Source organism: Ambystoma mexicanum, chromosome 11 (genome assembly GCF_040938575.1).
Source record: "Ambystoma mexicanum isolate Mex_15411 chromosome 11, UKY_AmexF1_1, whole genome shotgun sequence".
Lineage (NCBI taxonomy): Eukaryota > Metazoa > Chordata > Amphibia > Caudata > Ambystomatidae > Ambystoma > Ambystoma mexicanum.
The window spans coordinates 1,071,933,485-1,072,077,663 of NC_090934.1; positions in this window are offsets into that span (position 1 = coordinate 1,071,933,485).

Consider the following 144,179-nt stretch of genomic DNA (forward strand, 5'->3'; position numbering starts at 1 on the left):
TGCTTATATAATGAAGTGTTACATATAAGTTGAATTCATGGGGATGTAGAAACCTACCCAGTAAAGAAGGTTCAGATTGAATTACATGATCAAGGTAGCACCATACGAGCCGCCATCCTGCCCTCATTACCCACTCCAGTTGTGATAGGAACCGACCTGCCCCTCTTTAACCAGGGACTGAAAACCCCAGACACCGATTGGTGGAAGGAAGCTCCTTATGTACACAACGTCATAAAGACAGGTGAGAAAAATCCCAAGAAAACCAGAATCGATTAGCCTTGAATCGTGCTGTCTACATAACCCGACCTATTAGTTGGAATCCAGAGGACCATGAGGAATCCATCCATGAAAAAACACTTAGTGATCACACCCTTGAAGTTGCCAGATACAGGGCATTCCAGTAGACAGACCCTAACGTGGTAAAAGAACCTGGATTCCCCTACCGCCATAGGTTGTTGTATCGGGTGTATAAAGCCGAAGACGGAAACAAGAAGGAACAACTGGTATTGCCAAAGGCACATTGCATGATCATCTTACAATTGGCTCATAACCACTCTTGTGGGATGCACATGGCTATCGTTAAAGATCCAACAGAATATGACCTTGAAAAGATTTTATTGGCCCAGAATATACGGCGATGTAGGCACATTTTGTAAGGAATGTGCAACTTGTCAACTGACCAGTGGAGCCTTACCGCCAAAGGCACAATTACAAGGGATGCCTTTGATAACCATCCCTTTTCAAAGAATCGGCATGAATATAGTGGGACCCCTTGAGCCCGCTTGTCGAGGAGATAAGTATCATCTGGTAATTATTGATTACTCAATTAGATATCCGGAAGCATTCCCTTTGAAAGGAACCTCAGCACAACAAGTCTGTGATCAAGTGATACTGTTCTTTGTAAGAGTGGGACTACCTGCTGAGGTCCTCACGGACCAGGGGACCAATTTCATGTCGACAGTGTTATTCCAAGTATGTGAACGACAGCAAATAAAACAACTGAAGACATCTGTATACCATCCACAAATGGATGGACCTGTGGAGAAATACAATACAACCATCAAAAAGATGTTTCGAAGAGTAACGGAACCCGAAGGAAAGAACTGGGATCAAGCACAGCCATTGATTCTTATGGTGTTACATCATACACCATAGTCCTGTATGGGCTTTTTGCTTTTGAATTATTGTTCGGGAGACAACCTCATACCATACTCGATCTGGTGAAAGAAGAATGGGAGAACACCAAAGAAGTATCTATGGCCAAATATGCTGAGGATTTGAAGGAATATCTGACTAGTCTAAGATCACGGGCCGAGGAAAACTTAGGTTGAGCTCAAATTAATTAGGAGAAGGCATATAATAAGGGAAGTCTGATGATAACCTACAGAAGCTACTGCCTCATGAATTATCTTACTCGATGATAGAGAAGGTATGCCTGGCTATCAAGTGGGCTGTGGATACTCTAAGATACTATCTCCTGGGGAGACGTTTTGCGTTGTAAATGGACCATGCCGCTCTACCGTGGCTGGCGAGGCACAAGGACAGAAACCAGCGTGTGTTGAGGTGATTCCTGTCGCTCCAGACTTTTGCACTTCCTCACATTAGATCGGCCAGCAGGTTCCAAGTTGTGGCCGATTACCTGTCCAGGTGTTTGACCCTGCCCGATCGGCCTGGTGATGTGGCTGGGGTATGTGAAGCGCAACCGGCACGGGTGTCGAGGGGGGTTCCGACCTATGTTTCTTGGCCAGCCCAGACATCCTCTTGCCTACGTACATTAGGCCTTCTTACTTGTGTTTCTCTGTCACACGGAGCCCGGATGAATGCCCTTACCCGGTTTGGGACCTCAACTCCCTGCGGGAAGTGAAACGCAGCACTTTCCACCATGACAACTGAACGAGTTCACACCCCTAATTGCGGGGCAGCCATTTGAAGCAACAACACAGCATCTATCATTACTATGTTGACAGGGCCGGGCGGAGTCTCCTTCTCACAACGAAGGGTGGCCTATCACGCAGCATCGGGTGGTGGCTTAAAGAGGGGGTGGGACTGGGCAACCCGGGCCAATCAGGGAAGAACTTAGAATGAGAAGCACTGATTGGTATTCACATATCCAGGAAGTGAATGATATATACAAGAATGCTGACTGTGGTTAAGTTGTTGGTTATTTCAGAATTCCGAGCAACGTGAGCGAAAGGAGAACGACTGGTGGGCCTACCCATGCTCGCATGAATAGGAGAAAATGAAATATAAGATTTTACTGACGATGAGCATAGAAAAACCTTTGCCAATGAACAAACTTCTAAGGGACATTATTTTTGTTGTGTTCTTTTTACTGAAATTCTTCAGTGAATAAATCATCTGCATACCAATACCTGCTTGGATCCCTGAATGGTTACAATACCTTACAGAGACCTTCAATTGTGCCCGACCAATTTGTCAAATGTATTGTATCTTGGTTTCAAAGTTCAATCACTCATCTACAGTTCAACCTTACTCGTGTTGATTATCGCATGTGTTTCAAACAATGTTCTTTCAGCGCTGGCCATACAATGTTGCCGCTTGCAACCTTGGCTTCAACACACACCATTCTTGCTTCGGTCTCCCCAACTCACCGGCTGTGTTGATTTGTCTGTGACGCTGCTTTGTTCTCAGAGCCAAGGACAGTACCACAGCTGCTGGCCATTCTCCCCGCCTTGATTATCTACGCGGGAGGGCCACGGGTACCTCCGACACACAATGAAGGATTCTTCAGCTTGGTTTCCAGGTCTTACACTTTATATTATCAAGGTTTCATGAAAGTAATGGTTCCTTGTCGAAAGGGTCAGGGCAACTTCCCTCCTTGCGACCCCCCCTTCTGTCTTGCCATCTTTCTTCTCTCGTTAAACTGTGCTCTTGGAACTGCTGTTTCCTCGTGTGCTTTTTCTTGCTCGGAATGTGCTCTCGTGCTACGCCTTTTATCCATTTGGGGAAGCTTAATGGAAGTCAGCTGTGTGTGATGGTCAGTAATTGCCTGACCATTGCGTTGGGACATGTCAGGTATACGGGTCCGGTGTCAGTCCATTTTCTCTCATAGCGGGCTGTCCCTAAGAAAGTGTTTGTGTTGTCAAAAGGTGGGGGTTGAGTTCCTAAATATCCTATCTGGTAGGATTGGGTAAAGGTGTTACAGGGAAAGGGATACCGTGTCTCACCATCCGGTGTCCCACTCCCTGAAGATCCCTCACCCAGGTGATCCTCCCGCACTAGTCCACCCCCAGAAACTGGATTGAAAAGCGATGGCGGTGTCCTGGCCAACTGGATGGCAGATCCCCTGGAACTATTAGGTGAGAGACCTTCTGGTTTCTCACAGTAGGCAATGTAGCCATCCCTTCTTTAGGGGCATCTTTATCTTTGTAATCCTTTCCATCAATAATCAATTTAATCTCTCACAGATGCCATTCACCTGTGGGTGATAAGCGGACGAAAAACATAGGCTTAATGTACAGTTGAAGTCACATAGGCGGAGTCAGAGTACACTGTCACTTCCTCATCGTAGAATTTCTGAAGCGCGCTGATAAGTGCCACTAATTCTGCAGCCTATGCTGAACAATGAGAAGGCAATGTCGCGCTTGTCACTTCTTCAAATTCACCCTCTTAGTTCAGCTTTGCTACCGCTGATCGAGTATGCCTTTCGCCGGTCTTTGGATCAATTTTTGAAGAACCATCAATAAAAGCAACTCTACCCCCCCTCCTAAGGGTATTTTCTCTAGCTTGGGAAATTTCAATATAGTTTTCATCACAAAAAATTCAAAAAATAGCCCATAGGCGCCCCTCTGCGAGGACGAACACGGCTAAATGACCTGTTCTTTGGCAAGGTACCCACTCAAGAGTCTGCAGCCACACTTTAGCTCACTGTACCTTTCACAGAAGGGAAATATCCATTTGCATATCAGTCCATATCCCGCCCACATGGGTAGCCCAGCGCCAAAATGCTACGGCAATTCTCTTCTGAACAAGAGTACCAAAAGCAATCCCATACACGTGTTTCAGCCTTTTTGGGCCACATCGGTGAGGTGGAGCTGTGCCTCTCTGATCACAGCAAGCAAGGGGCCCACGTCTGAATGACCCTAGGAAACTTGGATGACTAAACCTAAGTCCCTTTAAACAATCAAAAAATAGTCAATAGGCGCCCCTCTGCGAGAACGAACACAGCCCAATGACCTGTTCTTTGGGAAGGTACCCACTCGAGAGTCTGCAGCCATGCTTTAGCTCACTGTAACTTTCACAGAAGGGAAATATCCATTTGAATATCAGTCTTTGTCCCGAACACATGGGCAGTCCAGCACTGAAATACTTTGGCAATTCTTTTCTGAACAAGAGTACGAACAGCAACCCCATACACGTGTTTCAGCCTTGTTGGGCCTCATCAGTGAGGTGGAGCTGTGCCTCTCTGAGCACAGCGAGCAAGGGGTCCACATCTGAATAATCCTAGGAAACTTAGGATGACTAAACCTAAGTCCCTTAAACAATCAAAAATAGTCCATAGGCGCCCCTCTGAGAGAACAAACAAGACTAAATGACCTGTTGTTTGGGAAGGTACCCACTCGAGAGTCCGCAGCCACACTTTAACTCACTGTACCTTTCACAGAAGGGAAATATCCATTTGCAAATCAGTCTTTGTCCCGCCCACATGGCAGTCCAGCACTGAAATGCCCTGGCAATTCTCTTCTGAACAAGAGTACCAACAGTAACCCCATAAACGTGTTTCAGCCTTGTTGGGCCTCATCAGTGAGGTGGAGCTGCGCCTCTCTGAGCACAGTGAGCAAGGGGTCCATGTCTGGATGACCCTAGGAAACTTAGGGTGACTAAACCTAAGTCCCTTAAACAATAAAAAATAATCCATAGGCACCCCTCTGCGAGAACGAACATGGCTAAATGACCTGTTCTTTGGGAAGGTACCCACTCGAGAGTCCGCAGCCACACTTTAGCTCACTGTATCTTTACACAAGGGAAATATCCAGTTGCATATCAGTCTTTGTCCCGCCCACATGGGCAGTCCAGCACTGAAATGCTATGGTAATTCTCTTCTGAACAAGAGTACCAACAGCAACCCCACACATGTCTTGTTGCGCCTCATCAATGAGGTGGAGCTGTGCCTCTCTGAGCACAGTGAGCAAGTGGTCCACGTCTGGATGACCTTAGGAAACTTAGGGTGACTGAACCTAAGTCCCTTAAACAATCAAAAAATAGTCCATATACCCCTCTACTCTTGGCTTTCTTCTTATTATCTAATTGTAGTTCCGGCCATGGCTTCACATCCATTCCCACATGTTTCTTCAGTTGCCTGACACAAAATGTGGTAAAATAATGCTACCTTTTTATCCCACGTGGAACTAGGGACAATGTCATAAAGTCTTGTCCATCAAATGAGGGTGAACCTACATTCTTCAGTTCCAAGCTTAAAACGTGTTACTACTGTAGCAAGGTTGGTCATGTTGCACAATATTGCCCCTTAATAAAAATCAATATCAACACCACCTTGTCAGAAAATCCCACTCAGGAGGGTCCAGGTAGGGAAAGTAAGACAACGAACCCTCCTGAGGCAATGACAGGAGTGTCTTATTAGTCAGGCCTTGGATCCATTTCGAATGATATTTCCTTATTTTAGCTGTGTATCTTCGCAATGTTCTGCATAAGTGTAGAAGAGGAGTGTATTCCATGATGACAAGTCGATTTCGACTGTTGAATGAACGCATTGAGATGTGAAGATACTATGAGCCCAAAGTGAAGGGTTATGGTGAACAATACGAATAAGATGAACTGTGAACAAAAAATAAGAATTAAGAATGATTGATTACCGAAATAAAGGAAAGCTTTTGACAAGCCTGTGAAAGTTTTTGATAAGCCTTTGAACAGAAGACAAGTTTGTGTGAAGTACACATATAATATAAACATTTTATGTATTTGTCATTTGGTTAATACATAACCTTTAACAATTAATTTCAATAGCTGCACAAAAATAGCAAATCAATCATTAACATTAGCAACGATTTAATCTGAGAATATAAAACAAGAAATAAAATATCAAAATACAAGAAAACATGACCAACACACTCCCCCGCACGTACTCGGAACACTCTCCCCTAGCACTCTTTCTGTGTTGGGGGACAGCCCGCTGAGCTAACACAGCATGGAGATTTAAGTCCCTAGACCTCCAGGACCTAGTGTTTAGATGCAGCAAGGAAGAAGACATCCGCACCTTCTTCCAAAAAATGATGAGGAGCTGTAAGACTTGGAAGAAATCTGGTTGCTATAAGCTACCAACAGCGTCCACGGGAAGCGAGCGGAGCTGTCGGCAACCCACATAAAGAAGACCGAAGTGAGAGCGGGGCTCGCAACACGACAGAAAGGTGTATGCAGAGCAGAATATGAGGAAAGCAGCCTCCTGGAGGGTCCACCAGGGACTGGTGAGTGAATGCAAGGAAACACTGGAACCGGGGTACTCCTGGGGGCTGTAAGCGGGCAAAAATAATTGCTGAATGAAAAAATTGATATGTGCATGATACTATGAGCCCAAATTGAAGGTTTATGGTGAACAATACGAATAAGATGAACTGTGAACAGAAGAATAAGAATTAAAATGTCTTTTATACCGAAGTAAAGGAAAGCTTTTGACAAGCCTGTGAAAGCTTTCGATAAGCCTGTGAACAGAAGACAAGTTTGTGTGAAGTACACATATAATATAAACATTTTATGTATTTGTCATTTGGTTAATACATAACCTTTAACAATTAATTTCAATAGCTGCACAAAAATAGCAAATCAATCATTAACATTAGCAACGATTTAATCTGAGAATATAAAACAAGAAATAAAATATCAAAATACAAGAAAACATGACCAACACACTCCCCCGCACGTACTCGGAACACTCTCCCCTAGCACTCTTTCTGTGTTGGGGGACAGCCCGCTGAGCTAACACAGCATGGAGATTTAAGTCCCTAGACCTCCAGGACCTAGTGTTTAGATGCAGCAAGGAAGAAGACATCCGCACCTTCTTCCAAAAAATGATGAGGAGCTGTAAGACTTGGAAGAAATCTGGTTGCTATAAGCTACCAACAGCGTCCACGGGAAGCGAGCGGAGCTGTCGGCAACCCACATAAAGAAGACCGAAGTGAGAGCGGGGCTCGCAACACGACAGAAAGGTGTATGCAGAGCAGAATATGAGGAAAGCAGCCTCCTGGAGGGTCCACCAGGGACTGGTGAGTGAATGCAAGGAAACACTGGAACCGGGGTACTCCTGGGGGCTGTAAGCGGGCAAAAATAATTGCTGAATGAAAAAATTGATATGTGCATGATACTATGAGCCCAAATTGAAGGTTTATGGTGAACAATACGAATAAGATGAACTGTGAACAGAAGAATAAGAATTAAAATGTCTTTTATACCGAAGTAAAGGAAAGCTTTTGACAAGCCTGTGAAAGCTTTCGATAAGCCTGTGAACAGAAGACAAGTTTGTGTGAAGTACACATACAGTATATTAATTTTATTTGTCATTTGGTTAATAAATAACCTTTAACAATTAATCTCAATATCAGCACAAAATAAATAGCAATTCAATCATTAACGTTAGCAACGATAAAATCAGAGAATATAAGAACAAGACATCAAATATCAAAATACAAGAATACATGACCAACATACTCCTCCACATCTACCCGGACCACTCTCCCATTGCACTCTCTCTGCATTGGGGGACAGCCCACTGAGCTAACACGGCATGGCGATTCAAGTGCCTAGACCTCCAGGACCTAGTATTTAGATGCAGCATGGAAGAGGACATCCGCTTTTCTTCCAAACAAACGATGATGATGCAGTGTTGCAATGAACTCTGGCAGACATTTAAGGTATATAAGGGGCATGGCCATGCCGAGGGAATTTGGCGTTCTCAGAACTATCCGTAGGGACATAGCCAACAGTCAGAATAAATGTAAAGCCTTGGAGAGTCGCTCACCAGGGCCACCCTACCCGAAATAAAAACCCAGCTTGAAGTATTCAAGCATAACGCAGACCGCGAGGTCAAATATTTTTCCAAACCCACTGCAGCCAGGAAATATCGAGGAGAACGAATGGGCAAGCTGCTAGCCTGCGCAGTCTGTGCAGAAAGGGTTCCAAACTAAGTAATAGGAGTTCAGGATGAATCCGGTCAGATGCTATATTCAGACCAGAGTGTCAATTATGTCTTTTTGCGGTTCTGCGAATTGCTATATAGGGCACAAGAGCAGCCGGTCGAGGGCCTACAAACCTTGCTGGACTCTATCCCAATGTTGCTTCTCTCAGATAGCGCCAAGGAGCAATTAAACACCCCCTCCACAGTGGAAGAAATTCTGCAAGTAGTGGGGGACCTACCGATAAATAAATCCCCTGGCCCTGATGGGCTGACCGCCGAATTCTATATTGAATACAGGTCCTTTCTGTCCCCCTATCTGTCGAAAGTGTGGGAGGAATCGCTGCGGGCGGGATGTCTGCCTGACACACTCCGGGAGCCCACAAATGTAGTGCTATTGAAACCAGCAAATCCAGGAAGGAATGCAGCTCTTATAGGCCTCTATCTCTCAGAAACATAGGCACTAAAATCTATGCACAAATGATCACAAATAGACTAATACCCCTTTTGCCCGTACTGATACGCCCTGACCAGGCTAAGTTCGTCCGAGGTAGATCCACCTCATTGAACCTTAGGCGACTATTTAATATTATGTCACGTATAACCCCCAATGTGCAAGCAATGGCGGTAGCCTTAGATGCCCAAAAAGCATTTGACATGATGTCTTGGTCATTCCTGTTTGGGGTGCTATGCAAATGTAACCTGGGCCAGTACCTGATTCAATGTATTAAGCTGCTCTACACGTCGCCGAGAGCCATGGTATGGGTTAACGGGATACAGTCTAGACCACTGGCCCTGATACTGGGCAGAGGAACAAGGCAAGGCTGCCCATTGTCGCTGTTACTATTTGCACTGGCGATCGAGCCGATCGCCGATCTGATAAGGCATTGCCACAGAAAGCAGGCAATTCGGATAACAGGTCTGCCCAAGATCATTTCACTATATGCAGGTGATGTGCTTTTAGATATCAGGGACCCCCATGTTAACTTAGACCCCATTATGGAAGATGTCACCCGGATGGGTCAATATTCAGGTTTCGTTGTGAACTACAGGAACTCTGAGGCATTTCCCCTGACTGACTGTAGACCTCACCCTCATAGGGCTTTCCCCTTGCAATGGTTGCCTGACACGCTGCTGACAGATAACTACTCGTCTGGGGTCAGCTATGCGCATGGAAAAATTGAGCTATAGTCTAAATTGCTGATGTCACTAGCTGAGTGTCTGGTGCTGATTAATATGGTTCTGGTGCCCAAACTTTTGTACGTGTTCACCAACATGCCACTGTGGCCGGGAAAGCAGTACTTCAGAGACTTACACAGAGGCATGGCTAGCTTTCTTTGGCACACTGGGGCAGTGAGAAAGAAATGGGAGGACATGGCGAGGCCCTATGACCAAGGGGGGTTCACCAACCCACACATGGAAATATACTGTTTGGCTGCCCAGGTGCAATTTGCTACCTACTGGTATGGCATAGACAGCTACCGCCACATGCCAAGTTGGACTGGGCGGCGGCAGGGAATGTAGACATGAAAACCCTGATACTCCACACCAATCAAAGGGATGATTGTCCCTATGACTCTGTGCAGACAACACTAACCGCATGGAGAGCTATTTTCAGGAGAACCGCTGGGGGCAGACTATACTATCATTGGCTACCACTCTGGGGGTTCCCGGGCCTATCCCCTACATGGGATATCACTGGCTGGCCCAAGATGGGCTATCCCGTAGGGCATCTGTTCCCAAAGGGCAATTTTTTGGTTCCACACACTTGGTGCCCAGAGAACAGGGGCAAACATATGGACCTACTGCAGTACTACCGACTGCGGGCTTCCATACTCAAATAGTGGGAATGTTACCTGTTGGAACCCCCCGAAAATGCGCTAGTCACCCTAATTTCTAACTCATATAGCTGTCATAGGATACTCTCCACTTTATACAAAGGGATCATGAGCGGGGACCCAGCAATAGGAGATAAGGCCTGTGGGAGGTGAGTGGTGGAATTTTGCCCGAAACATGATGGAGGTCCATGTGTAGGTTCACGAAGGGGGTATCCATGAATATGAGACTGAAGTAAATCCAGTAGAAACTTCTGCAAATGTTGCACTGCACCCCACGCGAACTGGGGAGAATATACACCGAACATGATGGGTGCTGTCCGAGATGTGGTACCAGAGAGGCTGGGTTTATGTACATGCTGTGGTCCTGTCCGGAACTGGGGAGATTCTGGGAGAATGTGTATAATGTGCTATCCACCATAGTCGATAGAAGCCTGGGACTGTTACCGTTGAGTATGCTATTTGGGGAATGGAGCGAGATCTCCGAACAGCGCATACGCTCCTTCTTGAACATTGGTTGTATGATAGCCAAGCGCTGCATTTTGTTCCAGTGGACAGACTCATATTCCCCTAACGTAAAGGCTGGTTAAGAGAGCTCACCTGGATTAGCAAATGTGAGGACACGTACATTATGTTGCAACCAATTGCGGCTGACCGAAAAAGACATAAGCTGCGTATTCAGAGCATACCTAGCCGAGGACCAAGACAATGAGGAGTGAACATTGTACCTGCAAAATATGTCGTGTACTGTATTGAAGCTGTTGCAATATGGCTATAATGTTGTGTGATCAATTGTAATTGCGGAACATGCATAAATGAAGTTTAAAAAAAAATACTAACATCGCCAAATACCGTTGCATAGAAATTCATCTTATTTGTATAATTATAGACAAATTAAGAACAGCAATCGCATAAAAAGACAAGGCAAGGCAATACATATAACAGGTAGTACAAGAAGAAATTAATTTTGATCCAATTGCAAGGATAATTTAGTTTTATCAGGGTTTATTCAAAGGCTATGGGTGAAATCAAAGTCCAAAAAGGCATTAATCAGTTGTTGTAGGCCTAATTTGGAGCAATCGAAAATTAAGAATTCGTCGGCATAGGCCAGCTACATCGCTTTCATATGACTCATTTCAAGTGTAGCAAATGCAGCTGGCGAAAGATATTCCTCGATGCTTGGCATGTAAAGATTACATAGGCAGCCAGCCAACACACATCCCTGCCTAACACCTCGAAAAGACGATATCTTGCGCAAAAGATTTATGATCCAGTCTAACTTGCATGTTAGATTCTGCTTATAAACCGATAATTAGTCAAAGTAGTCCCTTTGGCATCCCCCATTTCCTTAACTTAGCCCACAAAAGGTCTCTGTCTGCTGCGTCAAAGGCAGCAGAAAGATTGATTGTTGCAACGTAAATGCAATCATATTTCCTATACTTTGCCTGACTCATAATACATTTCAGGGTAAATTCATTTAAAGATGTTCCAAGATGTTTCTGGAACCCTGATTGCCACTTTTTAATCATATCCACGCCTAGCTGCCGGTCCTCAAGATGTTGCAGTAGCAAAGCAGCAAACCCCTTGCTGTAGGTGTCCAGTATAGCTATTGAACGATAGTTGATTGGTTCGAGGTGCAAACCCTTCTTATAAATTGGTATGATATAAGCAGTAGACCATGACTGAGGGAAGCAGTCCAAAGAAAGATATAATTAAAAAGAGTGGTCAAAATTGATGCCCATACATCAGAATTACCTTTAAGTAAAAGATTGGATAAACTATTGGTCCCAGTGGCGCTAGAGGTACTAAATTTGTATCCACTTTGAGATGTCAATCGATGGGTTAGCAGAAAAACACCCAGTTGCACCATTTAACAGGGAAGCAAATAGATAGGAGTAATGCTTCACCCAAGTTAGTTCAGGGATAGGGTTTAGCAAGCTCACTATTTGAGGCTTTTCAATACAATTAATAGGTTTCCAGAACTCTTGAGTATTGCGTTTGTTTAAAGAAACCAAGATACTTTCAGCATCATTCTGAGTTCTGAGAGCAAGATTCCCCATAAGCCAATTCCAGTAATGCTGTTTAGCTTTCCTAACACTATCGCCCTTCTATACCTGGGATAGGGTGTTGGAGCTATTGATCAACCTAATCAGTGACTCCACCTCCTTTTTCTTTCCAGCCAACTCCAAATCAAAGCAATGAATGTGTTTCTTATGACAGATCCTAGAATGATTCTCCCTTAACTTAAAGTTATGCTTATATGATCATAGGTGAAGTTACCAATGGTGTCCACCAAAACGCGTCATATTGACAATGGAGTGGCATCTCCGTTAGCGATTGGGCGACAGAGTCATTAACTCGTTGGACTGTAGCAGGATTCCAATCAATTCTATTACAGGCAATATCAGTGTAAAGATTACAACTAACATTTACTGAGGGCACGGGTTTGGGTTTTCCCAAGTCAAGTTCCACCTTCAATGTACTATGATCACTAATAAACCATTATTAACAAAGATGTAATGAATTGTGGAGCTTGAGAATCCATTAAGCCAAGTGTGTTTGCTTGGAGTATCCCCATTAACCAATCCATTCAACAGTTTGAGACCTAACCATTCATGGTTTCCAACCATATATGGCCAAACAAATCTTTCCCTTTGAGTTGGGAATAAGTTATTTGCTCAAGAGCCAAATTAATGCAGGAAGCATTAAGATCTCCACAAAGAAAAATCTGGCCATGTGTCCAAGTATCCAGCCATGAAATAATGCAATACGATATATTGTCAGTTTATCGTTGTGTAGTCAGTATAGTGTTAATGTTCCCTTTCCCAAGATGACAATATATGTTAATTGTTAAAATCCGTTTGACATCTAATATGTGTAGCCAATATACCAAAAGCAGGCTGTATACTTGCCACGAGTTATAAGGCACTGCAAGATCTAACTAAGGTAACCAGACACCCCGAGGGGACGACCATAATTTCTCTTTTTCGCTGACTGAAAAGTAGTGTCGTAACCATCAAATATTGGTGATACCGTGAGCCAAGTCTCTTCAAGAAAGATAATAAGATGAGAACGTAACATGGCACCAATATTCGGGTTAGTCATTAGGTGAGAGTGTCGCCAGGTGTGCCATGAAAGGGCTATGAACAAAGATGATTCTGCATCAGCTGAGCCTCTGGGGCTAGGTATCCTTATTCCCACTCAGTGCTCTAGAGATCCAAGACCAATCTTTCAGTTGCCTAGAAGTACTCTGATTGTTCCCAGAGAATTGGATCGCCCTAGAACTTTGATTCTGATTCACTGAAATTAAGATTTCTCTAGGGTGGGGCAAACGGTTCACATTGGCACCTGTTTCGGAGTGACCCCTATCCATTTAGGGGGTCATGTCAAAGCCATAGGTGTGTAGAGTGGAGAGCTTACCCATCACCATGTCAAATATAATTTTTGAGTGGAAGTATATATCCACTCGGTCAGTCCTATAATGATCACCAAACACAATCAGATCTAGATCACATGAAGTAATGTCCTTAAACTTGGAAATTATGTTTATATTTGTCCGATTCAAAATGATGTATTTATTTTCAGGAAAGATACTTTCAAACAGGACTGTGTGAGGAATCTCCTTACGGTTATCTTTAACCTGCGTAATAACGGAGGGACGTTTGTTATCCCAAAAATGTGTGAGATCCTTCAACGGCCGAGACGGCTGAGTCTCAGGAGAGCAATCTCCACCTTTTGAACCTTTAAGAATACTGTAAACACGATTCGGAGGACCTCGAGGTACCATCTCCTCTTGTTCCCTTAGGTCACCATTAGTATGTTGCAGATTACTCTGAGTATTGTGACAGTCAGGTAGAGGAAAAAGCCAAGTGAGATCTCTAAACACATTTGTGCAAGGAAGCACGGGATTTCCACTCATAATTGCCGGCTCAATTGCAAAATTAACAACTTTGTTACAGGAAGATGGATTCAGACTAGGAGTGTGAGGTGACAACCAATTTGGGGACATTGCATTTAATAGTTTGTTAAAGATGTTAGAAGATTGACATAACAAAGACATTGTGCTAATATTCGATTGGCTGGCTGTAGCATGTTTTACTGGTGCATTCCAATCTGTCTCTTTGAATATGGGAGGGTTCGCATTAGAAATAGGCTGCCCAAGGGATCGTGTAATATCCAAATGAACCTCCACAATGGCCTCGCCATGCACAATAGCACAGTCAGATTGTCCAATATTTACTGGTTGTAATTCCATTAAAGTAACTTGATTATTGTGTTTCTGGGAACTTACTACGTCCATGGCCAAATCTGCTTTAATTAAGGTATTATTTAACAAGCAGTTAACACATTTTCCCATAGCTTGCTTTTGCTGATGTGGGCGTATGATGTTTTTAGTTTCTTGCCTTGGTTGGATCTCTTATTTTTGGGAAGTGAACTAAACATGCAGGTAAAAATAACTCCATGTTTGAGAATTATTCTCAATGGCCCCATCCACTCGACCACCATCCTGATAGTCTGTGACTAGCCTATAACAGGAGGGTTGGATAGAACATGGGGGAACAACATTATGCAGTATGACTGGAACCTCCAGGACATCCTCCAGTGCTACCACATCTTCCATTAATACAGTCCCCGAATAGTTTGATGATCTTAAACAAGTAGGGGCTGCTCCTTGATAATGTGTGGCATCCACTGAGGTGTCTTCAATTGAAATAGGGCTATTGAGAGTGGGATTTGGGTCGTTAATTCGAACACCAGCATCAATAGCTCCTGGTTGTGTGCCAAGCGAAATTGGAGTTGCAACCAAGAGGGCTACTTTATGTCACCTATCGGTGAACGCATCTGACACTGATTGTGCAACAGGAACGCAATTCTCATTACTAAAAGGGTCAACTGTTACTTCAAGGGTTCTGTGATGTAATTACGTCATTGTCCTCCAAAGGAACCTCTTCAGCATACGAACAGGGAGTTTCCCAAATGCAAGGAGTGGAGAGCGTGTCACATATGTTTGATGAGGGCGTAGCAGAACACGTTGGTGCACAGGCAAGTGAGTTGATAGTGAAATGATCAGAAATGTTACCTTGGGTGGTGAGGGAGTATGATTTCTCCAATTCCTTTTCTTTATTGGTGGACCCATGTCTGCTAATCACAGTAGCCGAGTTTTTAGGGGAGCTTTCACACTGGGAAGGCAGAAATGTAATGTTAGTAGCCAGGAGAATCTCTTGATCGGACAGCGTTACAAAAGTCAATGGGCCTCATTAGGACCCTGGCGGAGTGGGTTTCCGCCAGCGCTAATCGCGGCGGACCCGTCCTCCGTACTACGAGTTCCCTTAGCGCCATGGAGGTTTTCTCCGCCTGGTTTTACCGGGCGGAGAAAACCATGGCGCTAAGGGACCTCGTTGTTAATTACGCCGCCGTACTTTACGGCGGCGTAATTAACTCCTTCCCCACTCCCATTATACCCTATGGGGCAAGAATGGGAATGGGGAAGGGTAAAATGGGGATTGGGGATTTACCGCTCCGCCAAGGTCGGCATGGGGTGGTAAATCCGCCAACCCCCATGGCGCTATCGGCGGCTTTCCGCCATGCTCCGCGGTGCATTTAGCACCGCGGATTCCGCCAGGGTCGTAATGAGGGCCAATGAGTTTGTTTTGGACATATCTTTACCACTGCACAGGTCGTACATCAAAGTTCAAATGTACCGATGTCCAGCTGCCGAACTGCCAAACTGTAGTTACACTCCTTCCACACCCCTGTTTGCACGCGCTTAGCGCTGGGGCAGGTTTAAGTACGTTTTCAAGCAACACTGGTGACGGCCGAGCAGAATGCTCCCAGACCAACTCCTAAACCAAAATGAACAATTGTGGCACAGTGCACACAGAGCACACTGCAGTTATTCAAGCAGCAGTCGTTCGACAAGCAAGAGTAATGGCAGTAGGCAGGATTTAGTAAGACCTCCAGGGTCTGCTGCTAAACTGTAACTACACTCCTTCCACACTCCCATTCGCTTTGTGCTTGAGATTTAGCCACCTGGAAATCAGACCTAGGCATTTTATTGGGCGTGCTGAGTAATGTCCCTTGGATTTGTATCAGACCGCTTATGTGCTGACGTTAGCTTGTTTCTGGATTTGCCTCTACTTCCACTGGCTATTTTTTACCCACACCACGTGCCAGATCTGTAAAGATGCTTCTGGCGATTTCCTACATTCCTCTGCCTCCCGCAGCTCTCTCCGGTGCTTGGGACCCTTTGCCACTATCTTTTGTTTCCAGACCTTGTTTTGAGCCTTCAACTCTTTGTTTTTGTCCTGTTCATTTTCTCCCTGAATCTTCGTCATGTACACTCATTTATTTGGATGTTACCGGACTACCTGCTCTTCCTTCATACTCTCTGCTGCAGGTTATATTGGCCCTCATTACAACTGAGGTGCTAAGTGCACCAACTTTACCACCATGGTGTAAACTACGTTTACACCATGGTGGATGGCGGATTTACCGCCCATTACAAGGTGAGTGGGGCGGTAAATCCCCATTTCCCATTTTCCCTTCCCCATTCCCATTTTTGCCCCATAGGGCAAAATGGGAGTGGGGAAGGCGCTAATTACGGCACCGTAAATTACGGTGCCATAATTAGCACCAAGGTGCCTTAGCACCATGGAACTTAACTCCTGCAAAAAGCAGGCGTTAAGGTGGGAATCAGGCGTTAAGGGTTAACAGTGGCGTTAACCCTTAACTCCTGAGTTGTAATGAGGGTGACTTGTTCTTGGGACCTGTGGATCACCCCCCTGAACCATTTCCTCCTGGACTTTATTTCTTGTATTGGTTCAATCCATATGCTTTTGGGCAAGTCTAGTTGGTGGACTATTCTTGCTTTTTTACATTGTCGTGACATAGCGGCGGTTACCGATTCGAAGGGCCGTGTCTGGTGCAATTGTTTTCATCTCGTTACCCAGGTTCTTAGATTTCAGTGGGTGGGGGTTGACTCTCTCTGGTTTCTGCTTCATTCATCTAATTCTCTTATTCTTTGCCTTTTAGCACAAGCTGCCCCTGGTTGCGGGTTCCTCCCCACTACCTGACCCTCTATAGCATTTGCCAGGGTGGTGGGTCTCATCTGGGTTGACGGGCAGAAGAGGTAGGTCCGAAAGGCTATACTCACGGAGAATCCACATCCAATTATATGATTTGATATGATATAATATGGCATTTATAACGCGCCTATACACAAGTGTTTCAATGGCAAAACACCAGAAAGCTAGATCAGCTACCCCACAGATATACACATATCCTGCATCTAAGCATCTTACAACTTTGCTTAAGCCTCCCTTCCTTCTGTGGTCAATGAATGATGCAGGAAATCTGTGGAATATCAGTTGTTCTGTTATGAAATTGACAAAGCACTTCAACATCTCAGACGAGGCATTATATTCCATATAATTAAGTGGTTGGGTGGGTATATAATGTATTCCGCGTAGCGTTTATACTAGTGTAGTCTATCAACAGTGGGGCCTATCTTCCAGTGAGGCCATTAGCTCAGCCTGCCTGCTGGCCTTTAGGCTTCAAGGCCTCTCCTCTAAGTTACCACTTCAACCATTTCTTTATTGTCTCACCACTGTGCAAAGATTTCCTGTCGCGCCTGCTCCACAACATCACATTATTTGTGTTCCCCTAGCAACCCGTGTCAACCTTAGAGTCCGTGTGGGGGTAGGGGGGGGCAGAGCCACCTATGACTGACAGCCTTAATGGGATACAAGCCTTTCTCAGGCCTTGTTGATGGCGGCACCATGGCTACTGAAAGAATTCTCAGCCTAGAAGCATGAAACTTCGTGCTGGGGATTTACAACTCTCTGAACCGGAGGGCGATGAGGAAACAGCTTGTATGTCTACTGCCCAAGGGCCTCAAGCCATGGGCCAAAAACCTCGCCAGGTACAATTTACATCTGGTTTAGTTTCGGCTGAGGCACCTTCCAAAAAGTGGCAAGTGGCAGAAGAATGGACCCCGGCATACTTCTCAGAGGAGTCACCCTTCTTGAGAGCGACACAGGTTTTTCCTCATTTCCTCATGCTGCAGTTCCATGCCTCGTGCACAGTGCCTCTTCTTAGACAGAAGCATGCTGAGTGAGCTGAGGGCTCGGTTCACAGCACTCAAACTTATTTAGCCTCATGCATTGATGGTAAAGTGTATTCAACTCCAATTGTTGCACTGACTGACACATTACACTGCCTGCAGGGCCAGCAAGGAGAGAGTTTTGAGGTTCCTCAACAATAACCAACAAGATTTCGCACCTAGAAACACTTGTGTACAGGTGCGTTATAAATGCCATATAATATCATTATCATATCAAAAAACAAGTATTCGGGTAGTTTACCTTACAACAAATGTTGAATTGCCGCATATATTGGTTTCTACTTATGAATTTGGATCGGCGCATATGATACGGCACCCTCCATGGATCTGGTATGCACAGAGTGTGGCTTTTATGTAGTGGCATGGCATGCCATGGCATGGGCTGGAAGGTGCTGTTGATTGTGAGATTTGAATGCTCAAAGGGTGCATGTCCATTCCTGACCGTTTCTGGAACAGAAAGTTCCCACAGGCAGAGGTGGCTTTTTACTCTTCTTCATCTCCATTTCCAAACTTAATAATCGTAGCCTCAGTCAGTCTATTGGCTCCTAACTCCTATAGCAACAGCTTTTTGATTTCACAATAGTATCAGATCCGTGAGCAGGGCCCAGCTATGACAGAACTGATGTGTATTAGTGCCTGGTCTGATATCTCCACAGTTGCTATGTGGGACAATAGGCAGGATGTTGCCTCTTTGATCCTAGTGGAAGAAGGGCAACACCTTCCTCCCAGGGCACAGAAACATCACCCAGGAGGTCTCCGGTGAACGGGTGCTTCAAAGGCAGCACTGACATAAAGCCACACTCACGTCAGGGAGCTTTCTACTGGTGTCCCTTTGTAGTTAGCAAGCACGGGAAAGGAGCAGAGTTAGAGTTGTCAGTAGGAAGAGGTTGGCTGAGAGAATGATTCCACCATCTTAGTTTCTGTTAGGGATCTTTACCACATCCTGTCCACCTCTCCCCCATTTCCTACAGGCAAGGCACTATGGGTGTGATGTCTGAAGGCAAAAGGCACTTGTTACAACATCCTGTATTTGACCCCTCACAGCAGGCATGCGTAGGACAATTCCTCTGTGAGATTCTGCCTTTATAAGAAAGATGCACCCCCTCTTTCTTTGATTCATCTTCGGACTCTGACCTGGACAAACAGGATTCACTGGACCTCTGTTGGAAGTACATGCAGCTGAAAAGTCATCTGCCGTAGCGGTGAAGACAAAAGGCATCAGAGGATTTCTCCTAACCATCCCCAGGGAACATTGGATTGAACTGTTGTGGACCAAGGCCCCTCTACTGGCTGCACTGGAACCAGGGCCCTGTTCTCTGGAGGTGAAGGGTCTCTTGCAGGTGCTTTGTCACACGCAATATGGTCAAATTGCAGTCCTTCATGACCCTGATGACCATTTAGAAAGAGGCGGATGCCCCAGGGGCAGTGGATAGTGAGAGGCAAAGAATCCTACTCTTCCCACGGGACCGGAGTCCAGAATCAATAGTTATGCACAAAGAAATGTTAGAACTGCAGAACCTTGTCGGATCTACAAGTACGAGCCTCAGTGTGGTCGCCAGCTACCAATCATAGTGCTTTGCGAGGGTTATAGGTCAAAGGATCGACTGCAAAGGGTCGAATGACAAAAGGTTCGAGTCAATAGTCTCGAAAACAAAAGGTTCGACTTTTTTTTTTATATATCTTTTTTTGGGGGAGGGGCTCCCCACCAACCCCTGTTTTTGTGGTAAAAACCACTTTTTTTTACCTACACGTAAACCCCCCAAAAAATATAAATATATAAATAAATAAAAATTCGAACCTTTGGTTTTCGACCCTATTGACTCCCATCTTTTGCATTCAAGCCTTTTGTAATCGATCCTTTGACTGGACACCCTTTGCCAGGAGAAGAGGTTTGTTTTTTTTCCGACTCTGAGGCTGTAGAGTCGTATTTGGAAAAGGTCTAATGCAGGGCATTGGATGCCATTGATATGTTTTCATCTTAGGAACCTGTTCAGGATTACACTTTTCTTTTTTAGGGCTACACTGCCGGAAGGGCCGGGACTGATGGACCGCTTTGCTAGTCACGCTGTTAGTGTTTGACGGCGGTGTAGGCCCTCAGAGCCTTAAACTCTGAGGTTGATCTCACCATGCTCTCTTGTTTATAGTTCACCTGCCCCCCACATTGTTTATTCCTGTTAACCCTTCTTCCATCCCCTCCTTCTATCAGTCTCTTGTCCTTTTTTCCCTTTCTCATGAGTTTGTGCTGTAAATGAGAGCCTCACGCTCAACCACTTTGCTGAAAATATTGGGGTGTGGGGACATGACATCTGAAGAAAAGGTGCCCCAGCCAAATGAATGGGGACAAAATGGTGTGCCATTAAAGTTGTCTCTAACATAGCATCTATCGGGAACAAGCTTCAAAACAGTAGGTTAACTGAATAGGGGTTGTAGTCCTTTGAGACATCCGGAAATACTGCCTCCTGTTGGAATTTAGCCAGAACTGTTTTCAATGTCTCGACTTTCCCCTGAGTAATGTGTTCCTTGTAAGATGTTAGTTTCGGGGTTTTCAATAGTCCCTTATGTTAGACCTCTGGAGAATCATGCATACTTGGAAGGCTCTGCAAATGGCGAGTTCCTTGAATGGGCGCCATCTTGGACATTACAGTTACCATGTGGCCCTCTACAGAAAAGGCATTCTGTAGCAGACAGGACAACTATGTAGAGTGACTGAGCGGAATTCTGAACCTAGAAGCAAAGGTTCAAGATCAGATATAGAAGAGCAGAGCGCTCCCCTAAGCAAAGCAAAGAGGCAAGGTATTATTCAAGCTCTTTTGGCGATACAACTCGGCATGCGGACAACACGCTCTAGTGGGCCAGCTTCCAATACATGCAAGTAGCTGGCCTGTTTAAGTATTAAAGATCTGTATGGTGGGCAATAACATCCACAGGGACTTGGCTGTATTCTAGAGGATGTGACAAACTCTATTTTCTAGACAAGCATTACATATGTTTTAATCCAGACTTTCCTTCTGAATCAACAAGCTTCTGGGAATAGGGGACACTGGCAGGCAGGGATTAGGACCTGTGTGTGGTGCCATGGTTCAAGGTGCACGCTGTGGAGCATCAGTTCCACGGGCAAGCAGCCCAGCTCATTTAGGATGTGCCTAGGCATGCCAAGAGGGATGCATTTCCTGAAAAGAATAGCAACATAAGAATCCTCATGAAAAATGTACCAAATAAGTGAATCTTTGGACCACGTGAAGATTCTCAGGCGTGGGGATTCCACTTTCAGATAGTCTGCACTTTCTTATTAAACATAATATAATGCTTTTCTCTGCAAACATGTGTAAATCACGAAGAGCAACATCTTCTGTTTCCTTCAACAAGCTTCATGCCAACACAGCACATACTTTGCGTTCTCCAGATTCGTGTCAGTCTTTTTTTAACATGGCGGGGGAGGGAGCCTGGGAAATTAGCATGCTATTTAGATAACCAAGAAAACATCCCAACTATTCAGAAGCCCATTATTCATAAAATACAGAAAACTCGTTAAAAAAAAGTTTCAAAAGCCAAAGGCCATTTCCAGGACCTTGCTGTGTGTAATGCGGACCATGGAAGAAGTTCTCTACTCGATGTGTAATATTCTACGGATCTCACTGCTCAGACTTGCCTAAAGATGATTGTTGCGCCTACAATCAAAGTGCTTGTTTCTCGGAGGAAGAGGAAATGGGTGCAAACAGAACCTATCGGTTCATGACGACTGGAAGCAGCCAACCACGGACACTAGTCAGGATGTGCAAACTCAACCTGACGAAGTGAACATTGCAGGTGCATTTTAGCTCAAAGGCTCACGATTTACAGGCTGTGCAATTATTCACAAACACCAGCGTTTCCCTTGCAAGCACCACAAGGAGACCATTCAGGGGATTGTCTTAGTCAGCCATTTTGATTGTCAGTCCTTTGCTAGCATCGCTTGTGCTTCGGAGACAGGTATCTTTCATCTGAGACATTTCCGGGGCCACTAGCATCCACCAGAATTGGAACATGGGCTCTCCTGCCAGAAGACCTGACCATTTCATTGTTTAGTGGTCACTAGGATTTGTAAATGCAACCCCACTAGGGTTTGTAAATGCAACCCCTTTGAGGTGATTATGACTACTTTGTGCGTTGTCGATCTGCCCCCTGTGGCCCCCATCAAGGTAAAAAAAAACATGCTGGTCATTTCCTGTTATGTCACAGGTGGAAAAGGGACATGCAATGATATTTCCGCAACCCCCGGATGCGGATGCTGAAGTCTTGAAACACGTAATTTTAATAGTTGGAGATGTATACCCCAAAGTTCTCTATTTGTTCTGACTATTACCCCAGGCTCTATATGAAAGGAAGAATTACGCGTTGCTCATTTTGGACATGAAGTTTACTTTGTTAACAGCTGTATTTATAGCCAAAAATGTAATCCTTACTTGCTTGAAAATGTTGATAGAGCCAAAACTGGATAAGTGACTTTTGTGAGCCACCCGCAGTAGAGAGTCGAATGAACAAAGGTGCAGATACAATAGGAGTGACATGGCTTATAGCGCCGGCGCACATTCTTAGTAAAAGGATTGGGTGTCCATGCTTGCGGCTACCTAACTTGACACAGCCGTGGAGAGAAAGTTGGCAGAAAATGGGACTTGAGTGAATGCAAGCACAGACAAGCAGGTGTATGTTCCGAGTGGTCACGCCTCCAGGCCAGATTGAGGGGTCTTCTCTGTTACTTTCTGTTTGCCAGTCCCATTTTATGGATTTTATTTCAAGAACAAACGCTTGTGAATCTCGTTTTCCCTCAGGAACGGCCGCCTCTTCCTTACCAGTCTGGCTATTTTTAATTGGATGCTGCTATGACGCCATTTTACATGTCTCGCCTTGGGCAGTGCGGCCTCCTTGTCTCAGGCTGTTTATTCACTGTCACAAGCCTTCTCCTATGATGGATGAGTGATTGAGCCCTGCTGATCTATCATTTGAAGTGTGCCAAACTTAAGAATGCAAGTTGTGCTACAGGGACGTAATTTTGGGGTCCTCAGGGGTCACATCTGTGACCCCTGAGGTCTTGTTACGCAGCTGTTGGTCGTGCAGAGTATGGGCTATCCCTCTGTTCCCAAGTATCAGACTGACAATCACGGGAATACCGCCAGAGTGATACTTAGGGCCAAAGAAGGTAGTCCGTAGAGCCAGGACTCGGGAACAACCGGAAGAACCCCTGGAGCGCTGCAAAGGAAGGTATAAGGTTATGTAACTGTACAGAATGTAGTAAATTTAGTGAAACATCCAGGGCACTAAATACCTGTGAGTACTGGAGCGTTGTCTCAGGGAATCGAAAGTAGGCGTTAGCCAGGTGTTCAGAAAGGGGCAGCGGGTCCGGGCAGACGTGGCAGCAGAGACGGGCAGGTAACCACCTAAGACAGGACCGGAGTCCTGTTGTAGCACATGAAACGTAGAGAGTACCGGAGCAGTCCGAGGGGCTAAACACAAGGCAGTCCATAAGGCAGAGCGTAGGTCGGTAATCAGTGGATCCAAATTCCAAGGTAATAAAGGGCAAGACACAAGCAATCCGTTGGGCAAAAATAGTTTGTCAACAAATAGTCCAAAGTTCCAAAGCAGACAAGGGTAAGGCACTGAGTGATCTGTAGAACAAAGCCGAGGTCAGATGAAACAAGGAGTCGTGAAACGAAGCGTAAGCAACACGTGATCCAGAGAGAACAGCTGTGAAGCAACGTTTCCCGTAACCGGACTCCTTTTATCCATGGAAAGGAAACACGTGACCACTGTCACGTGACACGTGTACCCAAGTGTTGAGAATTGCCAGGCAACGAGTCACGTGCTCCGAGCCGGGCTGGGTCGCGCAGTCCTCCGTGCATTTCTGTGATGAAGCCTCCAGTTCGCTTGCCACAAACATGAAGGGCGATAAACTCCAGCCCTGCCGAGCATGCCACGCCGTGCCCCATAGCGTGACACCTGATAAGGCAATAAGGTACCCCTGTCGGGACGTGTGTGTTTGGGTGCTGGTTGAGAAGAGGCTGTGGACGTGGAGGGGCGTGTCTTTGTAGGAAGAGCCGTAGCTTGTGCGGGGAGCGGTGTGACAGAATCCCCCCGCAATGGCCCACGACCCCGTGGGCTAGCCGGGTAATCCCTATGGAACTGAGACACCAGAAGAGGGGCCTGGACGTCATGGGAAGGAACCCGGATCGGTCCTCGGGACCATAACCCAACCAGTCCACCAGGTACTGTAGGCGGCCCCTATGGAAGCGGGACCCGAGGATGGCACTGACCTCAAAAACGTCCTGGGAGGACACAGAGACTGGGGCAGGAGGAACAAGGATGCGAGTGGAAGCAAGGAATGGTTTAAGGAGGGAGACATGGAAAACCGGGTGGATCCGCCAAGCACGCGGAACAGACAGACGCAGGGCCACGGGATTTAGTATTCTGACGATCCGATAGGGGCCCACAAAGCGGGGCAACAGTTTGCGACAAGCAGGGATTCGCAAGTGTCTGGTCGACAACCACACCCGATCGCCCACATGATACACCGGTGCCTCGGCCCGCTTACGGTCTGCTTTGCTCTTCATCACCAACTGAGCCTCGCGGAGGTGGACCAGAGTTTGTGCATGGACAGCTGTTAGATCACGCACGCAGGCGTTAGCAGCAGGAGTGGCAGAGGAGAAATCAGGGAGCGGTAGGGCGCGAGGATGTTGTCCATACAGAGAATAGAAAGGGGAGAACCCAGTGGCCGAATGACGAGAATTATTGTATGCGAACTCAGCCAGATAGAGCAGCTTGAACCAGGAGTCCTGGTACTGAAGGGACAGACAGCGCAGGTACTGTTCTAGGGCTTGGTTAACCCTCTCCGTCTGCCCATCGCTTTCAGGGTGGTACGCCAAAGAGAAGCGTGCATCGATCCTCAGGAGTCTGGTAAGAGCATGCCAGAAGCAGGACGTGAACTGGGATCCCCGGTCCGATATAATGACATGTGGTAAACCGAAAAGACAGAAAACCGTCTTGAAGAACAGGCGAGCCAGTGTTGGGGCCGATGGTATGCCTGTGCAGGGAATAAAACGGGCCATTTTGGTATATGAGTCGACGATAACACATATGGTATCGTAACCCTGTCTGCGAGGTAGATCAGTGATGAGGTCCATAGAGATGGTGTGCCACGGCCTGGGAGGTATGGGTAATGGCAAGAGTAACCCCAATGGCCGTCCTCTACGTGTTTTGCATTGTGCGCATATAGACCATGTGTTTACATAGTTTTCTATGTCCTTTCTCATGCATGGCCACCAGCACCAGCGTTGTAACAATTCAAGGGTGTGTTGTTGCCCGGGATGGCCATTTATGGCCGCATCATGTGACCATGCCAGCGCCTGGTTGCGTGCATCGCATGTAGGAAGGAATAGTTTGCCCTGAATGAAAGGTAGCCCATCCTGGAGAGTAATGTCCCATTCCGTGAGTGTATGAGGATGTTGAGAGACCCATTCTCTAATGGCGGTGTGCATGGGTGGCGAGGGCGTACACATGCAAACAACATGGCTTTTCCCTAATAATGTGTCTGGAAATGAAACCAAGGATTCACCACCGGGAGACCGGGACAAAGCGTCAGCCTTGCCATTGATGAGGCCTGGTCTGTGTTTTACAACAAAATCGAAGGCAGCAAAAAACAAGTGCCAGCGTACCTGCCGACTGTTTACGCACTTCAGGGAGGCCAGGTCTTGCAGGTTTTTGTGGTCTGTATAAACCACCGTTTGGTGCTTTGCCCCCATGAGATGATGTCGCCATGTCTGGAGGGCGTCCTTGATGGCCAGCAGCTCTTTCTCGGTTACAGTGTAGTGTGTTTCGGCTGTTGAGAACTTCCGAGAATGATAGGCCACCGGATGTAACCGACCCGTAGCTGGACATGGCTGGGACAACACCGCACCTAGTGCAAACGAAGAGGCGTCTGCTTCCAGGATGTAGGGGAGGTCGGGATCGGGGTGTTGTAGGACCGGGGCAGAAGTAAACCTGGACTTGAGTGCCTCGAATGCCGTTTGCTGCGTAGGGGTCCAAGAGTACGGGACAAGAGGACTGGTCAAAGCGGTCAGGGGAGAAACGATGGAAGAGAAGCCGGCGATGAACCGTCGGTAGAAATTAGCGAAGCCAAGAAAGGACTGAAGTTGTTTAATGTTAGTCGGAGCCGGCCATTCCATGACAGCACGAACCTTGGACTGGTTCATGGACAGGCCTCCGGAGGAGATGTGGAAACCTAGGAACTACACTTCCTTTGAATGGAAAGTGCATTTCTCCGGCTTGGCGAACAAGGCGTTCGCCTTAAGGCGAGAGAGGACCTCTCTGACATGACCGGTGTGTTCCTCCAACGGGGGTGAAAAAACCAATATATCGTCCAGGTATACCACCACGTATGTATCCAAGATGTCAGAGAACACGTCATTGATAAACCTCTGGAAAGTTGCGGGAGCGTTACAAAGCCCAAAGGGCATTACGGTGTACTCAAATAACCCCTGCCGAGAGCAGAAGGCCGTCTTCCACTCATCCCCAAGTTGCATACGGATCAGGTTGTATGCCCCTCTTAGGTCCAACTTGGTGAAAACAGTAGCCCTTGTTAACCTGTCCAGCAATGTGGAGATGAGGGGGAGAGGGTACCTGTTTTTTATGGTAACGGCATTCAACTTCCTGTAGTCCACACATGGACGCAAATCGCCTTCCTTTTTTGGCACGAAAAATATCGTGCTGGCAGCAGGAGAACATGATGGACGGATGTGACCCAATTGCAACGCCTGATGGATGTATTCATTGAGGGCCTGCTCCTCTGATTGGGACAATGAGTAGATCCTCCCCCTGGGTATAGGTGCATCCGGAACCAAATCAATCGGGCAGTAGTATGGTCTGTGTGGGGGTAGACCCTCCGCCGTGGCTTTATCGAATACCATGTGGAATTCATGATATTCGATGGGGATATTAGCCAGGATGGCAACCACAGTATGTGAAGGCCCAGTCTCTGAGGCTATGTCAGTAATGCGAGTAGAGGCCATGGCGCCCAGGATAGTGGCAGGAGAGGAGAGCGTATCGCCATCCACAAGACAAAACTGCTGACACACCTCCGACTCCAACGTGACCTGTCCTGTCCCCCAGTTGATCAACGGGTTGTGTTGCCGTAACCAGGGTATTCCTAATATGACACCGAATTGTGGTGTAGTGATAAGGTCAAATGACATGATTTCCCTGTGGGTGCTCTGAATCAATACTTCCAAGGGCGCGGTCTGAAACTGAATGGGGCCAGACGACAAGGACTTGCCGTCAACAGCATGTACCGGTTCTGGGTATTCTTTTCTGACCAGGGGTAGATTGAGACGATGGGCCAAGGCTATATCGATAAAACAACCTGTGGCCCCAGAGTCAATTACAATTTGGACCATATGTGCGACCTCCCTAGTGGGTTTCATAAGGACCTGGACTATCACTGGTCTGACAGGGCCAAAGGCGGGTTCAGAGGTGTTTGAAGACAGGCTCGCCGGTGCCCCCTGTATCATGGGCGAGCCCTCTGAAAACCCGGGGTTTTGTTCTTAGTACGTCGGGGGCATTCCCTTACATAGTGCCCGTTTAACCCGCAATAGAAGCAGGCGTTATCCGCCCTCCGGCGTTCACGCTCGGACGGTTTTATCGGGCTTCGGATACCACCTATTTGCATGGGTTCGGACGGGGTGGTAGAAGAGGCCTGACCGGACTGGCTAGTGAACATTGTTTCTGTCCTTCTCTCGGATCTCCTTGCATCTATCTGTAAAGCGAGATCCACCAGATCCAAAAACACCGAGGGAAGGGCAGGAACTACTGAAAGCGCATCCTTCATGGTGTTACATAAGCCACGGTAGAACACAATCGCCTTTTTCTCCTCCGGCCAGGAAGTCTCGGCGGCGAGCTGGTTATACCGAGCAATGTATTCTATCAACGATAGTTTACCCTGTGTTAGGTCCAGGAGTTCCAGATCCCTCGATTGAGCCTTATGGTGTGTATTAAAGACCTTGGCCATTTCCGTTATGAGAAGGTCAAAATCATACAGAGCGGGGTGATCGTTTTCCAACATTGGATTTGCCCAGGTGGCCGCCACCCCAGATAAATGTGACAGAAGAAACACGGCCTTTGTGACTGAATCGGGGAAAGCCAAGGGTCTGCACAAGAAGTGGAGTTTACATTGATTAATGAAGGTACGGTATTTCCGAGGGTCCCCCTGGTAGCGTTCTGGGGCAGCAAGAGGAACGGGTGTCGGAAGCAATATAGGAGTGGATGCAGCGGCCGGGATAGGTGCTGGCTGATCCGAGGGGCCGGAGTCCCCGAATTCGGTGTCTGGGGGTAATGGGTAACGTGTGCTCTGTAAGGCGTCAAGACGGTCATGTATGGCTGTTGTGGCGGCGGCCATGTCGGTCCCGAGGGCCGCTACTGCTTGCATCAAAGCGGTCACTGGGTCCCCGGTGGAGGGATTCATACTCTGGATGACCAAAAAGGCTTCACAGTCTGTTACGCAGCTGTTGGTCGTGCAGAGTATGGGCTATCCCTCTGTTCCCAAGTATCAGACTGACAATCACGGGAATACCGCCAGAGTGATACTTAGGGCCAAAGAAGGTAGTCCGTAGAGCCAGGACTCGGGAACAACCGGAAGAACCCCTGGAGCGCTGCAAAGGAAGGTATAAGGTTATGTAACTGTACAGAATGTAGTAAATTTAGTGAAACATCCAGGGCACTAAATACCTGTGAGTACTGGAGCGTTGTCTCAGGGAATCGAAAGTAGGCGTTAGCCAGGTGTTCAGAAAGGGGCAGCGGGTCCGGGCAGACGTGGCAGCAGAGACGGGCAGGTAACCACCTAAGACAGGACCGGAGTCCTGTTGTAGCACATGAAACGTAGAGAGTACCGGAGCAGTCCGAGGGGTTAAACACAAGGCAGTCCGTAAGGCAGAGCGTAGGTCGGCATCAGTGGATCCAAATTCCAAGGTAATAAAGGGCAAGACACAAGCAATCCGTTGGGCAAAAATAGTTTGTCAACAAATAGTCCAAAGTTCCAAAGCAGACAAGGGTTAGGCACTGAGTGATCTGTAGAACAAAGCCGAGGTCAGATGAAACAAGGAGTCGTGAAACGAAGCGTAAGCAACACGTGATCCAGAGAGAACAGCTGTGAAGCAACGTTTCCCGTAACCGGACTCCTTTTATCCATGGAAAGGAAACACGTGACCACTGTCACGTGACATGTGTACCCAAGTGTTGAGAATTGCCAGGCAACGAGTCACGTGCTCCGAGCCGCGCTGGGTCGCGCAGTCCTCCGTGCGTTTCTGTGATGAAGCCTCCAGTTCGCTTGCCACAAACATGAAGGGCGATAAACTCCAGCCCTGCCGAGCATGCCACGCCGTGCCCCATAGCGTGACACCTGATAAGGCAATAAGGTACCCCTGTCGGGACGTGTGTGTTTGGGTGCTGGTTGAGAAGAGGCTGTGGACGTGGAGGGGCGTGTCTTTGTAGGAAGAGCCGTAGCTTGTGCGGGGAGCGGTGTGACAGGTCTCCATTGCTAACCCTGTCGTCTGCCTTGCTACCCCTAAATAAAAAAGGAAAATATATATATATATATATATATATATATATATATATATATATTTGAAAATTGAAGCTCCTGGGCTGTGGCCAGCGCCATGTGGCTCTTTGTTTCTAGAGTGACTGGCTTTATTATTCAGGCTTCTTAAAAAAAAAAACAGGGTGCTCCACAAGTGTAACACTTTGAGCAGTGACAAGAAATAAGAAAGAATAGGAACAACAAATATTTTTTCTTTCTGGAATTCCATACAATAGTTGCTCGACTCATTAAAGGTTTATTTCCGACACACTTCAGGGGACGAGTCACTAATTTAGTTTTTTCTTAAACACCTCAAATTCACAATGCAGGCAAAATCCTCCAAAAAGCATTTAGAGTAATGTAAGCATCCTTTTCGGACGATGGGCCTGATTCACGGAGCGTTTTCCTATGGGATTGCGCCGTTATAAAACGCTTCTGTGAATCAGTCCCTATATCTTTTGCTTTTCGCAAGTTGTAGTTATAGCATGTTTTTTTCTGCTGTTGTCTCTGTTGCGATCATCACAAGACATTCCATCTCGGTGTCCTCGGTCACTTGACAAAATCCTTGAGCCTAAAAGCTTGTGTACAGTGTAGACATGTTTGACCACAGCACATATACTGGCCCTTGATTTCATTGTGCCACAATGAATGCTTTGCTGTAATGTGTCTATATTTCCCATCTCCATGGCAGGCTGTTCGGGATGTTTGTTTGCATGTGTGAGGTAACGAGGGCCCAGAGTACGGGATGCCGGGTGTGTGCGCTGCTTTCCCTGCGCTACTCTTCTTTAATACACAGTTATGAACCCTCCCAATGGTATGTATTTTGCCAACCTCTCAAGCCTGAAAAGTCGATCCACGCAGGATTGACACGTGGCCAACTTTGCACCAGACCTGCAGAAGAACTGGCCTGCTGTTAAAGCTCAGTTACCAGCTGTCTTGGCTCTTGGGGTCTGGTGCCAGCTCTGACCTGTGCACGTTTCTTTGTGTAGAGCCATTTATCTGCTGTATGCGTTCGTATGTTGTGGTATCAGAAGCGTGCTTGATGCTTCAGACTAGGCTCTGTTTGGAGACCTTATTGATGATTCATGGAATTCCTGGGTACTATGTCCCAGCTAGAAGTAATAGTAAGGCCTCGGGCATGTTCAGTCATGCTCCTAATATTGGAGGTCAGCGTTGTTTACAGTGTCTCATTCCAGACTCCTCGCACTTCCAAGCACTTTTATTTAATATGGGCTATTATTCCTATAAGAAGGCACTCCATATATTTATCTGGAAGGGCAGAATCTGTCCTGCCACGATTCAGCCCTTTGCGCTGCAGGGTGATGCACATATGTCTGCATAGAGCGCTTAACTCTTTTTGCTATCGTTGCTTTCCTATGGGTGAACACCAGGAAACAGCTGGATGCCTGTAATTCGAAACAAGTTAAACTCCACGGATTCGTGTCTCCTTTTAAATATGTCATTATCTGCTGAAGCAAACAAGGCAACGAGAGAGCGGGATCAATCAGTATTTAGGGTGACATTCCAACCAATGAGCGTAAAGGAGACAGCAGGTAGGCAGACAAAGCTCCGGGCCTGCCCCATGCTTTGAGTCGTCATTGCATCCACTTTTTTAGTTTCGACCCATAGCACCAGCGAGTGGGACGCAAATAATGGTACAAAACAACGGCTGTATTTGCAGAACGCAGACTCCCCCTTGAAAGGCATTGTGGCAGTGTGGATAGATGAGAGGTATTCATCATCATCCAACTCAATGGTATTGCTTAAATCAATCTTGCAAAGATAAAGGACTAAGTAGAGCTGCCAGGATTATAACACATATGGCTGCAGTGCATGCATTAGTTCACTGCACAACAGACCGGGTTACATTGTGTGTGAAGTGGGAGGTGGCATTGTGGAGGCAGAACAAATATGCATGTATTTGTATTTGTATTTTATTGAATTTATATAGCCCTTTAATCCAAAGTGCTCTACATGAGAACAAGCAAAAATACAACAAGCATAAGATGACAATTGAATCACAACTCGAAAACAGTATAAGGAACAATGTACAATATTGCTGAGGTGAGGAGGGAGGGGCATAGGTGTGCGAGGGAATGCTAGGTATTAGTGGAGGTAAGAGCGGAAGAGGGAAGGCAAGAAGGTGTGAGGAAGAAGAGAGGAAAGAGTATGACTAGATGAGAGCAGGGGATGGGGAAGAAGGAGGTAGAGAGGATGGAGAGGGGAAGGAAGAGCAGGAGTAAGATGTGAGGAATGAGGGGGTGGGAGAAGAAGGAGAGGAAGCGAAGGGTGTTAGGGAGGGGAGTGAAAAAGATAAGATTTTAGAGAAGAGCGAAAGGAAGGGTAGGAGGGAGAAGAGCAGATGTGGAGGGGCAGGCGGTTCCAGTGGAAGGGAGCGAGGAGTTGGAAAGAGCGGAAGTGGGAGGGGGCGCAGGGTTGTGGAGGAGGAGAGAGTAGGAAAAGGTTAGCAGAGCGGAGAGAACGAGAAGGGGTATTGAAAGTAAGAAGGGAGTAGAGGTGTGGGGCAAGACAATAGAGGGATTTGTGTCTTTAGGATGCATGTGTCTTTAGGATGCTCAGTTTCTGCTAAAGCGGGCTGCTTTAGAGCCAACATTTAGCACCACCTACCAAGACAACTGAATAAGTTTAATGGTGGCACTTTAGCATCACCAATGGTTTGCCTTGTAGATGCCGCTTTGCCCAACAGTGGCTACGTAGGTTTGGCTCATTTGGTGGCATTTTAGAGTGACCATTCGTTTAGGTTATTGGATGGCGCGCAGCGCCAAACTGAAAGAGTCAGTGATATTGGTTTAAATATAGAGGATGTGCATGCAGTGCTGGAAAACTGGCAGTAATTCCGTTCCCGCCGAAAACATTGGAGATAGCAGAATTATCGTCACTTATTTCCTGCACCACCAAACTTGGAATAGGGTCCTATATCACTGGAAGGCTGAACAGGGCACCATTTACCTGAGTAGGGGTGGGGGGATAGATAGGGGTGTAGTGATATGTGAGCAGATGAGTGTAGTGAGTGGTTTGGGGAGAGTAGTAGGGGTGTGTAGTGGAGAGTAGTAGTAGTGCTGAGAGGGGAGGGGAGCAGTAGTATGTAGAGAGTAGTAGTAAGGAGAGGGGAGTAGCAGTCTGGAGAGGGGAGACTGAGTGGAAGGGAGAGTAGTAATAGCGTGGAGAAGGGAGAGCACTAGGGCTGCGGTGAAGGGAGGGTAGTTGCAAGTAACATTCCAGGTTGTAGGTAGGCCGTAGAAGCAGAGAGAGACATCGAAGGGCCAAAGGAGGAAGAAATAGAGAGAAGAGAAGGCGGGTGGAGTTGGATGGGGAGAGTATTGAGAGAAGGCTAGTGGTAAGAGGCAGGGGGAGGAACATCAGGGTGTGAGTGGCAGGAGACCGAGTCGGGGTTGGACGCTTGAAAGGCACAAACCCCTTTGGAACTAACCTCAAGGATAGTGTAAAACTAGCTTATTATGTCCCACAAGAAGTTTCGATTGAAAAGGCAACAGCCTTTGGCCACCAGGAGCAACCAGCTAGCTTTTAGACCATAGGGCGAAGCAATCAGTATATACTAAGCTGGGGAGTGGGGATGCCTGGTTTCGGGAGATTTTGGTGTATTATAGATGAGTGGGTGACGGCCCGGCCTTAGCGAGCCCCCCATTCCCTTTTCCAGCCCAGTGCACTCCATTGAACACGTTTGCCTATTTTAACAGTGAACTATCTGTACATATAACCATAATACCATCTTAATTGTTTGGAAATAAAAATCCTTAAACGTTCAGTAGAGACTCTGTGAGTTAATAAGGCCATCTGTGGTCAAGTGTAAAGACCTTTTAGAGAGAAACATGCACTGACCCGCCCCTGAGCGTGACATTGGCTGTAAGTGTACTGTAAAGACGGCCTATCTTTCTCTGTTTCACTTTCGCTTTCTGTTTCAGTCTCCCCTACCCATCCTTCTCTTACGCGTACCCCCTTTTTTTTTAGCTATACCAGGAGCATACGCGTGCTATTCTCGACTATCTGTCCTCACATGGAAACAGCCTAAGCCCTGCACAGTTCCTTTTCCACGTTGCCACAATGCAGGCACGCCTCTGGTGGTCCACATGCATTAGAAGATTCCTGCGGCCATTTTGTTTTGGCTAATGGATAAAGAGCTAGCCAGCAGCAGAAAACAATATTGAAAGAGAAAGTTAATCCGGGCTTTGTCCCTTTTTTTGATATTCATGAACATACTTCAGTAGCATGATCAGTGGACAATTGCTGTTTTTTTTCTAAATTATTCCGACATCGCATCGACTTGCAATATTAATCCCTGCCAGTAGACATGGCTGCCTGAAAGGCAACAGACTAGTTGCAGATACTAAGCTCATGTACTACTTCCTTGCTTAGATGGTTAAAACAGCAAGTTCTGCCTGCAAAATCACCTGCCTAAAATGTGGTGTGTTAAACGCAGCTGTCAATGTGTGCCTTCAATCATTTGATTTTTATATAATACAGCATCCCAGCATTGTCTTTTATAAAGAAAAGGAAAAGACTAGCAGTACCATGTGATTCGTTTTATTGGTAGGTGTTAGGCAGAATCCTATGCAGTTCCCTTAGGGAGCACTACAGAAGATTAAGACTACAGGTATGAGCAAGAAAAATCCCCTTTGGTATCAGTCTGTACCACAAAGATTTAGTTGGTAGCTGTGGCTAAGCAGTCAGACTTATCTCAAGAGGTAGATGAGCAGTATTCAGGGTTTACACAATAGGCCTAAAGTACTATGGCACAAGGAAACACTGACCAAAGCTTTGTATTAAAACGAGAACATATAGATTTATTTTATATACATCTAGTTCAACACAATAAATCAAAGTTGATAAAGCAAGTTAAGTTTAGTCAAGGAAAGTATATACAACTCCCTAGTCAATTGTAGACAAGTTTGCGGTAGAGTGAAAACTGAGCAAAACGGCACAGTGAAAACCAACTACAAATGGCACTCTAGCAATTTAGCGAAAGGGAGGGAAAGCACAAGTTAAACCGAAATATCTTCAGACACCCCCTAGCAATACTTCCCTGACGTTTTGTGAACAAGTAATTCACAGTAATACTTTAGCAGAAAGATAAGTAATTGAAAACTGAGCAAAATCGCACTTCACAAGTTAAAACAGTAGGAAGGAAGAGGTGGAGGTGTTTTGAAGATTCAGGGGTAACAACACATTGAGAATCAATCTAGTGAGAGCAGATCTAACAAATCAGTCAATAGTCCTGAGCCAGAGTCAGTGGTACATGACCAAGAGCTTAGGAGCAAACATTTTCTTGTAGCTGCAGTCAAGTCTTTGGTTAACGAATATTGAAAAGGTACATGCAAGGCGAAAGACAATGTTAGACGACAGGGCGGCCAACCCAACAAGTAGATAAAGGATTTAAAACACCTTTAGGGCTACCACGCAGTAAGGGAGGCCTGGCGGAACAAAGTACCTTTAAATGAAGAAGTGGCTCCTGCGGTGGCGGTTGTTCCTGGTAGTTCCTGCAGTTCGGGGGATCCAGCAGAGGAAGAGAGGCTCTCGTCATGGAGGAAGGTTCGAGTTACTGCACTACCCAGGGATGAAACCAGCCGCAGTGCTGCCCAACGAAAAAAAAGGTATGCTCCTTTAAATCGCGGTCCGGGTGGATGGCTGACTGGCTATCCAGCCTCCAAGTGCTGGGCACTGGCGATTCGACCAAGGCAGGACTGAAATCTCTACACTGGCTCCCAGTGGCTGCGAGGATAAAGTTCAAAACCCTCTGCATTGTCCACAAGGCCTTCTGGGGCCTGGGTCCTAAATACCTTCAACTCTCTCTTCCCAAATACCTTCCTTCCCGAGCCCTTCGCTCATCCGCCTCCAACTCCCTCAGGGTCAGCCGCTTCTCGAAGCAACGAGCTGGGGGTAGATCTCTCTCCGCGGCAGGGGCCTCCCTCTGGAACAGCCTTCCTGCCTCCCTGAAACTCGAGGAGAACCATCTCCGGTTCCGGAAGCACCTCAAAACCTTCCTCTTTGCTTCTGCTTTCTCTCTCCCTCTCCCCTGCTGAACAGCTTATATTCTTCACTGAAACTGCACTGATCCTGCAACTGGACCTCTCTAAACGGCCTCGGCCCTGGGCCCAGCCACTCTCCACTTGCACTGATGCCCTGGAACCCCTCTGCACTGCGGGACTGTCTCTGTATCCCTACAGCCCCCCCTTCCCCAGCACTTGTTCTGCACTTACCTTGCACTTGCCACCAGCTGGCCCTATTTATTTTTTACTTTACGCCACTTACCTTGTACTGCACTTCCCCCCCTCCCCTTCCCCTTGCACTTTTCCCCCTCCCCCACCCCTGCACTTGCGCGATCTGAATGACACCTGGCCTAGTAGGATCGTTGTCTGTCTCCCCTTGTTCCTCCCCTCCCTGCCTCGTCGCGCCTTGAAACACCTGTGTATAGGCGCGTTACAAATACCATATCATATCATATCATATCATATCAGGTCCGAAGAAGCGATTGGTGAACTGGTTGGTCTCACCAGCTCAAAGGAAGAAGGCTCTTGCGAAGAAGATCTCCTCTCGTTGTGTGGAAGAAAAGTGGTGAGACGCTGCAGCAGGGCTTTACCGGTGGCGCAGGTGCTGAAGATGTCTGTGGCTTCTCTCCCCTTCGGTTCTGTAGTTCTAGTGGCGACGTCCTGCTCTTCCAGTCCTCAGGACCCTGCTTTTATGCAAAAAAAAAAACCATTCATACAGCCTAGCTGTCACTCACACAGTGGAGTGGTCATCTTGGCGGGAGACCCTCCAGCCTATCAGGATAGAGTGCGACATGGGTTGCGTAGGCAACCCTGTCCAGGGGGCCTACTCCCCCTCCCACATAATGGACCCACCCCAGACTCAGTGGCGGCGAAAGGAGGGCTTCTTGGCAGAAACCCACCAAAAGGACGAACAAAGGATCCCCGATCTGGGTTAGGAGATTTGAGTAAGACACGAGAAAGAATTTATATTAAAGTTCTGGCAAATAAAACCTACCGGAGTAAAGTTAATAATAAAATAAACCAGCGGTATGTTAGAGACTGTCAGAAAAAGTGGTAGCCTCGAACAATGGGAAAATCCCATAGGAAAATATTTGCGGTCGAATATTTATGGTAGTAACCACTGCCACCAGCCAGAAACTTTAGAGAGAGGGACTTTACGGTACCCCCTCGAAAATGAACCTAAGGGAAAAACTATTAACCCTTTCCAGTACCTCCATAGTAAGATGGGTTGTACTGGTTAAGTTCATAAGAATTGACTAGTAAAGTCAATGGGGACTTTACATGCCCTGGGAGACAGTAGTCAGTCCCAGGGTATGGAGTCTATGTTTGGCGGTCGCTACAACACCCCTGTGTCACTGCACTGAGGGTGCTGTATAACACATGTGAATAAAGATGGTTCCTATGGGGGAGAGAAAATCCCAACACACATAGCAAAAATGCCTAAGAGTGGGAAAAAAAGAGTCTCACTCTTAGCAGGTAAAAAGAAACAAACCCTTCAAATCCAGCAAAGCTCCTGGGGCAATCTATAGGTAAAGGAAATTAGCCATACAATGAGAATTCTCCCTGACAGTAGGGTGTGGTGGACCGTGTACTATATAACAGCTGTATTATTAACACTATACAAATAGCAAACATGTCTGCTTGTAGATAGGCAACCAGTGCTGGTTTTGCTAAGGATAGCTGTACATCCAATCCGGGCCCAGTGAGCTACAACACTTGAGTCACCCTGTGCATCTGACTGAGGAAAGCATGGGCATCTCCTCTTTAAATACCGCTTGGACCTGTATTGACATGAGCTTGTGTGTCTCACAAGGTGTGACACACTAAGGGACGTGCATAAATAAAACTGGTGGGGGGAGTCTGTGCACCTCACTGGGGGGGTTCTTAGCCATACCCCACAGGTGAGCGTGTGTATATCATTGAAATGATTGCAGTAATCACAGAGGCAATTTAGTATACCTCAGGGCCGTGAACAGGTGCATCTCACGGCAGTGATATTGTGTTGTGCATCTCCCAGCTTAACGATGGTGATACTGGTGCATCTTGCAGAGAATCGTGCACAGTCTGCTGCCCTTTGTTCTCCACCTTTCATTGTGCACTGTGTCCTATACAGTGCCCCCTGCCACTCAGAACACCCCCACCCATCCAGCTTCTGTGTCCCCTATAGCAACCCCAATGTTCATAGCACCCTTACCCCTCAAAGTTCTCCTGACACTCGCAGTGCTTCTTTTCCCCACAATTCACCACTTGCACCTCATTGCGCTTCTTGTCCTGCACTGTTTCCACCCCACCCTGAGCTTCACAGTGCCCTGTCTCTTAAAGACTCTATATACCACACATCACCCCCTGCTTCTTTCAGACCATCTCCACACTAGCCCCTGCACCTCAGTGCCACCTGCCTTTCACTGCGCCCTCTGCACCTCACTGTGCTTCTTGTCCTGCACTATCTCCACCCCACCCTGCCTTATTGCAGTGGGTCCCCTGTCCTTCACAGTGCCCTGTTCCTTAAACACTCTATATCCCTCATAGCAACCCCCGCTTCTTTCAAACCATCTCCACACTAGCCGCTGCACCTCAGTACCACCTGCCTTGCACTGCGCCCTCTGCACCGAACTGTGCTTCTTGTCCTGCACTGTCCCCTCCCCACCCTGCCTTATTGCAGTGTGTCCCCTGTGCTTCACAGTGCCCTGTCTCTTAAAGACTCTATATCCCTCACAGCAACCACCGCTTCTTTCAGACCATCTCCACACTAGCCGCTGCACCTCAGTACCACCTGCCTTGCACTGCGCCCTCTGCACCGAACTGTGCTTCTTGTCCTGCACTGTGTTCATCCCACCCTGCAGTTTGTCCTCTGCACTTAACAGTGCCTGTCTCCTAAAGACTCTATATCCCTCACAGCACACTGTTAGGGGTCAGAAATGAGAGGCAAACACAAAGTTGTTATATTCTCATCGTAGACATTTTTATTAAACAGAAATGGGTTACATAAACGCCTCTCTAACCACACCTTGAGAAGAATTTCCTTGCCTAGGAAACTAAATATAAAGATCAGTCTGTGTCAAGTTGTTCAAAACTTATAAACTGTCCTTGTGTCCAAAACATTCTAATCTGACCCTCATACTAGAAATAAACAACTACAGGGTGCAAGGAAATGTCTCTGACTTATGTTATAGCAAAAAGTGTTCATAGTATAAAGATGAATCCAACAAAAACTTTTTTTTCGAGGGAGAAAATGTGCTATATCAGGTAACATACCAACGAGCTGCCGTAACTTCATACTTATCCCGGTTTTTAAAAAGGGCTATCGTGCTAACACTCAAGAATATAGATTACTTGCAATGTTAGATAGTAGCTCTAAAATCTTTGCTACAATCCTTCTGAAAAAATTAACTAAGTGGGCCTAAGCAAAAAACATGTTCTCGCCATTCCACACATAACAGCACACAAAATTATCTTAGCGCATTGCATGCTATTGCTTCATATTGTCAGGATAGCACTTCTGGTAACCTATGTTTTGTGGATTTCACTAAAGCATTTGACACAGTCTCATGTACCTTACTGTGGACCAAATTAGCAAGTTGGGGCATGGATCGTACACTCCTTTATTTACTCATATCGCTCCAAACAAACACGACTGTATCTGTTCGTTTTAATGAAGGTGGAGAGATTACAGACAAGATAAAAACAAATATGGGGCTAAAGCCCGGTTGTGGCTACTCAGATGACAATACTGCTAGATAGAACACCCATAGGCCTACAGTGGTCACTTGATGCCCTTGCCATACATGCTGAAAATAACCACCTAAGAGTAAACAAAAAAAAGATTTAAATATTGGTATTTAGCAAGAAAAAGAAAGTTAAACCGAATTTGAACTGGTATTTTAGGGTTCACCATTGTATCCCTTTGTAGCACCCAGACCAAGCAATACTTTGGTGACTTCATACAAGCAAAAATAATGAGGAAATGGCTGATACTCAAGAGTTTCATACGCAAAAAGGGCGGCCACAATATTGAAGGTCTAGTGGCTGTGTATCGTAAGAGTATCCTCCCTGGGATCATATATGGCACCCAATCTTTAATGAGCAGATGATGAAGTTGGCGGATGGATTTGAAGGAATAATCCTGAGATCGATATTAGGAATACCTTCTTCTGTGCCTGTAGAGGCTCTCCGATGCAAACTTGGGGTTCCATCCATCCTCTCACTTTGGTTGCATCAGCGATGTAAGTTGTTCCTCTCTATCTATTCCTGCCCCCCCCCCCCTTGTCTAACAACCTATTAAGTATTCTAGCTCTATCATATGTTAAGGTTTGTACCAACAAATTCCTTATTCAATTACGGGACACTGTAACAAAACTGTTTCAAAATATTAACATTGAGTTGGATGAGATGATCACAGCGCCCAATGCGCATATTATTGAAAAAAAGAAAAACAGTAATTATGATTTTATCTCTAACATTTCCTTTCTAAGTAAAAAGATAAATTATAGTGTTTTTAGTGCACAGGGGTTTCGTTGTGACCATCTCCCTATGTACGAAACCGAGTTAATTTCTTTGAATATTCGCAGATTTATTATCGTTCTGCGTTTCAATATACTTCCTACCCATGAGCAAACCAGTTGTTGGATTGAATTGGCGCAGCAAGAAAGAGCTTGTCGGCTGTGTAATTTGAAGCTTGAGACTACTCGCCATCTGCTCACACAATGTCGCATGTTGAAGATTTATTATGCTAAAAGCTATAGCTATTTTGTGCATAACATTTTCTCTATACAGGAAGAGAAATTCTGGAGCCCAGTATATGGAGCAGAGAGTATTGTCATAGCTGCAGCGGCTTTCCATGTATGGAAAGAAGCATTATGCCAAATTGCATTCGTAAATGTGGACTACATATCTTTTTTAGCTAATTGTTGATATACCTTTTATATGTTAGTACTATCTATGATTATTTTGTGTATTTATTTGATAAGGCACGTACAGTATGTGCACACAATGTGATAACTTGATTTAGGTGTTTATGTATGATGATATGTATTCTTCTCTGCCAGGTATCTTGAACAATGTTAGAGACTTTAAACAACATTGGTGGATTGCCTGGTATGCTCCCCTGCCAGGAATCCTTCTCTTGGGTCCTGCAGATCCTCTGGTATATTTCCCTGCCAGGCATCTTTCTCTAAATGCCAACTGCCTGCTGTATTCCTTTTACCAGGGCTTCTTATTGGTTTCACTGTCCTTTTCACTATGCCATGGCCGCATCAACTTTGTTGTGTTTTAATATGTTTACTTAGGGTAACACTTGCTCCAGCTTTCCCCTACATTGACATCTCACGCATAAGTACTTGTGTTCGGAACACTCACAAGGCATAGTAGGTTTGTCTACCCTCTCTTTTATTCCCATTGTTTGTAATATTAATTACATTATTTATTTCTCTCTGTTGTAATTCCTTGTCCACCTCCCTGTCCCCTCCTTGTTGCCCTGTGGGCGCTTTGAAACTGTTTTTGCTAATTGTATAAGCGCCTAACAATTGACCAATAAATAAATAAATAAATAATAACTTGTTTACCAACCTGATCTTTATGGTGCAGGTGGAAAAGGAGGCACGCGTATACATTAACAACCACATACAAGATGGAGTTGAAGAGCTCTCCCGGTATGGATTCACTGCAACAGGTTAGTGTTTTCCAAAATGGCTACCCACTCATTCACTCCATTATAACATAACTAAACCCATAAAGCCAAGCACCTCTCCGTGCTCTGCGCGTCGCTTCACACTTGAATCGGTAGCTTCTGTGAATTCCCTTGTGTCTCACGCTCTGTTCTGTTTCCAGGCTTCATCCCTCCGTGGATCTAGTTCTTTGGCTGTTGTTCCCATTATTTTGGACTTATTCTATCCCTGCATTGATTAAGCCTTGGTAGGCTCTCCTTTCCTTTTCCTTTCCTATGGCCTTTTGTCACCTCCACAACTCCATTTGTAATTCCGGTTGTGCCGCCTATCTATCAGTGCGGCACAACAACTTTTATTATCATTATTCACTGCCCCCTCGCTGCCTCATTTATAATCCGGCTGTGCTGCGTTGTCTTTCCCTCGCAGCACAGCAAAGTTATTCTGTGATTTTCAGCCACCTGGCGGCCCCTCATAATTCCTGCTGTCCCGCGTTGTTACACTGCGCAGCACAGCAACAGTGATTGATATATCCAGCTACCCTGCTGCCTCTTTACTTATTCTTGCTGTGGTGTGTCACATCAACTCTCGCGGCACAGCAACAGTGTATTTCAATTATCCGCTTCCCAGAGGCCTTTGTAATAATTCCGGCTGTACATATTGCAATCCTTGCTCCAGGGACCTTGCTTCATTTCACCAAAATGCCAGGGGTAGCGGAAGTGACATCACACAACCCTTGATCCCCAATGACATCACAGGAAGTGATGTCATTTGACCCCACCCCGAAGTGATATCGCAGGAAGGGATGAAACACGACCCATCACCCATTGACAAAACAGGAAGTGGCATCACATAGCATTGTACACTTTGAAAAATATGGTTAGGATATCACTATAATGTGATGTACATTTCATACAAGAATGGATCGCCATATGTATCGTTAAGATCAGTGTCTATAGGCCCATATTACCAAATTACTGTGAATGCAAGCAGATGTTCATGACCAAATGATAAAGATATGTTATTATATAGCACTTACGCTTAAGCGCTTTATATAGAAAAAATATACACCCAGTATCACCCAACCTGTGTTGGTACTCATTTTTTGACCTCAGAAGGATGAAAGGCTGAGTTGAGGCGTTTAAGAACAGACTAAATATGTGACTCACCCCCTGAAGTGTGCCTGAAATAAACCTTTAATGAGTCTAGCAATTATTGTATAGAATTCCAGAAAAACACATTATTTGGTATTCCTTTTCTTTCTTATGTAGGGTCAGTGCTGAAAGTGTTAGACTTGTGGCACTCCTGTTCTTATTTTTTTTAAGGGGCCTGAACAAGTAAGCCAGCCACTCCAAAAGTAAAGAGCCACATGGTGCTGGCCACAGCAGAGGAGCTTGCATAAAAAAAAAAATATATAAATATATTTTTTTTTTTAGAGGTCGCAAGGGAGACCTCAGAGGTCGCAGTTGCGACCACTGGCGACCCCTAAATGACGTCGCTGCCTTGCGTGTTAAGTTCTCAGCTCTACAGTTATTAATAAATGCTACATCAGACGATCCTCTTCTCGTTCATCTCTTCCTGCCCATTTTTGGCAGAAAACCATCAGGATTAAAGATATCTGCATCTTTACTTGGCACTAACCTTGCAACTCACTTTATTTACCTCTTACTCCATCAGCTGTTTCTCATCTGCACCCAAGGTTACAGAGTAGCAGCCTTTGGACTTCCAAGTGCCATACAAGAGAGGCGCACACCCCTACTTCTCTCAACGAAGTATTCCTCGAGTTTCCGCAAGCTCCTGTTTTATACGCAGGGACTCAAATGTTTTTGGGAGGCTTTCCCCCACTTTTGGGAGACTGATTCGACATTAAGGTCAGTATCATTGTTATATCAAGTTTTTCGCTACTAGTCATCATAATTTGTTCAGATTTTGATACTGCACTTTATCTTGTCAGTATTCAAATATTCTTCCTCTTGAGCATTGCTTTATCATTAGGTTTTGTTAGTATTTAAACCGCCTTTGAGCATTGTTCAAAATAGCAGTTTCATATAATTCATTCACTTGATTGCATGCGTGTTGGTACGCCTCGGGGTCCCAAATGGCTCTGAGCAGACTTACCGATAGATTGCAGCATCTCTTCCTGGGACAGCTTACATGATGCAAATGTTTCTCCAGTGTTTCCTGCATCTCTGTGTTCACGCGCCGGCTTCCCTTTGTGGCTTGGACCGAAGGATGCACTTCCTGTCACAACTATGCTTCCACAAGTACTACAGCGGCCCCCAGTGCTCAGATGGTCCTTCGGATGTGCCCGCTGCATCACTCCTTCCTTCATGCCACATCTGTATGCGTGACTCGCGTTCGCGAGCTGCGCCTGGATGTGCCAGTTCTCTCTTTCTCTACTTGTTCCGGCACGGTTCTCTACTGTTCTACTTCGTCATTGAGTACAGATGCTATTTTTAAATATCCCACGCTTGTGGTTCAGCCAAACAACTAGTCTGCACATTAGGTTTTCGGTTTCTCTCAATCTGCATCAACTCCTTCCTCCTCTTCTTCATCTCAGTACTTGAGGCTTTATGGGAGACAGAGTCCATAGATTACATTGGATTTGTAAAATGTTGTTGTTCAAAAACTTTATGTAGAGAAACATCAGAAACAGGAGATGTTATAGGTGTGTCGTAAATTTTTGAGATATAAACAGAATTTTGTCTAGAGCGATATAAAGGAAGGGGTTTCCGTTTTTTTACAATAAGGTGGATTTGTCTAATGACAGCAAGCCATCAAGAAATTGGTATTATAAGGTCTTCTTCAGGGGCAAGGGGAGAATACTGCATCTCGTCTGATGGAGACACCACCTCCCCCCGATAGCTGCCTCCTCCCATGTGATCCTCCCTCATATATTAACCCCTCGGGTCAGGATCAGATAGCGACTGCCGTCCCCTGGCCACATGGGAGGAGGTCACAGCCAGGGGGCCAGTGATGACTCCACCAGATTCATCAAAACCCTCTGCTTCTCTCAGACTGTCTCCACACTAGCCCTTGCACCTCAGTGCCATCTGCCTTTCACTGCGCCCCCTGCACCACACTGTGCTAATGTGACCCTGACCCTCCCCATTATGCACAGTGCCACTATCTCTTTGTAATAAGTACATTGTCCCTCAAAGTTCTCTTTGTCCATCACTGCTCTTTTACACCTTCACTGGACCCATACCCCATGCACTTTCCCTTATTGTTATAGTTCCTCCTCCATCTATCTACTGTGCCCCTCAGTTGAGGACCTTACTAAAAGGCCTCCAGAGATACAAAACGTTTCTGCCTGTTTAGCTCAGTCCTCACCCTGGCTGATGATGTGGGTCATTTATATATTGCAAGATGGACTGCCAAACAGGTGCACGCATGAGCTGAAGGCTATGGAAGCTTTGCCTATACAAAGACAACAACTTTAGTCTTTTACAATCCTTGTTGCAATGGGCGTCACCATTTCCACAGCACCAGTGGTCTCTTTGTTGAAAATGTAGACTTGAAGCAGGGATTCAGTTTAAAGTGATGATGCTTGATTTGCGGCACATTGTTGGACGCGTGGTCAATCTGCAAGGTAATCTTGATTCGGATTCATGCCACTGGCCCCACAGTGATATTTGCACTGTTGCTCCTTCAATAGGTCCAAATCTGCCTGTGTGAGGGTATTTGTATTTATTTGAGAAGTAGGATATGATATGATATGATAGGTTATTTATAACGCGCTTAATACCCAGGTTTCTAAGCGCGGACCTGGGGATCGAACTTGTGTTGCTCCTTGTCATCTTGCTTCCAAGGCGAGCAAGTTGCCGCTGAGCTATCCTCCCGTGACAAATGTTATTTGGACCAGGATATAATTTTGACCAGAAATGGTGTACATATTAACCATAAAATGGGGAAGTATTGCCAGGGTTTGGTGCCTTTACAATAGGCTTTGGAGTATTGAGTGATTTAGTCTAGGACATGTAGGGGTATTATTGGAGAATATGACTGAAACATAGTCCGATAAAAAAAAATACTAAGGATCTTTAATAACATGGTGACATTTGACACATGGATGTTCATGTGAGACACAAGTGAGAGAAGTGAGTCAAGTGATACCGCAGGAAGGTGTAGGTGGAGGTAGGTAGCAGGTGCATTCTTTGGACAGTAGCAGATGAAGCTTGAGTCTTGTTTTGAAGAAGTACATAGCGAAGGTGGTTTTGATGTGGGTGTGGGGGGTTTGGCGTGAGAGCATCCCAGTGGAGTGCGGCTACTAAAGAAAAGGAGCGAAAGTGAGAGGAGGACAAAGGTGGAAAAGTCCCAGTGGGGTGAGGAGTGGATATTCGGAGAGCGTGGAGTATAGGGTAATGCAGCCTACAAGGTAGTGATGAGGGAAGACACTAGAAGGATTTAAGAATAAGAAGTAATCATTTTAATCAAGCATGAGTTTGAATTGAGAGCCATCCATTTTGGTGTCTGTCGGTAGAAGTAGTGGTCTAACTGGTAAATTATAAAGAGTTTGTGTTGCACAGTTAAGAACCTAGCTGTGTGAAAGAAAATAATTTTAAGTATGGAAAGCCTTCCAGCTTGGTGTCTATGTTTAGTGGTGAGGGAGTATTTCGAAAGATTGGAAAGAGTTTGTGTTGCATTTTTAAGAACTTTGTTGGAAGATTGTAGGGGGGAGGCGAAGGCTTGCACAATTGCGAAGCTTGCTGGGTACTCGTGCAGAGATTAGAGTTTTTGCAGAGTGCTTGATGAGGAGCTGACCTATTTTTTTCCGATTTTAAGGAGGTTGCGGCTGGCAGCGGTAGCTATGATAAAACCGGCCAAGTATACAGTCAGCATCAACGAGAACGCGAAAGTTGAAAGCTATGAGTGAAGGGGAGAGGAGATCTGGGGAGAGCAGATAGGAATTGGGATCAACGTTGGGTGCAGGGAGAAGTAGGGCTTTTGCCTTAAGGAAATTGAGCATGAGGCTGCATAGAGCTGTCCAGTGGCACATGACCGTTAGGCAGTTGGTTATGCATTCAGATATTGCAAGGGGGAAGGGAGGAAAAGAAAAGAAGATAGAGGTATCATCAGCAAAGAGGTGATAGTTAAAGATACAGGATGAAATGAATAGTGTGGTGTTCAGGGTGCAGTGTAGTGGGCCAGCAGACAGGTAGGTCAGCAGGGTGGGGAAAGAGAGAAAGCAGAGAAGAAGAAAGTTTTTAGCTGCTTCCGGAACTTCAGGTGGTCCGGCTCAAGTTTGAGAGGGGCAGGGAGGCCATTCCAGAGGAAGGCACCTGCAGAGGAGAGAGATCTACCCCCCACTCTCTGCCTGGAGAAGCGTCTAACCCTTAGAGAGTTGGAGGTAGCTGCATGAAGGGCTCGAGAAGGAAGGTATTTTGCAAGAAAGCATTGGATGTAGTGTAGGCCCAGGCCCCAGAAAGCCTTTAGGACAATGCAAAGGGTCTTTAACTTGATCCCTGCGACCACTGTGAGCAAATCCTGTTCTGGATTAGTTACAGAGGGCAGACAGTAAAGGAAGGCAGATTGAAAAAGAGGCTGTTGCAGAAGTCCAGCCTAGAGAGAACCAGGGCTCTGGAGACAGTGAGCTTCTGGGGGAAAGTGAGAAAGGGAAGCGTCCCTTTGAGGAGGTGCATTTGGTAGTGGTCACATACTGAGGGGCACTGTATAAACAGTCTACAGGGTAATGCCCTGACTGATAGCTATTCTAACCACAGTTGGTAGTGGGACTTCTTCGCGATGCCCGAGATGTGAGCGGAGAAGGAGAGAGTGGAGTCGAAGATGACACCAAGGTTTTTGGCCTTGCAGGAAGGCAAAGGAAGAGAGGGCTCAAGGCAGACGGCCAGTGTGAGAGAGGGAAAGCAGGGGCAGGAGTCCCAATGAGAAGGATTTCCGTCTTACTGGCATTAAGGCAGAGTTCATTGGAGGCGCACAAATACTGAATCACGGATAGACAGTCAGGAATGAGTGAGAGAAGAGAGGAGGCTGAAGGGAGCCTGAAGGAAAGCTGAGTATCATCCGCATAACACTGAAAGTTAGAGGAAAAGGTGGACATCAGGTTGGCTAAAGAGGCAAGTAGAAGTTGAAAAACCAGGTTGAGGGGATAGAGCACTGGGGAATGCCACAGGTAGAGAGAGAGAGGTGGCAGAGAGAAAGGAACCAAGTTGGACCTGGGTTCGGCGATGCAAAAGGAAGGAGGTCAGCCACTCCAGGGCCTGATCCGTGATGCCCAGGTTCTCACAGAGTCAATTGATCAGGAGGGCATGGTTGACCATGTCGAAAGCAGAGGAAAGATCAAGGAGGATGAGGACAGAAGGAATGCTGGAATCAAGGTTAGAGGGCGGATCTTCACTGGTGTTCAGGAGAGCAGTTTCCATGCCTCTGGCAGCTCTGAAGCCACACTGATGGTCATGGAGACAACCAACAGATTCAGTGTGGAGAGTAAGCTGGGAGTTGGCCAGCCTTTCCAAGAGTTTGCCCAGGAAAGTGGTGATGGAGATTGGGTGATTGTTTGCTGGGCAGGTAGGATCGGCAGATGACTTCTTGAGGCGGGTTTGCCCAAGGGAGTGCTTAAGAGGAGAGGGGAAAGATCCAGTGGCGAAAGAGTGATTACAGAAATTGCCCAAGGCTGGAGCGAGGGTGTCTATATGGTCCTTGATGGTTCTGGAGGAGCAAGGGAGCACATTTTTGGATGACACTTTTATAGATCAGACTGGTCTATAAACCTTGTCAGGTGTTGTCAGAGAGAAAGAGGAGAAATGAAGAGGAGAGGGAGAGATGACCAAAGGGGGGCCGAGAGAGGAGAGGTAGAGGACATGATGTCCTGAGTTTTAGCGAATAAGTGAGAGGCCAGAGCCATACAGAGGGCCTGGCAAGGAACAGGAGAGGTAGAGACTGCAACAGGATTGGCCATTTCCTTGCAGATTTTAAAGAGTTTGGCCGTGTTGTTAGAGGACGCAGAGACGCAGGCTTGAATGTGTGCTCCCTTCTTGGACAGGACAGACAGTCTGTATTGCTTTTGGAGCAGGTGGCAGGCCAGCTTGTCAGAGGATGCGCCGATGCTCTTCACTTCCTCTCAGCCATCCTGCACTTGCGTTTCAGGAAGGTGAGGTTGGAATCATACCAAGAGTTGCACTTGGAGGTAGGCTTCAGCTGGATTCTCAAGACAGGGGCAAGGATGTACAGTATGCAGTCTTTATAACAAATCATTTATGAAGACGTGCTTTTATACCGAAACTTTTATAACGAAAACATATATTGAGAATATATGTGTGGGTGAGGTAAAGGGTTAAATCTTTTCAGAAAAGGGCAGGGTAGTTTTTTAAGTGTGGGAAACAGGGACTTGGGCCCCCTCTCCCCAAAAAAATAATAATAAAATGTGTTATGTGTTTTTTCGTTTTAAATGTTTTGGTATAAAAACAATCTATATAAAAGTGGTTGTTATGAAGACATGTAACCGGGTGTCCAGGTTGTTGGAAATAGAAAGATGCAGATGTGAGGTGTGAGTCTGCCGCAGGAGTAGGAGGAACAGAGAAAGTAGAAGCAAAGGCATCAACTGACACACACTTCATGGGCCGAAAGACCGAGAAGGTAGGTGCCGGTGCTGAGTGCCGGTGCTGAGGGTGGGGGGGATTTGCCTGAGGGATAGAGAGTTTCAGATGAGAGGAGAGTAGAAAGTGGTCAGTCCAAGAGAGAGGAGTGGTGAGAGGGTAAGAGAGGGGGATGTCTGAGGTGATGAGAACACCCAAAGCATGTCCGGCAGAGTGTGTCAGGTCAGAGGGCAGAATGGAAAGAGAGAGAGTGTCGTGAGGACGGATTAGACACATCCAGGTGGATGTTGAGATCTCTGATGGGGAGAAGTTGAGAAGTAGAGGCACGGAGAGAAGAGGAGAGGTCGGCCTGTAGATGGTGGCCACAGTTAGAGAGAGGCTAGGAGAGATAAAGAGCCTCCGGCCAGGCATTCAAAGGAGGAGTAGGCATCCATGTGGATGACAGATGCCAGGACCTACTCCAGAAAGATCAGGGCTACTCCTCCTCCAGGTCGGTTGGTGTAACGCTTTCCTGGTATCCACGGGGACGTCACTCAGCCTGTTCTGACCTCTTACGACCTTGAACCCTTCCCTGGAGGCTATTCGACTGGAGACTGGGCCTGAAATACAGGATTGGTAGAGTTTAACTCCCGATTGTCTCCGTGTGCTTGAACCCCTTCTTCCCCGGGGTCCAACCCTTCCCTTTGATCCACAGCTCACCTTGTTTTCTTGGATAGTGTGCTCTCCGTCCTGGCTTCAGCGCAGGGGCGCGTTGATTGATGCGGGCTCGTTGCTGCCTAGTTACTTCACTGGCAACAGTCCGACAGGTAAGTATTATGAGTCTTTTGAACAGTTCTCTAACTTCGTTCCTTTCCTTCCTTACATGATGGCCGGCGTCCGGGGATGGCGGTGTGCTGCTGAGATGAGTAGCGCTGAAGGTGAGTGAGAGCGCGATGCGCGATGAACCCCTTTCGTATTTGCATTGAGTTCTTTTTCTGTGTCTTTTAGGTGCCGCGACGTTTTCAGCGTGGGTGCTGGTTATGAAGAACAAATGCGGTGGGTAAGCATGGTATGCGTTGCCTCTAGATGTTTCCACGCTAACCTGCAGTGTCTTTTCCCTCTTGCAGATGGATGAGAAGTTCCAGAGACAGAGTTCTACCAGAGCGGCTGGGATTCAGGTAAGCGTTTGAAGCTCGTACAGTATTGAAAAATAAACAAAGATTTGCAGAATGCTTACTAATGCCTTTTTTCTGTTCTTTTCCCTTTTCCTTAGGAAGCGGCGTGCCAGGATGGGAATGACACCGCCGAAGATGCCCGCAGATCAGGAGGAGCGATGACTGATGGGCAGAAGCGCCGCAAGGTAAGGCTGTTCCTAACAGTGTTCTTGTTCTTGCAGGAGCTGAGCGCACAAGAAAGATGCAGGCCTACTGGAGACCGATCCGAACACGGTTAGTGTCACTCTGCAGGTGCAGAAAACGCAAAGCATGTTTCTCAGCCTGGGTGTGGCTTAAATAGTCTCTGGGTATCCCAGGTGCCTCTGGGCTGAACCACACCCAAAATACTAGACCGCACGTGCAGTTCTGGGAACGAAAATATGTGGGGGCATCCATCTTGTCCCCATCAATGCACTACAAGTCCAGTCCCCAATGTTATCCTATGGGAGTGAGTGAGTCTGGTGCCACAAGCGCCAAGTCTGACTCCAAGTGGGTCTTTGGAGGAATGGAGAGGCCCTTGAGGGCCATGTAGGTGATCATGACCTGGCTCCAGCCTGACATCTTGGAGGGCTGGGGACATGAGGGGCAGGAATCATGACAGCACTCCCCCCCCAAGGCCCCTCTCAAGGTGGCTCTTCTATCTGGTCCTGGTTTGGTTGGATGGTTTTGATGAAATCGTCTAAGCAAGTGAGGTGCATGGATGTACTCACAAGGCTCCCATGTCCTGTCTTGTGGACCATACCCCTTCCAGTTTACTAAGTAGTATAATTTGGATCTGACGTACTTTGAATCTAGGATGTCCTTGACTTCGAATTCTGGGTCCCCGGCAACTACTATATTGGCTACGGTGGCGTTGCTACCCGGGTCCCAGGTTGAACAGGTTTAAGGAGAGACACGTGGAACACAAGATGAATTTGCATGTTTGACGGCAAAGCTAGTCTGACCGCCACAGGATTTATCACAGAAGTGATGGTGAATGGACCCAGGTATTCTGGACGGAAAGTTCGGGCTCCTTTAATGAACATGTGTTTAGATGCCAGCCAGACTTTGTCTCCCACTTGGTAGTTGGGGACCTTTGCTCGGTGTTGATCAGCAAACTTCTTTTGGCGATTCTTAGCTTGAAGTAGGTGTTCAGCTGCCCTTTTAAAGGTTTGAGAAATGGTTGTGTGCAAGGTTTTGACTGCTGGCATTTCCAGGGTTGTAGGAACGTCCAACTCAGAAGTATGTGGGTGCCTGCCATAAATGGTATAAAAGGGTGTCTGCCCACTGCTGGTGTGTAGGGAATTATTATAAGCATATTCAGCTATCCATAATAGGTCGAACCAGCTTCCTTCAGCTTGGTGTAACATGCAATGCAGATACTGCTCGAGTGTCTGATTTGTCCTCTCAGTTTGACCATCCGTTTGGGGATGGTGACTGGTGGATAGCCGGATGTCGATCTGGGCCATAGAGCAGCATTTTCTCCAGAAGCTAGATACAAATTGAGTACCTCGGTCTGAGACCAAAACTGAAGGAAACCCATGGAGCCGTACAATGCCTTCAAGAAATACCTTGGCCAGAGTGGAAGCATTTGGGAGCCCCTTAAGAGGAATGAAGTGTGCCATTTTTGAAAATAGGTCCACGACCACAAGAATAGTGTTAAACCCTTGACTGGGTGGTAAATCAGTAATAAAATCTAGGGACAACGTGTGCCAGGGTGCTGGTGGGATTTCCAATGGTTGTAATAGCCCAGCGGTTTCTGCTTGGATGACTTGTTTTGAGCACACACTCCACAAGATAGGATAAATTGGATAATGTCTTTATGTCACGTGGGCCACCAATAATTTCGTTTTACCTTGGCTAGGGTTTTAGCGATTCCGGGGTGGCCCTCGATCAAGGAATCATGATAACCGGACATGACTTGTTCTCGTAGTTCTTGGTTTGGTAAGAATAAACGATTCCTGAATTAGGGCAACTGATCTTTTATCATGTAATGTTCTCCTTGTGCACTCCACGCTTGTAATTGCTCCGGACTCATCAGGTTTTGGATGATTACTATTGGGTCAGGGGTGTGATACCCTTGCTCTTCCACCCCCATACGGGAAAGGGCATCGGCCTTCCTGTTTTTCACCCTTGGTCGAAATGTTATCACGTAATCATATTTAGCAAAAAAAAGAGCCCAACGTAGTTGTCGTGAGGATTGGGCCTTTGCCGTTTTTAGGTACTGGAGGTTCCGGTGGTCAGTTATTACGGTGATTGTGTGTCTGGCGCCCAAGATGTCGTGCCGCCATGCCTTAAAGGCTGTCTTAATGGCCAGGAGTTCTTTGTTTGTGATAGCGTAATTGAGTGCAAGGGGTGTGAATTTAGGCGACCAGAAGGCAACAGGGTGTAATTGGCCCGTTTCGGGGTCCTTTTGTGAGAGGACGGCTCCCATAGCCATGCTTGAGGTGTCCGTTTCCACCAGGTATGGGAGATCAGGGCGAGGGTGGCGTAAGATTGGGGCAGATGTGAATCTTGCTTTGAGTTCCTGGAAAGCCTCCTCGGCTTCTGTTGTCCACTGGAACTTTTTGTTGCTTTCCCTTAGTAATGACGTGATGGGATACATGATTTGCGAAAATCCTGGGATGAACCGGCGGTAGGAGTTTGCAAAACCCTGCATACTTTGAACCCCCTTGAATGAATTTGGGGATGGCCAGTTCAGGATAGCATCTACCTTGTGTACATCCATTCGAATTTCATTCGGGCTGAGAATAAAGCCCAGGAATTCCACCTCAGAGACGTGGAATGAGCACTTTTCGAGCTTGGCACAGAGCTGGTGTTGACGGAGTTTCTCCAATACGGATTGGACGTGTTTAACGTGGTCCTGCTTTGATGCAGAATATACTAGGATATTGTCGATGTACACTAGAGCCCAGCCATCAATCAATTCCCGTAGGACATCGTTCATGAAGTATTGAAATGCAGTAGGCGCGTTGCAAAGGCCAAAGGGCATTACTTGATATTCGTACAAGCTGTATTTGGTGCGAAAAGCGGTTTTCCATTCGTCCCCCTGTTTTACGCGAACAAGGTGATATGCCCCCCTCATGTCTAGTTTTGTGTAAATTTGGGCATCTTTGAGTTGATCAAGCAATTCAGGGATCAGTGGCAGGGGGTAGCAATTTTTTACGGTAATCTGGTTCAGTGCACGATAGTCGATGCACGTTCTCAAGTCCCCCTCCTTTTTTGTTACGAAGAATAGAGGACTGGCTGCTGGAGACTTCGAGGGACGGATGAACCCGTTGGCCAGGTATTGGTCAAGATAGGCCTTCAGGTGCTGGTTTTCTGGTTCCGGAAGTGCGTAAATTCGCCCACAAGGGATTTGTGCGCCTGGTATCAGGTCGATTTGGCAATCCTATGGTCTATGCGGTGGCAGGGTATTAGCCTGTTCTTTCTGAAAGACATCTTGAAAGTCCTGATATTCACTTGGTAGGGTGCCGATTGCCACAATCGCAAGTGTGGAGGTTCTGGTGTCTATTGGTTGTTTCTCTTGGCGATAATATGTGTGGGTGCAAGTCTCGGGAAAGGCCAATTCTTTTGCTCGCCAATCGATTTGAGGATTGTGAGCTACCAACCATGGCATTGCCAAATTCAACCGGAACTGTAGTGCCTTAATGAGGTCTAAAACAATTGATTCTTGGAGTCCATCCTGGCACAGAAGGGTTAAAGCTGTAGTGCATTGGGATATTGGACCAGAAGCTATTTCTGTGCCGTTGACTGTGGTAACAGTGTCGGTGGTTGATTTAGGGCGTAACGGAAGCCCCATCTTTGCCGCAAGATCCTGGTTGATGTAATTCCCAACGGCTGCACTGTCTATGTACGCTTTTACTGTGTGCATCCGAGATGGTTGTTGGTGATTGATCAAGACCACAGATAGTGCGAAATGGGAGGTCTGTAGTTCACTTTCTTCGCTCGACAAGTGGACCCCTACACTTGCCGGGCTGGGGAGTTTTCCGATTCCTTGATGGTATCTACCTTGTCCGTAGCCCCTACCGTCCTCCTCGGTGGCTTCACAGGGCACTCTTTAAAGAAATGACCTGACCTTCCGCAGTACAGACATAACTGCTGCTGTCTCCTTTTATCCCTTTCCGCTTTAGTCAAGGGGGATCTGACCCCCTGATTTCCATTGGTTCTCCTGAACCTTCCGTTGTTTGGGCAGTATTGTCCTTTGAACGCACATACATAGGGTGAGGGTCCGGTCTGGCTCGATCTGCTATTAGGTCCTGCAACCTATGATCCAGTTGAACAACAAGGTCAATTAATTCTGAGCAGTCTTTCGGGGGGTTCACTACTTGTGCGAGAACATCCTTGAGCTCCCCCCGCAACCCCTGATGAAATAACGTGGTTCTCTTTTCCACTGGCCATTCTGCCTCAACTACGAGTCTGTTGAACGTGGCTATGTATGTTGATAGGTCTTGATTCCCTTGGCGTACGGACAGAAGTTTGTTGTCTAATGCCTGCCCATGAGTACGACGGCGAACAGCTTTTCCATCTCCTGCTGAAAGCCCCTGAAGTCATGCAGCAAAGGATCCTCTTGGGCCACATAGGGTACAGACGAGTCCGCGGAGCTACCACTCAGGTAGGATAGCACAAAAGCGACCAGTGATTGGTCATTCGGAAAGGCCTCTGGCCTACAAAGGAAGTGCAGGCGGCACTGGTTCATGAACATTGCAAACCTCTTGCAATCCCCCGTAAATCGTTCGGGTGGGGCCAAGGGAACTTCCCCAGGAAGGGTTATCTGAAAGGGATTGGCTGATGGCGCTGGCATCGAGGGCACGCTTCCCGGCAATGGTGCATGCCCTGCTTGTGACTGGAGAAGTTGCCGGGTCAAATCATCAGTGCGTTCTTTGACTACTATCAGCTCTCTCCTCAGGGTGTTGTTGTCCTGCCTGGCTGCAAGTACTTCGGAATGTAGCTGCCCCAACATGTGGGCTAACTGGTCAGTTTCTGACGTTTCCATGACGCCCAGGTGGATTTTGATGAGAGGCTTTGCGTTCTGTAACGCTCACCTGGTATTCACGGGGACGTCACTCAGCCTGTTCTGACCTCTTAAGACCTCGAACCCTTCCCTGGAGGCTATTCGACTGGAGACTGGGCCTGAAACACAGGATTGGTACAGTTTAACTCCATATTGTCTCTGTGTGCTTGAACCCCTTCTTCCCCGGGGTCCAACCCTTCCCTTTGATCCACAGCTCACCTTGTTTTCTTTGATAGTTTGCTCTCCGTCCTGCCTTCAGCGCAGGGGCGCGTTGATTGATGCGGGCTCGTTGCTGCATAGTTACTTCACTGGCAAGAGTCAGACAGGTAAGTAAAATGAGTCTTTTGAACAGTTATCTAACTTCGTTCCTTTCCTTCCTTAGATGATGGCCGGCGTTCGGGGATGGCGGCGTGCTGCTGAGATGAGTAGCGCTGAAGGTGAGTTACAGCCCGATGTGCAATGCACCCCTTTTGTACTTGCATTGAACTGAGTTCTTTTTCTGTGTCTTTTAGGTGCCGCAATGTTTTCAGCGTGGGTGCCGGTTATGAAGAACAAATGCGGTGGGTAAGCGCGGTATGCGGCGCCTCTAGATGTTTCCACGCTAACCTGGAGTGTCTTTTCCCTCTTGCAGATGGATGAGAAGTTCCGGAGACAGAGTTCCCCCAGAGCAGCTGGGATTCAGGTAAGCGTTTGAAGCTCGTAAAGTATTTAAAAATAAGCGAACATTTGCAGTATGCTTACTAATGCCTTTTTTCTGTTCTTTTCCCTTTTCCTCAGGAAGTGGCGTGCCGGGATGGGAATGACACCGCCAAAGATGCCCTCAGATCAGGAGGAGCGATGACTGATGAGCAGAAGCGCCGTAAGGTAAGGCTGTTCCTAACGGTGTTCTTGTTCTTGCAGGAGCTGAGCGCAGAAGAAAGATGCAGGCCTACTGGAGACCGATCCGAACACGGTGAGTGTCACGCTGCAGGTGCAGAAAACGCAAAGCATGTTTCTCAGCCTGGGTGTGGCTTAAATAGTCTCTGGGTATCCCAGGTGCCTCTGGGCTGAACCACACCCAAAAGACTAGACCGCACATGCTGTTCTATGATCCGAAATATGTGGGGGCATCCATCTTGTCCCCATCAATGCACAAGTCCAATCCCCAATGTTATGCTATGGGAGTGAGTGAGTCTGGTGCCACAAGCGCCAAGTCTGACTCCAAGTGGGTCTTTGGAGGGATGGAAAGGCCCTTGAGTGCCATGTAGGTGATCGTGGCCTGGCTCCAGCCTGACATCTTGGAGGGCTGGGAACATGAGGGGCAGGAATCATGACAGTTGGTTCTGGGTTCAGAGAGGTTCTTGTAGCCCACAGGGAGGAGAGTGTCAAAACTTGTGACAGAACTGGCCGTAAACCATGTCTCGGTAAGAGCAAGGAAATCTAGGTCGAGTTCTTCGAGGAGGTGATAGATGTCAGAAGAGTGTTTGACAGCAGAACGAGAGTTGAGAGTAGCGACATGGAGCAGGTTGCCACATTTGAAAGACTTCCGTGGAGGGGTACAGGCTTGAGGTACTCCCTTTGGAGTTGCTGGAGGGGCCCGACGGTGGGCAGAGGAGGAAGATGAGTGTGCCAGAGAGGTGGTGGAAGGAGTAGCAGGAGAAGGGAGGAAGTTGATGAGACACGGGAAACGCCTATCAAAAAGGAGGAGATTGGACAGAGGGTCCTGAACCAAGACAGTGCCGTTCAAATAGACATTAATGATGGTCTTGGAGGAGTGGAAGGGGGCCACGAGTACCTCCCACCTAGGAGGAGAAAGGAGAGAGAACAGAGACCATATGAAAGGTCCATAGGTCTGGAGAGGGGACGACAAAGAGGATGTCAGTAAGAGTCTGTCTTGAGGAAGCACTGGTGTTGGTATTAGCGATAGGGAGGCCTGGGTTGGAGACCGGAGGTCCCTCTTGAACATCTTCCTTCCAGACTTAGTGAGAGGGGTAGGGTAAGAGATAGAGTAGCAGTTAGAGAAGATGGAAGGGACAGAGAGCACCATAGGCAGAAAATTGGCTCTGCCTCAACAGTGACAAAACTGAACTCCTCCTCATCGGATCACCGTTCACACTGGGCAACCTTGGAGACCAGTACTCATCCTTCACCATCGACAACAATCATATCAAGGTCTCAAACTATGTAAAGACCCTCGGAGTCTATCTCGACTCTCAATGGATAGACAGGTCAATGCTATCGCCACCTCCTCAGCCTACTACGCTAAAATCCTCAACGCGGCTAGACCCTTCCTGGCCCGCCACAATTGTCTCACCATTGTCAGGGCAATTATTGGGTCAAGGCTAGATTATTGCAATGCCCTCCTCGCTGGGACCTCCAGCAAAAACATTGCCAAACTGCAGCTAGCACAACACACCGCGTTGAGGGCAGCCACAGGTACCGCCAGAAGAGACCACATCTCTGAAATCAGAAGGCAAGCCCATTGGCTCCCTGTCAAACAGAGAATTGTCTTCAAAACGCTTGCCCTCACCCACAAATGCCTCCACGACCTCGCCCCGCCCTACCTGACCGACAGAATCACCAGGCATACGGCCACCAGACACTTAAGATCACACTATGTCAACACGATTGTCACACCCACCTCACAAAAGGTGCGAGCTGGAGGCTCCAGCTTCCCCACCCAAGCAGCCACGCACTGGAACACCCTGCCACCTCACCTAAAACGGATTGAATCACACCTAGCCTTCCGCAAGGCTATTAAAACTAAACTCTTTGTCTGAAAATATATCCATCATGAGGTGGTTCAACAGTTCCTTGCATTTTGTGCCGTTTAACAATGCTTTGCATGTTTGTTCCTTTACCTGCAACCAAGAGCCCACTGGGCACCCCCTGTAAATTGAATCTTCGCATTTTCTGTAACAGCGCCTCAATGCCTTATGGGCTGCAAGCGCGCTTTATAAGTGCAAATAAATAAATAAATAAATAGGGGGTGCAAAGGAGGTAGGTGGAGGAGAAGCGGATGAGAGAAGAGAGAGAGACACACAGCCCTGTGGCACACAACACAGAATGCGCAGGGGGAGGAGGAGGGGGGCTGGGGTCACAACAAGGAAGACACAGGAGGGGAACAAGTAACTTACAACAATGAACTGCATGCCTTGCAGGGGGGTGTAGGTGGGAGCCTAGAGAGAACCAGCAGCAATGCCACAATTACCAGAATGCGAAAACACCCAGATTCGAGTTTCCCAGAAGGGGGGGGGAGGCACGTTTTTCACAGCACAATACAACACACAACGGATTCGACTTATCTGATCAGTCGCAGCAGGTCGATGGCTGCAGGCTACGTGCTACCATGGCGGACACCGACAGACACCACTGGAGCTGTCCATAGCCTCTGGTCCTTGACCGGGGGGGCTGCCATGACAGGGGGTGCCTTGGGTGGCTGATTTAAAGAGCCCACCAACCAATGGGAGCGCGGTGGGAGGTAGGGAGGGGCGAAGGCAAACCACAAGGAAGCAACCGGGACAAAGGGACGGGTGTGAGAAACCTGAAGGTGTCTCACTTACTGGTCGCGAGGGATCTGTCATCCAGGTGGCCAGGACACGGCCATTGCTATTGGATACAGTTCCTGGGGGTGGACCAGTAAGGGAGGATCACCTGGATGGGGGGTCCTCTAGGAGTGGAAGTGGGACACCGACGGGTGAGACGCGGTATCCCCCTTCTTATACCTTTCCCCATCTTACCCCGTAGGATACTCAAGCACTCTAACCCCTTTTCTGACACAAACACTTTCACCCATCGCGAAAGACGACAGACAAACACCAAAGCCTTTTACCTGACATGTCCCAACGCCAGGGTCAGGCAAAGTCAGGCAATTGACCAGAACCACACACACCTGACGGCCCTTTCCCTTCCCCACAGGGATAAAAGGTGGAGCACGAGAGCCAAATACAAGCCAAGCAGACCGCACGATCAGAGAGCTAACTCAGCACGGCAGTTCAAGTGGAGGAGAATGATGGAGTAAACCGAAAGGGTGAGAAGGAGAGAAAGCAAACTGTGTTTGAACAAAAGTACCAAAACGGCTAATTGAAGAAAGTACAAAGAACTGTTAATTTGATATGAGGGGGCAACACCAGCTACAGAGGAGTGGGGCACCAGCTACAGAGGAGTCTGGCGCCAGCTACAGAGGAGCTTGGCACCATATAGGTGCTCGCTTGAGAAACTCTGGGAGATTATCCTATTGTTGAAACTACTGTTACGAGAAGGCCTTGGGAACGACGTGAGGAGCGATTAAAGTGGTCATACGGGGTCTAGTAAAATCCTCTCTACAGTCAAAAGCCTTTGACTGGCAAATGAAGGTGAAGCTAAGGGAAGTGAATCCCACATTTTGTGAATTGCAAATGTTGCCAAGAGTGAACCCGACGGAGGGATGCTGATAAAGAGGGGGCAAAGTCTGAAGCCCCAATGTGCAGTCTGTTGACAAGTGTGAACCAGGCAGAGGGAAGTCCACAGTGAACTGTTTAAAAAGACATTATGATTTGTGAATGGCACAGAAGATATTGTGTTTAAAGCCGTAGTGAAATCGACGGAGAGCGGCTGACATTCGAGAGAAGTCTGAGCCCAGAAGAGGGGGACAGAGGGGTGAAGAACCATCTGTCTAAAGACAAGTAGAAAATAACTTTTGTTTGGTTGTTTTGAATATAGCAGGCCCTCGGAAGTAAGAGATTGAAACACTGAAGGTCCCGATATCGAAAGGGACTATCTTGGGATCGGAGCCCGGATGAGGGGGATCCAGGTGTGAAAAGTCATCTCCCTACGTGCAAGCGGAAAGGAATTTTTGTTTATTATTTTGGAACACATCAGATCCTTGGAGGCAAGAGACTTTTTGTAGAAAAGAGACTTAACCACTCAGCAATATTAAGTCCTGGCTTCCCAGTTTCGCTTTCACCTGATAGTTGAAAGCGGAACTGTTAGCTGGTTCTGGGAAAGCTTTGAGCGTGTGCTGTGCTCTGGAGTCCTACCTTTTCCCGTGCTCAAAACATGGGCAAGGGAGACCCCAACTACCGCATCCTGACTTATTATTTGTGAACACTTCTTTCTTTCCTGTGAACCCTATCCCACACTCTTTGGTTGTATTTAGCGTAAGCATTGGCAATAGGTTTTTCTTAGTATAGGCCCTTTTATTTGACAAGAGACCACTAGGACTGCCTTATTATTATTATTTGATGGTCGTAGCTTGCTCCCATTTTAGGTTTGCTTAAGCATTTTTCCAACTCGCATATACAGTTTAATAAATACCCTTGAACTGTGATCACTTGTGTCTGTCTTTATTTACTGTTACCACTGTGAGTTCCTTAAAGGGGGGAGCGGACATACAAATGCACAACTTACTGTGCCACAGAGCACCTGTCCTCACCCCAGCACCAGAGAAGTTGATGTAGGCGTTGCATGGTGGTGGGGATGATCTGCGGGGACAGAGGGAGAAAACACATGTCGGTGCATGCTTACCTGTTGTCTGAGCAGGGGTTTGGGCCCTGGATCCTCTTGGTCCGAACAGGCCAACCGGGAATTGGCCTTTTCTTCGTCGCCCTTGATCTAAGAGTTAAGAGCAGAAAGGAAGAGACAGGGTTAAGAAGGTGGGCAGGGCTTATGCTAGGTGACCTAGATCCACTTGCACCTGCTCACCAACTGCAAAGGAAAAGAGGCTGCTGGGCTGCTTAAGTAGGAACAAAGAGTGGCAAACCAGGAAGACATCAACAGTTTAAAGTGATTGACAGGTGGGCGGGGCGTATGCCCGGTGACCTAGATCCACTTGCACCTGCTCACCAATTGCAAGGAAAAGAGGCTGGAGGGCTGCTTAAGTAGGAAAAAAGAGCGGCAAACCAGGTAGGCACCAACAGTTTAAAGTGATTGGCAGGTGGGCAGGGTTTAGGCCAGGTGATCTAGCTCCACTTGCACCTGCTCACCAAGTGCAAGGGAAAAGAGGCTGGAGGGCTGATTAAGTAGGAAAAAAGAGCAGCAAACCAGGATGGCACCAACAGATAAAAGTGATTGACAGGTGGGCAGGGCTTATGTCAGGTGACCTAGATCCACTTGCACCTGTATCTGGGTTTGGAGATGTGTTATGATAATAGTTACCAGCTTATAAAGGGCACTAAAATAAGAAAGGCAAGGAAATTGATGCTGCTCTTGTGCAAATTTGCCAGAAAGACAGCTGGCTATACCATTGAGGGGATACTAATACTCCATAAACAATGCTTCTGCCCATATTAAATGGGTTGGACGCTTTGTTAATAGGAGAGGTGGAGTGGCTAAATTGGCTGGAGGGTTTCTTCTGGCGTAAGGCCCTCAACCTGCCCCTTACCACCCCAATGGAATACCTGTGTCTTGAGTTAAGGATTGTTTCTTTAAGTACACAGCTGCTCAAAAGGAGGGAAACTTATATATTAAATCCCTAATGACACCACACTGTGTTAAGGGAATTGGGCAGCTGTCAAAATTTGAGCGGGCTGGGCGCGGGAACAATTTTGAGGCAGTCTTGAAGCAATTAAAACATCTATGCATAATAAGGCCATCCTGTGGGATTGGAACAACAATGTTGTGCATTTCTCCAATCTGTGCAATTATAGTGTAGTGGTTTGGGTAACCCATTGTTACCTGAGAACACAGCGGTATCTCTTACAGAGCCCTCGCCCTGTGGTAACTGCTTTTATGCTGAAGTTACGCACAAACCAACTCCTGTTACTTTCTCTCCAAGGAACGCAACTTGGTATACCACGGGAGAAGAGATTCTGTCGGCTGTGTATACTCCCTAACCAGCTAGAGACAGCAAAGCATGTGCTTACTGAATGCATAATGCTAGAAAGGTATACATGAGCACGCTTGAGAAATGTGTTCACAATTATGATTCGATGAAGTCAGATGCTTTTTGTATGTATTGTCTGAATTCCGAATCAGAGGCTGTGCACATTACACTCTATTGGGTATGGCACTGGGTGGAGTAATCCTTCAAATATAGTAAAGGGACAAGGGAATGAGGATGGGTGTGTTAAACGTGAAAATAAGTCTCTGGGGAAGACTGTAAACATAAAAGTCAAAGGGTGTGGATTTTATACTTGTTTTGCTATTTTTATTCTCTTTTTTATAGGAACCTTTGTACAAGATCTTTTATGCTTCGTAAGGTATTTATTGGAAAGCAGTGGGATTGATATTGCATGATGTATTATGATGTGTGTATGTTATGAAATGTATGTTAATAGTGATTATTGAATTGTGTTAAAGTTAGTTTGAACTGTATACAAATATTAATAAATAAAAAAGAATTAAAAAATAGAACTATGACATCACCACCTAGTAGCTATCCATAGAATGTTAGATTCAGTTCAGAGCCAAAAATCAGAGCATTATGACTATGCCAATTAGTTGAAACCAGGGAGGGAATAGAGACAGGGGAGTCTTTAGAAAGAATGCAGGAATTTGTAATCATAGGGTCTTCTGTTTTGCTCTTATATTCTTGGAGGCATCTAACAACACTGGGAAAACGTGAATTCTTTTTCTTGGCTCTTATCAAAATATACATTCTATGTTCATTCAGGTTTAAAAGACCTCCTGTAAATGTCAGTAGGAAAACAAACACAACAGCTTTGGAAGTTTAAGTGTCTGCTATCCTTTCCCATAAAATGCCTTTTTTAATCGCCTAGGATTATATACAGCAAGACTGACCTTCTTTTTTTAAATAAGGTTTTTAAAAAATGAATATATTTTTGACTGTATTTAATGTTTTGAGGGTCTAGCTGGAAGGAGCAACAAAAATAAGGGCTTCAATTGTTTTCAGGTTCTGAGCCTAGGAAGAAACACAATGCAACAACCCATCGCAATGGGCTGGCCATTAAATAGTCCTTTATTGCCTGCACACACCTACGCCTGACACTGTTCAACATGCTAAGTGACACAGTCATATCTGACAGCTACACAGCCATTTAAATGTACTGATGAAGTAAAGAAACACTTCAATATGTGCTCCCGGGGTGGGCCGGTGGGATAACGCGTTGCTTCGGTGTCTTTAATAGAATCATGACTTTCCTGAACAATAGTATGGGATATCTGTATTCTGTGGCCACCCTGGAGACTTGTATTTCCTAATTCAAAGCTCCCGTATCACAGTTGACGCCAAAAATTCCATAGGCTTGTATAAAGCTGCCTCAAAATGGCCTCACCTGATGAATTCACCACTTTCATAATATATTCCCATCTCACCCCTACATCAATAGCTTTGGGAGCCCTGGGGCCCGTGGTGCAATGAGCCCCAAATCATGAAACTTCTATGCCTGCTCCTGCCCTTACCTCCCTGAGTCAGCAGGCCACAGAAGCTGCAGTAACTGTCTTGAATGGGCTTCTAGGTGCAAAGATCAATTGTCTCTCGCATACCGGTCTCAGCAATTCTGTGGCATCACATGCTCATACACCTTTAGGCACCTGACTCTACAAAGCCATGTCTTCTCCGGAAATGCCAGATAAGATATACTTCTCAGCTCCTTCTTCAGCCTCCTGTACACCAGTGAGGACAATCCCTCTGGAGAGAATTTCATAGTGGTTATGTCCAGCCCTCACATGTTTGGTACCCCCTTGCAAGGGATTAGACGTAAGGCCACTTGCTTGTCTGATGAGGTTTTACTCAAGAGACCTTGATTATACAACCACTCCTTGAACAGTTCCAGAACCTTGCTGATGTCCCAGAAAGAACAATTATTATCGTTTGTTTATTTCAGCTAAGCCATAAAACATACATATGGTGCAAAGCATTTTGAAGTATCTGAAAAGGATTAAAATTGAAGACACAAATTAAAAAACACATACTGCATCTCTGCAAGGTGCTTCTACCCTATCTCAGAAGTTTACATTCAATATAGAGGCTGGGGTTGTATGAGGGCTGTGTTTGGGCTCATTTACTCCTCTCACTGTTTATGAATGACATAACCTATAACATCTGAGAATTAGAGGCTCACGTCCTGAGCTTAGGTGGGAATGAAATAGCTACTGTATTGTATGCAGACGAAGCAATTTTAGTATCTAAAACCCCTTTAGTCTTTTTCACTTTTTTAGCTATCTAGCAAAGGCCAGAGGTCTTAAAGTAGATATTGCCAAAACAAAGATTTTTATTTGCTATCCGCTCACGAGTAAGAAGCCACCCAAGATGCGATTCACTATAGATGATGCTCCAGTTGACATTGCTGAAGAGTTTGATTATTTGGGCATCAGAATAAATAATGTAATTAGCTGGAACCCTCAAATCACCAAAAAGCAGCAAAGTAGAAGAGATGAAGATATCCTAAAGGTTTGCAAGTGCCACAACTGTCGAGCATGTTCAAGTGCAATGGAGATATATAATACACAGGCAGTGTCAGCCTCCATCTTTTAAAACCTGAAAAGGGCCCTTTCCTTAACTTACTGTGCTCCCTTTCATCCCACCAAGAGGGATGTAGGAATAATTGGGATACACTGTATGAGATGGGAATGAAGCCGCTAATTTTCTTGTTAAAAGTCTGGAATAGTGACCATTTTAAAGACTATGCAGATTTATTTATTGAATGTATTTATTCATTTTCCGCTTGTTAGGCACTTATACAGGAAGTAAATACTGTTTCAAAGCGCCCACAGGGCAACAGGGAGGGAAGAGAAACAATAAAATACATACAAATATTAAGTACAGTGGGGGCAGGGGGGTGAACCTACTATGCTTGTGAGTATTCAGAGCGTGCAAGTGCAGAAAGAGGAGGGAATGGGATAGGTGCTGGGGTGCTCCTGTGTGAGCAGGAGCTGAAGTGAAAGGTAAGGTAAGTGCAATCGTCCAGGGGTGGAGGGTGAGCCGAGGCAAGGGCTGAGGATAGACAGAATCTGGGGCGATTTGGTTTGGGAGGTCAGGGCCCAGAGGATGCTTAAGGGCCCTGGACCCATACAAGCAACTGTGAGATTAGCAGAGGAGAGAGGGAGGGAAGGGGGAGGTAAAGAGGAAGGTCTTGGGGATCTTCAAGAATTTAAGAAAGTCCTGCTCAAGACGAAGAGGGAGGCTGTTCCAAAGAAGGGATCCAACTGAGGAAAGCGATTGACCACCTGCCCTCTGTTTAGTAAAACGCAAAATGCTTTACACACAAGGAGTTGGTGCCAGAGGAGCGCAGATGTCTAAAGGGGGAATATTTACTAAGAGAGAGTTGCAGATAGTGTGGTTCGTGGCCCCAGACAGCCTTGTGGATGATGCATAGTGATTTCAATTTAATCTGTGAAGCAACCGGGAGCCAGTGAAGACTTTTTAGGGCAGGAGAGATGCAGTCCCTGGGCTTGAGGCCAAGGATAAGTCTTGCTGCCCTATTCTGGATTAGCTGGAGGGGTTGCAGAGTGGACGAAGGTAAATTCAGGAGGCGACTATTGCAATAGTCAAGACTAGAGAGAACTAGGGTTCGGGTAACATTGAGCTTCTGGGGGAAGGTGAGAAAAGCAGTATTCATTTGATAAAGAAGAGCTGAAAGTGGAACTTCTTGGCAATGTACTGAGTGTGAGGGAGGAAGGAGAGAGAGGAGTCGAAGATGATTCATTCTATGATTTGCATAAAATACCAGGGATCGGGATTTACCTTGATTTAAGTATGTAAAAACAAATGCTATGTGAGCTGACCCTAGTAGACGTGTGTCTTGTAAGGATATTTGGCGTGTTACAGCACAGAGTACAGCACTACTACACAGGTAGCAAACAGCACAGAGTACAGCACTACTACACAGGTAGCAAACAGCACAGAGTACAGCAATACTACACAGGTAGCAAACAGCACAGAGTACAGCACTACTGCACAGGTAGCAATTTATTTTTTGCAGCACCACCACAAGGGTGCGGTGCATTGCTATATGTGTTACCAGATTAACAAGAAAAGACAGGCTATTCAGTCAAAAACGATTTTAACATATAGGATGCAAATCTATTCTTACAGTTAAAAGCACACGTGCTCATTTAAAAATGCACACTATTTTTCACCTGAAATGCCTATGGTGCGAGAGACACATTTGAAAATAACAACTAACATAACTTATAACTAACCTGACTAATGAAACATAATCCACTAATAAAAAATGTGTCTCCACTGCAGAATTAGGCCTATTCTGAAAGTGAACTTTTAAACGCACATCCATTTTTTTTTCTGTTCTCTCTGCTGCCCTGTCCATATAACTACAGGAAGCAAATGGGCTCGAAAGGACAGGAAATCAGTTGGTTACAAAGTATTACTATAAAAATGAGCCATTGTGTAGAGAAGGAGGAGATGGCGTGATTAATTCTGATTGGAGCAGCGTCATAGCAAGTATCATGCTAGAGGGAGTGATCAGGTTTTTGCTGGGGGGAGTTTGAGGAAGAAGAAGGGCAGTCAAGATTTGGCAGAGCTGGGAGGAAGACCTTTTCCTGGTTGGAGCATTCCTATCTGCAAAAGCTGAGAATTCCAGGCAATGACCCCGGTTTGAGAAGGCAGGCGTTCCTTTTTACTGGGGTTAATCTTCAAGGGAGCCACATTCAGAAAGAGAACAACTAAAGAGATAAGGTAATTACAAAAGTGTGGGAGCTTAGTGTGTACTAGAATATGCAGTCAGTGTAGGATTCCTGTGCATGCCTTAATCAAATGCTAATGTTGCAATTTGAGTTCTGTTCTCCGCCACTCTCTTTGCAGTGTGTCATAGACAAAGCTGTTACTGTGCTGTTTTAGTTATTTCTGTAAAGAGTGAGATCGTGTTTAAATGCAACTTTTATAATACAGAAAAATATTTGAAAGCAGACGGGTGGTGTGTTTACTATTTACCATTACAGTGCTGATGAGGGGAGATTTTTAAACAGTGCAATTGTCATTTTGCATGATCAGATTCAGTATGAACAGTTGTGAGTGATTGTAGTATAGCTTGTTGGAGGTACATGAGCCAACGGGAAGAGAGACTCTCTGGACATAGTTCCCTACCGTATATAAGGTAGTGGAAATTACCACATATAGCTCTCTGTCGTAAATAAGTCAGTGAGATTGCCCATGGTGGCACACTAACACTAACACTGAAAATGTGGTATTCCTGAAATGTAGGCCTGAGGTCTCTCTAGTGATTACACGAAAAATCTAAGCAAAGATAAGGGATTCTGGACATTGGGGCCACCAATAAAACAAGGGAATAATGCTCACCAAAATACCACCAACCACGCCTACCAACCACGCATACCAAATATGCATGCCTGGGTGCTGAAATAGTGCATGTCCACTGTACTATTGTTGCACATGGCCAAATCTGAATACAAGGAGTGATTATTGCTAAGTTATTTTTCGGCGGTAATAAAATACCGTCAGGCCCCAAATCTCCACAAAATACCCTACATATTTATGGTGCGTTGCAGGCCGGGAAAGTGATCATAGATACCTACTGGGCGTGGCAAGCGTGTCTCACACTGCCATTTGCACATTAAAGGGAACCCATTTTATAATAGCAGTGTGCCACTAAAAACGAATTTCAGAATGTCACAAAGGGAAACCACATTCTCAGATCTAGTGCAATATTTAGAGGCAAAGTTGTTTGCACATGGGAATTGGTCATCGAATAGCACGTTGGAATGGAGTAACCGCATTCAGGGTGAGGTGCAGAAAGAAAAATTAGACAATATTTTTGCAGAAGGCAGCATAATTCAGGTCTGCCTTACAAGATTATTGAATGCAGCCGATAAAAGTGCAGAGAAAGACTGTTTAATACGGCTATGCGGCAAAATATGGTTTATTTTAAACAAGTCCCTGCGAATGCAAGAGAATGATACTCAGCTAATTAACAGGTTAAAGACTGAATTAGAGGGGGCAAGTAAAAATCAGGAAATGTTGAGAGCAGAATTGGATGTATGCCAAAAAGACATGCAATTAAAATGCAGAGACTTTGATACTCAGTTATCCAAAAGCAAGAAACAATTTGAAGATAGTGAGCAAGAATTGGCACACTTAAAAGCCTTAGTGGATCACATTAGGCAGGATAAAGATGAGGTTGTTTCAGAAATGCAGATTTTACAAAAAGAACATTGTGAAAAAGAAGGTGATCTCCAGAGTGCAGAACAAGAAATGATTAAAATGATTCAAGAAAGAGACAAGAGAAATAAAGAGTTCAATGAATGCCAAATGCAAATGTGCGACATGCAGGAGGTGATTAATAAAATGAGTGATGAAAATAATTATTTGCAAAATGAAGCAACCAGACTCCTTAAAAAGTGTTAGGACTTAGAACAGCAAATGTGCATTCCCAGGTCCCAAGAGAGGCGGCAGGGTACCACATTCAATGGAGTGGAGGTGAATTCTAGCTCTGCCCAAAGAGCTAGTGCTCCAGTGACTGGGCCGGTGACTGAACTTGGTTGCAGCGCCCTTGGGGGATTTGATACTCCCATTGGGGGCAGCCACCAATCTCATACACCTGAAAACAGGATTGAATCACAAAATAGTGCAATTCCTTGCATTGCAACAAGTAGCCCCATAAAAATAATGAAATCCATTAAAGCCCTGATCAAACCATTTAAAAAGGGAGGTGAATGCTGCATTGAGGATCACTTAGAAGCGGTGCATGACATTTTTAAAGCACTCCAGATACCTAAGGAACAGTACAGACAATATTTTCATTTAACTTTAGATGCCCCGACGGCCAGCATCATAAGGGGATTAAATGAACAGCAGAATATGACATGGCTGGAGTTTGAAAAAGAAATTAGGCGTCATTTTTCTCCTTTTCAGTCATTGCAGGAGGCAAAGAAAGTCGCGTACACAATTACTGCTGGACCTAATATATCCCCTCGCCAATTTTTACAAGACTTAAAAAGAGCATTTTCTCGCTTTGATGTATCTTTTGACTCAAATTCCAATGAGTTTAAAACTGCATACTTCTATGGGCTACAGAAAGACATCATATCCCAATTGGTCCGTGAATTTGACCGTGACAAGTCCCTTGAATGGATTGTACATCAAAGCACAAAACTATATGAGGTACTCTATTGTCAGGGTAGAGAAAGTGATAAAATGAAAGATACTAGACCTAAATCTAAAGAACCCTCAGCCACAGTAATGGAAATCAGGTCAGCCAAAATGTCCCTTGAGTCTGCTCAAAGCCAAGGTAAAAATAATGTGACACCTGAACAAAGGGGTAATCAACAAAGATCGCCATTTCCTGTACCAATGTTCCAATCACATGATCCTAGTAATAGAGAGAGCTACATCAGCCCTAGGTATTTAGGGGACAGACCCCGGGTAGGATACCGGCCTGATATGGCAGGTATGAACAATAACCAGAGACAAAATCAAGATCAAAGAAATGATGGTCCCTACCAGTCATTGGGGACACAGAGCAGATTTGATCCCAGCACCATGATATATGGTAATCAGGATAGGCCCCGATATGTGGATCGATTTACTGATAATGGAAATCAACATAGGGGCCAGTACCCACAATCTGAGAGACAGGACATGAGGCAAAACGTGAACTACAGTCCACGCCAGTACAATGATTCCCCACCAGGGGACTATAATCAAAGGATGGGTGCAACCCGCTCCCCTCCACAAATGAATCAAGAGTTCAGAAACCATCCCAACCGACATCAATCACCTGAGAGGTATCAGAATAGATCCAATCAGGGGGAAAACAACCAATATCGACCTAGGCCACAGAAAGAGGATCCTAGAGAGATGGAAAGGTTCCAGTGCCTTGAGGCCCAAGTGAAAATGTTAGCTGAGCAAATAGGAAAGTTCTATACAGCGCAAAAACAACCTTCCAAAGAGGGGGCTGATGGCCATAGCAATGACCGGGGGGCTTCCGAAAAGTGACTAAGTACTCATGATAACTGCAGTGCCAAAATGACAGATTGCTCTAATATAATTTTGCATAACGACTCTGAGATGCCTAATGGATTAAAAATGAAAGTACCAGTAAATGAAATTGTGACAGAAAGTGCAAATACTTCTAAAAAAGAGGTACGGTTTAACTTAGAGCTAAATAAAACAGTAAAGATTTGCACAAATGAAAAAGAAACATTAGGAATTCCAAAAGAACAAAGGAACAGATTTAAGAAAAATGACTCATGCATGGGGAATACCAGTGAACAGGGAGTAAGTGGGGATGCTATAGCTCCTTCCCTGGGCAAGCAAAACAATGACCAAACACAGACAGAAAAAGGAAATACTCACAAGGAGGGTACAAGTCAATCACCTGAAGAATTCTTTGAGCCACATATTTTTGAAGAGGCTGAAAGGGCTGGTATTACACTAAATGATCACAAATGCACAGAATTAAAAAATGACAAATTGCTGAATGATGTTGTTACACATGTTCAGTTGGAGGATTGTAATGTGGTCTCTGATGTTACCCAGATGGATGGGCGAACAGTGGCCACACTCAAAAAAACCTCTGAACATGGAGAAATGAATAAAATCTCTCGCACAGAAATGGGTAAAAAGGAGGGAAAAATGTCTTTTCATTTACCAATGTGCTTAGCCAAAAGTGAAAAAGACCTGAGAAAGGTGAGCCCTGAAATCAGTAAGAATTCACATTTCTTATGTGTATTAGAGGAAGTTGAGGACAGATATTATGCACCCATCACTGTAGAAGAAAAATGCCACACCTTTGCTATGATTGACACTGGCGCACAGGCCACAATTATGTCCAAGGAGCTGGTAAAGAGTATCAATGAAGGGAGGCCTCCACAGAGTCAGATCACAGTGAAGGAAAATCAAGGCCCAGTGCATAACTTTAATGGGGAGGAGGTGCCCATCATAGGTGTAACTGAGGTTGACATAAAAATAGGAAAGCACAGAATGAAACAAGAGGTATTGATCACATCTATTTGTGAAATTCCATTTCTGATGGGGACAGATTGCCTGAAAAGATTGTCTCCTCTCATAGATGGGGTGAATGGAGTGCTGTGGTCTTTAACCAAAAAACCATTGAGGCCTAAGAAACTAAAATCACAAAACAGCAATATAAATGAATGTCACACCGTTGCCAAAACAAATGATGCTGTGGAGGTATATCTCCAGAATAGCTTTATACCTAGTATCACTGTCATATTAATGTGTCAAGACAAAATGCAGAGCGACAATGAAAAACTACCTGTACAAATATACTTGGACCCAAGGAAAGATTGGCAGACTGCCATAGATGAGCACACATTATGTTTTTATCTAAAAGAGAAAACGTGCAAACAGAATATTGCTCCTAAAACAGATTCAGAAAAACACATTACCACTCTGGCAGAAATACACATGGAAGATGAGCAACCATGGGTTCATGTTGGTATAAATGATTATCTTAAAACAATAAAAGCCACTTTAGCGCTTGGACATGAAAGGAGCTTCATTAATGAGAAATTGTTGCAAAAAATTATGGAGAGGGAAGAAATCCCGAAATTTAGGATTAAAAACCAATATGTTTCTGGGTTGGACAGTCCAGACTTTGAAAACCGAATTGCAGGCAGATGCATGCTTAAAATTAGCATTGGGCAGAAAACAATTTACCATAATGTCTGGATAGTGAGTGGAGCACAAAATGAATTTTACATGGGAAATGACATCATGCACAGAATGTGTATGGTGTTAGATTTCCTTAATCAAAAAATATGGTCACGCCTAGGTGGTCCGGCACCTGAGTTTGAAGACAAAAGAAGGGCTTATCATTGTGCACAACTGGTTCCTTATGCAATCGAATTACAAATGATGAAAAATACTATTATTCCTGCATTTACAAAACAGTTTGCAATAACACTGAAATGCAAAAATGGACAGCAGATGAAAGGCTCTGATGCATTTGTATGCCTGAATGAATCCCTAAAACAGCAAGGCCTGGATTATGAATACATTCCATTGGTAGACATTGGTGAAGGATCTGTAAAAATCATGGTAAATAATAAAGGTTGTCAGGATATTCATTTAGAGGAAAACTCCCCATTAGGAATGGCCATACAAAAATCACATTATACGGCAGATTTAAATAACATGGTGATTGGGAATATTCCTGAAAAATATGTAGATGCCAAGGGCGAGTTGCCAGAACACCTGGACTCTCAGCCCAAAGGAATATTTAAAATTCATTCGGTGTATCCTTATGATTCAAATGAGACGGTGTGCTGCCATCAAGAGGATTGCATAATATTTAATTTAAATGAAAATGAAACAGAAAATCAGCCCATTGAAGTGGAAGATGATATGCCAAAATATTTAAAAGTGGCAGCTTTACAAAAACACACAGCCACACAGTTAGAAGAAAGCGCCGAGATTCCCTTACCAGAAGATTTTCCAGAATTTTCCAAAATGGTAGAAGAGCAGATCTCCTTAGCGGATGCATGTGAAAGCAATGAAGAGAGGGACAATCTGAGGGAGATATTTATGGAGTTTAAGGATGTATTTGCAAAAGATGCTTATGATTGTGGTTTAACTGATTTACATGTGGCCACACTGCCAGAAGGGTGTAGCAGAAACCCAGTGTTTGTACGCCAGTATAGACTACCGCTGGCATGTTTAGAATCATTGGCAGAGATTATTAAAAATTTGGAATCACGGGGAATCATCAGGCCCATTCATAGCACATCCAATACACCTATTTTAGGTGTATTGAAGCCAAATGGTCAATGGCGGCTATGTGCAGACTTGAGAGAGTTAAATAAAAGAGTACCAATATCTAGATGGCCACTGCCATTCATTGATCAGGGCCTAGCTCAGATACATGGTTCAAATGTATTTACCACATTAGATCTCACCTCTGGATATTGGTGAGTGCCATTGGCAGAGGAGATACAGAATTTATTTTCCTTTACATTTGACAGGACTCAGTATGCCTGGCTTAGAGCTCCGTTCGGGTACATCAATAGTGGGAGTGAATTTGGCATATTTTTGAGAAAGGCCATGCTGGATGCAGCGGAAAGAGGAACAATAGTTTATGTGGACGATGTCCTGATAAAAAATGAAAGTTTGAAAAGCCATTTTGATGAAATAAGACATGTACTTGGCCAATTGCAGAAAGCAGGCGCCAAAGTATCTTTGCAAAAAGCACAATGGTGCAAGAAAAAAGTGAACTTTCTAGGGCATGAAGTGACTGAACATGGTCTAAATCCACAAAAGAAGAAAATAGAGGCCATACAAAGATTAAAAGATCCTAAAAATGTGAAAGGAGTAAAAAGTTTATTAGGGATGACAGGCTATAACAGAAAGTTCATTGAAAATTATGCAGAAATCACTCAACCATTGACTAAACTGCTTAAACTGAATACTCCCTGGAAATGGGAAAGAGGGCAGTCTGATGCAGTGGCTAAATTAAAGGAATGTCTTGTAAAGGCACCATGTTTAGCATACCCCATAAAGGACAGGGATTTCTTTATAGAAATAGGTTTTTCTGAACATTGTATGTCAGCAGTGTTATCACAAAAACACGATTTGAATCACAAAACCATTGCATATGCAAGTAAGGCATTTTCACAAGTTGAAATGAAATTTAATGAATGTGAAAAGGCCCTATTAACCACTGTGTGGGCGCTACAACATTTCCGCCCCATTGTTCAGGGAGAAAAGGTGATTATTGAAACAAATCATCAACCTTTGCAATTTTTAGAGAGTAAAAGAATTAGATCAGGCAATCTAGCACAATCCAGAATCACTTCATGGACGCTGGCATTACAAGGTTTTCCCGTAGAAGTGAGATATGGACAGAATAAAAAGAGCCCAATTGCTCAAGGGTTAGCTGACTTACATGACTGTGCAGCTGAACAAATACCAAATGAAATGGAAGTAGAAACTAGTTTACAGGAATTTGAACAATCACCACACAAAGCTTTTGATGAAAAAACATGCAAGGATTTGCCAACTGTATACGTGGATGGTTGTGCTTTTCACATTGAAAATGACAGTAATAAACAATTAGTGGCAGGAATAGGAAATGTCTGGTTGAAATGTGAAGGCGTTCCCAGTATAGGGATGAGGATTGGAGATAGGAGCAGTCAGGTGGCGGAATTGGCAGCCATTTATAAAGCAATTGCTACTGCAGTTGATAAAAAGTTCAGTGAAATTGTCCTGGTGACTGATTCTGACTATGCACGGAATAGCTTTGTGGAGTATTTGCCTGGTTGGAAAGCAAGAGGCATGGTTACATACAACAAAAAGCCACTTAAACATGGAAAAATGATACAAGCCATAGACAAATTGGTGTCAGAAAATAATTTAACAATATACTGGAGAAAAATTCGTGGGCATTTAAAAACACCAGGAGAGGATAAGGAGGGAGATGATAAGGCAGACCACCTGGCTAAGATTGGGGCTGTGATGGGAGAATTGCTACCTATTGATTATTTAATAGGTGAAATACAAATTGATGCAGTCACACGTTCTAAAGCACCAAAGGAGGTAGATCAACCGGTGGTGCAGTGGAGTCATGACACGCCAGACCAAGATTTGATTGAGGCACAAAAGAATGATCACATTTTGGGAATCTATTATAATCATTTGATAGATCCTGAACAAAATCCTTTAACAGAAAATGATTGTATGGGAAAAGAAGAGTTGAGGGTGCTATTAAAGAACAAAACACGAATTAGATTACATGATGGACTCATGATTAGAGAGTCCATAACAGGGCAAATACAGTGGGTAGTACCCCTTTCATTCAGAGGACTAATGCTACACCATGCACATGATGCCATAACTGCAGGCCATAGAGGTTCACAAAAAACATTAGAAATACTAAAAGATTATGCTTACTGGCCACATATGTCCCAAGATGTGGAATTATATACTAGAGGATGTCTAGTATGCGCCCAATTTAAACCTGCTTCACCAATGCATAGAGCACCATTGATGAAAAGAGGCCTAACTCTCCCATGGTCAGATTTGCAAATAGACTATGTAGGTCCTTTAAAAAGGTCGAGCAGGGGACACCGTTATATTTTGAGTGTGGTATGTTTGATGTCGAAGTGGATTGAATGCATTCCTGCACCAGATTGTAGTGCGCAAACAGCAGCCACATTGCTGGTGAACCATGTGTTCTCAAGGTTTGGGTTGCCACAAAGAATTGAGTCAGACAGAGGAAGTCATTTCACAAGTACTCTAATGAGTAAGGTATGGCAAATACTAGGTGTGAAAAGGAAACTACATATCGCATATCGGGCGGCGTCTTCAGGTACAGTTGAAAGAAGCAATAGGTCTGTTGTGGATATTTTAAAGAAATTTGTGGCAGAAGCAGGTTCCAGCTGGGATTTACGTTTACCGTTGGTTTTGATGGCAATCAGATCGACTCCTGCCAAAGCAACAGGTGTTAGCCCTCATGAGGTCTTGACAGGTAGGAAAATGGTGTTACCACAACACCTACTATACAGAACACATGAGCAAACTCTTGTGAGTGCATCCACAGTTCATGAATATATTGATGAACTGAGGAGGCATTTGCAACATGCATTTGCTTTTGTGCAGAGAAATCTGGAAAGAGCCGCTGACAGTGAAAAGTCTTATTATGACAAAAAGACATCAGTAAAGGAATACAGTGTAGGGGATCAGGTGTACAAGTTTCATTTTGGAAAAAGTAAACAGAAAAATTCTAAATTTCTAGCAGCCTGGCAGGGGCCATTTCGAATTATAGATAAGGTCTCTCCTGTGGTTTATAAAATTTTGAAAAATGAAGGTGAAACAGCAATAGAGCAGTTTGTCCATGTAAATCAAATCAAACCATGCCATCCCAGACATGAGATCAGGCAGCTTGAGCATGTAGAAACAGATAAAGTCCCTTGAACACAAAAAGAGAAAATAAATGGGTGTAATCAGGAGGCAGTGACAAAGAGTTTAAAAAAAGTTGATTGTTATGATGGTACATAAACACTGTAGTATATGTAAAAATATATAATATAAAATAAATAAATAAATAAATATATAATGGAAGCTCATGGTTGGTGTGCAGAGAGAAAATGTATTAAATATTGAATGCTGTTTATGTGTGCTTGTTTTCTCTTAACTTGTGTTTAATTTCAGAAAAAGAAAAACGAAATATTTTTACCAAGCATGTTTTATTTTTGGCAAAAGGGTGAAATTAGTATTGTGCTATGTACTTAATTTGTTTATTTTCTATTTAATTTAGAAAATTAACATTATTTGGTCGGAGGTTCCGGGATCAGAGGCCACGGGAGACGATGGAGTCCTGGAGTCCCCTGGTTGAAGACCAAAAGATGCCTGCCTCCAGGTGCAGGTGAAGACAAGATAACCAGAATGCTGAAAAAGATGACTCCTATGGACCTAAGATTGCCAAGATGAAAGTGTACTCGAATGAACCAAATAATATTGCTGGTCGGGACATATCAGAGACAGACAAGAGTGCTGACATATGGAGTTCCACGTATTTATTATTTTAATTATTTATTTTAATTTGTTATATTAATTATTTGTTTTGGTTAGTTGTTTTATTTCATTGTTTTAATTGACTTGAAAAATCTAAACTTAGAGTAATGCCACTTCCACTGAGAAGGCAAATGTAGAACATTTTGTAAACTAATGAACTCAGATGAATACTGTGTTGATTGCAAATTTTTCATTGATGCACATGAATATTCATTTTGTTGGATTGCTATATTGTAAAAGAAAAAAAGAGAGAGCAAATTGTTTTTAGGAATTGGCTTGGATTATAGCCAAGTTCTAAAAACAAAAGGAGGGTATGTAAGGATATTTGGCGTGTTACAGCACAGAGTACAGCACTACTACACAGGTAGCAAACAGCACAGAGTACAGCACTACCACACAGGTAGCAAACAGCACAGAGTACAGCAATACTACACAGGTAGCAAACAGCACAGAGTACAGCACTACTGCACAGGTAGCAATTTTTTTTTTGCAGCACCACCACAAGGGTGCGGTGCATTGCTATATGTGTTACCAGATTAACAAGAAAAGACAGGCTATTCAGTCAAAAACGATTTTAACATATAGGATGCAAATCTATTCTTACAGTTAAAAGCACACGTGCTCATTTAAAAATACACACTATTTTTCACCTGAAATGCCTATGGTGCGAGAGACACATTTGAAAATAACAACTAACATAACTTATAACTAACCTGACTAATGAAACATAATCCACTAATAAAAAATGTGTCTCCACTGCAGAATTAGGCCTATTCTGAAAGTGAACTTTTAAACGCACATCCATTTTTTTTTCTGTTCTCTCTGCTGCCCTGTCCATATAACTACAGGAAGCAAATGGGCTCGAAAGGACAGGAAATCAGTTGGTTACAAAGTATTACTATAAAAATGAGCCATTGTGTAGAGAAGGAGGAGATGGCGTGATTAATTCTGATTAATTCTGATTGGAGCAGCATCATAGCAAGTATCAAGATTTGGCAGAGCTGGGAGGAAGACCTTTTCCTGGTTGGAGCATTCCTATCTGCAAAAGCTGAGAATTCCAGGCAATGACCCCGGTTTGAGAAGGCAGGCGATCCTTTTTACTGGGGTTAATCTTCAAGGGAGCCACATTCAGAAAGAGAACAACTAAAGAGATAAGGTAATTACAAAAGTGTGGGAGCTTAGTGTGTACGAGAATATGCAGTCAGTGTAGGATTCCTGTGCATGCCTTAATCAAATGCTAATGTTGCAATTTGAGTTATGTTCTCCACCACTCTCTTTGCAGTGTGTCATAGACAAAGCTGTTACTGTGCTGTTTTAGTTATTTCTGTAAAGAGTGAGATCGTGTTTAAATGCAACTTTTATAATACAGAAAAATATTTGAAAGCAGACGGGTGGTGTGTTTACTATTTACCATTACAGTGCTGATGAGGGGAGATTTTTAAACAGTGCAATTGTCATTTTGCATGATCAGATTCAGTATGAACAGTTGTGAGTGATTGTAGCATAGCTTGTTGGAGGTACATGAGCCAACGGGAAGAGAGACTCTCTGGACATAGTTCCCTACCGTATATAAGGTAGTGGAAATCACCACATATAGCTCTCTGTCGTAAATAAGTCAGTGAGATTGCCCATGGTGGCACACTAACACTAACACTGAAAATGTGGTATTCCTGAAATGTAGGCCTGAGGTCTCTCTAGTGATTACACGAAAAATCTAAGCAAAGATAAGGGATTCTGGACATTGGGGCCACCAATAAAACAAGGGAATAATGCTCACCAAAATACCACCAACCACGCCTACCAACCACGCATACCAAATATGCATGCCTGGGTGCTGAAATAGTGCATGTCCACTGTACTATTGTTGCACATGGCCAAATCTGAATACAAGGAGTGATTATTGCTAAGTTATTTTTCGGCGGTAATAAAATACCGTCAGGCCCCAAATCTCCACAAAATACCCTACAGTCTCAAGCCTCGATGCTGTGGTGCCAGTCAAAATCCATACTAAAGGGGTCATATGATTTATGGGTCATGAATGAATTGGTACATACCAGTGAGGGTGGTCATCTATCAAGGGACTGTTGAAAGTTAAAAATCATAGTCCCTTTGAGACTATTTTCTGGTCAGAATGTGACTGTGAATACTGCCACTTAATACATTGACCCACAAATAGGGAATTCATAGATCGGCTAAATGCGGTTATTGTTCTTTTCAGGACAAAACATTGATACATTTTCTTCTATTCTATCCACTGTTTAAATCATTAAGATATCAATTGCTGAAACCTCTGTTGGAAGCCAGGGGTATTAGAAATGCATTGGAGGCACTTGCACTTTGTAGATCTCTAAATGATCATGATATTGAAAACCCTGTGGCTCAATTCATATCCATTTCCTGGAAGAAAATATTAAGATGTAGGCATGCAGCAAACTAATCAGCTCCGGCTCGAATGATTGTAATGCACTGAAATTGTTTACGACCCCCTTTGGGGTAAGAACCTTGTTATGTGGAGCTGGCTCTACTTATTTTGTGTTTTCTTTAATGCATGCCCATGCTAGTATCTGTTACGGCTTCATTGTTTCCCAGCTCATTCAGAGCCCGATCTAGGCATAGTTTCACTGCTGAATGAATTCTTGGTTATTGTACTTGGTCCCGATTCCTTGTAATATAATGCGTGTTGCACTGACTGTACTGTATGTTTTTCTAGCACACATATAAGATTTCACCTCAGAATCAAAAGTGAGTATAGCTGAAACAAAGTGCAGAATAGAATTTTAACATTGATATTTTACTTTTTTTTTCCCAATGTGATGACGTTGTCTTTTTGTCATTTTGTTATGTATTTATGAATTTGTAGCATCGATTTTAATCCTTTAAAAAAAATGTTTTGCACTGTATGTGTGTATTATGGTTTGGCCGAAATAAACAAATAATAATAATAATAATAATAAAGAAAGAATAATACTTGGGAGCTGGGGGAACTGCCATCCTAATAGCCTCAGCAACCAATCGACTTATGGATCATGCTCACCTACAAGGAGTGTTTCCACAATGTCATGCTAGGCAAGATTGCTGACCTTTACATTTTACAGCCCCACAAGCTTTCCTTTTCCCTATCATCTTGGGCAGGAAATTCACGACTTGCATTACAACTGCAAGAACGGGATGAGAACTGCTCCCCTAACACCAGCTGTGCAAAGGTGCCCAGGCAGACGTCTAGGTTCTAATGCTAGTTATCTGGAGCCCAGGTCTCGCAAATGAACTGAATATCGCTTGAAAGGCCTGTCTTATACTATGCAAACCAGGAATTCTTCAGAAATATTAGAGATCTCTGAAACACGATGGCACGATGGAGGGTTTGAAAATTCGCCGTTGGATCTTGATATTCTGAATATAGGTAAGATGGATTGATGAATCCATAGAAAGTTCCAGAAGAGTTAGAGTTATCAGCAACAGCCTAAAGTCTCCTGCCTTGGGCTAGGGTTCAAGGGATTATCGAAAAGGACAGAAAGACATACTTGTTATCAGGATCTCAACTCTGAAAGAATGAATTGTTGCTGCTGCTTCGAAAACCAGTCTCCAGCTGTACAACCTCTCCAGATATCAAATGAGTCTGGAGACAAACATGTTTGCATCACAAGGACCCCACAGTTCGGTGATCTGGCTACAAAACCGCCCGGTTCAGGCCCACCCCTGGTGCACTACGGACACCTAGAGGTCAAGTCGGCACTATATTTGACAGACCAGGTACATACTCTACAAAGTTCCTCTCCAGAAAACAAAGCCAGAAGCTTCTGGCCAGGCCTGCTAGAACTTTCAATCTTGCCCCCTCATATAATCTATGTACCTGTGTAAAGATACTTCCAGTTCTTTTATTCAGTTACAATCAGTCCAAGTATGTTACAGGACAAGAACCCACTGGCTCCTACCACTAAGGGTACATCTCTCTAACTGCCAGCGGTGGAATGGGTCAAAATATTCTCCCACTCACACATACACATTCTAGCATTACCTCAGTCAGTCTGACCTCACACATTCCAAACCTGCATCCCTCGATTCATACAATAAAGCACATACACAACAGTACCTCACAGCCTAAAAATTGTCCATCTGCAGCCGCAGACTTCGAAATCTCTGTGCCTTACAACAGCGCAGGAACATAAAACGGAATAGCAATGGCTTTACAATGGAGCCCCCATACGGAGGGATTCTCCTGATTGTCCGAAACACCCATAACACGGCAGAGGCTAGCAGGGGAATATCATTATGAGAAATTATGCCGTGAATTTCATGACGCCACACCTGATAAGGATACAGGACCTTGAACAGCAGTGTTCACGTATCATAATGGAGTCCTAATCTTGAGATATATATGCTATATGGTTTCATGCACTTAAATTCCACTGCGCCTTGATGTAGAGGGCAGCTAGAACCTCAGGAGATACTGGGACATGCCAATGGGCATTCTCTGTAGTTCTGGGATACTGACTTTGGCAGGATTCTCACAATGATTTTAAGTATTGTCCCATCTAGATTACCAGGAGTGAGCTAAGAGTATTGTCTGTTCGGATAAGCACTGAGTACACTACGAATCACAGCACCCAAGGGGAGGATTGAAAGCATTGGAGGTCAGTTTTTGATTAAATATTTCTGAACATTTTGGAGATTAGTATAGTTAAATATACTAATACGAAATATTGTTGCACATTGTAGGAACACAGATGAAAATATAATGTTACCTCTTGACAGACACTTTAACTAATAAGCCCTGATGATGGATGGTTAATCCGAAATGCGTTGGCTACTTGTAAAGAATTAATTTTGAATCAAGAGTGTTCCCAATGGGAATATAATTGTACACTTGTGATTTTATATATTTGTTTTGAGAATATTTGTTTTTGGATCAAAATGTACGGTGGCCTAAGTCAACTTTGGAAATGTCATTTTGTACGAATTTATGCAACATCACCAGTCCAATAGATGATGTGAGTTTATAATTCATGAATGATATAAAAAGTTAATTTGGATATCAATGAGAGTTGCCCTCTATTGTGTGGAATTTGCTCTGTTTATGTTACTTACACCAAACCGGGTTATTGAATATACTGTATTTTTTTGAGTAACTGTATTATTGAGGTTCACTGTGTCCTCAAAAGAGTGCACAGGGGTTGCCTGTTGGCGACAACAGGGTAGGTTTGATAAAACAGGGCTATAAACACCCTCCAGCTACATCTAGCTGGTTGAGTTTGGAGAAGGTGGTTGAAGCAGGTGGTTGGAGAAAATTGGAGAGCCGTACGAGAATTGTAGAGACGGGGTTGTAGATGAGGGTGTAACCAGAGGTGTAGCATCAGGAAGGAGTTCCGAGTAAAGCAAGAAGGCAGGGGTAACCTCAGGAGGAGGTTGGAAGTAAAGTAAGAAAGGGTGGTAACATCCAAAAGTGGTGGGAAGGAAAGCAATGAAGAGGTGGTAACATCAGGAGGTGGTTGTAAGGAAAACAAGGAGGTGGTGGTAACATCAAGAGGTTGCTGTGAAAAATGTAAGATGGAGCTGGTAATAGCAAGTGGCGTTTGCGGAAGCAGTATGGAGGAGGAGGGTTGAGTACACAAGGGCTGTACTTAATAGATAAGGAAGGCGGCAGAAGTTGGGGCCAAGGAGGCCAGCACTCCATTACTTCTGAGTTAGGTTTGCACATTATAAATCCCATACATACAAGAGGTGCAGACAGTTCCAAGAAGGGGGGAACGTCAGGATCCCAGAAAGGGAAGGTGACAAGACCCAAACATGGGGCTCCCGAATGGAGGTAGTAGCGGAGGAGCCACAACTCCAGCTTTCTCCCACTGAGAAACTGCTATTGTACCAACAGCTGGTGTTGGATACCAGGAGATATTTCCAAAGGGTTCGCTATGGAGTAAGAATGCAATAAGCTTTGGGGACACTTTTAAGCCTGCAATGGGCAATAAAGAAGAAGGGTTTTGGGTCGCACTAACCTGCAAATAACACCGAGAGATAACGAGAGTTTGGGATCCCTGAAAACCAGCAGCAAAGCCTGGCAATGAGACTCTAATACCCAGAGACTTTAGGCCTCATTACAAGTCAGGCTGAATGGGTTAATGGGCTCCGCTAATGGTGGCGGGCCCGCTAACACCATTCCGCCTGATTACGAGGTCCTCTCACGGGACCCGGTAAGGATGCCTGGTAAAACCAGGCGTCGTTACCGGGTCCCGCGAGGGGAAGAGGGAGCTACAACAGGCCGGTCGTAATCTGCCTGTGTTAGCTCCCTCACCCATTCCCATTGAGCCCTATGGGGGCTCAAATGGGAATGGGGAAGGTCCGGACCCGGGTTCCCTGATGGAGGAATTACCTGGCCCTCCGAACTCGGAATGGCCCGGTAATTCCCCATTAAGGGAACCCGGTAAAGGAGCCCTGTTTGGCGGCAGCTCCGCTCGATGGCTACCGCCAAACTCGTAATGAGGCCCTTTGTGTTTTTCCTTTGATTATTTCCAAGTTAATTTCTCTACATTTTCACCTGTAATTGTAGCTATTTTATTTATTTAATTGGTTCTTTATAACATGCCTAATACCGTACCTGAGTTCAGTTTCTAAGCACGGATCCAGGATTCAGACCTCTGTTGCTCTGTGTGGTCTTGCTTCCAAGACCAGCACGTTGCCCCTGTGCTATCCTCCGTTCACTATGTCCAGCTTATATGTGCTTCACACACTGAAATATTACAGGTGCATTAAGTTGTGAATGTCCTGTGCAGACAGAAGAGTTGCTTTATTAGGCTTTATTAAAACTACATTATGCCTGAGGTTTTCATGGAAAATGTAGTTACAGAAAAAGTTCTGTTAATTGCTGCACTAAGCTGAAGAAAAGAATGAGTCGGGATAATACAAGCCCCCGGTCTTGCCATAGGATTAGAGGCACACACAGATAAAGGGATTTACCCAGAATTAGAAAATGGTTGGTCTGAATCTAGACCCGAAATTTGCACCCAGGTATCCAGGTCCACAGCTCAGCATCTTGGACACTAGACACTATTTTCCCTTTGTACTCTAAAAAGAAGGGATGGAAGCATGCTTTCTATAAAATGTAATATTTCATTAGGGCGTGTCTTCTCAAGAGTGATAGACAATCAAGCAGTATTTACTGTAAGCCTCTTCTGTGTTTCACTTCAGAGTTATACACACAATGGGCCTCATTAGGAGGCTGGCGGCCGCGCAATGAACAGTGCCGGTAAGGTACTGGCACCGTTAATTCCGGACCACCACATTACAGGTTTCCTCGCGGGTGATACCGCCACCCGCGAGCAAACCAGGATGCTAACAACGGACCCGCCATTAACGGGTCCGTTGTTAGGATCCTCCACATTCCCATTGAGCCCTATGGGGGCTCAAATGGGAATGGGGATGTACCGGGTCTGGGTCGCGAGAATGGGAATTACCGGGCCGCTAAAGCCGGCATGGCCCGGTAATTCCCTATTTTTGGGACCCGGTACCCGGTTTGGGGGTAGCCATGCCGGTAAGAACGGCATGGCTACCTCCAAACTCCCAATGAGGCCCAATGTGTCTCGTAACGAGTACAGCGGTGCAGGTAAAATTGCAGTAAAGCATCAGCAATTCCGTTACCGCAGTATTACTGCACCGCTGTACTACAGGCTTGGCGGTGAGGTGAAGGATTGTCCTTCGGCAAAACACTGGAGGGAAATCCACCCCCGTACTGCCAAAAATCTGTGGAATTACCCCCAGCAGGAATTGCCCCATGGACTGTGGGCTATGGACTCCAAAAATGGTGACTTACACTGCCCTACCACCACTTCTAATCCTGCAGTAAATTTGCAGAACCAAGTGGCAGTAACAGTAATTCCATTTGGTAGTATTTTGGCAGATTTACCACTGAAATATTGCGAAACTTGTAATGAGGCCCAATGCCCCTGATGCTGCCTTTCCCACACGTAGAAGAAAGCAACCTCCAGCGCGAGGCGAAAAGAATTCATGGCATCGAGTAAATACAGTGAGCTCTTGGGTTCTACACATACACCTTACTTGGCATTTAGGACAACATACCCTACTACGTAGTGATACAGCAATGTGTTATCTTGAAATACATCGCGCTGCAAACAAGTGTTTGTCCTGTCCTATTAAACTTCCATTGTGTTTTCACATTTTGTAGACAATTTGCTTTGTGCCACAGCATATAATTTGGGACTGTGCCTGTCACGTCTGCTTTCTCTCATTCCCCTGTCTGGAATGTGAAAGGACATGGACAGGTGCAGCCTAGGTAAAGCTGGGCTGGGGCGAGCAGTAAGCATCCTTCTTGTGATCTATTTTTCTCCCTCGCAGTGTGAAATAAATTACTAGCTAAGACAGAAAAGGTACTCGAAACAGGGGTGCTGGCAAGCAACATTTTTCACGTCTCCTAATACAGTTTTTTAAATCAAAGGTAGGCCACGTCCATTCTACCCAAAATGCAACAAAAAGAGCCCCGACAGAAAAACCATGAGATGGCTAACAGTGAATTAAATCACTGTAGTGTGTGTAAAGCAGGGGCGTTGCTAGGGGGGGGCTAAGGGGGCTATAGCCCCTGATCTTTTGGTTGTAGCCCCGGATAGAATCTCAGGAGCTACAGCCAAAAGACTAGCTATCCCCCAGTCCCAACAGTTCCGACATCAGCGTAGCCCCGGGTCTTTTCCAGACCTAGCAACTCCCCTGGTGTAAAGGAAACTGGGCATTAGGTGATACTATTTTACACATATTGCAAGTCCTTATATTTGTTCTCTTTTTGGTTAGAGCAAAACACACTGCGCTAAATCCTCAAAAATGTATGTACACTTATTGAGTAAAATTCGAAATAATTGAAAAAAACATATCCAGGATTGTTGCACACATAAACGATGAAAAAGCTAAACAGTCCTTCACACTCTCTTCCAAGGTCTCAGGCATTTTTAACTCCACGATTGCCAAGATGGGTCTCCCGGTATCACCCTTCTCATTATCAACCTCTGTAATTCCTAGCTCATCCAAGGGGAGACACCTCCTGAATTCAAACACAAAACCACTACCCCAGTACTCAGAAACCTCACAGTTGATCTAGATATATTGGGGATTTCCATCCCACACTTGACCTCCCACATCCAACAAAAGCCACTGAAGAAGTATTCACCAGACAACTACACATACATCTCGAGTGACACATCCTTCTGAATGACTACCAGCCCGACCCTCATCCCAGAGAGGAACAGAAGCAACCCTCATAAGGGGGGACATACTCCGTGCCCGCAGCCCCGGTCTAGCCTGCACCCTGATTGACCTTGCAGTGGCCTTCAGTACAAGTGATCTCGGGAGGATAGCTCAGCGGCAACATGCTCGCCTTGGAAGCAAGACGACAAGGAGCAACACAGGTTCGATCCCTGGGGCCGCGCTAAGAAACCTCTGGGTATTAAGCGCGTTATAAATAACCTATCATATCATATCTCTGCATTCTATTACTCCACCCTAGGGCAATCCTTGCACATCAAAAAATCTTCCCTAAAGTGGATCAAGTCCAAATTGGAACGGGAGGATAGCTCAGGAGCAACACGTATGTCTTGGAAACAAGACAATGCAGAGCAACACGGGTTCAAATCCCTTTCCCACGATTGGATACTGGTCTCCGGTTTGAAGAAGATTAATTCATTAATGAAGTCAGGCAAGTGTAGCCCATGCAGTCCTGTTTTTATCCTGGGAATTATGTGGCAGCGACTTGTCCATTAGGATGTGGGCTACGGCACCCTGATGGTAGTTCTCCACTCGCCCTTCCGTGTCCATGAGTGACGGGCAGCCTAGCACGACCTCTCCTACTCATGGACATGGTGTCTTTCTCTCTTTCTCTTTACTGCAGATGTGAAATGGGGATCCCTCTCTGAGCCATCCCCATTGCACATGCCTAGTTTGCCAGGTGCAGCATGGGCTCCACGAGCCTAGCCCAAATATCTGACTGGGGCGTTTTAATTGAAGATCCTAAAGACAGAGTAGGTCTGTTACCTGTGGTGGGGTTTATGCCTCAGCCTGTATAGGGATAAGACAGAGTGCAGGACCAAGGAAGATGAGTCACCTGTGTAACTAGGCGAATGAGGACAAAGTTTGGGGACGGGTTGTCACTCCCTTTCGTTGCCCCTTCTCAGCTTGTGGCCTAGACGACATCACTGTAGTCAGAATGGAGCCGAAGTGGTGGTTGCTGCTTCTGTGCTCTGCACCAGTTCTAGCCATGAGCCAGCACTATCCTGGGGGCCTGCAGTGGCAACAGGGCAGGAGCCAGCAGCCCCCATCAGCAGGGCCCAGCAAGGCCCAGCAAAGATAGAAAGAAAGAGCCAGGGGATCCCACATTCACTGGTGAGGCAGTGACTGGGTAAACTAAGTAAACATTGTTAGGGTGAAGTGAAATCAGCAGCAACTTAATGGCGTCAGACTATGACAAGGCCATGCAGTAAGAAGAGACCTTTGTGAACCTCATTAATTGTTAAATGAGGCTTCCACCGGACGGCACGCCTACTCCCTGTTCATGATTTGACACCAATGGTCCTGGCTGGGGGACCCACTCTGTGTCTGTCCAGCCTGCAGTGCTGACTGACAGACAAGGTCACCATGTCACAACATGCTTCAAGTGCATCCATTTTAGAGGTACTGCAGGTTATTGTATTAAGCAGGTACAACAAACCACCACCTTACAGACTGGAATTCCGACTCTCCCCAGATCAGGGGCGGATTGGCAAGGGGGGCAAAGGGGCAATTGCCCCCCTACCCCCAGGCTGACTGCGCTGTTGCCCGATGGGCCAGAGCTCCGCATTGAAAGACAAAAGGAACCGAGTGCTGCAAAGCCTGCTCAGATTATTGGGCTGATTCACAGAGCATTTTCCGATGGGAGTGGCCATTATAAAACGCGTCTGTGAATCAGCCCCTCTGTGTAACTGGCTCAAGGCATTTGTTTTGATTTCAACAATGTTCTAGATGTGACTGGGTGCCCCCCCCCCCACACCTGGGCCTCCAGAATGAGTGAGAGGGAGGGGCATGTTCATGCCACTCAGTGGCAATGGGCCTCATTAGGACCCTGGCGGAGAGGGTTTTACGCCAGCGTAGTGCATGGCGTACCTCTCCGCCATACTACGAGTTCCCGTAGCGCCATGGCGGCCTTTTCCGCCTGGTTTTACCAGGCGGAGAAAACCATGGCGCTACGGGACCTCGTTGTTAATTACGCCACCGTATTTTACGGTGGCGTAATTAACTCCTTCCCCACTCCCATTATACCCTATGGGGCAAAAATGGGAATGGGGAAGGGCAGAATGGGGATTGGGGATTTACCGCCCCGCCAAGGTCGGAATGGGGCGGTAAATCCGCCAACCCCCATGGCGCTATCGGCGGCTTTCCGCCATGCTTCGCGGTGCATTTAGCACCGCGAAATCCGCCTGGGTCCTAATGAGGCCCAATGTCTGTATGTAAATAACAGATTCTGTGACCCTGGATGGTAATGTTGGCTCCACTGCTCTCCATACACCTTGGGTCTGTTACAATCCACAGGAGTTTATTACGACTCCTACTTGCCAAGGAAGTAAGGGGCCATATCTTACTGGAGTTTGTCCTCGGTTTGATTTTGTAGGAATGCTGCCCCTATGTTATGGTGAATTTCTTGATAACCAGTATGTTATTTCAAAAAGAGTATTAATAGCACCCTGAATAGCACCCATAGGTGTTACTTATACAGTGATTATAGAAATCACTTTGGTATTTTTGTGGTGCTTACTTTTGGACACACACACACACATAGAAAGATATCATATCCAGGTATTTATTATTAGAAGACTACAAACTAAGGGGGTCAGTCACAGTTGGGCAGATTTTGTAATACTGCAGAAGAAAGTTACTAGGTACACTTGTGGTATTTCTGAAAACCCGCCCTACTCACAGTTTGCTACCAGCAGAGGTGGTATTTCTGGAATATCTCCAGTGCTATTTCATAAATACCACATCTGATGGTGGTAATGTCAAACGGTTGTTTAACATTTGTTTTCAGCCATTTTCAACATTGATGTGAAGGGAGAAATGGATTATGTACAGTAGTATATCATAGCGCGACTGTTGATTTTTCTTACCTGCACATTTCTGGCCCGTTAGTGCATTATAAGGGTACGGTGGTGATAGGGGGCAAGCAGAGGTGGCCACCTTTTTACCCCCTCTTTGTAAAAACATTTTTTTCCTGTGATTCGGTTTTGTATGGTAAAAAGAAAGATTTAAAATATTTGGGGCCAGTTTGGATTTTTTACCTCCACCTTTAAGGTGGAGGTGCAAATAGGTGCATCTTCTGCAAGATGTCTGCCTAGAATACCACCAATGGTATTTGATCAAACCCTGAATTGAGTGGGTGGTACAATCAACAATATTTACCTAATTCTTACAATTTCACTGTTACCACTTGAATGACCCCCCTCAGTCTGTGATGGTTTTTCATTATCTTGTCGAGAACACTCTTCTCCTATGTGACCAACAAAAGACACACTTGCAAATCAACACCAAATTCAGATATATAGATACAAAGTCACATGAACAGAGATACATCCATCCACCTATATTTTACACTGTCACAAATACACTTAAACACATAACCCCAGTCACAGAAACTGAAATACAAACTCCACCTTTTTTGAAAACACACATACAAATAATAGGTCGCTTTTGCTGCCTCTCCATCACCAGATCCAAGGCATATTCTCCTTGCAGTTCTCTCTGCTTCTTTTAGAAATATTCAGCCGCCTTTCCAAGAAAGTGCAACTTGGGAGCCCATGAAAAGCTACGTCCCCTTGCCATCTTTCACTCTGTATTGTCCATATGCAGTGCATATAGGCACATTACCAGTAAGGCCCGACCATGGCTTCTTGTTGTATCGTTCAGAAGGCTGACTGGCAAATCAAGGTGCTCTACTGTCTAACTCTAAGCCAGAGCAATGAAAGGTTGTGAAGAGAAAGGAATACGTTTGGTGGGATGGGCATTAAAAGGGCATGAGTGGCAAGGAATTTGCACTGAGCAATGTGGTTAAGAGAAGGAGGTGCATGCAAGGTTAGTGAAGGGGATTCAGTTCATAGTTAAAGGATGGAGTAAAAGGGGAACGGAGGTCTGAAAGTTAATTGTAAGCAACATGGTGGCAACTTCCAGAACAAGTAAATTCAGACCAAGCTCTCCCTCTCCCACACATTCTCAAGTATTTATAGTAGATATTATTAACATTACGTTCCCTTCATGCAAAAAATATTTTTCAGTTATGTTTCTGTTTTATTAGAGTCCCAGAGACCTGGAAATTCTCCCACTTACCAAACATAGCACAATTATTTCACCGGGATAATATAGTTAGTGAAATGGGAAAGCTGGGATCTGAGCTCAGTTTTCAATGTGTTACAGTTTGTAATTTGACAGCAGGCCACTTCTCCTCCCATCCTTAGTTTTAGAACAATGTAAAGAGGTGGTGAAGCTGGAGAATTCATTGGAAGAGCAGAATCATTGGTGAACCAGGGGCCTGGGTTCTCTCTCAGAGCCAAACATGAGCTAACATGGCAAAAGACCCATTCCTGGCTTCCTGCCTCCCCAGCCCACAACACAAAACCCCTTCCTGCACCCTGTATACACACCCCCACAACATAAGACCCGCACATGTCATCCTGCCCCTGCACCAGTATGCTTAACATAAATTGTTAAAAGTATAATTATTTGCAGAGTAACACTGTAGAGTATATGCACATAAGACGGAGGCTTTCTCTACAGATAGTTAAGGAAAATAAAGTACAGTGATGAAAGGTGATTTTCTTAGGATCACATAATGTATGGAGGAAAGAAGTAGTGGTTCTGGGCCCTGTCTTCCTGGTTCCACCATTTCCAATTCAGAAAGCAGGAGAGACTTCATCTTCTCCTATTCCATCTTCATTATTAGAAAGAAAGAAGTCTGCAAAGTTGTTATTAAAGGGCTAAACCAGTGTACTGTTCAATAAATCTGGTTGTCAAAGCACCAATTTATCTAAAAGGGGGTAGCCTATTAATCATGTGTATCCTGAGGCAAATATATCTGACAAACAGACTAAGATTACAATTATAAGGAAAACATAATATGATTATATTCTTAGTCTGTACAATTGTGTGCACTTTCAAAGCACCAAGTCACATGATAAAACAACCTGAAAAAGTATAAGAGAAGTAGTAATTGAAACATATGTTCATAAAGCAAGTAAGCATCACTTAGTCTGAAAAAAGAAAGGGGGTCAAGCCAGTCCCACAATTAGGCCCAATGGCATGCAGAGAAGACATATATCTCAGCAACAGTCAAAATGCTTTACCTACGGTTCCAGATGAGTACCTCCTTCTCATGTACCCCATTTTTTCTTCCCCATCATCCTCTGGTGTCCTTCCTTTGCACCACATTCTCAATGCCACCCTGTTTCTTACAATTAAATTTCAGACCTCCGTTCCTTTTTTCTTCGTTCTTTAACTATTAACTCAGACCCCTTCCCTTACCTTGCACGCACCTCCTTCCCTTGCCCACATTGCTCAGTCCCACTTCCTTGCCACTCACGCCATTTAAATGCCCACCTTACCAAACCCATTCCTTTTTCCTCACAACCATTTGTTGCTCTGGCATAGAGTTAGACAGTAGAGTACCTTGATTTGCCAGTCAGCCTCCGCATGACACGACAAGAAGCTGTGTTTGGGTCTTTCTGGTAATGTGCCTATATGCATGGCATTTGGACAATGCAGGGTGAAAGACGGCGAGGGTACTTGAGTTTTCTTGGGCACCCAATTGTACTTTCTTGGAAAGGTGGTTGCATATTTCTCAATGAAGCAGAGAGAACTGCAAGGAGAATACGCCTTGGACCTGGTGATGGAGAGGGAGCAAGAGCGACCTATTATTGTCATGTTTGTTGTCAAAAAAGGTGGAGTTTGTATTTCAGTTTCTGTGACTGGGGTTATGTGTTTAAGTGTATTTGTGACAGTGTAACGTATAGGTGGAAGGATGTATCTCTCTTCATGTGACTTTGTATCTATATCTCTGAATCTGGTGTTGATTTGCATGTGTGTCTTTTTTTGGTTTTATAGGAGAAGAGTGTGGTGTGGACAAGATAATGAAAAACCATCACAAACTGAGGGGGTCATTCAGGTGGTAACAGTGAAATCGTAAGAATTAGGTAAACATTGTTGATTTTACCACCCACTCAGTTCAGGGTTTGATCAAATACCATTGGTGGTATTCTAGGCAGGCTTTTTTGCAAAAAATTCACCTATTTTTACCTCCACCTTGAAGGTGGAGGTAAAAAATCCAAACTGGCCCCAAATATTTTATATCTTTCTTTTTACTGTACACATTCGAATCGCGGGTGCTTCTCTTCAATAGAGTGAAATAAAGTTTTTACAAAGGGCCATGCTGAGGGGGTAAAAAGGTGGGTATCTCTGATTGCCTCCTCTCACCACCTTACCCATGTAATGCAATAACGGGCCAGAATTGTGCATAAAGAAAAATCAACAGTAGCGGTATGATCTGTTACTGTACGTAATCCATTTCTCCCTTCACATTGTTGAAAATGGTTGGAAACAAATGTTAAACAACCTTTTTACATTACCGCCATCAGATGTGGCATTTCTGAAATAGCACTGGAGGTATTCCATAAATACCACCTCTGCTGGTAGCAAACTTTGAGTAGGGAGGATTTTCAGAAATACCACCAGCGCAGCTAGTAACTTTCTTCTGTGGTATTGAAAAATGTGCCCAACTGTGACTAACCGCCTTAGTTTGTAGTCTTCTAATAATAAATACCTGGATATTACACCTTTCTATGTGTGTGTGTGTGTGTGTGTGTCCAAAAGTAAGCACCACAAAAATACCAAAGTGATTTCTATAACCACTGTATAAGTAACACCTATGGGTGCTATTCAGGGTGCTATTAAAACTCTTTTTGAAAGAACATACTGGTTATCAAGACATTCACCAGACCTTAGGGGCAGCATTCCTACAGAATCAAACCGAGGACAAACTATAATGAGATATGGCCCCTTATTTCCTTGGCAAGTAGGAGTTGTGATACGCTGCTGTGGATTGTAACAGACCCAAGGTGTATGGAGAGCAGTGTTGCCAACATTACCATCCAGGGTCACAAAATCTGTTATTTACATGCATACATTGCCACTGAGTGGCATGAACATGCCCCTCCCTCTCACTCATTCTGGAGGTCCAGGTGTGAGGGCCACCCAGTCACAGCTAGAACATTGTTGAAATCAAGACAAATGCCTTGGCCAAGTCACACATAATCTGAGCAGGCTTTGCAGCACTTTGTTCCTTTCTGGCAGACTAGATTCTGCAAGCTTTCATCTTTTTCCATTGCGCAAAAGCCCAGTCAGCCTGCGGGCAATGGCCCCTTTGGCCCCCTAGACACTCCGCCCCTGCGTATTGAGAAGAATCCTGCAGACCCCTCAATGGAACCCTGCCTATAGTCTCCTCCCAGGTGGCCACGGGAAGGCAGACGCTTCCTGATCCCAACCCTGGTGGTTATTTACTTCAGGCGGATCACCTCGGTGGAGACATAGCCCAGGGTAGTGAGGAGATTTCAAGGGATGAGACACCGTATGTTTCCTCTGACAGGAAGATAGAATCTTTTTGGTCTCCAAAATCAAATGCCATCCTCAATACCAAAGGTACACTACAAGGAACGGCAGAAATGTTGTCTTCTCTAAATCATCTTCCTCTTACAAAGTTAAAATCTACAGCCCCTCTGTTAAAATCACTGAGGGAATGAAATCTACCCTTAGAAATACCCACGAAGTAGAAAAACCTAGCTTTGATAAAGTAGACTACATGTCCCAGAATCCTATAGGGACTGAGACAAAGAAGAGGACTGAAGAAGCATGAAGATGTAGAAGACAGGCAATTAGGCCTAACAGCCGTTGCACGGGTCAGGCAGTTGACATTAATGGCTTGCCCCTGAAACCAATCGCCCCACCTATGAGGCATAAAAGACTGCAGCATGAGCAGGAGGAGAGAAGGAGCTGCAAGACGGGCAGTAGTAGTGGTAGTAGAAGAGCACAAGGCTGGCAATTCACGAGGAGTGTGATCACAGAAAGGACGCCAGAGCGTCGAGACCGCAGATTTCACCTGCAAGTTCTGAGAGGGTCCTGTGTTCTCAAACCATGCATTGCAGTGGCTGCACTGAGAAAGATGTGCTGAGAGTGAAGGTTTTTTCCCATGTACGCCTAGTAGCGGTGGTTGCAGAGCCGTGACCATGCTGAAGCCCGAGGCCCATAGTAGAAAGCAAGCCAAGGGACAGAGGAGTGAAGGGAACTCCCAATTGGGGTGGCCGGACCCGAGACACGAGTGCTGCAGAAGGGGGTGGGTCCCAAGTGTGCCCAAAGCTGTAGTAGAAGTGGAAGAAGTTGGGAAGGTGAAGCAGCCTGCAACCGCATGGTTACTGGAGCCCGTGAGTGGAGCTCGGCGTTCAGGTTCACTCAGAAAACCTTGCTGGTAACTGTTACCAGCTTCAAAGTAACTTGTGTAAGAGTAGAACCGAGTATAAACTGTTCATCGTTGTGAAAAGTATTTCTAACAATGGAAAGGTATCACACACACTAATAGTGCAAGCCATAGTGTTTGTGTATGAAGAAAAGCATCTCTTTTACCATTGTTGAACTATTTAATGTTGTTGGAGTGGTCGCGTGTTCCTAATTAAAGAGGGGCGCTTGCTAAAACATTCCAAAAAGACTGCCGTTGACTTTCAAAAATGTTACAAGTGTATACAGCATCAAAGGAAGGTTGCATGTGGCCAATTATGATTTGCGACAGGAGTGCGAAAGCATCTCTGTGGTATTGTGTGGGAATATAATCACTTGCAGTCCTTTAAGTGTGAAGATCTGCCTAAGAGAGTGGTGATGTGTGCCTAAATCTGTTTTTCCTTTGAAGACTGAATCTTGTAGTATTAAGAACAATTATTCTTTAAACCCAGAATTTGTTGTATTAACGAGAAGAACAAGCATTACCCAAGCCAAGAGGCAACCCCTTTCTATAGTGAAGCAAGACCTCTTTAGATCAATCCACCTGATCTACAAAGTTGTTAAAGATCCAGTGTTCTTTGATACAAGTGTGACATTGTTACCTGATGTTGGAAGTGTGGCAATACAGCTTCAGGGTAGCTACTGGAACCAAGAAGGTGTGAACAAAGCTGGGGACAGGAGCTTAGGGCTTGTAAAGATGATTGAGAAAATAATCTGTAATGCTGAAGACTGCTGAAGTTGAGAGAAAGTCAGTCTTGGAACAGAGGCAGGTTATACGTGTCGCAGTAAGGCAGACAGAAGAGGCGAAGAGACTGCCCTTTTTTTGGAGCATAGGAAAGAAGTGCCTTCCCTACCTGTAGAGGTCGAAGTTGCTTGTTTTTATATGCCTAATAATCCCGAAATATAAAGTTGAAGTAGAAATAACTGAACTGTGGTTGTGTATAACACAGTCAGTGGATGTTAAATTGAAGTTGGTTGAAGTAGTGGCGTACTGTGGAACAAATAAGTCTGTTCACACTGTAATACTGGTAGAAGGGTGGTTGTCAACAGGAAAGCAACAACCCAGGAAGAAACATCCTGACAATTATACCAAATACACTACAGAGGTCATAACCACTTGGAAAGCTGTAGAAGGAGAAGTTGTTAATCTATTCTTTAAACTGTGGCAAAACAATCTTGGAAAGAGGATATCCAGGGATTACCATTGGTGCTATTTCCTTGGCTGGAATTGGAAAGGGATCTTTTCAACTGGAAGCTGAGGAAATGTTATCAGTGGATTTTTGTTTGATGAACGTTTGTTTGGAACTTACAAGAACTGGTTTAAGACTTTTATTTCCTTTGAACCTGTTGAAGAACTGATAAGAACTAGTTGAAGGCTTTCCTTTTTTATAGAACATTTGGAAAGTTGACTTTGGACAACTCTGGGGAAGGAATTTACCCAGGACAGGTCAAGGTCATGCAAAACACTGGTTATTTGTTGTTCACTCTTTTATGTTGTTTATGATTACTTTTGAATGTTTTGTTGTTTAGTGTGAGGGCCAGTTTGTTTAAGTTCGGAGTTCTTCCCTTAGCCTTTAGGCTAGGTAGGGAATTCGCTGATAGAGTAGGATTAGCAAGGATTTATTTGAAACCTTTCTCTTTAATAAAATGTTTTAATTTTGAGAAAGACACAAGCCATTGTTGGCCTCACATTACTGTGCCCGCTCACTATGCTGGTCTCAGCCACTTCTGCTAATAAGCTGCCATTAGGTGTTTTAACTCTTGGTGAATCGCACTGGTCACTCTGGAGACACTGAAGCGATTACAAATTACTTGAGCAGTTTCGCTCTTGTGGCGTCTTATGCTATCAGATGGGGTGTTTTATAATACAAGTATTCATCCCTATTCATTCCACGTAGTTCTGAATCCAAAATGTATTAAAATCCAGAAAGCGATTGGTTATTAGCAACACATAAAAGGCAAACATAGCTGGAAAATATGACAAGCCCCTAAATGGGCAAGAAGCACCATATAAATGTACTTTATATTAGAAATGATCACATTTATTTTTAAGACAAGCTTTATGATTTTCCATTGTGCTCAGCCAGCATGGAGTCTGATTGCATATTCTGTTGACACGGGCCTGATGATTTGCTCTGGCCACTCTAAGCTGTGTTTTACATAGGCATTGTTGGCATATATTGTTCAGATGGCATTGCTGGGATGGTTTTCCTCACAAGAATGTTTTGGCAGAATGATCCTGCACATGTTTGGTGGAGTGGCATCTTTTTGAATATTTAATGTGTTCCCCTACAGAAGTAATTAAACATTCTATGGCCTTTTACCCAATTTTTCTAAATGTTGTGCTGTAAAATTCACCATTTAGAGCCATTATTCAAAAGGAATTCAAAGTGAGAGAACCTCTAAAGCCTTCTGGAGTTTGTTTGGGTTTGTTTGCTAAAATCACCCACTTTGGCCTATTCAGTAAAAATATTTACAACACAACATGTTCAAAGCTCACCAGATGCCACTGGAACTCTGATAGTTCTGGTGTTATTTTTCTAACTTAAATAGGGTACTTCAAGAAAGTAATGAAAAAAACAGCACTAGTGGGCTACTGCCGCCTAACACAGTGCTTAGTTGAGAGCAATGGTTGAAGGTACAATGCTTTGATCTGCCTATGGGGATTAGTCTGTTAAGCTCTCATCCAGACTCTTTAAACATTCTTTTTCTATCCTCAGATACCGGCTTCCTAATCCGATCGCTCAGACTACCCCAAAGAAAGGTACAAACTGAATCGCTGTCACAAAAACTCAAAAAAATAAAAATTGCCAGTAGATATTTATTTATAAAAAGAAAACTAACAAATGAAGCAAACTGAGGGTTTGTCCAAAAACTGCACTTAGAACAGGGGCGTTACTAGGTGTGTAAGAGATCAGGGGCTAGAGCCCATGCCATGGCAAATTTAGACGTCACATAACTTTATCATAAGAAAGCATGCACCCGTCACGCTTTTAAGCTTTAATATTGCATACTATACTGTTCATACTCATTTGATGCTACTGCTAACATGTAGCTATACTGCCACTCCAAAGTGTGAACATTCATCGAATAGTGCCAGGTAATACTTTATGAGGTTATATAAGACAAAGCAAACCCTTTGGACAGGGCAGCAAAAGACTTGCTGTGGATTGAGAATTTGTATTAAAGCAGCAGCTGGAGAGCTACCTGTTTGCCATATTAGCCATACAGTCGGTGGCGGCTGGTTGTTGGGCTGACAAACTGACAGGGGGTAGCTAGTGGCCTTAAAAATTGGTGGGACAAAATTACATTTTTTTTCAAAACGTTTTTTTATTAAGTGTCTTTTGTCAGCATTTGACCTTTACACTATAACATAGGCAAGAAACACATAAGAAAACGAAAAACACATAAGTAGCGCATAAATAACACATAATAAGAAAAACAGGTAATACGTTATAAACACATCACATTTTAAATAAATACTGCTTTTAAAATGTATGTTTCACTAATACCCCAGCACAATATAAAATACCTATTCACAAATTTCAGCCACATTCCCGAAAGTGTGTTCCCATACCACATATGGCCTAGATATCAAATTTCTCTAACTGCATAGTATTTACAACTGATTCCCCATTTAGGGAGTCCATTCTTTTTTTCACCATCAATCAGATATGATATGCAGCTGCTGTCACTACCAGTGATTTTGCACCATATAGGGTGCTCCAAAACTGATCAGATTTATATGAGAATATTTCATGGTAGCCCTTCTCATACAATTTAACACATTTTAAGCTTGGTTGCAGAAACGATATAGGCGCTTGTCCCTGTAGTTGTACCCCATATTTGCGCATTTTTGCTAAATATTTAATAGACTGTATACGATCAAGGTCCTTCGATCACCTCTCAAAATCAGGAGCATGTACTTCACCCATTGTCTCAGGCAATCCATTCATGCCTATATTCATACAGTGATGCATCACCAATTTTTGCATATCCTTGAACCATGTACTGCGTGTGCTACGCTGAATATGTCAATTGGTTAAACCCAACAGTCTTCCTTTCTTGGGATCAATCAAATAAATGTTAGTCCATAATTTACACACAGCCAGCTTCCATAATATATACAAAGACGGCAGACCCAGTTCCAATCGGATAGCTTCCACACGAACTGCGGTAGGTAAGCCCAACAGAGATCTTAGTATTTTCCCCTCAAGTTTTTGCAGCCGATGCACCGCCCCTACTGGGAGTGTCGCCAAGGTATACCATACACCAGGGACCACTAATACTCTCTAAGCCATGAGTTGGCTTCAATAGATCTTCCCCCTTGCCATTCTATGACATTTTTTAGTGTTAGCCATTTAGTCCATGCCGTTGTGGTAATCATGTTGTCATGGCATGTGCTACTGGGATTGTAGGTTATGTTCATGCCTAGGTATTTATAAACCTTGACTTGTTCAAGGAGTGACCCACCCAGACGCCATATGAACACCCTCTCATTTGTGTCCCACTTCCAATGGCCATAATCTTTGTCTTGCCAATGTTAATGCTTAGACTGTTACGGTCAGCGTAGTCCTTCAATGCACTGAGTGAGCGTTGCAGGCCCAGTGGAGTCCGATCAAACACAACTTTGTCATCGGCATACATGATACATTCTAGCTTCATATCACCATATCTTGGAGGATAGTTGTGTACAGCTCTTAGGGCCTTAGCAACGTCTGACACAAATATATATTGTACAGCAGGGGAGCTAATACGCATCCCTGCTTTAAGCCTCTGTGAGTAGGTAGGACTTCAGTGAGTGTCCCTTCCTGAGCCATCCTTACCCTCACAACTGTGTCACCATGCAACTGCTCAATAAAATACAAAAGAGAAGAATCCAGACCCTATCACTCAATTTAGTTCACAGTCTTCCTCTATCAAAAGAGTCAAAGACGGAGCTGTAATCCACAAAACACATGTATAATTTTGATCCAGGATTTCGTACGGTGTAAGAAATTAGAGTGAGAAGTACCCAAATAGAATGGTTTGTGCAATGCCACTTCCTAAAACCAGTTTGTGTGATATCCAATATGGCATTAGAATGAACCCAAGAGGAACGCAGCTTCAATGAAAATGATGAAAACATCTTTGAGCTGCTATCCAGCATGGCCAGGAGTCTATAGTTACTGAGGTCCAAACAGGACGCTTTCTTATAATCAGGTATAAGTATGGACTCCTGCCATGTGGTAAGAAATGCCCAGTCTCACATACATGCAGAAACAAACCCTGCAATAGTTGAGCCCAATTTTGTGGCTCATTAAGTATCTCATTACAAAAACCATCCGGCCCTATGGCCCTGGATGATTTGGACTTCATGATTATTGTGGCAATATTGGCCAGCTGCACAAATGGGAGCCTTTCTTGGGTACATCAGGAAGACTGATGGATTGGTCAGATTTTGTCCAGTACATCTTTGCCATATGGTCAGCCCAATTGGTCTCAGTAATGCCATTTATCGTCCTGCTCAATTTGACAGATCTAAAGGTATGCATTAAGAAGCAGAAATTCTTGGAATCATTTGTCCTAATCAAATTCGCTATAAAACGCCAATTAGTTGAATTTTCGCTATGTGTGTGTTCGCACAACCAACTTTTGTATTTGGATCTAACTGAAACTTTTTGTATTTTTTTTCTTCAAAAGTTGTTACTTCATTTCTGTTGATAACATGAAGCATAGCATTCAACTGTTTCTTTCTTTTGGCTATCTCCAAGTCAAATAATTCCCCCAAACCCTCCTGTTTGTATGCCCCTATAAATCTGTTTTTGGACAGTTATAACATACTTGTTTAACAGATTTTTCAACTCCCAATCGTGTTACTTCACCAAATTAGGGTTTGTCCTAGTGCTAGATCTGAGATTTAAATTGTAATGATTGACCTAAAAAATTGACCACTGGAGTCTATTTCCCTGTAGTTTCACAGTGGGATTTTCTATCAGACTTGCCCTGTGCTGATGTATAGGGAGCTGACATTGAATGCTAAGGGCAGCGTGGTCACTTATGTCAATAGTGTTCACATGTAATTTGGTAGAATATTTCAATATAGCAGTAAGAAACCAAATCCAAAAGATGTCATAGACAATGGTGCACATAGCATATTATTGTGGACCAGAGTATCTTGGGGTATTAGTCAATCATATACTGATCTTGCTTCTATGCAAAGGCCACCCCTGGGTCATCCCTTACAGATGCTGCTGGTTTGTAGACCATACTATAGCCATCTATATCAAAAGGGGTAGTCAACCAGGTTTCTTGCAAAAGGAATACCTGTGCACCTGTAGAGGAGGTCCCAGACATGGCCTGCACCCCTTCCTCTCATTTCGAGGTACCAGTAGCGCGCTCGCCAAGGTATGTGATGTATGAAGAGCAAATGAACCCACAAAGAGCTGCACTGGGACTCTGCCCAGTATACATCAGAAGATCCATACCGGTTGAAGCACCCATAACCAGACAACCCTGGCAGCACAGTACCATATCAGACAGCCATACCAGCCGCTGATACAAAATGAGGAGTACCTACACACAGTGCATGAAGAGACCCCAAAAGCCTTAATGGAAGACAAGTGGATATGACACAAGGGCCTGAACAGATCCGTGAAGGAACAAAAGCAGCTATTGAAGATAACATGCCAGTACGAGTAACTACGAAATTGAATGGAATAGGCACAGAGAGGAGATAATGTTACAACATGAGGAAACAGTGTTACGAGACAAGATGGAAGCAACCATCCTGTTAACTGTGTGTAAATAGGCTTGAAACACAAGATGCAAAAAAATCGATACTGCTTGCAATGCTTAGTAGAAGATAGAGTGGCAAGCGCCAACCATATATCTACCTCAATAAGGATCATTATACAAGTGCGACTCCATTTTGTAAAAGCAGAAAGGTACCCAGGCGGCTACAGGCCCGACAGGCCAGGTTTCGAAACCCAGCCAAAGGCAAGAAAAGGAGCGGAATCGAAACTCAACAAAGAGCGGCTCATGCCTAGGAAATCAAGGTCAACTAGAGAAGGGGAGGAGAGCGTCAGCTCACAAGACACCAACTTCAGAGCATACCAGCTGCCCTCATGAAGGTCAAGATAAGAGGGGCCCATGGGGGTGGCTAGGCCGACACAGAATTAAATGCACTAAAAGCTGGAAACTGAAGCAGATTCATGGTGAACTAACAAGTGACCAGCCAGGCGCGAAGAAGTACCATCGCCTGATGTCATCCAGGACCCGAGGATGCCATAACTTTTCCCGATAAGAGACTACAGTTTCGAGGCCATGCTTAGCCAACTAATTGACACGTCGCCCTAAAACACTGATTGATGGAAGGGAGGCAGGGTGAAACTTGAGACACCAGGCACAGGGATGTCCATTCTGCATGCTGCTAATTAAAAGTGGAAATTTATGTCTAGGGGTGTAACCTGCCCAATTACAATGGACCAAGTTATCTGGAGTCCTATAGATATTGTAGCCAATAGGACGTTGTAGTTGTAGTGACGTCTATCACGCGTGGTGTAGAGGGATGGGCGTAGACGCCCACCAGATAAGAGTTATCCAATCCGCATGCCTTATTATCATATACAGATATAACACCTATACTTAAGTTACCGTTCCTAACCAATTATATTGCATGTTGAGTTTTGTAAAGTTAGACGTCTGTGATGACGAACATTGCCTATAAGAATCTCTGTTCAATTGAAGTTCGAGGAAGTCGGAGCGAGACCGGTGATCGCACTACAGCTAATTCCCATTTGTTTCCCTGTTTGATGTATGTGTCATTAAACTGACTTCCCTTTGCCAAACTACTGAGTCCTCGTTATTGAGTCGTGTCGGAGTAAGTGAATCCTGCACCCCCTGTCCTCACATGGTGCAGCTATCTTGTCTCACAAGTTCTAGAGGGTGAGTGCTGACCAATGGGCCCGTCAGCGAATTCCTCGAGAACACTTGGTAGCAGAGGATGGTTCCGGCCATTGATTATAGATTATCGATTGATATAGTGTAAGACACCCTTGGACCGAAGGCACGAAGTAACTCTGGGCCTTCGGTAAGATCACGAGTCCTTTCGCCATTCCGGCCGAGTAGACTGAGAAGCTTCCCGTGGACAATGATAGAGTAAACATTTCAAAAAACCTACAGTGGGTCTGAAGGAACCTGCCTTTCCAAGCCTAACCCTTCTCATTCCCACGGGCAGCGGATCGGACGAAAACCTTAAAAGCAGGAAGAGGAAGGGGTGGTGATCCCGAAGTTCCAGAGAGGAAACGATGCGATCAGTGAGTAAATGAATAAAACTTGTTACTTTGGCAAATGGCGTGTAGGCATTAGAGCCAGTAAGGAAAAGGTAACGGAGGGTGGTGGATAAACAATAAAATAGTTAGAAGTAGAAAAGACTGTATATATATATATATATATATATATATATATATATATATATATATATATATATATATATATATATAGGGGTAATGACTCGAGCATAAGAAATAAAACAAAGAATATCAGGGGGGCACCTGAAATAAAAAACTTAAAGAATATCAGGGGGGCACCTGAAGTAAAAACGTAAAGAATATCAGGGGCACCTGAAATAAAAACATAAAAGAATATCAGGGGGGCACCTGAAGTAAAAACGTAAGGAATACCAGGGGGGCACCCGAAAAGAATAAAATGTAAGGAATACCAGGGGGGCACCTGAGCAAAAACGTAAATATTCGCCTTGTTTCTGCGCTTTAAAGAGTGGTCAGAAGGAACGTGAACCCAGAGCCCACAATGGGGGGACAATTTAGGCTACGATGACGTTTAAAGACGTCATAAAGGGGGTTTGTTCAAATCCAATGACGGGGTATTAATTAGAAGTCAGGTATACGTATGACCAGCTGAAGTCTGTCTAGTCTGTCAAATGTCTGTTATATGTGTTCTGTTGTATGTCGAATGTAAAATAATTGTATTGGTGATTGTTTAACATGCATTTTGGATTTACGCGATTCTGTAACTGAGAGGGAATCACCACTGAATTGATGGGTTTTGAGTAAACTGTTGGTATAAAATTTTGGCGGGAAAATATTGGATTGGAGCTTGCGTATTTGGTGCTCGCTCATACTATTGAAAGATTGAAAGAGCTGTATAATTATTGTTGGTGACAGAATTAAGAATGGAGGAAGTTACCCCGCTTGCGCATTTATGCAAGCAACTGCCCAAGCATGCAACAAAGCTGAAGAAATATAGCCAGGAGTGGGTTAAGGGCACTGCAAATAAGATGGTTATGCCGTGGCCCCAAAACGGGTCACTCTCTAAGGCTGTTTTACAGCACATGACCACCTTCCTACATGCCACATATACTGGCAAAAAGCTAGGGAAACGCCTTGCTATCCTCGAACTTTGGAAAATGTTCGAGCAGACGACAGAGGAAGAGCCACCCACAGATTGGATATTAAATGTATGTACAGAGGGGGATGAGACGCCTACCGCGCAACCTGCCCCGCCTGAGCCAGTGATCGAAGGGAGTAAGTCAGAGGGTCTTTAGCCACTAAGAGAACTTAAGGCAGCCACGGGGTACAGCAACTCAGCATATGAGTTGCCTACATACAGTAGTGACGACATCAGAGAAAAGGAGCAGGAAAGTAATCTTGCCTCCGTAGTCCCGAGGGACAAGGAGACATGCAGCGATGAAGTAAAGGATCAGATACAGAATAGAACATCTCTCGAGAAAGAGAGAGAGGGAAAAAAAGCGGAAAGGGGACGATGAGTTAACATTCGCAAAAGACGAATGGATGGGAGGACAGATATTATTGAAATTAGATGGAAAAGGAAGTGATGACGTAAGGCCGAGTGAACGGTCCGATGAGGCGCAGAGAAAGGAAAAAGAGAAAGAAAAGGACATGAGGGACGAGAGGGTAAGAAAGAAGGATAGGTTGAGACGAGAACAACTATATTGCGAAGAGCAAGGAATATCGCTCAGTCGCACACAATACGCAGCCTACGAAAGGTACAGGCAGAACATGCTAAAGTTAGAGGAAGAAAGGAGAGTGCAAGAAAGGAAAGTAAAGAAGCGGGAAGACGAGGAAAGTAGAAGGGCAAAAGAACGTAGAAATGAACGGATGAGGGAAGTAGATAGGGCTAGAGAAGAAGCGAAGAAGTGAAAAGAAATAGATGAGGAAGCAGAACGTAAGTGCAGACAGAGGGCACAAGATCTAGAATATTTGCAACGGGAAGTTAAAAAACCCAACCCGGTTGTAGAATGGGAAGACATAGAAGAATTCTTTCCTGCAAGCGATGCAGTACCGGGTACAAGCGGGACAAATTTTGAAGATGGCTTTGACACCAGAAGGATCGGGGGAAATGATTGATAAAATGTATGATGAGATGGGGCTGGGTACTCTATATCCAGACACGTCTGATATGGGAGCTATAATGACTCGAAAAATGAAAGAGTCAGATGATCCGTTGCTTTATAGCCAGAATTTTCAAGACGCGTGGGTGCCCGAAACGCATTCATCTTGGACGAAATCCATCCCTGTATTCTATCATATATTGTGCCAAGAGTTACCAGAACCGGTGCAAAAACAGCTCAAGATATTGGTGAGAATAGAAGCTAAACCAGGGGCCGAAATACAATTGACAATCGTGCACTATTGTAGATTGCTACAGGAAAAGAATCGGAAAAAGGAGGCAACGCGCAAGGGGAGGAGGCAAAGCTGGTGCAAAGGAAGCTCTCGGAGTATGCTCTCGAGGGAGCAATGCTCAGCAGCCCAGCTGAACCAAGCATACAGCAAGCGACTAACCCCTCGCAGAATAATCAAGGTAGCACGGGATTTTACCCGAGGGGAAGAGGGTTTGGAAATAGAGGATGGCAGAGTAATCAGGGAGGGTTTCAAGGTAACCAAGGAGGGTTTCAGAATGTTCAAGGTGGCTTCCAGAACACACAGATGTGCAATCCAACTATGCCAGATGGACAGATGGCACGACCACTGCCAGTATGTTGGCTGTGTGGAATGACTGGACACGTGGCGCGCAAGTCTTTGAATGTGGCAAAATAACCAAGGGATGGGGGCAGGCATGGCGAATCAACCTGGGAATATGCCACAAGGACAACCCCAGCAGGCACCGCCACAGATGGCTCAGGGCAATAATCCCGGAGGGGGAATTAACCCTGGAAATGGGGGAAAACCACAAGTGTACAGTGGACCGAACCTATATATAAAATAGGACAGCTCACGGGAGACTCTGATGTGCTCTATCCTATCAGTGACACCAGACCCTAATAGGGAACCTAGGGTGAATGGCACCATAGGGGGTAAAGAATATTCCTTCCTAGGAAATATTCACAGTGATCGATTTGAAAAATGCATTCTTCTCAATCCCTTTGCACCATGACTCTCAAGACCTGACATCATTTACTTTCAGACAAATGCGCCTGAAAAGTACGAGGTTGCCACAGGGGTACTGTGCATCTCCATCCATTTTCAACATAGTCCTGCAGATGGACCTAAGCAATATTGCGGTGGACAGTGTTGTTTTGCAGTATGTAGATGACATTCTGATCTGCAGCACCACTAAAGAGCAATGCAGGCATGACTCTGTGCAGCTATTGACTATTCTGGCTGAGAAGGGATACAAGGTTGATAAGGAGAAGTAGCAGTACTGTCAACCAGAAGTGTTATACATAGGCCAACTGATCTCTCATGAAGGGAAAAAGGTAACCCCAGAAAGGGCTGAAGCTATCATCAACACGGCCAAGCCGCGCACAATAAAACAGATGCAAAGCTTTTTAGGCTGTGCAATTATGTCAGAGCGTGGGTCTTTGACTACAGCTCTTACACCAAGCCCTTGCTTCAGGCCCTACAAAAGGCCCAGACAACAAGGGAAGATATGGAGTGGAATGAAGCAATGGAGAAAGAGTTTACAGAACTCAAAGGGGCAATTTGTAAGGCCCCAGTTCTCGGGATTCCTAATTACTCAGAGGAATTCTACTTGTTCTCACATACCGATGGCAGTTTTATGACGGCAGTGCTCGCACAGCGAACCTCGCTCGGGTACAAGCCCCTAGCATATTACAGTGGGAATCTGGACCCAGTCATGAAGGGTCACTTACCATGCGAACAAAACCTAGCTGCGGCCGCATTCGCTATCGAAAAGGCATCGTCCATTGTGATGGGATGCTCCATGACATTGTATGTTGAGCACTCACTGTTTGCCATACTAGAGAAGTCAAAGGGCACACTGACATCTCAAAGTGCATCCGCCTATGATGTGATTATCTCCAACCCATCGATCAAAATAGTGCAATGTAAAACTGTGAACCCTGCTACATTCATAGCTGAACCAATCACAGAGGGAGAACCTATACATGACTGTGCGAACTATGAGGAATTCTATGATGAGATCCCCAGGGTAAAAGAGAATGCCCTGGCGAGTGGGGAGATCATCTTTATTGACGGGTCTTCAAGAATCGACCAAGAAGACGGACAAAGGTATACAGGCGTTGCCGTGATAAAACACCTAGCGACTGGGTAGTTTAGAGTACTCATTAGTGCACAAATACCATCTCATTGTTCGGCACAAGCTGCAGAGCTGTTGGCATTGAAACTCGCCATTGAGAATCATGCAGACCAGGAAGTGACGGTGTACAGTGACTCCGCCTATGCGACATCCACAGTGCACGCAGGCTTAGCACCATGCAGCCTTATTGGACAGGCTGATAAAAGCACTACAGCTCCCAGTGGGCATAGCGGTCGTGAAATGCGCCGCTCATACCAAGGGGACAGATTTCGTGTCACGCGGAAATCATGAAGCGGACACGGAAGCCAAGCACATGGCATCCAAAACTGAAACAAACATGGACGTGGAGGTGGCACGTACCCATGAACGAATGATGGTAGCGCGAGCCACACTGGAGGCCTATAGCAATATGGGGCAGACCCAGCTAATGGAGCTCCAAGGGGAGGCACCACAAGAGGAGAAGAATTTATGGAAGTGTTGAGGGTGTTCTTTAAACCCCTCTGACGGGCTGTGAAGGCAAGACAGCACTGGTAAACCAGTAATGCCTGTCACCCTCCTGAAGGTAGCATTAGAACAACTGCACTACCCCATCCACATGACAAAAGAAAATCTTGCTGCCACGCTCGCAGAAGATTGGTTCACGGCGAATTTAGCGGAGCATGTTGCATTTTTTATGGTGAATTGCATTATCTGCCAGCAATTCACCGCTGGGCACACATTAAAAGTAGTGAGAGGAATCATTCCCAGACCAAATGGACCATTCCACCACTTACATATCGACTATGTCGACATGATTCAAGTGTGCAACGGGTACAGGTATTTAATTGTGGTAGTGCATCCCTTCTCTAGATGGAGAGAAGCAGGCCCCTGTACACACCCCGATGCTGCCTGTGCTGCTAAATTCCTGGTGAGGGAAGTGTTCCCTAGATGGGGTGTGCGAGGTAATGAGATCAGAAAATGGGGTCCACTTTGTAAATTCAGTGTTCGAACAGATTCGTTCATTGCTTGGTATAAAGCACAAGTTCTCGTCGGCGTATCATCCAGAGGGGAATGGGGTATGTGAACGGATCAACGGATTGCTTAAAGAGAGGATAGTTGAAGCTCACATTAAAAAACGGATGGCTGCACTTCGGAACCAGCCAGGCACCGACCATCACCTCATGCCTCACGAGATAGTTACAGGCAGAAGGATGAGGACCCCTTTTACCCCCAGAGATAGAGCTAGATGTGATGCCCAGCCAACTAGGGAAGTCCTGGGAGCAGAGATGAAAGCCTACCTTGACTGTTTGACATCCAGCGCCTTTGCCATTTCAGGCCAGCTGCAGCGACGGCGGAAAGGGGACAGCACAGCACAAACCACAACAGATAGTGCTGATGCAGGCACAGCTCACAGCCTTTGTGCGCCCCTCGTCTTCCCTGGTGACAGCGTTCTCGTAAGAAACTTTACCAGAAAAGGGTGGGACGAGCCAAGGTTTATTGGCCCCTTCATCGTAGAGGACTGCACGCCGTCAGCCATCAAGCTCCAGGGCAGAAGGGCATGGATCTTCCTAAAGGACATTAACCCTACATAGGAGAAAGCCCTACTGCTGCATCCAACTGCAAAGAAGCAACAGACAACAGGGAAGAACCTCAGCATGTGCAGACAAGATCCATGGCGAGGAAGAAGGACGCATGAGCAGAAAACCAAGACAAAGAATCCGAATGCAAGTGTGGTATAAAATTGGACAGGTTCCCCAAGGAAAGGGGGATAAGGACATAACAAACACTCTGTACATCCCAGTTGCAGGGTAAAGGGAAGCACATCCAAAGCCACAACAACATTGATAAAATGAACCGTTGAAAGCACGACATGCCCAAAGTGATATAAGAATCAAGACCCTGATAGACTGTAACCAAAACCGTGCCTGAGAGTGCAACAGAGTATCCTGAAGCAACCAGTACCGAGACTTTGATCACATAATTCATGGTACATTCCACCAGAAATCTCAAGTGGGATGTGCTAACCTACTTTCAACTCGTGGTTTTATACCTGTCACTCATAGGGAGAGAAGCCAGCATCACAGACTTCATTTGAGATCCTGCAAACAAGAATGTAATCTGGCAACTGCTGACTGTCATAACGGAAGCCTTCATCAAACTGCCCGAGCACAGCAAAGAGGACACAAATGCTCCCACCTCAAGTGATCATTGATGAACTTACATATACCCTATTTTTCTGCATCATAGAGAAATGCCCAGGACTCGTCGGGAGAACCACAGATACCCTAACCTTTATCAGAGATCCACGAAACAATGAATTTCTCAACCAAGTATGGTACAAATTGAATTACGTGGTTGCAATCCACGCAGCAGGAAAGTGTAAAATCTGTACGAATCAAAAGAAAAGCTTGTGATCAGGACACAACCAAACAGGGCAAATGTCCCTATCACCCGAGGACACCCGGCTGGCGCACAATGTCCTGTTAAGAATAGTCACAGACTATCTGGAAATGGTGGGGAGGCCTTCAAATGTTGACGTCATCACCTTTCGTAGAGATCCGGCAAATGCCCCATACATGGGGCACTCCTCCAAGGCATAATGCTCCAGATGGAGCTGTCCAACTTCCAGTGAGAATTCCTAAGTAGATTCCAGTGAGACTTTTAGCCGAGGGACAGATCGAGGAGACAAAAACTATTAACGCTGAAAAAAAAAGGCCTGTGATCTAGAGGCTAGAAAATCAGAGCAAATGTCATTAACACCAGAAGACAGACAATATGCATACCGTGTTTTCTTCCACCTCATTGAAAACTTTCCAGAACTAGTGGATAGACCCAGCAATGTTGACATACCCGCATTCCTCAGTAATCCAGCAAAAAACATGCAACTGAACAGGCTCCTGAGGGCTATTGCAGCGCAACTAAGAAGCAATTATGGACATCCACAGCTGAGGAGAGCCTTGGAAGGAGGAAATCCAAAATAGAACTTTGTCGTCATCATTTCACTGTGGAGCAGATAGAGAAAAGAGACACTGTTCTTCAACTTGTCGCTGATGGACCGAGAGAAAGGATCAGACCCAAGAACTTCACCATCTTATTTTCCTATTTCTTCATTTTTCTTATTTTTGTCTATTTTTTCATATGTTCACTTTTATTTTTATTTTTGTTTTTATTTTTACGACATTCTATTTTTGTGTGATTTTTAGCGGTTCCATCTTTTCAGCCTTTCACAGTGAACAGATTCCTGCATGTCCTCAAGGCCGAGGCAAATTCGAGAAGTGCCCTGGGACGGTGTTTATTATAGAAATGCAGAATGAATGTGATGTGCTAAACCCGGTAGTCTAACCTTTCTCCATAGTTTAGCAAACAGTACTGTACTGCATATCCATAGAATACTGTCTTCACCCGTGAGAAGGGACCTTTGAATAGCACTCATTACTTTAGTAGTTACTGAACCTTGGAGCAACAAGATCAGAATAAGAAAAGAAATAAACTATTGACTATGGACTTGATCGACATGGGGGCCCACAACAGTAACTTAGTTTTACCCCAAACAGAGGGATGCCCCGGCTTCCCTGGAAGGAAATGCTGCAAGCTATCGTATAAAACTATAATGTGTATATGCATAGTTATTATCGTGTTTTTATCCTTGACTATAAGAACTGCATTTTTTATTGGTGCGCGAAGTGTCCCAATGTCAGTGCACCTACCAGATAATGTACATAGGAATCCCACAAAAGCACCCAGACCCTATATAGTGATTCCAGTTCCAAGAAAACCTAACGATGAAGCAAATGATTTAAAATTAAATGTAATTAGCAGTGATACATATACACATGAGGTGATGAATGAGAGAAAAAGCTGGAGACAGGGTCAGCACGGAATGAATGATAATGTAGCACTGGCCACGGCACGCACCCACACACAGAATGCACACAAACAAGGGCAAGTGTCAATGGCTACAAGGCCTCCAACGAAGGCAGCAGAAAAGGAGAGACTGCCTGCCGAGCTTTCAATTCCAGAGAATAGTGGAGATAACCAAGAAAAGCCAAGTGAAATCCCGAAGAAGGAGGGAGTAGCAAGATCCCTTAAAAGAACAAAAGTGGCCACAAAAGAACTCACAGAGAAGACCCACATGCTAATAGAGTATTTGTTCCCATTCATAGTCCAAGCAAAGAAACTACACAAGGAGCTGAAAAACAGAACTATAGAAACTATAACTGCAAGCACGCCTGCTCCAACGCAAGGAACAAGCCGCAGGCCTACAACACAGCCACAAGCTGGAAGGTTGATGAACCAATGGTGGTTAGGGGAAGTTTATGGCAGACTGCAAAAGGGAAGGAAAGGAAGCACAAATCCTCCCCCTACCACAGCGATGCAGTCGAGGCAGCCTACTCCATCGAGATACCCGAAGTGGAAAAGCAGCACAGATGCATTCAGAGACATAGTCATAGCAAACTACAGAAGAATGCTGAGAATCAAGAGAAGCCCTCATGAAGATAACAATGAACTTAATGATTACCTGGACAGTACAGCCCATCGCGGAAACAACATATGGTACCAACACATGAAGGAAGTGGGACGAAGGCAGTCAGAAGGAGAATGCTTCATATGTGCACTCCTACCATACAGCATGGGAAAATCCAAGATCTTCGTGGCTGTAGAAATTGATGTCCCTACAGCACACTGTATGCCACATGTAGCAGTGTGCAACACCAGAGGACAATTTATGGGAAGAGACGCCTCGTTGATACGGGCTAATGAAAAGGATTACCCGGATGAAGATGGCTACGTCCAGGACATTAAAACAAGAAACCGAGCGCACACCAGAAATCATGTAATCAGGTACGAGAACCCTGGCGTCAAAGGATCAGGGATAAGAAGGGAAATAAACCCAAGACTGAAAGTTCAAGGAAAAACTGCAGAGGAGGCTCAAATCTGGAAGAACAGAGGCCAAATGCAGATCTGGGGGTCAGTGGTCTCCCCAGATGGATGGGAAGACGGAGTAGTAATCTGCCGAGCATGGATGGTCCTTGGAGCCTGCAAGGAAGCAATAGAGAATTCACAGAGGTTATGCAAACCTCTCTGGCCAAAGCTAGTAAAGTTACTAACATGGGTTTTGATAGAGGGTGACCCCTACAGATAGTGCCACTGGAGAGCCTGAAACTATGCTTCAGAAACAATGGCACAAGGAGGATGGAAGAGAATCAAAACTGCGGACGAATCTTTGAAGCTCCAGGAATGACACAAGGATCTGCAGTTATTATGGACCATTACTGGGCGTGTGGATCCAAGGCATACATAAGGCTGCCGAAAAACTCCACGTTCCCGCACTAGTGATCCCTAAGAATGACCTGAATTTGGACAGTTTCCCGAAAGCAGATGATCTTCTTCTAGGAAGAAGAAGATCTGTGGAACTGATATCTAGGATGAAGAGGGAAAATTACTTTTCTCCCAAATCAGAAGAGGCATTCCATGCAATCCCGTACGAACATAGGCTGTTCAGTCTCACCTCAACAGTACTCACAACACTACTCCTGCCCCATATCCAAGTTGGAGTGAATGCTAAATGGTTACAGATAACAAGATGGGAGTTATTGCAGACCATCAATACCACTATAAAAGGATTCAACGTGATCAAAGAAGAGCTGAGAGCAATCAGACTGATGTCCCTCCAAAACAGATATGTGCTTGACATGATCACAGCAAAGGATGGAGGTGTTTGTGCAAAAATCGGAGAATCATGTTGCACATTCGTACCATCACACGATGAAGAAAACGGAACCCTAACAGAGGCCATAAGCATGCTGACAAGCCTGAAAACCAGATGATTGATGAAAGTGACGAAGTAGACGATGACAGCTGGTTTGGAGACCTATTATCTTGGGTCCCACAATGGATGGCAGATATATTCAAGTTTCTGGGAGCTCTACTAGCAATGCTATTGCTAGGATTCTGTGTTATCAAGATAATCATTACACAGTGCCAGAAAACTGCAAAGAAAGCCATAGGGATGAAAATAATGATTGATGTCGAGCCAGGATGGAAGCCCAGAGACCTGACTGATAAAGAAATAAGAGACTTTGTGAAAGCCAGCAAATTTGCGCCAGAGGGAACAAAGTTCCCATACCCTAAGAAATGAAGTAGGTATGAAGGAAAATGGATCTACTGCAGCCCAACTGGACAATGTCAGCTAATGACACGGAACAAAGACCAACATGTGAAGACAGCAGGGAGTTTGAAGGGAGTGATAAAAATATGGACTCCAAAGGCTCACACATTCACACCATCATGTACCAACGCAGAGGACGATGAGCATGACACTGAAGAAGCAAAAGAAATGAATGCAAAGGAGATTGCAGAAGTGGTCGATGAACCGACCAGAGGGGGGAGTGTAGAGGAGATCCCAGGCATGGCCTGCACCCCTTCCTCTCATTTCGAGGTACCAGGAGCGCGCTCGCCAAGGTATGTGATGTATGAAGAGCAAATGAACCCACAAAGAGCTGCACTGGTATACATCAGAAGATCCATACCGGTTGAAGCACCCATAAACAGACAACTCTGGGCAGCACAGTACCCTATCAGACAGCCATACCAGCCGCTGATACGAAATGAGGAGTACCTACACACGGTCCACAAAGAGACCTCAAAAAACGTAATGGAAGACCAGTGGAAATGACACAAGGGCCTGAACAGATCCGTGAAGGAACAAAAGCAGCTATCGAAGATAACACGTCAGTGCGAGTAACTACGAAATTGAATGGAATAGGCACAGAGAGGAGATAATGTTACAACGTGAGGAAACTGTGTTACGAGACAAGATGGAAGCAACCGTCCTGTTAAACGTGTGTAAATAGGCTTGAAACGCAAGATGCTAAGAAATCGATACTGCTTGCAATGCTTAGTGGCAAGCACCAACCATATATCTACCTCAATAAGGCTCATTATACAAGTGCAACTCCATTTTGTAAAAGCAGAAAGGTACCCAGGCGGCGAGAGGCCTGACAGGCCAAGTTTCGAAACCCAGCCAAAGGCAAGAAAAGGAGCAGAATCGAAACTCAACAAAGAGCGACTCATGCCTAGGAAATCGAGGTCAACCAGAGAAGGGGAGGAGAGCGTCAGCTCACAAGACTCCAACTTCAGAGCATACCAGCCTGCCTCATGAAGGTCAAGATAAGGGGGGCCCATGCAGGTGACTAGGCCGACACGGAATTAAATGCACTAAAAGCTGGAAACTGAAGCAGATTCATGGTGAACTAACACGTGACCAGCCAGGCGCGAAGAAGTAACATTGCCTGATGTCATCTTTTTCCCCACTTTCCAGGACTCTCAGACTTAGGTGCGTTTCTCCTGTATTTAAAATTGCACTGTGAAAGTATCTAAAAATGCACTGTGAAAGTATTTAAAATTGCATTGTGAAACCTAGGCCTTTTTTCACACCATACAGGACTCTCAGACGTAGGTGTGTTTCTCCGGTATTTAAAATTGCACTGTGAAAGTATCTGAAATTATATTAGGAAATCAGTGCCATTCTGTAGTCCTGCCTTCTTAGCAAAGCATTCATCAAGCAAACTTTTCTACCACTTTCTGAGCTCCTGTCGTATTGTACTATTGTCTCGTCTCTCCCTGTCTCGTCTGCTTACGCACCTCCCTGTGTCCTAACCGAGTGTCCTCGCTGCCGCCTCCCCCCTTATGCTTCTCTCCTCTCCCTTACCTACTCTATGGTGCTCTCTGTTTCTCCAATCTTCTCTAACTGCTTCTCTATCAACTATCCTGCTCTCCTCACTAAATCTGGTAGGAAGAAGTTTAAAAAGGACCTCCTGGTCTCCAACCCAGGCCTCCTTATCGCTGACACCTATACCAGTGCCTCCTCCATGCAAACCCTCATGAACATCCTTTTTGTCGTTCCCTCGCCAGACCTTTGGGACCTCATCAATTTCCTTTCCTCTCCTGCTGTCCCCTCTCTTCCCCCCACGGCTTCCTTGCTTCCCCCTACTGTCTCCTCCTTTGCTCCCTCTTCTACACCTCTGCAGGATGTAGCTCTAATTTGTATCTCTCCCCGGACGTCTTTCAAGGACGGCAACCTTCTCCATATTGCCTCTCATAACTCTTGCTCTGCTGTCAAACACTCCTGACATCTGCCGTCTCCTGGAAGAACTTGACCTTGATGTTCTTGGTCTCACCGAGACTTGGCTCACAGTCAGCTCTGTCACAAGCTTTGACACTCTCTCACTCTCTATTCTCCCCCTGGCCCGACTCACTCTGCAGGGCACACTCTGGATGTTCTGATCTCTTCAGACCTTCCCCTTTCTACCCCTCTCACCATTCCTCTCTCTTGGAGTGATCACTTTCTCCTTTCCTCCCAGCTCACCCTCTCTATCCCTCAGGCCACGGCAACTCCAGCACTGCCACCCGCCTTCACAGTTATCCAACCCATGAAGATTGTGTTAGTTGAGCCTTTTGCCGCCACTTTCTCACCTCCCCTTCCCCAGTGGTCGAAGTGTACAAAAAGAAGTAGTGGAACAATGTTCCCTGCTAGCCTGCCCCGCTTTCCACAAACCTCATTGCTGCGCCCCCTCCCACACACAATCCAAACGCTCAAACAAACACACATGCTATTTATGGGAATGTGCAGTGCAGTGCACTGAAGCGCAAGCTTCAACTTCTTCCTACACTTTTATTTTCAAATGAAACCATTCCACAACGGTTTCTTTTTAAAATAAAAGTATAGGAACAGTGAAACTTAAAAATAAAAAGTATAGGAGCACCGCTCCCGACAGCTCCCGCCCACTTCGACCTCTGCCCTTCCCCCTTTGGCTGGCTCACACCCTGACACAGCCCTTTCCAAGCTCCACTCTGCTATATCTGATACTCTCGATGTTCTTGTCCCTGTCATGAGGATGATCCGCTTGAAGCACAAAGCCAAGTGCAGCTCCTGGTACGACTCAGACATTGTCACCCTCAAACGCAAATCCAGGGTGGCAGAGAGAAAATGGCATGCTTCTGGTTCATCCTCTGACAAACTGGCCTGCTGCCTGCTCCAAAGGCAATACCGGCTCTCTGTCTGCACCAAGAAGAAAGCTCACATCCAAGCCTGTGTCTCTGCTGCATCTAACAACTCGGCCAAACTCTTTAAAATCTGGAAGGAACTGGCCAATCCTGCGGCAGTCTCTACCTCTCCTGTCCCCTCCCAGGCTCTCTGCACAGCTCTGGCTTCTCATTACATCTCTACAACTCAGGACATCCTGTCTTCTCTCTCTTCCTCTCTCCCTCCTCCCTCTAGTCCCTGCTCTTCTTCTGGCCCTTCTTCGGCCGCTTCTCCTCCCTCCTTCTCTGCCTTTCCCCTGTTCTCCCCAGATAAGGTTTTTAGACAAGTCTGATCTATGAAACACTTGTCAAAACAGGTCCATCCCTGTTCCTCCAAAATCATCAAGGATCAAGGAACACATTGACTCTCTGGCTCCTGCTCTGGCTGACTTCTGCAACCAATGCTTCGCCCCGAAACACTCCCTTGTGCACCCTCTTCTTAAGAAACGCTCTGCTGACTCGTCCAGCATGGCTAACTATCACCCAATCTACATCACTCCTTTCCTGGGCAAACTCCTGGAAAAGCTGGCCATCTCCCAGCTTAATCTTCACACTGAATCTGTTGTTGTATGACCATCAGCTTGGCTTAAGAGCTACCAGAAGCACCGAAACTGCTTTCCTGAACATCCGTGATGACCTGCTCTCTAACCTTCATTCCAACACTCCCTGTGCCCTCATCTTACTTGATCTCTCTTCTGCCTTTGACACAGTCAACCATGCCATCCTGTTCAACCGTCTCCGTCATAACCTGGGTATCACCGGTCAGGCCCTGGCTTGGCTGACTTCTTTCCTCTCTGATCGACCCTCCCAGGTCCAACTTGGGTCCTTCCTCTCCTCTAGCTCTACGTGTGGTGTTCCCCAGGGGTCTAACCTCTCTCCCTGCCTGTTGAACCAATACCTGGCACTTCTTGCCCACCGCATTGCCGCTCGCTGCCCCAAATATCCATGCTATGCGGATGACACTCAGCTCATTTTCAGGCTACCTTCAGCCACCTCTTCTCCTTCTCTCATCACTGACTGTCTGTCTGCTATCCAGGAGTGGTGTGCCACCAATGATCTCTCCCCTAATACCATTAAGACTGAGATTCTCCTCATCGGCACAACCGCTCCCTCCTTTCCTGTCACTCTCTGGCCGGCCTCTCTTGGCCCTCTTCCTGCTCCCACCTGCGAGGCTGAAAACCTCAGGGTCATCTTGGACTCCACACTCTCCTTCTCTCCTCACATCTCTGACGTGTCTAAGGAGTCAACCTACCAGCTGAACCTCCTCAGAGGTAATCTTCCTTTCCTCTCCTTCCCCCAGAATCTCACTGTCTCCAGAGCCCTGGTTCTCTCTAGGCTGGACTACTGCAACAGCCTCTTTCTCAATCTGCCTCCTTCTTCTACCCTCCACCCTCTGCAATTCATCCAAAACAGGACTGCAAGACTTGTCCTTGGACTCAAGCCCAGGGATCGGATCTCTCCAGGACTGAAATCTCTGCACTTGCTCCCAGTGGCTGCGAGGATTAAGTTCAAAACCCTCTGCATTGTCCACAAGGCCTTCTGGGACCTGGGGCCTCAATACCTTCAACTCTCTCTCAAAATATCTTCCTTCCCGCGCTCTTCGCTCATCCGCCTCCGACTCCCTCAGGGTCAGTCGCTTCTCCAAGCAACGAGTTGGTGGCAGATGTCTTTCTTGGGGTGGGGCCTCCCTCTGGAACAGCCTCCCTGAAACTTGAGGAGAACCATCTCTGGTTCCGGAAGCACCACAAAACCCTCCTCTTTGCTTCTGCTTTCTCTCCTCCTATCCCCTGCTGAACTCCTGGCTGAAACTGAAACTGCACTGGTCACGTGGACACACCCTGAGCTCGGGCCCAGGTCCCCTCCCCCGCCAGTTGCACACCTGCACTGCCACATTGGCAACCTCTGCACTTGGGGACTGTTTCTGTAATCCTACAGTCCCCTACCAACACCTGATGTCTGCACTTACCCATGCACTTGCCACCAGCAGGCCGCACTTTTTACTTATTGCTTTTATTTATTCTATTTATTTTACTATCGATCCCATGTACTGCTGTGTCCCCTCCCCCTACACCTAGCACTTTTCCCCTTCCCCCTTCCCCTGCACATTCTCAATCTCAATGACACCTGACCTAGTAAAATCGTTGTCTCTGTCTTCCCCCTGTTCCCCCTTCCTTGCCTTGTCGCGCCTTTACACACTTGTATATAAGCATGTTATAAATGCCATATCATATCATACCATATCATATCAATATGCTTCAACAAGGTCCATTTACTTGCGACAAGCTACGTTCCACCCTCTGAGTGTTCACCCTGTACCCAGTTTCTGCAGTCTGTCTGAAGTCATTGCTGGAAGCCCCTTGGACCTCCAGCTGTTTGTTCCGCATAGCTGGCGGAAAGACAGCTAGCTCAAATCCCAGGTCCTTAAAGGCTTGCGCATGTTTGCAAATGCACTTCACAACGATGGGTGAGGTTAATGATGCTATCACCCAATTCACATGACTAGACAAGTGAGGAAATTCCAGCGTAGCTATGTCATTTGTTGTAACTGTTCAAAGATCCGGAATAATATGGAATAATTCCAGCAGCCAACTTCTATTCAGAAAGGGGCTCCTAGCCGTTGGTGAGACTTCTAACAACTTCAAGTATCTGGTATCTACGTACCATATACTATCAGTCATATATGGGATGTTATGTTTCATTGTTTTTTTAAGCGCTCCCACCCGGGAGTGGCAAGTTTCAGGTGTATTAGCAATTCCTTCAAGCTGATGTGCCCCTCTAAGGTCGCCATTGGAGGAAGAGCTGGCATGGTTCGTAGCTATTGCTCGTCTGTTTGGTTGTTTCTGTGATTGTACCTTTGGTACTGTTGCAGGTGAGTTCATAGCTTCAGTTAAGCCCCCGACTTTACGAGTTACTGTAGCTTGCCTAGTCAGGCTAGTGCTTGGAACCACCCACTTGTCCAGCGGACCCTGCAACATCACCCTCATTTCTTCACCGTTAACTGTCTTCAGCGATGGGCCCCCGTTAAGAAATGCCTTAGATTTAGCGACCAACAGTCTGCTTTTAGAGATTTTCTTTTTGATAAATGTTTGCCTTATAGGGTCCGTGGAAGGCAGAGTGTTCAATATAGACTGTTCTGTACACAGTGCTAACGTTGCATGGTCCTCAGACTAGGCCGTCACTCTGGCCGTTCCTGCCCTTTTTCCATCAAACTCAAAATATTGCAGAGAACCATGTTTATCTACCTTGGAAGTGAAAGGAGAGAAGGGCATACTGATGCCGAAGCCTCTGTGCCGAAACAACAATTACAGAGGTATGCGGAATCTTCCGGGCATCTTCAGAGCTGTGGGCCTTGAGAGGATTTCTCAAAGAATTTTTAAGTATCCCTTAATTCAGCTTCTTTTGTTTTTAAGGATCCTAGACAAGTTTGTTTCCACTACTTTCCCCATGGTTGGTCTTAGCCCCCTTTGATCCTCTGCTTTATTTGAGCACAGTTGAAACAAGGCGTCCAGTTTTGGCTCTAGATTTTTCATTTTGTCCAATAGAAACCTTTTTCAGTGGAGTAGATTCTCTGTGGTAAACAGATTTGTGTGGAGGGTTGTCGCACTATCACTTGAGTTAAATCCTGGGCACATAAGCAGCTTTTCTAAATCAGGTGTAGCCGAAAGTGTGGAACCTATCACATTGTCATAATTGCCATATACAGGGCCCATAGAGTTCCGATGTAAGTTTAAACAGGTTTAAACAGGGATTAAAAAGTGAACCATTGCTGTGTATGATAAATGAACGAGGTGAAAGACTGATCGCAGTTGTCTTTTGGTCACCCATACTTATGGCTCCTCCACTCTCTGGTAATGCTGTAGTCTTCATGCCTCATGACTCAGGACACACTAAGGGCCTCATTACAAGTACACCGGTCCGGAGTTAACGCCGGCGGTAAAACCATACGGCACCGTTTCCACGTCCGCCCAATCATGACCCGTGACCCGTGGCCCCGGATATAGCACCTCCTCAAACCGCCACCAGGGAGATAAGGGTCCCGCAAAGTCCACCTGCACGGAAACCCCTCCGTTACCGGCAACACGAAACACAGCGAGCATCACAACTAGCGCGGACATGGAAACACCGCCAGAAAAATGGCGTTAAAACCGTGATCACGGTGGCGGTACCGCCGCCACCGCGAACATGACGTTAAACAGTGCCTGCTGAACTGAATCAGGGCACAGGTGCACCAAATCAGCCCAGCTGGACCCAGCAGCACACTGGGAGCCCACAAAAGGGCCACACCCAGCCCAGCACAACACAGAACCATGCAGGCAGCAGCTCTAGTAGCACTTGGACTGGGCCTACTCAACCAACAGGCAGCACTGCACATGATGGCAGTAATGGTGCAGAGGAGGAGGAGGAGGCGGAGGCGGAGGAGGCGCAGGCGCCAACCAGCCAACCCTGCACCTAAGGCAAACCCCATTGTGCAGCTGCCACTACCCTGCAGGCAGCCTGCAATACCACGCATCAGGGCCTCACCCTGGAACCTTACCCCAGGACAGATCCACACACTATACCTGCTGGACCGCCCAACAATCCTGTACATCACCTCCATGATTGAGGACATCAGCAGCCACATAGACACCCCCACTGCCACCCCCCCCCTCCTGAAGGTTGTGTCTGTGCTGCATTTCCTTGGCACTGGCACCTATCAACACACGGTCAGTGAGCTGCACGGCATATCACAACCCTGTTTCTCGAAAATCCTGGTACAGGTACTGGATGCCCTTTTGCGCCATTTGTCGGAGCACATAGCCCTACCCCGTACCCTCCCCGAGGTCATTGCCACAAAGGTGGCCTTCCATGCCATAGCAGGCATGCCAAATTGCATAGGTGCACTTGACTGCACCCACATTGAGCTGACAGTACCACATGCAATTGAGATGGTGTTCCGCAATAGGAAACAGTATCACTCACTGAATGTACAGATGGTATGTGATGCCACGCTACTGATTACACACTGCTGCGCACGTTTCCCAGGCTCAACCCATGACTCAATGGTACTGCGGAATTCCACGTTGCCACGGTACCTGGAACGCTATGCCGGACAAAGCACATGGCTATTGGGTGAGTACAGCTGACAATGCTCTGACCCTGTTGAATCATTATGTATGTGTCCAGGCCAATGAGCAATATGAGTGTGCCGCTGGACCGCACATGCATCACCCCCCCTCCCATCTACGAAATAGACAGCGGATACCAAACATCACAAAGGAAGACATGACAGGTCACCACAGTGTGCCTGTACACACCCTGCCACAGCCCATCCTGTCACTGTCCCATACACCTTGTGCCACTGCAGACACCCACCCACAAATGGAACACTGCCCTCCCAATGCACAAGATGCCTGTAAATGAGACGTCGTGCATTGACTACTTCAGTACAGTGGAGTCACTCTGCCACGTGTGCACATCACTGCACTATGACATACTCACAATCCAATGTCACCCGCAGGGCACAGTACACATGCACATAAATGTGTAGGCCAATATCCAGTTGGGGACATCCACTGTGATGCCCAATGAACACTTCAAACCACTGCATGGCACATATGCATGAATGAACAATGATACAAGATAGCACAGCATCAGATTAAGACATGATACCACAAACACTGACATGTCCCCCCATCTTCATCCCATGTAGGTGATGCTGGATATGCCCTCACGCCATGGATGATGACACCTGTACGGAGACCAAGGAAAGGCATGAAGAGGCATACAATAGGGCACATGTCCGCATACGTGGAATGATTGAGAGGACATTCGGACTGCTGAAGGCCCGTTTCCGTTCTCTGAGCAGATCTGGGGGTCACTGCTGTACAGCCCAGTGAAGACGGGTAAAATCACGCTCGTATGTGCCATGCTGCACAATCTCTGCCTGCGCAGGAACATCCCAATGCCCATAGACGCAGATGAAGAAGATGGGGATGGAGATGGGGATGGGGATGGGGATGGGGATGGAGATGGGGATGGGGATGGGATGGCACCACCTCCCCCTGGGGGTGCACTTGATGGCCAAAGAGCACGGGATGAGCTGATTCGCATTTACTTTTGAGACACAGCACATTCACAGCAATGCATAGAGTGATGACAATAAAGGATTTGTTGTACTGCAAATTAAATGATAGATGTCCACACATGTATGTTTTGCTTTCAAATGATGATATATTGATGAATTCACAACAGGGAAGGAGGTGAAATGGTTAGGGAAGCTGTACCCCCGAGCCCACCCACCACCCAAACGTACCCACCACCCAGGCCCCAATGTTCAAACACCCAAAACAACCTCCCCCACCACCCAAACGTACCCACCCCCACCCAGGCCCCAATGTTCAAACACCCAAAACAACCTCCCCCACCACCCAAACGTACCCACCCCTCACACCCTTCAAGTCCACGTGTGTCCTGCAGTGGCCCACACACATATCATCACTTCCGTGTGCGCTTCTGTGCCTGTGCATCCTTGCCCGAGAGCCCCGTTAGCCGACTTGAGCGCCTCCTTGGACTGGCAGGAGTGGAGCTTGATGGGGTGGTAGTATTTGATGGCACAGAATCCGGTATGGATGGCATCCGTGCACGATTTGCCTGTTGCCCAATCAACATGGCCTCAATGTGCCTGGAGGTGTTGTCGTTACCCTCCCGCACATGGCGTGCCAGGGTGACTATTGTGCTTGCAAAGCGTCCAATAGACCTTGAGAGGCGATGCACTGACGTGCTATAGCACTCCCTCTGCAGCCTAGATTCTTCAAGCTGCCTCTCTACCAGCTGGGTGAGGGTTGCCTGCTGCTCCTCCATCCGCTGCATGCGGGAATTCAGCTCTGCCATGGATGGGGTGGGTGACCTCATGGGACTTCTGAGTGAAGTGGGGGGGAGGGTTATTAATGGGTCCTTTGGGCCAGTCATGCACTGCCTGGGGGGAGGAGGGGTTTAATGGGTCCTTTGGCACTGTAATGCCATCAACATATTCTCATATGGCATTCATGTTTGACCACTTACCAGCATCTGCAGGTGGGCTCACTCCTGCCTCAGCCTCCCTGATCCCATGAATGCCCTCAAGGTGGAGGACACTGCTGCAACGCTCCTCCCATGCTTGCAGCCTCAGTGGGGAAGGGGGTCCTCCACCTGTCCCTTTGCTGCGTTGGCGGCGTGTGGAGATGAGGTTACGAACCCTCAGCCTGAGGTCGTCCCACCACTTGTGGCAGTCCTTGACGCTCCTCACTGTCACGCCCACAGCGGTGCACTTGCGTGCTGCTTCTGCCCACACTTCCTTCCTCCGCTGCTGTGTGGCACGCCATTGATTGGCACTGAACAGCATCTCTGCATGCTCCACTATGTGCTCCACGAGCACAGTTAGCTCCGCCTCACTGAAGCGCTGTTTGCGATGCCTCTGCGCTGGAATCCTGGAAGACATGCTGGTGGTCCCTTTTGCCTTCTCACAGTATGGATTGTGCTTGTGCTGACTCTGGATGGCAATGGATTGTGCTTTATATGATGGCCGCCTCTCTGTTTCCGGTTTTTGGCGATCATGGTATTTCCGTTTCCATTTCCGTGGCGACGGAGGCGGACACGGGTTTTGCGCTACGTCCATTTCCGTGGCTTTTTCCGTGACGGCGGTAACAACGTTTCCGCGTCCGTGTGGTGCGCGCGACCGACAGCACATAATCGAACGGTCTTTCCGTAACCTTCGGGATACGGAAACTTTATTACCTCCGTCACAGAATCACCACGATCCGAAGCTGCCAGGTTGTAATGAGGCCCTAAGTCCAGAAACTTTGTTATTTTAGGTTAGACAGAGTCAAGGAGTCCTGATCGATCTCTTTTATCTTTCTTTGAGCAGAGCGACCCTGCAGAATCTTTTTTCCCAGGTATCAGGTTACGCAGGTGTTTGCTTTTTCGTTGTGTATTACTGCAGAGGCTGTTTGAGTGGTGCTTCAAATTAGGCATACTAAAATATTAGGATATTACTTTTTTAGGCGAGTAGCAAGGTATGGCAAGCATGTGAAGGAGAATTCAGGTAATGTCTACCTCTTTGTACTGTAGAGGTTATTTCTGACCGGGCCCTAACATTGTCTCCCAACCCGAGTGGACAGTAGCCAACACTGTAAACAAGTATCGTTGTTCAGCAAGTCACAGCAAAGCTATTTAAGCCGACATTCAAACCTTCACCTCTTCCCTTATGCAGATAGAGGTGGAGCGGAGCAGGGAGGGTAAGGTGGGCAAGGGGGGGGGGTTAAAGGGTGAAAAGCAAGATGTGTTCTTGTCCTCCAGCTGCAAAGTTTGGTGCAAAAAGGTGGCATTAAATCTTTTAACTACAGAGTTAGTTAGAGCAAAATCCTCTTACCCAGTTCCTCCCCACCACATCAAAGCTCTTCTGTACCTTCTCTGCTTCAATGTTTCTATCCTCGTCACTAGTTGGTGAAAGGTCACCAGCGTCCCGCCGACCTGCTGACACTGAAGACACCAGCCACACTGCGAGCACACAGTGCTCGCTCCGCGCAACCGGTGTATTTTGAGTGTATGAGCCCGCCTCCAGCAGCAACGCAATAGTAGGCAGACTCCTTAGCAGCTCCAGTTAGTACATCCAGCAGGTAAGCAGGACCAAGACACACCGCAAGCACACTGCACGCGGACTGCACTACGAGGGTGATTTTGAGTGAATGAGCCCGCCTCCAGCAGCAACGCAGTAGTAGACAGACTACTTAGCAGCTCCAGTTTTAAGATTCAGAGGGTAAGCAGGACCAAGACACACTGTGAGCACACCGCAAATTAGGACAAGCAGCAGCAGCTTCTGGTGGCCTGTCTTTAACTCCTTCCCTCTAGGCTTAACCACCAATGGAAGGTCTGGTGAGGAGGGCTTATCTTCACATTTCGGCATGGCTGTGGCCACCAACAGGCCATTGTGACAATTACTCTCAGTGGCCTGCTGGTCAAGGCAGATCAACTGTCAAGGTGACACACTGAGGCCGGAGAGAAATCCAGTATGGATCCCCAAACAAAGGTACAATAGGATGACCACGATATTGACTGACTACTAAAGTAAAGAAGATATCCCATTTAGTGAGGGTCCGGATGGGAAGGGACTACGAGTCTTTGAGCAAGACGCATTGGAGATAGAAATCGTCCTTCCCCTAATTCAGACACATAAGTCAGAAGAGAGAGGAGATAAGGCATCAAGTTCTGAAAAATTGGAATTTAACCATTCACGGTTGGAAAGGACTCCAGTATAGTGAAACCTCGAGTCAGAGAGGGTACATCGTCTTTTCAAAGAAGACGGAAATTTGATAATATGGTTGCATCTTGAACAGAATCGACACAAGACACTACTTGCCCCTGAAGAATGTCCTACATTGTTGTGTGAATGGGACAGAAACTTGTACAAGTTGGGAATCTGATAAATCAAAATGTGCAATAATCAGAATGACATCATGAGTTAAGGAAACTTAGTGTGACTAAACCACATGGGTTTGACTAGACACTGAATTGAATCTTAAACTTGATTTAAGCTGTTTTCACTTGTGTGGGTTTCAGACCAGATTATTTTATGTGATGTGATATGATCATTTTTAAATGATGTTTTTTAATGAACTTTGGTTCAACTAATAAAAATTGTATTTTTTTGAGGATCATAGTAATTTCTGACTATTAGACAGGATACCCATGTGTGGTTGGCACTTTTTGGTAACTTCTTTTTGTAGATAACAGATATTGCTCCACGGAGTAAGAAGTTTGCATATCCCCACCCGTGGCTTAGAGCCGTGTTGAGAATAATGTCCCCAAACAAAGGGCCATACATACTGTGTCTTTTGTCTGGCCCTGAGGGGACTCAGTCCCGAATTCTTTCTCCCGGCAGATGCCAAAGCATGAAGCATACATGTTCTCGGCACCCCTGAATATTGGGATTCCAGGCTAGTCTTTTGGTTGTAGCCCCTGAGGTTCTATCCGGGGCTACAACCAAAAGACCCAGTACTATAGCTCCCTCACACCCCTAGCGTTGCCTTTGGCTTAGTATACTACACGGCCTGCAGTAGCAGGCGTGTAGTTATGGTTAAGTTGCTCATCTCATAGGAAGAGCACTTTTTGGGTGGCTTCTTTGCAAAAGTAAGTATATGGCCCACTCTGAATTATTTGGGTAAGTTTGTTGAGGTGTCGTCAAGAGGGGGCAAAGTTATAGGGGGGTCCCAAATATATAGTTTTCTCCATCGGCTGAATGGGAAAAAACTTTGCTCACGCCTACAGCGCAAACCGCTGGATGGATTTTCACCAAATTTGCAGCAGTAGTGGCGGCTTGGTCCCTGAAGCATGCTTTCGTAAATTTGGTGAAAATCCATTCAGTAGTTTCTTTTAAAACAGTCAAAATGTAGACCGGACTCCAATTGGCCCGGAGTGCCGCGTGATGTCCGTGGACATATGATGTGCACACTGATTGGCTGGAGAGAAGCCGGATGTTCGTCATATTTTTCTGAAGCGCCCACCATGTTGGATCTGTGCGGCGAACAGAGCTGAAAACAAACTTTGGGGCATTTGCGGGTGGGAAGAGGGGCTGGAAAGGTTGGGGGAGTGAAAGATGGGTCATATGATGTATTTGTTTAGGTGGAAGAAGACTGTGCTGTGTTCACGGGTAGGCCTTCGGGCGAGCAGCTTATGCGATGACTGCAGGCAGGATTCATTAGGGTGGGGGAGTGGAATGTAGATGATGTGAGGAAGTTTATAGAAGTGGACAGGGCTTCCGGTGGCTGGATTATGTGTGTGGGTTGTGGCCAGTGTACAGATTGTTGGGTGTATGGCTGTGTTATGCGGTGTTCATTGTGACCAGCTGCTAGAGTCTTGGGTGAATGGCTGGAGGTGATGCACTGAAGAGTCCAGTAGTGTGGCTACTCGTTGAAGTACTGTAATGGTATGTGTAGAAAAGTGGGGAGGGCCTCAGTCGGCTGGCTTATTGGACTGAAGAGTATTCTGAGTAGTTGCACATACTGGAATGCTATGGGTAAAGTAGTAAATAGGGCTTCAAGTGGATGCCTTATGTGTTTGGGTTGTGGCCACTGGGCAGATTGTTGGGTATTTACTATATTATGATGTATTGGTTGCGGGCAGTTAGAAGAGTATTGGGTGGAGAGGCCATGCATTCAAGACATTGTAGATTGGCTGCACATACTGTAATTGTATGTCAAGTGAAGTGGATAGGGCCTGAGGTGGCTGTGTTGTTTGTGGTAAGTGGGCAGATGGCCACAACCACCGCAGCATGATACAGCCATGCATGCAAACATTTTGACAGTGGCATATGGATCGCATATGAGGCCATGTACACAAGAGTCTGTCCACTGTCTGCAAATAGTGTCATAATATGTGTAGCAAAGTGGACAGGGTGTGTGGCAGGTGATTTGTTAGACTGTCTTCAGATTGTTGGGTGTATGATATTCTATGCAGTGGGAGGTATTTGTGGACAGTTACTATAGTGTTTGGTGAATGGATCCAATAGTCACAGAGTCTGGCCACTGATTGAAGTACCTTAATAGTATGTCTAGAAAAGTGCACAGGGTTTTATGTGACTGGCTTATTGGATACAAGAGTCTATTGAGTGCGTGTATGTCCTTGAATACTATGTGTATAGAACTGGACAGGGCCTCAGGTGGTTGGCTTATGTGTGTGGGTTGTGGCAGTATATATATTGTTGAGTGCATTGATGTCTTATGCTGTGGTGATTGTGACCAGCTACTAGACTCTTGGGTATGTGGCTGGAGGGCATGCACCCGAAAGGCTGCACCCGGGTTGTAAGTACTGTAATAGTATGTGTAGTAATATTGAAGGACGATTTGTTAGCTGGAAGAGTTAGTGTGCATGTGAAATTGTACAGCATTGTGCATGAATGACGACTTGGAAGCACCAGTATTGTTGCTATGGGGCCCAGGGGTGTACTTTTAAGTGTGTCCTATAAGGTGCACTTGTGTAAGTGTGTGAGTTGTTGTTGCAGTATTTGGTTTGGACATGGATTACTGTAAGTTGTAGTACAGTGAGATAAAGGCTCAGAAAGATGTAGAGATTGGTAAGGAGAATGTGGTGATAAAATGGAAATATGAAGTTTGAAACAGTTATGCAAGTGGGCATTAATAGAAAAGTTTGTAAGCAGAAAGCATTGTAAGGAAGTGACACGATTTTAGGATATGGGACAAATGAAAGTATTATTATTTAGTAGTTTATGCAAGGTAAGTGGCAGGCACCCTGTTTATATGCATGCAATCTATGTACTTGGTATGCTTTGGGAAGGTACATGCAATTTTCATTTTCTGTGTGCATGCTAGGCATTTTAGAGCAGGTGTGTTAGTGGGGGAAGTGGTTGTAAAATGATAGAAGGAAATAAGAGAATAAGAGTTTGCACATTACAATGGGTGATATGGGTAAAAGAACAGTTTCAAAGCACACAGCATTGTAAGTGCCACTTAATGTTAGGAGATGGGAGAAATGACAGAATGCTTATTGAGTAGGTTATACAAGGTAAGTGGCAGGTACCCTGTTCACATGTATTTATTAAAGAGTTGGAAATGTACTCTACAAAATATATGCATACCTGTAGTTTGTGTTGATGGATGCATATGTGGATAAATCTGGAAGCAGATATGTTGGAGAGTCGTACAGTACTTTGTTCTGGGGTGCTTTGCAATCACAGCAGACTTGTAGTCAGAGTGTTAAACAGTAGATCTAAAGTGCTGAACTGTGATCACAGAGGTAGATATAGAGGTCTTGGATGTGACTGGTGGATGGTTGTGTGACTGCTGTTCTGTAGCCAATGAGGGAGTGGTGCAGTGATTGATGTGGAAAGGCAAGAAGGGCTGGCCCTGTGTCACGGGGTCCGCAGACACTGCGGTGGTCCGTGGACAGGGCGTGGCATATCCCGGTCTTTTCAAGATGCCTGGCATGGAAAGAGGACTGTGGGGATTAAGCAATCGGGTGTTGAGGTTGTGCTTTGTAGGGAGAGAGGCTGTGTGTATTGAAGATGGCAGAGGTGCAGAACGTCAGGGTATTGGTAGTAGGAGATCTATTTGTAAATGTTTTAGAGAGGTATGCTAAGTCTAGAGATTTGGCGGCCAATTTTGGTTTTGAAGGAGTGGAGGTTTTGTGGTCAACTGTACCTGGCTCCGATATGCAGGTAGTGGTTGGAGTTTGTAAGAGTATGTGCATTTGGAACAGTCCAGATGTAGTAGTACAGCATTGGGGTGCTGTCCATTGGGATACATCAGTGCTCCTAGTTTGTTGAATGCTCTGCAAAAATTGGTTCAGGCAGTGATGGTGGTTCTTCCAAGTGCCAAGGTTATTTTTTCTGAGATGCTACCTAGGGTAGCAGGGGACAATTGTAATATTTTTTGTCCCCGGCAAAATGGTGCAAGATGTTTGGTTAACAAAGGCATGTATGGTGTCTTGCTCAGAGCTGGGATGTTCTCTTGTAATACTGAGAATATTGATTCTGTTAATGTTAATTATTTCAAAGCAGATGGCATTTCTTTATCCATCTTGGGAAATGCCATGTTATTTTGCAATATAAGGAATGCTTTACAGATGTTAATGTAAAGAAATATGGAGGAAAATAAGTGAAAAAACAAATAAAATAAAAAATAAAAGGTGTTTTCAGAGCCACCCCTAAAGAGGAAATCTCCCACCCTGGTTGAAATTTCTGTCCCCACCCTCGTGAACTGCACAATATGTCAGCAGGCACCGCGGAAGTCCGCGGATCGCACATGCCACATCCGGGGCTTTTGAGGCTAGGAGCCATGGAAATGGGACTCTGGATGCTAGGGGATTGGTCAATAAGGTTTTCTGGGTGTGGTGTGTAAGGAGAGACTGTGGCAGAAGGTCTGTTTGCTTAGAGGTGTGCAGATGGCTATGGCTATGGCTGTGTCTTTCAGGAGGCAGTGTGTCTGGATATGGGAAGACTCTTGGGTACACAGGTGTATGCAAAGCATTGTGGAGTGGCTGCACATTTTGGATGCCATCATGTGGATGTGAACTGGTATGGAGTGCGTGGAATGAAGTGGCTGGATTTGATTACTCTTTGTGCCACTTTGGTGACACACCACCATCCAGACATTATTATTATTCATTGTGGAGGTAACAGTTTAGGACATGTTACCGGAATCTCACTGCAGTTTGCGATGAATGAGGTACTTATGAAAGTCATGGACATGTTTACAAACTCCTGAGTCATTTTTTCTCACATTGCGCAGAGACAGACATAGCTTTGCTCTTCTTCATTTGGTCCACAAATGGAGAAAGCGAGGCGCAATGTTAGAAAGCAGTTTGCACCTTTTTGATAGATGTTGGCATGTCGTCCTTCCACAACGAAAATATTACATTTCGTAGCACAAACATGTTTCTCAGAGACGGTGTCCATCTTACTGATGCTGTCAAACAGCTTTTTCTGCGAAACATCCAAAATGAATTGCAGCTACTTCAACCCTTCAAAAAATAAACACCACAAAAAGGCTTTTTTCATAGCCACCACTTACTCTTGGAAAAGAATGCAATGTTTCTGAAAGTGCCACCCCTACATTTTTAGGAGTCTGCGGTCACCCTGCTGTCCGTGGACTCCTCAGAATGCCCAGGGCCCTGCACCATTTCATTGGCACTTCTATTTTTAAACTGTGAAAGGTGGCTCCCAAAATAGCCTTTTTTTGTTTTTTGTTGTTTTGTATTTTTTTTTTTTTTTAAACTTCTTTTTATTCATTTAGCGTGGCAGCAAAAAACAAGCGAACAACGCCAGGCAAGTACAATACGAATACAAAAATACACAGTATAGGCAAACAGGAGTTACATCGCAAATGAACACAGCCATTGGGCACTTGTCAGAAAACTATGATGGGGGCAAGAGCCCGGGTCGGTGGGGGGAGGCAGCTAGAGGAGATGTGGCCGGTGTCGTATTCAGGTCTGACATATAAGAACGGAATCTGAGCCAGATATTCCTGGGCCTAGAGTGGGTAGGTTGTAGGTGAGACCAGGCTTCCTCAGAGTCCGAGGCCCACATGACCGCTCTCAGCCATTGGGCGTACGTGGGAAGCCAACACAATAGGATGGATCGTACAGCGAGAAGCATGCATAGGCTAGCTAGTTTTTTGGAGTCCCGGGGGACGCCCGGGAGGTCATGGAAGAGACATACCACCGGGGAGGGACTGATGAGATGGTCGAGCATAGCAGACACCGTCGAGCAGACTGCCTCCCAAAACTGTGAAAGATGGGGACAGGAGCAAATCATATGAATGTAATCGGCAGCATCTAGGCTGCACCTAGGGCAACTAGAGGGGTGATCACTGGACATGCGGTGCAATCTGATCGGGGTGTAGTGGAATCTATGTAGGACTTTAAACTGAATCAGTTTGAAGCGGGAGCTGAAAGACACCCGGTGTATGCGTTCACACAGATGTGCCCAGCGCTCATCAGACATTTCAACACCAAGGTCCACCTCCCACGCCCGCCTCAATTTAGTGAATTCCAGAATAGATCTGGACTGCAGCATAGTGTATAGTCTAGATATTTTACCTCTAGTGGGTGAGGGGGAGGTGAGTTCCTCGATGAGGGGGTCGTCCGGTGGTATGGCCGGGAACGTCGGATAATTACGTTTGAGGATCCTGCGAAGGGATGAGTATTGGAGCCATATACACTGGCCTCTCCTTAAGGGCAGTGGGAGGTCGGGCCATTCAACAAATATACCCTGATCAAACACATCACGCAGCAACTCGTATCCCGCCTCGGCCCAGCATCGGACCATGGCCGGTGGCACCCGAGGGACCCCCGGTAGGAAGTTCCAAAGAGGGAGATTACCATGAAAGGTGTAAGCAGTACCGGACAATTTCCATGTTTTTGACAATGCCAGGGATGTGCAGGCGACTGGGCTCTGTGAGTCCAGTGCCAGAGGGGCGGGTTGTATCACCAATGAGCGAATGTCACAGTCGCAGACCGCAAGTTTCTCGAGTCTAACATGCGTGGGGGGGGTCCATCGTGTTGAACCAGTGGGATGTATACTGGATTTGGGATACCAGCCAGTATTTAAGGAAGTCAGATGCACCAAAGCCCCCATAAGCCATAGGGGTAGACAAGGTATCCAGTTTGAGGCGGACCGCACCCGAATGCCAGAGGAAGGAATTGACCGTGCGGGTCAGTTCCCGGAAGAAACCCCCCCCTGGCCACAGGGGGATGTTGGTAAACTTGTAGAGTAACTGGGGCAACACCACCATTTTCAGTAGACCTATCCTGCCTGCGAGGGATATCGGGAGTTTGCCCCAGACTAGAACCCTAGATGACAAATGTGTGAGATACTTTTGGTAGTTCTCGTTGAAAGTCAGCGCTCGATGGCGCGTTATCTCGATCCCCAGGTAGGTGAAAGTAGACTGGGCCCATGTAAACCCCTGAGTGTCCGGAGGGGGGGGAGTGCATTCTGTAAGAGGGAAGAGTGTAGATTTCGAGCAATTCACCTTAAAGCCCGAAATTCGGCCAAAATGTATGACGTCTTCCAGCATTGGGGGTAAGTTGATGGAGGGAGAGCGTATAAACAGAAGAGCATCATCGGCATATAGGGAAACTACGTCTGCCTGGCCTGCCGTACGGAGACCTCTATGTGCGTGAAATTGGCGGAGCATATCAGCGAAGGGCTCTATTGCTATGGCAAAGATCAAGGGTGAGAAGGGGCATCCCTGTCTCGTCCCCCTGGCGATCCTAAAGAGGGGGGAGCAACGGTCGCCGGTGCAGACCCTAGCCACAGGATCAGAGTAGAGCAATTTAACCCAGGAGAGAAAAGAGGGACCAAATTTACAGCTCTCGAGGACCCGCCACAAATACCTCCACGAAACCGAATCAAACGCTTTTTGCATGTCAAGTGTGGCCGCCACCGCATGTGTCTCGGGGTTTATTCTATTAATTATATTAAAGAGACGCCTAAGGTTCAGAGAGGTAGAGCGACCAGGGATGAAGCCCCCCTGATCCATATGGATGATAGATGGCAAGAAGGGAGCCAACCGGAGTGCTAGTGCCTTAGCATATATTTTGACATCGCAATTTATAAGTGAGAGCGGGCGGTACGAACCGCATTATGAGGAGGGTTTGCCAGATTTAAGTAATACCATAATTGTGGCTTCGCGAAGTGAAGGGGGAAATACACCGGCTTCAACCGATTCCTCCCAGAGAGCCATCAGGTGAGGGAGCAAAAGTGATTTATAGCGCTTATAAAATTCGGCTGGGATACCATCCGAGCCAGGGGCCCTCCCCGAGGATAAGGAGTCAACCACATCAGAGAGCTCCTCAAGCATAAGTGGGGAATCAAGGGACCCCGCAGCTTCCGGAGTGAGAGTCGACAAAGGAAGGGTATCGAGAAAGGAGTCAATCTCCACCGCCGGCACCTCATCAGAGTTGGAATATAGGGTTTCATAGAACGTGAAGAATTCCGTATTGATGTCCTGTGAGGTGACAGCCATAGAGCCGTCCAATCTCTCAATCCCAAGTATATTCGGGGACCGCATCTCGTGACGAATAAGTCTTGCCAGAAATCGGCCCAGGCGTTCACCCTCCCTGTATTTTCTCGCCATGCCAGGGTTATCCAAGAATTTTTGTTCGCGCTCCGCAAGGAATCGGAACGTATCCAGCTCCACTCCGATGTCCGCCAGGGCTCCCGGAGTGGAGTGAAGTGAACATCTAGCCTCAAGGGTCGATAATTTAGATTCGCTCTCGGCGAGGTCCCTGCGGATCGACTTAAGGACACCGTTCTCCTTCGACAGCGCTATCCCTCTGATGTAAACCTTGAAGGACTCCCATAGAATGGCCTGCGATGTTACCGAGCCTGTGTTTGTATCAAAGAACTCCTCGATAGATAGCTCGAGTTCAGAACAAAACTCCGGGTCCAGAAGGGAGAGAGGCTTCAGCCTCCAACGTCGGGTGCGGCCGGGATCTGGTCCCCAGTCTATGGTGATAGTCACGGGAGAGTGGTCAGACAGGGTCCTGGGGAGAATCATTAACTGTATGACATTCTTGACTAGTACGTTGGAGATCACCCATCTGTCAATACGGGAATAAGAATCGTGGACCGAGGAGTAGAAAGAGTAAACGCGGGAATCCGGGTAAAAGAACCTCCATGCATCCACCATGGCGAGACGGGGCAGGGATGATAGTGCAGCGTAGGCTGCTCTAGAAAGTTGACGAGGCTTGGACCCCGATCTGTCGAGGGCTACATCAAAAATTGTGTTAAAATCCCCCCCCCCGGAGGATGGGAACAAGGGGAAAGCCATCGAGAAGGGACGAGACCTGTACATAAAAATCTGGATCATCTATATTGGGACCGTAAATGTTCAGCAGGACGATCTCCTTATTTTGAAGCGTAGCATGAAGCAGTACATATCTGCCTTGAGGGTCTATGTGTGAGGAGATGAGAGTGAACTTGAGACTCTTATGAATGAGATTCATGACCCCACGGCTTTGGGAAGAGAAATCGGTGAAGAATCTGTGGGGGCCCCATGATTTAGCAAATCTCATACATTGTTCTGTGCGGGCATGTGTCTCCTGTAAGAAAAGAACCTTGGGTCCATGACGCTCAGCCTGCAGCTGTAGCTGCCTCATCTTTTTATAATTACCCAACCCCCGAACACTCCAGCTCCTAAAAGTCAGGTCACTCCCAGACATCGATACGGGGGTGAGTATATCAGAGAAAATACCAGTAACCAATGGGCCAATAAAGCAGCCCTGCAGTAACAGTCATTGATTACCACCTCGCGGTCCGTAATTGCTGCCACCACCAAGCTTTTTGTAACAACCCCCAACATGTCCCACCCCCTCCCACACCCCTCCCCCAAACAGAGGGATGACAATCCCAAAACCCCTCAACCAAAACCAAACCAAAGGCATCAGCGCCTGGGGGCCTGTAGGCCGGATTGGCCGCGTCTCTCCGGGCAGCGGCAGGTCCAAGTGAAGTAAAAGGGTGCCAATAGTAAGAGCTTGCACGTAACTTGGCCGGAGATTTTGCACATGTTGACGTGGCACCTATTCATAACAATGAACAATCTAAACAGGTTGCAGAGTAGAAACCCAGTGTGACTCCAGCGCAGGAAGGTGGCGGGGCATGGACCCTCCCCGACCGGGCTGAGGGGTAGCTGTAGGGCCTTGAACAAGGGGGGGATCAGCCTGGGAAATGTTCATCCAGGAACTTAGAGGCCTCTTCTGGAAGAGTGAAGAAGAACACCCGGTTGGCATGTTCTATGCGGAGCTTGGCGGGGTAGAGCATGGCGTATTTAATTTAGTGATCACGCAGCCTACGCTTTACCGCCAGGAAGTCTTGCGTTCACGCTGGACGGCCATTGAGAAGTCCGGGTAAAGGTGGATCCTTGCGCCACCCAGTAAGAGCTCACCCTTGAGTCTCGCGGCTCTGAGGAGGGCATCGCGGTCCCGAAAATTCAGCACCCGGGCTATGATGGGCCGAGGAGGAGCGCCAGGCCTGGGTTTAGCCATTAGGGCTCGGTGTGCACGCTCTATGGAGAATTGCGGGGAGAGTTTGGGTGAATCGAGGAGCGTCAGTAGTGTGTGTTCGACGAAATCCTCCATTGATTCATGAACCTCATTCTCGGGAACGCCGATAATACGGAGGTTATTGCACCTTGATCGGGATTCCAAATCCTCATTCCTCTTCTCCACGTCAAGGACTCGGTTGGAAAGAGCGGTGACTTCAGAGCGCAGGGCACCCAATGCATCCTCAGCGGAGCCCACCCTTGTCTCAACCTCCGCCACCCGGCTATCCGTCCTCTCAATATGGGCTTTGATAGAGGATATAGTGCCGTTCATGTCATCTAGTTTTGAGTGAAGTGCGGTGAAGCCCTCCCGAATAAAGTCCATCATGTTTTGAGACTCCGGAGCTGTGGCGGATGATGACGCTGTGGGAGCCTGCTCGGTGGTTTCCTCTGGCGATCTCACCGGCGTCTTTGCAAACATATTGATGGAGCTCTGTTTCCTTGTGGTCCCCTTGGTCATCCTGATGATGTTGAAGTTCCAATGGAGTAAGGGGGGAATACCAGCAGCTCAAGAAAGAGAGGTGTGGGGGCCTCAGGCCATGAGACACGCAGGGCAGGATGCAAGGATGATGTGGAGCAGGTAATTTTCCAGGGGGGCGAGGGGGGTCAGCGACTGTGGACCCGTATATGTGAGGCCCGTTGCCGCCGGCGGAGCCCGCGGAGGTGCAGCCAGCCCCCAGCAGTGCGGGAGGCGCAGTCCGGAGAGTTCAGATGTAGGTCAGGGGCTAAAAGTGGTGGTGTGCGGTGGCCGCCGTGAGGACCGTGATGAAGATATGCTAGTCCAAGCATGCCTGCAGGAGGGATAGGGAAGAGCAACAACCGGCCCTGTGTCCCACCGATGGAATGGACAGGCTGAGGCTCAAAAGAAGCAATGTGGGGTGAAACAACCCCCGAGACTCCTCAGGCCAGGAGGCCCCTCAAGTTAGGTGTGATGTGGGTGGCTGGCGTGGCCCAGAGCACCCCAAGTCAATTCCAGAGCAGGGGGATACCCGGGTGATGCAGCTCCAGGGCAGAGCCGACTGCGTCGGGTGAGAGCGCCAGCGACCAACGTGTGCCCCTATGTTACAGAGGTGGGCACCGCCGGCACACGGGCCGCGGAGTAAGGCGGCACCCCCTCTCCATGCACCACGAACCCTATTGGGCACCTGGTGTAATGGGGTGCACCACAGCTCGACCCCTCCGCCAAAGTATCCTTGGGGGGGAGGGACCCCCAGCAGCCGGCAAGCAGGATCACAGACCAGGAAGGGCCGGGCTGCAGCAGCACCGAGGACGTCCGCCGAGTTGCACCGCAGCCGCAGCCGTATATGCCGCCCCTCCGTGGCTGAAGAAGAATACTGGATCAGGGCTCCGGGGGAGGCCTCCTCGAACAAGGAGCCTCGCCAGGGGTAGGTGGGGGCCCACGCTGGAACGAGTAGTGGCACTGGCGAGCAGGGAGGTCCGGCACATCCCACAGCCAGAGCAGGGCACCGGCGCGAAGCCGCCTCACTGGTGGGGGAGGGGCGGAGAGATGTCGGGATCTCAGGGTCCCCGGCACCGTTTCTTGTCGGGATTCGGGCCAGGTGAAGCCCGGATCATCCGCCGTAGAGTCGTGCCCTCTGAAGTCGGGTATTAATACAAGAAGGTACCGCAAAAAGGATCCTGTGACCTGCCAGCCGCGGAGAGTCACAATCAAGCGGCCATCTTGTTAGGCGCTCAACAGCGCCCCCCTGTATTTTTTTTTCTGTGGTGTTTTTATACATGACACATAAGGAAAGGAAAGGAAGGGAAGGGAGGGTAGGGAAGGGGCACCAACCACAGGGATAAGAAAGGGCAAGTGGAGAGAGGAAGATGTTGGGTGGGCGCACTTAGGTAGGGGGCAGTCTTTCTCATTCTCCCAGACCGAAGCCTCGAAAGTACTTCGAAATTGCTCCCCTCTGCAGAGTTCCATGTCGCAGTACATGCACAATACAATGACCCTCGAAAGGTAAGGTTCTGCTGCAGTGCGTATGGCCTGCAAGGCTGGTTCAGGGATCCGCTGCCCCAGAGGAGTGTCCCTTGTGGTGACAGGAGCAGATAGAGGAACTCAACCTACTACTTTGTTCAAAGGGGACGACCCTCTGAACTGCCGCCTTGTGGTTTGACTTCAGGTGTCGCCATATGGAGGTGGTACCGTAGCTATACAGGCCAGGTTTGCCGCGACTGATCACACTTTTGCACTCGGTGCAGTGCACCTTGTCTGCAAGTGCCTTGGGTACCCCTCCAATGGTGGTAAAGAGCCTCCACACCCAAGACTCAACACGGCTGGCAGTAGTGGGGACTTCCACTACCTCATCCTCGTCTTCTTCTTGATCCCTCTCTACATCACCACGCCTGTTCCCCTCCCCAGGTCCTTGGAAAGGTGGTGGTGGTGGAGGGGGTGGGGGTGGTGCTGAGGCAGAGGCAGCAGCAGTAGGACCAGCCATGGATGCCATCACAAAAGATGTCATGAACCAGGAAGTCAGCAATCTGCAAACAGGAAACAGCAAGCTATAGCAGTGCTCAGTAGTTCTTGGTATCCAAAAACAGAATGAGGGGAAGCTCTCGGGTGTGGCCTTTTATAGGGGTGCTGGGGTGCGCTCCGCGGAGAACCGCACCCTCCGTGGCAATTTCAGACCCCAAAGCGAGCACAAAAAGCTCCAAAAAGTGTCCTGATCACCAGGGGCATGGTCTGAGACCTGTGCAAGGATGAAGTTTCACAGTAAAACACCTTGGATTGCTCAGAAAAACACTTTTTTGGTGTTAGGGAGCCCAGACACTGCCCACGGATAACGGCCTACGCTGAGCGTGGGTGCCGTCACATGTCATACCTATTTTATGGTATCCGTTGTGCGCATGCGCATAGGTGTCCTACAGACAAGTTTGGGCTCCCCAGACTAATTAAAAGTGTGACACACGTGCAGCTGACAGTTCCGAACAGGCGCGATGCTCGTAGGACCCCGAAGTTGGGATGCGCATGCGCTTAGGTGTCCGCCAGACAGGGGTAGGGTCCCCAAACTGTAATTAGGGGTGTGTCACAACTTTGCGGACATGCAGACAGGCGCAGTGTTCTACGGACACCTCCATTTCGATTGCAGACAGGCCAGACAGGTGCAGTGTCCGTAGGACACCTCCATTTTAATTAATTACAGACATTCCAGACAGTCTCCTTGTTCATAGGACCTCCAAGGTGCGATGCGCATGCGTCCAGGTATCTGCCGGACAGGGGTAGGGTCCCCAAACTAATTAAAGGTGCGTCACAACTTTGCGAACATGCGGACAGGCATGGTGTTCTACGGACACCTCCATTTTGATTGTGGACATTTCAGACAGTCGAGTGGTCCGCGGACTCATAACAGGGTTTTTAAAAAATAAAACGCAGACACATACAGCAACATTATACATATAACTTTACTTACACACATAAATATACAAATTATGAAAGAGAAGGGGAAGCAGAAATGGAGACATATAGAGGGGAATTGGGGTTTTCTAGAGGTTGGGCATTAGGGGAGGAAGGGATTGAGGTCTCATCGTAACGTCTTTGGTGATGGGGAATTTGTGGAGATGGTTGTCTGGGACAGGGAGAAGGGGTACAGGTGCAGGTGGGGCAGTGATATTTAATATTCTCCATGATATCTCTTTGTTCAAAATCTTTTTAAATGGCAAAAGTGTTCATTAATTGATCATTTTTTTCTTGCAAGCTCAGTAGATGATTTTGTACACTGTTACTTTGGTGTTCCATGTGCTCATGCACTTGTGGGTGATGTACTGTTTCCGGGGCATTCTCTTTATTTTCTGTATGTACTGTTAAAGAAAAAAACAATTGTCATGTATATGTGAAGCAATGTGTGTTAATTGTCTTCCTTTGCAAACTGCACTTTGTACCAATAGTATCAGTGTCTTCACTCATTTCAACCCGAGGAAAATTGTCTTCAATCCACTCCAGGGTGCTAGCCATTTCTGTGTAAAAAAAGAGAAATTATTTTTTAGTGTAGCATACTGAACAAACTACGTAGTTGTAGGAAACAATGCAGTGCACTTACCAGTTTGTAGTTCAGTTGTGCTGTTTGTGCTTTGCAGGTGTGCTGTTGACAGTTGGTTTGTAGTTTCTGTGTAAAGCAGCAGTGAGGTACTCTGCTGGAGGCACAGGTTATTTTAGTTCTTGGTGCATTCCATTATGTTGCATACCCCATGGAATTGCACTGTTGCTTTCTTAAGTATACAGTTTGTAGACCTACTTTATTTTTTTGGTAATTCACTTATGTGCTGCTCTTCCAACATGTTGAGTGTCTTTGTTGCACGCTACAACAATGTAAGAGAACCCGATAGCTTTTGGCAATTGTGGATGCTACCCGAGGTCCGCGGACAGTCACACAGTCCGCAGACCCTGATGTTATCAGCATGGGATTAGGGGGTTCAGTATGTTGCATGGTACGTCTATACAAACTAAGGGTATCCTGGTAAAAAGCTATGAAATTCAATGAAAAAAGTTTGTTAAAGAGACGTTATGGTTAAGTTGCACTAGTAAAAACCTATGAAATTCAGTGAAAAAACTTTGTTAAAGGGACGTTATGGTTAAGTTGTGCTACTAAAAATCTATCACATTCAGTGCAAAAACTTTTTTAAAGGGACATTATAGTTTCTTTGCACTAATAACAACCTATCCATATTATGTTTACAAGTGAAACCGAAACCCCCCAGAAATTCAGCGGTTATGGTAAATTAAGCAACCATAACTCGTGCCACCACCGTGCACTGCTACAACTGACACCCATGACATCAAAGATGACATCACAAATGTCTTATTCTAGGGGATGTTCCCTCAGTAATGTCCTCTCACCTCAACTAATTCCACCAGTCTCACTCATCACCTCTCTCTACACTCTCTACACTCTAGTCCTTGCTCTCATCCTCCTCCTATCCCTTCACCTACACTTCTACCCCTCCTTTCTATCACTGTTCACCTCTCTCCTTACTAGTCCCCCTCTCTGACTTTCTCACCTGTCTCACTTTGTGTTCTTATCTCCACTCACTCTCTACTCTCTCCCTTCTCTATCTCCGTCTCTCCTGGTTATTTCCTTCTCTCTCTCCCACTCGCTCCCTCCACTCCTACTCTCTCTCTCCTCTTCTTCTATCACTTCTCTCATCCGGATCATAACTCCTCCCCTCTACCCTTAGCTCTCCTCACTCAATTGATCACGCTCTCTGTCTCTCACTTTCTCACTCCAACCCGGCCACTGACGCTTCACAATGCTTAACGCCCTTCCTCCTCAGGGACGTCATTTCACCAAAATGCCAGAGGTAGCGGAAGTCATATCAGATGACATGAAGTGATGTCATTTGACCCCACCCGAAGTGACATCACCGGAAGCGATGGTACACAACCTTTCAGCCCTTGACAAAATATGAAGTTGTATCACATAGTTATTGGTCCTAAGTACACTACGAAATATATGGTTACAAAATCACTGTAAAATGTATACATTTCATACAAGAATGGATCACCATATGTATTGTTAATATCAGTGTGTATAGGCCCATATTATCAAAGTACTGTGAATGCAAGCAGACGTTCAAGGTCAAATGAGAATGATGTATTATTATATAGCACTTACGCTTAAGTGCTTCATATAGAACACATATAACGACAATATCACCCAACCTGTATTGGTACTCATTTATCAACCTCAGAAGGAATGAAAGGCTGAGTTGGCTTTGCCGGGATTCAAACCTGCAACCTGCAGATCACACAAACATTGCAGCGGCGAGTGCTCAGCTCACTGAGCTATCTCACCGGATATAGTCAGAAAGTAAATTACACTCTGTAGTGGATACCATTATACTGGTAACTGAGCTTAACAGCAAGCCAGTTCATCTGCCGGTCTGGTGCAAAGTTCGCCACATGTCAAGCCTACGTGGATCAATTTTTCAGGCATCAGAGGTTGGCAAAATACATACCATTGGGAGGGTTCATAACTGTGTATTAAAGAATTTAGAGTAGCGCAGGGAAAGCAGCGCACTCACATGGCATCCCATACTCTGGGCCCTCGTTACCTCATACATGCAAACAAACCTCCCGAACAGCATGCCATGGAGATAGGAAAGATAGACACATTACAGCAAAGCATTAATTGTGGCACAATGAAATCAAGGGCCACTATATGTGCCATGGTGAAACATTTCAACACTGTACACAAGCTTTTAGGCACAAGGATTTTCTCAAGTGACTGAGGACGCCAGGATGGAATGTCTTGTGATGATCGTAACAGAGACAAAGGCAGAAAAAACATGCTATAACTGTAACTTGCGAAAAGCAGAATACACAGTCCGAAATGGATGCTTATTCTACTCTAAATGATTTTGGGATGTTTTTGTCTGAATCGTGAATTTGAGGTGTTTGAGAACAGACTAAATCAGTGACTCACCCCCTGAAGTGTGCCTAAAACAAACCTTTAATGAGTCCAGCCATTATTGTATAGAATTCCAGAAAGACAAATTATTAGTTATTCCTATTCTTTCTTATTTAGGGTCACTGCTCAAAGTGTTACTTGTGGAACCCCTTGCTCTTTTTTTAAGAGGCCTGAACAAGGAAACCAGCCACTACAGAAACAAAGAGCTACATGGTGCTGGCCACAGCTGACGAGCTTCCCTGTACATTCTTACCCTCTCTTCTCTCTCTCTTTCTCTCTCTCGCTCACCTTCCCTCCCTCCCTCCCTTTCTTTCTTTCTTTCTTTCTTTCTTTCTTTCTTTCTTTCTTTCTTTCTTTCTTTCTTTCTTTCTTTCTTTCTTTCTTTCTTTCTTTCTTTCTTTCTTTCTTTCTTTCTTTCTTTCTTTCTTTCTCCCCATCAGTCAAACCCTCCCCCTTAATCTAACCGCACTTGGTAACACTCTCTCTCATACACAACACCATACCTGTACTCTCTCCCACCACCGCCACAGCCCTTACAATAATCCACGGCACCGTCTGCTTTCAACCGGCTGGTGTTTTGGTCCACCAACTCCACCTCCGACTTCATCCGAACACCTTTTGGTCAGCTTCTGTTTGGCATAACCCAGCCTAACCTGCATGATCCCAGATATTTCCCCTGGGGTTGGGTCTTTGGGACATAGGTTTTCAATTCACCAGCAAGCCACGCCTCCTTTCCGGTCTCCAGCGCCTCGACATCAAACAGTTCTTTTTCATCACATGAGGGCTCCACAGTCGGTAAACTTTTCTACGCTGTGCTTCTGTTTTTTTTTTCCTGCATGTTAAAAGTTATTAAAAACAACATTTTTAAAAAAAACATGAAGCTGTTGTAAAACATTCTGACATTTGCAATGCCTGGCAGCTGTCTTGAAATGTTACTGTGGAATTTGTTCAGATTTTTTCACGGAAGGGTTCAAGATTTATTAAGCAAAGTTAGACAATTTGACTGAACCTTAACTATGCCATGCGCTATGTTGTGTGGGAGCTGGAATACAGTTTGAAAAGCGGGTGCAAGTTGGGCCTTTACGTGACCGCACAATCACCATCCAAGAGCCTGCATGCCCACTATCAATTGTGCCTTGCTTTCAGGGGCGTCCCAGACATTTTTCATAGGGCTGCCTGGTGAGGTCACTTGGGGTGATATGATATGGCATTTATAACGCACCTATACACAAGTGTTTCAAGGCACGACGAGGCAAGGGAGGGGGAACAGAGGGAAGACAGAGACAACGATCTTACAGGTGACATTGAGATCGCACAAGTGCAGGGGAGGGGGGAAGGGAAAAGTGCTAGGGGAAGGGGGGAAGTTCAGTAAATAGGATAAACAGTGAATAAATAAAACGATAAATAAGAACAATGAATAAGTGCAGCCAGCTGGAGGCAGGTGCAAGGGTAAGTGTAGACATCAGGTGTCAAGTGCTGGTAGGGGGATGTAGGGACACAGAAACAGCCTCTGAGTGCAAGGATTGCCAGGGGGGCAGTTCAGGTGTGCATCTGGCAGGTAGGGGACCTGGGCCAGAGAACAGGGGGTAGCCAGATGACCAGTTTCCGTTTCAGCCAGGAGTTCATCAAGGAAGAGGAAAAGAGAAAACAGAAGCAAAGAGGAAGGTGTTGAGGTGCTTCCGGAACCAGAGATGGTTCTCCTGAAGTTTCCGAGAGGCGGGGAGGCTGTTTCAGAGGGAGGCCCCAGCCTAAGAAAGAGATCTACCTCCAACTCATTGCTTGGAGAAGCGACTGACCCTGAGGGAGTTGGAGGCGGATGAGCGAAGAGGTCGAGAGGGAAGATATTTAGGAAGAGAGAGTTGAAGGTATTGAGGGACCAGGCCCTAGAAGGCCTTGTGGACAATGCAGAGGGTTTGAACTTAACCCTCACAGCCACTGGGAGCCAGTGTAGAAATATCAGTCCTGGAGAGATACGATCCCTGAGCTTGAGGCCAAGGACAAGTCTTGCAGTCCTGTTTTGGATGAGGGCGGAGAGTAGAGGCAGGCAGATTTAGAAAGTGGCTGTTGCAATAGTGCAGCCTAGAGAGAACGAGAGCTCTGGAGCCAGTGAGGTTCTGGGGGAAGGAGAGGAAAGGAAGAATACCTCTGAGGAGGTGCAGCTGGTAGTGTGACTTCTTAGAGACGTCAGAGACGTGAGGAGAGACGGAGAGTGAGGAGTCGAAGATGACCTTGAGGTTTTTAGCCTAATAGGTGGCGGCAGGAAAAGGGGGTAGAGGGAGGCCGGCCAGAGAGTGTAAGTAAAGGAGGGAGCGGGTTGCCAATGAGGAGAATCTCAGTCTTACTGGCATTGAGGCAGAGATCATTGGCGGCACACCACTCCTGGATAGCAGACAGACAATCAGAGATGAGAGAAGGAGAAGAGATGGCTGAAGGGAGCCTGAAAATAAGCTGAGTGTCATCCGCATAGCACTGAAAGTTAGGGCAGAGAGCAGCAATGCAGTGGGCAAGAAGTGCCAGTTATTGGTTGAACAGCCATTGAGAGAGGTTAGACCCCTGGGGAACGCCACAGGTAGAGATA